Source organism: Carassius auratus, chromosome 12 (genome assembly GCF_003368295.1).
Source record: "Carassius auratus strain Wakin chromosome 12, ASM336829v1, whole genome shotgun sequence".
Lineage (NCBI taxonomy): Eukaryota > Metazoa > Chordata > Actinopteri > Cypriniformes > Cyprinidae > Carassius > Carassius auratus.
In genome coordinates this window covers 17,167,190-17,311,368 of record NC_039254.1, presented here as the reverse complement: position 1 = coordinate 17,311,368, position 144,179 = coordinate 17,167,190, and the positions used below count along the sequence as shown (strand labels likewise).

General features: G+C 39.0%; 2 protein-coding genes across 8 annotated transcripts in view; one reads left to right on the top strand and one right to left on the bottom strand.

Moving 5' to 3' along the window:
* Window positions 1-24,717, bottom strand: part of myocd (myocardin) — a 114,025-nt gene extending 89,308 nt beyond the window's left edge. For 5 of the 7 annotated variants that reach the window (XM_026277348.1, XM_026277350.1, XM_026277349.1 and 2 more), the window contains exons 1-2: window positions 12,438-12,514; window positions 11,823-12,024 (exon numbers count right to left, since the gene is read on the bottom strand). The gene's annotated coding sequence lies outside the window, so the exon portion shown is untranslated. Of the gene's footprint in view, window positions 1-11,822; window positions 12,025-12,223; window positions 12,349-12,437; window positions 12,515-24,614 lie in introns of those variants that run through there. The other 2 variants (XM_026277344.1, XM_026277345.1) reach the window with 2 other exon arrangements.
* Window positions 24,718-41,553: 16,836 nt separating this feature from the next.
* Window positions 41,554-136,680, top strand: dnah9 (dynein, axonemal, heavy chain 9). Its single transcript, XM_026277343.1, has 69 exons — window positions 41,554-41,910; window positions 43,205-43,401; window positions 44,843-45,001; window positions 45,084-45,214; window positions 45,305-45,516; window positions 46,164-46,397; window positions 46,527-46,694; window positions 46,776-46,892; window positions 47,401-47,551; window positions 47,638-47,752; window positions 47,840-47,908; window positions 52,647-52,773; window positions 52,860-53,115; window positions 54,253-54,494; window positions 54,604-54,739; window positions 54,847-55,043; window positions 60,770-61,194; window positions 62,673-62,895; window positions 63,300-63,466; window positions 64,859-65,729; window positions 66,082-66,212; window positions 67,381-67,507; window positions 67,741-67,893; window positions 69,572-69,697; window positions 70,915-71,154; window positions 72,507-72,667; window positions 74,823-74,979; window positions 76,405-76,509; window positions 80,879-81,036; window positions 81,541-81,679; window positions 83,254-83,541; window positions 85,936-86,146; window positions 86,223-86,350; window positions 86,495-86,603; window positions 87,266-87,413; window positions 88,154-88,328; window positions 88,466-88,639; window positions 89,580-89,787; window positions 90,640-90,805; window positions 91,402-91,504; window positions 92,326-92,565; window positions 95,434-95,595; window positions 95,901-96,097; window positions 97,541-97,703; window positions 98,060-98,183; window positions 99,419-99,561; window positions 99,757-99,918; window positions 100,261-100,494; window positions 106,270-106,530; window positions 106,640-107,065; window positions 107,445-107,564; window positions 109,515-109,703; window positions 110,080-110,315; window positions 110,416-110,538; window positions 111,899-112,103; window positions 113,770-113,934; window positions 114,742-114,882; window positions 115,783-115,953; window positions 116,027-116,149; window positions 118,049-118,242; window positions 118,755-118,903; window positions 119,213-119,340; window positions 122,557-122,784; window positions 125,091-125,282; window positions 127,228-127,419; window positions 129,079-129,249; window positions 131,116-131,298; window positions 132,419-132,808; window positions 135,483-136,680. Exons 1-69 carry the CDS (start codon window positions 41,554-41,556, stop codon window positions 135,708-135,710), a joined length of 13,401 nt encoding a protein of 4,466 aa, XP_026133128.1. The 3' UTR covers window positions 135,711-136,680.
* Window positions 136,681-144,179: the final 7,499 nt, after the last annotated feature.

Sequence of the window (144,179 nt, the reverse complement as noted above, 5' to 3'; positions counted from 1 at the left end):
AGGTCTGCCCAGATACAAGAGAGAGCAGATAACACATGGAAATTGACAGATTTGATGCCAGATCTTATTTATAATGGGCGAGTGGGCTTTTAAAGCATGCCACGCCGAGTCGCTTATTTATGCTTTTATGGAAGATCAGAATAAAAAATGGTTGTGCATAACCACAAAAGATATGATAAAACAAATACACTAACAATGCTGCGGCCAGAGCCTGAAAATAAACCCTGCGTTCATAGAGGTCCTATAGACACATCTAGATGAACTTTGAAAAATAATGACATGTCCAGCTAACCATAAACAAAGCTTATTGCTGAGAATGATTAAGGAATATAATGTCTGAAGATTAGTTATCCTCTCATCGTTTTCTGTTCTGGCAACCTAAGATGAAATACTTTAATAATTTTTTATTTGATGTGGTGGATGAGGCCAGTATAGGCCTAATCAGAGCATCTTAATTAATCGCATATTAATGTTTGTGGAGTCCCCAAGTAAAGATAATTCAAAGCCATTTTACTAGTGTGGTAGACAAGTAAAGCTTGTCGAAAAATGTTATATTAACAGAAAGTAATAAATAAATATATATATATATATATATATATATATATATATATATATATATATATATATATATATATATATATATATATATATTTAATTTCATTAGAATAAAGTACAAAATATCAAATTAGTATTTTTTTTAATAAAATTATGAAAAAATAAGTATAAGATAATAAAAAAGTATAAGTAATAAGATAATAAATATATAAAATATATTAATTTAACTCAAACAAAACTAAAACATAATTATAAAAGACTATAAAATAAATTAACTATATTAAAAAGGTAAAAAATAAAAGACATTTCCATGACTCTAAATACTACATTAAATACTACAATTAGAATAAAATGAATACATTTTTTTTTTTTTTTTTTACATACATTACATAAAACTTAAAAGCTTTAAATGCTACTAGAAAGTAAATCAGAGTGTGAGAAATGTAATACCACACACACACACACACACACACACACACACACACACACACATATACTGTATGTATGGCAGAATTACTAACTAACAAAACTAAAGTAATATTATAACAAACAAAAAAACTGGAACATAGAAAACAATATAAAATAATAAAAATACACAAAAAAAGATTAACTAATAAAATTAAATAAACAAACGTAAAAAAAAAATATAGAAAAGAATGATAAAATAAAAAAAAGTAAAACGATAATACATGAATAGGCTAATAACTCAAAGGAAAAATTATAATCTATAATAAACATGTCTGGTATTTTCCAGTAGACAGAAAACTGGAGTCTCAGAGATCGTGTAGAAGGCAGTTGATCTTACAAGAGCTTGAGATTTTGGAAAAGTGTCTGTCATGTCCATGAGTGAAGCACATCATGTGTGTGTGTAACAGTACTGGTGCACACCGACCATCCCCTGACACACTTACAGGTACAGTTTCTTCTAGCTGATTCCCATCTACTGCAGGAGTAATGTGTGTTTGGCGGTGAGGATTTATGCATGTTTTCTGCCGCTTTCTCAAGGACCTCAGACCTGGCCTCAACAACATTACTCTCCTCAAGCCCTTTCTCATCAACATCTGCAGCTCGTTTCTGATGCCGTTTCACGATAGCGTCAGCTCTGTTTCATACGTGACATCCTTTTCCCTGACCTTTCATCACACAGCAGGATTCTCCAGTACTGTTGAACATCTATGAATCTTGCAGCAAACACTCCATCTGCATCCAGAAGCCCCTTGAGCACAAATCATCTCCGGCTGAGTCTGGTCTACCTGACGAACACTCGGCGTCTCCAGATCCACGCGCTGGAATGTTCCACCTGTTTATCCTGCGTTCTCTTACTATAAACCACTCCCGACGAATGGTTTTCTTCTCTGGACAACAAAGCTAAATATTGTAGACTGTGTATATGTGTTTAGACGACTGTCAAGCTCTTTATGATCAGTGGAAACAGGCAGCTTTTTATAAGCAAACTTCTTTCACCTCGTGCTTCGACATTTTATTTGTGACATACACAGACGTCCTATAGAAGTACACAACCTGAGCTTCATGGAAAAGGCTGTACGTTATGTTTGCTTCACCTAGCGCTGAAGCCACGTGTGAAATCTCTCGGACGGTCAGCGACGCGAGAGCTTTAACCCTTCGGGCCACTGAGAGAGGAGGATACGCTGGGTTTCTATCCAGTCTCGTGTTAGCAATTAAGAAAGAGAGGAATGTGAGATATGCAAACAAAAACAGAGATGGAGAAAGCAGAAGATTTCTAACTGGTGTCGGGTCATTGTTATGAGCCTCCTGACGCCAAAGAGAGGAAAAACAAAAGCACTCTTTCAGCTCAGAGGCTGCAAGACCTGCTGATGGAAACCACACAATACAAAAATGCATTGAAATCACCAATGGATGCTCTGCAGTCAATGGGTGCCGCCAAAATGAGAGCTCGAAAAAGCTGATAAAAACATCACAATAATCCACAAAAAATCCACACCACTCCAGTCCATCAATTAACGTTTTGTGAAGCAAAAAAACTGCATGTTTGTAATAAAAAAATGTTTTTATTAAAATACGAGTCCATAATCCATAATAACGCTTTCATTTGGTGAAAACGTTTATCTCTTGTTTCCCCGCACACTTGTTTAGATCTATTTTGGCTTGTAAACCGTGCTTACATATTTATCTCCTGATTCAGACCAGATCTCTTTTTTTTACTGGAGGATGCATGGGTTAGGAATTCGTATTTCGGCTAAAGTCGTCTTAATGATGGATTTGTTTCTTACAAACACACAAGACTGATGGACTGGAGTGGTGTGGATAACTCGTGATGTTTTTATCAGCTGTTTGGACTCTCATTCTGACGGCACCCATTCACTCCATCCAGCATCCATTGATGAGACACTGATGCAATGCTACATTTCTCCAAATTTGGTGAAGAAACGAACACATCTACATCTTGGATGACTTGAGGGTGAGCATCTTTTCAGCAGATTTTAATTTCTGGTCGAACTGTTTAAATAACGACCTTCACGATTCCCAAATGGCTGTTGATGTGCTGCTATTACCATTAATCAGTTCTGGTTCTAGCCATAGGCATGTAAACAACACAGTTTTGTAGCCAAGTAGCCTAATAGCTGCTGTGATTGCTCTAATATTTACGATAAGCGTCACGATAAGAGCGTTCACATGATTTCTGTCATCAGGTTCACATCAGCGCTGTCAGCACAGACACATGCCAACAGCAACCGCAGCTCGAGGAGGAGCGGCCTGTTCACAGAGACTCCATAGCATTCACATGCTAGGCTCCATTATGCACCGCTGCTTGTTTGGATTCAGAAAATGAGACTCTGAATAACCGGTAGGAAATGAAGCAGGACTCTGCCAGCGCTCAGGCCATCATTGTCTGAGATAATCAGCGTCATCAGAATTCAACACGATTAGCTTTCATGTTTATGTACTCGGCGCTCGCCATGTCCCATCGATCCCACAAGCGTTTTATTGCATTAAATGACAAAGATAACAAGCTGTCATCACAGATTTTGTTTTATCAAGCTCTGGCTTAATACACTCTAAAAACTGCTGGGTTGAAAATAACCCAATTTGGGTTATTTTGACAACCCAGCGCTGGGTCAAAAAGGGACGAACCCAGCGCTGGGTTGTTTTAACCCAACCAGTTGGGTTATCATATTTAACCCAGCCTGCTGGGTTGCCTTTTTTATGGTTTAAAATGACTATATTGCAGGGTTTAAAAAAACAGAGCGGGTGTTTTTTTATCACTGTATTTCAGAAGGAAAACTACTGTATTTAGAAAATGTTCGATATCATTTCGCATGTGCTTGATAAGGCAGCGTTTGTGAGCTCAGCACCGCTCTGCAGCCGTTACCGGAGAAACCTACCTCTCCCGCTCTTAGCGCCTCCTGCTGGCAGAAAATAAACTCGCAGAGTGCAGCCATGTGGGGAAACAATGCATTTCTACGTTAAAATTAACCCAAATTGAGCTAGGCATTAAACCTACAAATGTTGTTCATTTTAAATATCACTTTTACACACAAATAATAATTACCAAAAGGAAAATATTTATTAAAAACAAGAGAAAAGTCAAAAAGTAACATGTTAGAAGAAATGCAGAAAAGGATGGCATTAACAGCTACAGAGTTCATAAACAAAGCATTGAACATTTGATGAATATAACTTAAGATCAAATTGGACTTTGTTCAATTGTATATATTGTATAAAAATATACGAAAACACATACAATAAATTTACAATTAGTTGTTTTTCCAACTATTCTGGCATGACAGTACACAAATAAATCACAACATTAACTTTGATATTATAACCTTTAACAGATGCGTGTGTGTGTGTGTGTGTGTGTGTGTGTGTGTGAAAGAATGTTAGCAGGTGTATGAATGACAGAGTGTAAACTTTTCTACTAAACAACACAGAAAAAGCATTTAACTTTTTTTTTTTAACAAATTATACACTTACAGTTTGTTTCATAGTCCATGAATACAGATCATGCATCACTGTCAATTTTCATGATCTCTTTAGCATAACTGATGTAATCATGAAGAAACCCCATCAGCACAGCATGTGACATCTTCTACATCATCCAGGGCAGCGTCCTCCTTTAAAACCACCGCTGCATCAGTTTAGGGGAAAGAAGATTCTCCTCTCTGACCAGCATTCATCCCAGTCACCGCCTGCTCTTCATCAGTGGCCTAAGAGAAACACATTTGAAAAAATTAAACATTTAATTAAACTATCCATTTTCAGGTAGAGGTTTATTCACATCTGTAAGGATAGGTAAATAATCTGTTTTAAAGTTTCAACACTTAGTGTGGTTGTTTAATGTCTCAGTCCACCACAGCGCTCCAGAATGCTATAATGGCAGCACTAGTGTGAGGACATGCGATATTGTTTGAATAAATATTGCTTTCAGAAAGCTTCTTTACTGAAACATTAAAACAGACATGACATTCACATACCTCACAATATTCACGTACATGGAGGGCTGCTCTTCAAACCGTTAGTACACCAAATAATTAAAATGTTTATAATTTACTCTCCTCATGTTTTTCCAGACTCATACAAACCCTGTTCATTTTTTGGAAAACATATGAATATATTTAATATTCTCTTTTTGTGTCCTCCATTGCTGGTCTGGGAGACCAATATTTTATTTTGAACATACATGTTTGCTATCATATAATTTAAGATGTATTCATATATAAATATCAGAATTTACTTCTACAATAACTCTATATTTATGAAGCTTGAAAATACAGATTATCTAAACTATAAATGGATTAACAAATATTATGAGAAAACTAAAAATATATTAATTTATGTTGTAAAGACAGACAAAAGTCTTATAGGTTTGGAATGACTTGAGGGCAAGTAAATGATTTTTTGTGTGAACTTTACCTCTAAGAGCGCAGACCAAGAATAATGACTCTCCAAATCAGACAACTCCAAAGTTGGTTTGAGTTCTGCAATAAAAAACACAGACATCAATGGTCTTAATGAAATGAGCACGTAATCACACTGTTGTTGCATCAAAATGTGAAGTAAACTGGCAGGAGACAACAAAAAAATTTATTTTCTAAAAATAACTTACATAAAATCTCAAGGGAATGATGATCTCCCATGTCTCTTGCTTTTAACATCTTCAAAAACAAAAAACAAACATTATTTTACTCTTAGTAAAAAAAACAACAACTGATAACATGAAATTATGAAGTTTACTTGCCTTAAACGATCTTTCCCTCTCTTCAGAAGAAGCTGAGAAAACCACCTCCTCACACAAGCAGACTTGTGTGTCCTTAACTCCAGTTAGTTTGAGTTCTGCAAAGAGGGACATCAATGGTTTCAATAAAATATTAACATATACATACATACATACATATATAAAATCACACTGTTTTTGCATCAACATGTGAAGTTAACAGGCAGGACACAACAGAAACATTAATTTTCAAAAAAAAAAAAAAGTAATAATAATTTAACTTACATCAGTCTCAAAAGAATGAAGTTATCTTGTCTTTGGATTTCAACATCTAAAAAAAAACACACACATTATTTTAGTCTTAGTAAAAATAAAGATAACTTGAGGTTATTCTGAAGTTTACTCTCCTTAACCCGTCTGTCCCTCTCTTCAGAAGAACACCTCCTCCTCATCCTCACACAGGTCTGTGACTCCTCACACAAACAGCTTCTGTGTCTTTAACTCTCAGTGCGAGGACAATGAAGACAGGAGCTGGACAAGTCTGAAACATTACATGTAAAACATACTTTTAACAGTTACCACTTCAACAGCCTCAAAATAATTATGCTAGTCTTTACTACACAATGCCGTTTCCTTTAGGAGACAAACATACATTCAGTTTAACCGCGAAAAAAAAAGACAAATTCACATGAGCGTAACCGTGACCATAACCGTCTGTTAACGCCTCAAAGAGAACAGATAATGTAAAATCTTATGTAAATATGACAAAATACATTCACAGACATTATATTAAAAGTACATCCTCCGTTCAGTAACGTTACATGAGGCAGTTAAGACCTCCGTGTCCGAGGCGAAAACCGCGTCCGTTTTTTTTATATAACGTTAGATATAACGTTGAGCTCCTTTGTTTCCGCCTTTCATAAAACCTTCCACCTTTCATACAACCGGGTAAACAATAAAAGATAACTTTACATTTTGAATACTTAACGTTACTTACCATAGTCTTTCACTCGCTTCTCGCTTCTATCACGCTGAGAAAATGGCGGCTGCTCGCACTGGAGAGACGTACGATTTTGACGTGACGTGCGTGCTCTCCTTCACGTCCGCGTCCTCAACCCAGCCTCGCTGGGTTGAAAAAGAGAGTTATTTTCAACCCAAACTTGGGTTAAAACATCCCAAAGTCCTATCCAACGGCCTCAACCCAGCAGTTGGGTTAAAAAAACAACCCAGCGTTTTTTAGAGTGTAGCTTTATGAAAGAGAGTCAGATTTGAGCTGTAATATAGTGATATTTTGAAAGTCTGTGGAAGGCATCCCAAAAATGCAGTGACTTTAAGACCTATTGACGTTTGAGAACGTTTGGAAAGTTTGCTGTGATATCATCAGATAAGTGCTGGTTCCCATGTGATAAGAGCTACCAAAGCGTTTAGTGGGAAATGACCACAGAGTGCTGTACTGGATGATTTTCTTCTCCAAAGACAGCGGCTGTTTTCCAGGATCAGCCAGGAAACACAATGAAATCGATCGACTGTGATGTGACTGATCATTTTGATTCAGTTTTCTCCATTTGGCTGCAAATTTTCTTCAAAATCTACAACAAGATTAAACTTTGAATGATGTTCATAAAATCTTTATTAAAAGTCGGTACCACTAGACTAGCAGAGACAAAAAAAAAAAACAAAAAAAAAACATCTTACCTGGGTTTAAACCGTAATTATGCAAAGTTATGCAAACATTATGTGAAATTTTTGATCTCAAGCTGTTTTACTGACCCTTTTCTGTGGTTGAAACACTGATTGATCGATTACATGATTCATGATTAATTTCAGTCAGTTGTTTTGTTTCCTCTGATGTTTATTCATGTTTATTTGCTGCTGTAACCAGTAGTAAAGTAGAAGAGATAATAGTTTCACTACAGCAAAAAAATAAAAAATAAAAATAAAAAATACATGCATCAACTCAAAACAGGACTAAAAGATCAATATTAAGCATCAATACTGCATGAAAGTGAAAAAAAAAAATCAATATTATCCACCCAGGTTATATGTACACCTGTTGTAATTTGTGCATGATTTAGACACAAACATTGCCGCCAGAGAAACATTTAAACATCATTCTTTCAGTCAATGATTTCTGTACTCCAAAACCATTCATTTTGCCATATTTTAAGATTTGCATTACCTAAAACTGCCCATGGTGACATCATGTACTGATGCTAATGCTGTTCCAAACCTGTGTGACTTCTGTCTCCTGCGGAGCAGAAATGAAGACATTTCAATGTTTTCTTAATTCATTCGAGTCCTGGGATGTTTTGGCATCTGACACTGACTTTCACTGTTTGATCAAAAACAGCTTAACATTCGCAAAGAGCTACAGCAAATGATCCGTAGAATATAAAAACTGAATCTCTAATGCTTGTGTCCTTGATGATCACCTGGAGCTGTTCACTGGCGTCTGACATACTCAGAAAGCGCTGTAACAGAACAGTTGCTCAATTATCTGCCGTGTCGCTGGTAAAGCGCTCATCCACGACTGTGACACAAAGGAACAGCAGGAAATCTCATCTGAGCCGCTCAAGCATGAGCCGTCACCTGTTGCCACAACAGATATTAATCCAGCGCTCAGCGATGGACAGAATCTCACCGCAATTAAACCAGCCTTCAAACTATTTCAGTCCTCTCGACTACAACTGACCTTAGAAATATCAGATCATGCATCCAGCTCTTCAAATGTAAAACGATTGTTCTCACACGCAGATCACACTGATACACACAAACAGACAAATATGGGCACAGTTCTGCAGGAGATCTCCTTATAAAGGTCTGACATTATGTGATGTATTTAGTAGAACTGTGAGAAAAGCATCTGATCTAAAATATCTGAGCACATGTTGAGAATCTGCTGCTTGTTGGCTTCAATTTGCTCTTATTTCCTTAAGATTTCTCCTTTCTTCAAAGCCTGTCATAGCTCATTCAGTGTTTCAGTTTTTTATTTTATATGAATTATTTTATTGATATTAGTATTAATATAAAACACTTAAATTAAATAATAAAAATATCTAAAATGGTTAATTATTAGAAATTAAAATTACAGTATAACTGATAATTAAATGCTATTAGTAAATATTAATGTGTGTCAGTTAAACATGTTAAATGTTTGAATAATATTAATAATAGCAAAATAATTAAAATGATTTATATATATTTTATTCAATAATGGCATTTAATTAAATAATTGAATTGGTAATTTATTAAAGTTTGTCATTGTTGTTGCAAAGCACATAAAAAAAAGAAATTAATTTTTAAAAAGTATTAATAAAAAAAAAACAAATATGTTAAATAATAAATTAATCAGTACAACTATTTAAAGCAAATTATTTTATTGAAAAAAACTAAAATAATAGACCAGTCAAAATTATGTTTTAATGAATAATTACATTTTATTTAATAATGTAGTAGTATTATTAAGTGAGTGTTTTTTTTTTTTTTTTTGTACATTAAAATATATGCTGATTATTAAGCCATTCATTGGTTCATTTCCTGGAAAAGTGTAAACACTGTTAATTCTGTGGCACTATATCAGACGTTGTTTGTTTGACCGTCATGAACACAGCATCAAGTGAACTATTCATTTGACTGACCAATGACAAATATGATTCAGTATTTTGTTTTGCAAAACTTGGCCACTTTTAATAAATCTCACTATAGATTAATAGCAAAATCTGTGCTACGGTTATTATCACACACACACACACACACACACACACACACAAAAACGTCAGGTCAAATATTTATATACTAAAGATGCCACAAAACGTAATGCATGAAGCGAGACATTCAAACAATCACATCTCATGAGTGTGAAGGCATTTACCCAATAATTCCCCGTATTAGATTTCAGCCGAATCGACTGCACATGTTCACACTTCATGACCACCGAACACAAACTATGAAAGCCACTCATGGAAATATGCATGGTAAACAGGAAAACATGACTTGTTTATGCAAATGCAATTAAAACTAAACTAATGCAGTAAAGTGAAGCGAACATCTGCAGACTTTCTGAGCCTGAAGGGTTCAAAGCAGATGATGGATACAGCTCAGATACAGACAGGCTATCCCATCATCCTCTGAACACACCGAAAAACACAGAATGACCATCATATTCCCATATCAGAAGAGCCACTTACAGTAAAAGGACTTTATCGAGCTGTGAGGAGCTCCATCTGCTCTTGCGTGGCTCATCTCTAGCATTCTTTATCGTGAAGTACGCCGACTATCATATGCAAACAGACTGATGTTGTTTATATTGCATTCTCTTATCAAAATATTTACAGCGTGTTTGAGGGCAGCGTTTGACTGTAAGCAGATGTTGCATCTATTCAGCGCTCACCTAAGGAAACGACTTCAATGCACAGATCCTGTAACATCAGCAACCCATGCACTTTCCACACAAACACAAACACATGCACAGCTAATGTTCTTCATTTGAATTTGCATCTCATTTTGTAAGAGTTACTGGCAAAGCTTTAAAGAAGGTGAGGTAAGGAAATCTGGACAGAGGGAAGAGAATAAACCCCTTTCTTACTATGCAAATCTTTCCACAATATTAAAAAAAAGTTTCTTGTTCACAGTGTGTGCCAGGTGCCCTGCTTGGTGTCGGACAGTCTGATCTTTAATTTGATCTCCTTAAAATGAAAATGAGTGTCTTAACTTATCCTTACCACAGTTAGTTTTCGAGAAATCATGAATATGCAAATTAGGCCCAGGCCCCATCCAATCGGAGCAGCTCGGACCTGCTCCACTTTCATTCGGTTGACAAAAGTAGTAACCAACAGGAACAAATTTGCCAGTAGGGACAGAAAAATAATATTGTTTTCACCTTGAATTAACATTAGTTTCATGACCCCATTGCTGTTTTAAGCAAAATCAAAAAAAAAAAAAAAAGTTGATAAATTTTTTTTTTAGAAAACTTGACTTTAAATCTTTTCTTTTTTCTAAAGTGAAAAGCATCTTGATTTAAGAATGTTTATATATTTATACTAGAAAACAAGGCCAAACATCATTTTTTGCTGTGCCTTCGACTCAATCATCAGACGCGTGACGAGGTACATTAAGATGAAATGAGACGTGCTTTACTTGCTGAATTGTTAAATACTCTCAGGTATTTTTCTTCAAGGTGAAATGATTTTAGATGAACACAATCCTTTTTAATCCCTAGCATAAACCAGCTCTGAACCCGACCTTTGGGTCAGATCTACTGACATTACAACATTACGTCTGTAGCAGAACAAACATGACTCATGTCATGCACACGTTCCCTTTGACACCCAATTATCCACAAAATACTTCGACCTTACAGTGCTTTTTAATTATTGGAAAGAAACTCTACGGGTCAAAAGTTTAGAATAGTTACGTTTTTTTATGCTTTTTTTTTTTTCTGCTCACCAAGGCTACATTTATTTGATGAAAATACAGTAAAAAATAACTAAATATTATTACAATTTAACATAGCTGGTTTCCATCTGAATATATAGTACATAGTTTATTCCTGTGATCAAAGCTGGATTTCCAGCATTATTACTCCAGTCTTAAGTGTCAAATGACCCCTTAGATATCAGAAACTAAAGAAACATTTCTGACCATTATCAATGTTGAAAACAGTTGTGCTGCTGAATATTTTAATGGAATTGTGATAGATTCAAAATAGAATAAAAATTAACACATTTATTAATCAAGGATACATCAAAATGAGCAAAAAATAAAACAAAACAAAAAATAAATAAATATAAATATTTATATTTCAAATAAATGTTTTTCTTTTGATCTTTCTTTTAATAAAAAACCCTGAAACATAAAATGTGAAAAAATTGAACTGTTTTCAACATTAATAAATTCAAAATTGAGCACCAATAATATATTGAGCACTAAATCAGTATATTAGAATTGTTTAAAAAGCATAACATAAATTCTTAAACATTCCAAACTTTAGACTGGCATTGTAAATGATATTGATTTATAATCAGGATTACAGTAAAGTCGTGCTATGGAATGTACTGTGATAAAGTCATACCTGAGAAACTAATGATCAAGAGCAGCGTTTGTGATCATCATGCAGATCTCAGATCAGTCTCAGAAGTAGATGATGATCAGATCATCATGTTGTCTATGTAGTGCTCTTAAATGGTGCTCAACACGTGTCCTGGAGGAGCTGCGGTCCAATCACCTGAGCTTCCTCCTCCTCCTCATCCTCTGAGAGCTTCAGATGTGTGCATCTGTGGAGAAGCCAACATATACATGAAAGATCTCATTATGCACAAACCCGTATGAGCAAACTACAGTGAGTTTCTGGCAAATGATGGCTTTACAAACACAACAAATCTAACGCTTGATTTGAACAGCAGAGGAATGCGCTGCACATAATGAGTTTTGATACGGCGCGTATGACTGTAAAACACAATGACAGAACCTCACATGACACCGATGTATGATGATACACTGCCATTTGAGGAACCAGATGTTTTCCTGTAGTTGATTTGCTAGTGCGGTTGGAAACAGAACAACATCTCCAGCCCAAAGCCCACGGGCAAACAGGACCATTCAAAATGAGATTTCAGAAATATGCAGGCTTGATTTACCAATGGTAATAGCAAGGCTCTAAATGAATAAACTGTAGCATGAAACTCACGGTTTGGATCCTGCTGACGACAAACTCCCATCATGCTGAGTACAGTATCTGCTGCTGCCTGATTCTCTGAATGTCTGCATTCACACACAGATAAAGCCGAATGTCAGAGCAGCAGACGGAAGTGCTCAAGTCACATCTTCAGAAAACTTGCTTGCACACTTTAGGCCTATTTCATATGTTGTTGCATCTATAAAAGTTGCAGTACAAAAGGTTTCATGTACCCCCATATTTACATTAATGCATGCAAAAATATACATAGCATTAATATTAGTGCCAGTCAAAAACAGATCCATCAAGTACCACTAATGTTTAGCTAATATGTTCACAGATTTAACATATCATGAACCACCCTTTTATCAGAAAAAACGCAGAAGGAACTACGATTAGCATGTGACCATGTTCTGATGCATGTGCAGCTGCAGGTTCTAGTAGAATGAGGGAAGCGCTCGCAGGAATGCCAGAAGTATGGCAGGAGATGCAGCATCTCGTTCCTTTGGGGAACTAGGGTTAAATAAGTAATCTTGAGGCATTTCCTTTTCAGGAACTCGAGCAACATCAAGAATGCCCGCAACTTTCAATTCCCTGCTTAGTGTGTATGTACTAGGCACAACTATGGTAAAAGGATGGAGGAAGCAGACAAGGTAAGAACATCAAGGTTGCAGAACCTGATAAAGGTGACTAACGCGTAGCATTACAAATATCCTGCATAGCCGCACATGACAGGAAGGCCTTGGAGGCTGCCACACTTCGGGTGGAGTGAGCCTTGACCCCCAAGGGTGAGGGGAGATCAGAGGACTCATATGACAAAGAATGGCATGAACGATCCACTGACTGAGGGTCTGCTTAGTGGAAGCCTCTTGGAAGGACCATGACAGATAAATAATTGGTTAGTGTTCCTCCACATGGCAGCTCTGTGGACTTATGCATCCAGTGCTCGCAATGGGCACATACAATTAAGCTTCTGCTGGTCAGGCTCCCGAAAGGAAGGAGGGCAGAAAGCTTATAGTACGATGGGCCGTGGTACTGAGAAGGGCACTTTAGGATTGTCCCCCGGACTAGGGTACAGAAAAGCTTTGGCAAAAACAGGTGCAAAATCTAGGAAGGAGGGGGCCACTGAAAGGGGCTGCGAATCTCAGATTTTCTTCATTGTTGTCATGGCTAACAGGAGGACAGTCTTAAGTGAGGTGTGGTAAGCAGCTATGGCTGCCACGTACACTTTCAGGCTGAAGTGGGTCAACTTTGCAGATAAACAAGCCTGCAAGAACTCTAGCACTAAACCGACTGGGCAGTTAACTGGGTCAAGCTGGGCATCTCTGCACCAGAAAGTGAAAAGTTTCCACTTCAGGTCATTCAGTTTCCTCACTGAGGGAGCTCTGGTTTCAACAACCTTGCCTGAGAGACCGGAAGCTATGAGTTAAGCCCCGTCAGGGGGCACACCCACAGCTTCCACAGCTCCGGACGGGGGTGAAATATCATGCCCTCTGCCTGTGAGAGGAGATCCCTCCTAACAGTAATCTCCCATGGAGATCGGACCCCATCCCAGCGCACACACTCCAGAACTCCGGGGAGCAGAGCTGTTCAGGGGAAGGCATTTAGACGTAGCTAAGTCTGTACCATGACGTCCTGTCCGAGAAGAGCTGGATGAGTCAGAAAGAACCAGAGGGGGCAAGGTTGGGCAATGCAATGTCTCCCAAGTCACAAACAGATCCACCTGAGCCTGGCCAAACATTCTCCAAATCTGACAGACCACATCTGGGTGGAGTCTCCATTCCCCGGGCTTTGGCCACTACTGTTGGGTTCTCATAAAGAGCAGGTCAAAATGCATCACATTGGAGGTAGCTGCCATCAGACCCAACCATTTTTTTAAATACTTTACTGTGAGTGACTGGCCTTCTCTGACTCTCGTGATTGCAGTGAGGATTGACTCCATCTGAGCAGGAGACAGCTGTGCCTGCGTTGTGGTAGAATCTCACAACACACCTAGATAAGTGGTCCTCTGTGATGGAGAAAGCACTCTTTTTTGGCATTTAGTCTTAACCCCAACTCTTCATATGGGTGGGAATGACATCTTGATGTCGAAACCCCCGTCTGCTCCAATTAAGCTAGAATCAACCAATCGTCAATATAAGTGAATATGTGGATGTCCTGGAGTCACAGTCGAGTAAATGCAGCATCCATACACTTCGTGAAAGTTTGGGGTGAGAGTGCAAGGCCGAATGGAATAACCTGATATTGGTAAGCTTACCTCTGGAACTTCCTGTGTTAAGGAAGGATGGAGACATGGAGCAAGGCATCTTTTATTTCGATGGTGACAAACCAGTCCTCCGACCTGATCTATGACCTCCAGAGTGAAGCATCCACAGGGAGAGGTGCTCAAAATGTGAACAGTCAGCTCTCTCGAGTGACAGAAAATGGTAAATATGATATACACACAGAACGGTTTGCTAAATAACATCCAGTGGACAGTTTAAACACGTGATTCAGAGTGTGGTCACGCTGAAGGCATTCCCAAAGACCTTGATACAGCTTGAGTTCCTGAAAGGGGAACTGTAAAACAACAATAATTATAAATGATACAAAAAAAAAAAAAAAAAAGAATAGGCTACATTACATAATTTTCCCCTATTTTTTTTTCATGAACCAGGAATACTACAAAATCTTTTTTTTTAAAGTCTATAATATGTAATTGTATTTTTTTTTCCAATTATTTTTCTAGTTATTTGTTTATTTGATTACTATTTAAATGTAATTATTATATTACAGTAAATTAATGAATTTTTAAATGTCAATAAAACATGCAGTATATTGGTATAATTCATATAAAAAAAAATCTATGATCAACAACATATATTTTTAAATGTAAACTACATGAACAAAATGTGTTTTTTTTTTTCATTAAAAGTTATTTGAAAATGAAAATCAATTAATGTAACAATAGCTAGCCTGCTTGAAAAGAAAATATATTTTAAAGAATTGAAAAAAAAAATAGCATTTACATATTGTAGCCTTTTTAAAGCTTCTGTAGTATTTCAAGTTGATGAAATTGTTCATGATGATTTATCCACTTATTTAGCCAAAGATTTGTTTTGTTCTGTCAATTAAGTCTTATATCAGGTTTTCTCAGATATATGAAGTCATTCCTGGTTCCTTTCCTAATAAACATTTTTGCCTTCACTTCTCAATTCAAATTCGTTTTATCATAGAAACCCATTAGAGCATGTGAGATACACAAAACGAAAACCACGTCCTAAAATAACTCCAGCATAGAATTTCCTCTTCACTCTACCGGTTTTACTTTTCAACAATATTCATCTAATCCAGTCCTCACTCACAGAATCAAGGGAACTGGAGACAAAACAACATTGTTGCTTCAACTCGCAGGAATTTTTGGGCATAAACTCAAAAAGACGAACCCCAGAGGACCTTAAAGCCACTGGAGACTCACACAACACACAAACAAACAAACAAATGCTCTGGAACGTCACACGCCATGACCCAGCACTCACCAATTCTGAGAAAAAAACACGTCCCACGGGCCGCTGGGTCACAGGCTCCACATTTGCTTTGAACGACCTTGTTGTGTTGGCAGGCCTCTGGATTTCTGCGATGGCGAAAACACAGACGGAATCACGGAATCCAGTCATAAAAATGTTTATCTACTTTAATGTCACGGAATTTGCCGGAAAAATACTATTTAAATATGAATCCAGCATGTTCTGCGTGTTTCTGACTTCATGAAATGCGCAGAAGCCCCGTCATGATGCTTGTAGTGTTTTTACCCTCTACCTCCTCAAAATATGAGTATCTAAACATATAAACATAATCTCTAGAACTGCTCCAAGAGTCATTTTAGAAGCATTTTACCATTTCATTTGAGAAAAAAAACTACAGTGATATCATATACGAACAGAAACATACAGTAAAGGTCTTCACAACACAACAAAGTTTAGTTTAACTTTAAGAAACTGTCAAAGAGAAATCTTACTTGTTGTAATGTACTACTAATACCAAGATTATTATTTAAACATTATTTTAAAGGAATATTTACCAGCATAAAATGATTTACCATAATTTATTTACCAGAAAAATGTAAATGCACAACATGAAAAAGGAAAACTAAATAGAATAATATATAATTTTATGTAAAATAAATTAATTAGAGATGCTTTTGATTATTAAAATTGAATGAAACCATTAAAACTGAATCCAGAAAATGAATGGAAAACACAGAATTTGGTAAAGTGAATAAATAAATAAATTTGAGAAAAAATTATTTCATAGGATCTTGTAATCTTTGTTAAACTTGTATAAAATTACTGTTTTTTTATTATTTCAAATAATTAGACATGCTTTATATATTTTTTTTAATCATTAAAACAGAGGGTTTAGCAAAATGTAAATAAAAATAAAAAAAGATCCAAAAAAAAAAAGACCTTAGAAAGGATTTTAACTTGTTTGAGCCTCCATCTTCTGCCACACAAAATGGCCATCAACATGATTACATCACACACAAAATACATCACAAAACAACATACGCTTCATCTCAGAGTCGGCCATGACCATAACGGCTGTAAATCAGGCAGACGCTACAGATCTCTGTGCACTAGAACATCTAGGCATAAAAACAGTTCCCTTTCAAGGGATCTTCAAGTGTTCTCTAGGGGTTGCTACATACATTGAAAAAATGCCAACTACAGTAGTTGGCCGGCGACAGCCCCTGACGGGAGAACATGTTATTCTCTTCTTCCTCTTCACTGACTGATCTGTTTGAAGCGTGTATCTGAAAGAACTGGTAAGAGCGATATTTCTCTGTCTATCATGGCAACTACTAGCAAGTGTTTAGACTGTGTGCATCCGTGTCAGCCTTATTTGACACCAAATGACACACACAATCTTTGCGTCATTTGTTTTGGTGTAGAGCACACACGCAATGTCTTTCAGAAGGCAATCTGCATGCATTGTGAGCAGCCGCTCTCGTTTGTCTCTTTCCGAGGAAAAAAGAAAAAAAGGGCAGCCATCAGCTTCCCGTGGTTCAGGACCCACTGCTGCTGAGGCATGGAGGAGAATGAGCTCGTGGGGATCACTGGTGGGTCTGGCAGACGAATTTAGAAAGGGACTTTCCATTTCGTGCTCGTAGGCGGTGGATGAGAGAGAGCCTCATGAGGATGATGTTATATCTTTAATACTTTCCGATAATGAGGTTAGTGCTCTGCTGGGTTCTACCCGGGAAGAGCAGGAGATGTTTGAAGATGGCGAAGTAGCTGAGGCTGAGCCTTCTCAATCCTCCTGCCCTGCGTATATAAAGCTATTGGAGATAATGGATCGTGCCACGGCAAAGTTGGACTTGCAATGGAAGTGTGCTAGCAAGGTGACGCCGCAAGTTCACCTCAACGAGCCTTATCTTTCTGACCATAGCCCTTCAGCTCAGATGAGCCATCCATTTCTGTCTGATCTCCATGCAGAGATCGAAACAGAATGGAAGAGGTCGTTTTCTTCTCGCATCCATCGGTTTCAGCGTAAGAGTTATGCTGACATCGAGACGATGTGCAAAGGTGGCTATGAGATGATGATGCTTCAAGCATATCAGGCTGATCTGATAAAAGACCTGGAAAAGGCGAGGGCCTGTCTGCTGATCAGATAGCAGCACTGAGCTGAGCCGCACTGCAGATCTCTCTCTCTCCGTGCTACCAAGCAGACTGCCTCCACCATGGGTCTATGGTGGCCATGGTGGTAACGGAGAGACGTCTGTGGGTGAACCTGACAAATATCAGGAAGAAAGAAAAGGCTTTCTAATCGATGGTCAGGTTTCGCCCTCTGAACTTTTCGGTACCTCCATTGAGATGGTAATCGAGAAATTCAGGGAAGCAAAGACGCGCTGAGCTGGTTCATATGTTACAACTTACTGATGGTCCGGACTAAAGGGAGTCGCCCCTTGAGCGGGGCTCCAGCGCAGGAACCAGGGTGGGTCAGTATGATCCACTCTGTGTATACTTGTATATGTATCAAATTGCTGGTGGTTATGTGTGTACTAATCTTCTGTGAGTTTCTTTACAGTGCTCAATTACAGTGTTTACTAAACACTCGTCTGCATTATGTCCAGCCGGTGTGATAGCCATGATTCTGGCTTCATGTATCCGGTATCAGGTGGACAGATCACAGGTTTCTGCAGGAGCCTTCTTGATTATCAGGCCCGGCACGGCACTGCAAGAAAGTTCATGGATGTCCGCTGAGGTCACCCAGAGGGGCTTCCTGGCTGCTTGTTTGTTGCTGACGCATCAATCGAGGAAGTGGAGGTGTCAGTTACGGAAATCTTCTTGTATATGCTGCCTCAGGTGATGCTCCCCTTGCCAGAGGTTTGTAAATGTGAGCTTTCCTCTCCCGTGTGGTTCGGCACCTCTGCAGTGCTTAGAAATCTTTAAGTACACATGCTAAGCCCTGTGTACTTTCTGAAAACCACATGGTGGTGAGTGTACATGCTGAACGCTTTGCACACTTTCATTCTCAGAAAGTACGCAGTCTTGCAAACTTTCTGTACGGTAAGGGTTACGCGCTCTGCTTCGTTCCTTTTCTTGAGATGGTTAGACCTTGGTTCCTCGGGCTCCATTTAGCCAGTTTGTATTTATTTATACACTTCCTCAGATACCTATCTAAACAGGGTGTTGCTACTAGGGATCTGTTGAGACAGCTCCTTCAGCAAGCTTATGCAAGAGCAAGCGGTAGCATCTGTGTGACAGGCAAGACTTAGTATAAAATGCTGGGTTCTTGATTCCAAGCCTTCTGCCCTACCCCGGGCTGAGGCCCTAACGAGTAAGGTGGCTATGTAGCCTAGGCCTTTGGCCGTAAGGGGTAATGTCACGGACAGCCATCTAATGTCCCAGGGTACATCTCAGGTTACGAATGTAGCCATGGTTCCCTGAGTAGAGAACGAGGCACTGTGTCCTCTAGCTCACTGCCATGCTTCGGACGCAAGCTTCAGATGAAGAAGGGAATGACGTGTTCTCCCTGCGCCTATTTATCCATAGTCGCGCCAGGTGTGACATCAGGGGCTGTCAGGAGCCAACTTGTTGGTGTTTTTCAATGTATGCTTCAGACACGGGTAATGATGATGTTCCCCATAGCGATCCCTAGTGGACGCAGTGTCTCGTACCCTACTAAGGGAACCTAATTACACTCTGAGACGTTTCTCCCCCATGCCATCTCCAGCTTAAACAGCTAACATATGAATCATTACCTGTGTTCTGTAATTGAACTCTGTAAATCATTCTACATCTTAAATGATTGCCTTTCTCAAGTATTATGTAAATCTCTTTATTTATACAGTTCTATATAGAGTAAAATTGCACAAATCTGTACATAAACCAATCTACTGTTCCAGATTCATACACATTATTTATTGGTAAGTCTTACTAATTTTATTTTATTTTTATTCTGTTCTTATGTCAGATGTGTATGTATGCATGTATGTATGAACTAGGAGCACCTTAAAAAAAAAAATCATCATGTTTTTACGCACACCTGGCGAATAATTCTGAATCTGATTCTGAAATTATCAACAGTTAGTGCATTATGAGCAAGTATACATGTATTAATTAGGCTAGATTAATAAATACTGTAAAAAAAAATAAACAAATAAAAAAAAAACTTATTAGCAAAAAGTTACATGCTGAATGATCGGTTTGATAAGTAGCATACTATGATCAAACTGAAATGATCAGAATCTATCTTAACCCTCATTGCCAGAAATATTATGAAACTTTGCTTATAAATGGATGTCATACACTTGTGGTCCTCTATCTCTTGATGACTGAAGCCAAAAGATTTTAAATGGTACATTGATCAAGAAAAGGTGAGTTTTTGGAGAACTTTTGCTGAAATGAACCTAACATCATTGTACATTTATGGACCATGAATCAACTTAAAAACAGCAGACGGCAATGAAGCACATTTGTCTCATTTATAATAAACCCAGTGTGAGCATTGGAAAGCTCATGGTGAAGATCTGAAGTGTTTCTTTTGCTAGTTCTTCATTCTGAACTTCCACATTATCTAATTCACATCCAATCCAAGCATGTGACTATCTTTATGTCATGAGCAATATGGAAAAAATAATTATAATTAATCTTGTAAATCCTGATATATATATTTGATGAGCTTGCCAGTTGCACAAGCGTGCATAAGCATCCCTGATATTATAATGAGCAGCATTAATGGGGTGTGGAGCTCACACAGTCGGCTTCCGAGGGACTGATTGTGATTTTCCCGCTATTAAGCGATCCGCTCTCACCGGGTACGCTCCATGGTGTGTGTCTGTGAGTCTGCGGTCCCGCTGCTACTGAGACACAGCAGTGACCGATATTTGCAGGGATCACACATGATCTGGCGGATGGGTTGGAGACGTCTCTTTCTCTTTATCTCCACCAGTGTTCCTTGGATCTAGAGCTCATTATCGAGGCTAGGAATCCTGTGCTGTGGTTATATATCTGACTATGAGAAGTTAGATATACGGCGGGGGCAGTCACAACCCTACCGTGATCCAGCCCCAAGTGCCGGTGGTGTCCCTTTTCGTACTCCACAGAGTTTAGAGTCTCCTAGTGGAAGGTGATTCTGCGGACCGGCCTAAGACAGTGTTTCAAATATCATGCAGTAGCTATAAGTAGACAAATATGAATCCTGATAATCTCTCCAAATTTCTATAATCTGATAAATATTCTTTAGTGTAGTCTATTTTCCAGCAAACATCATGATCCACTTCCTTGTGACTTCATGCGAATCATTCTGTGAATTGCCTCAGTCAGTATCTCATGCTTATGAAACAGTTGCTAAATATTAATTTTGGATGCATTTTTAATCTCGGAAAAGGCTGGACAATACACAAGTTCTCCTGAAATCAAAAGCGAGGTTATAATGTAGGTAATCAATGCAGTTCTTACAGTTCAGCTCCTTGAGAACAGAAGTTAAGATCCGAGTCTGTCTGCCATTGATTACAGCAATTCCCTAAAGATGTATAATGATGCATGCTTTGGGAAGCAATCAGACTCTAATTTGGACTAAAGTGGATGGATGTGTGGAGCATCAAGTAGGAAATGCCAGAAACTATACAAATAACGGGGCTTATGTCATCACATACTTCATATGAATCACAGCTGCAGAGAAAAAAAGAAATCAAATCAAGCAAATGGAACAAGCTTATCATTTTAAAACGTAAGTTATTTTTAGAAAAAGTGACATAAACAAAGTGCCGACGAAGGCCAGGAATAGAAGGGCTATTTCTGCCGTTTCTCTTGGATGGATGTCATGGACTCTGATGCTGATGCTATGCATGCAGGAGAATGGATTTTGTTTTTCGTCCTCACTTTGGAGGGAAAGCGCTAGCGCTCATTCTACTCACATTGTTGTTTCGTGACTCATCGACCGTGTTTGGATCTGACAAATATTTAAACACTCAAGGCGGTGTTACTATGAATGGTCAATGAGCTGATTGATCTGGATCCGATCAATACACATGTCGGTGTCTGTTTAAAAATCAGAAATACACCTCATTCTAACTGCAGTTTATTTTTTTGTTTTACATCGGAAAAGTGCATGACGGTCATAAGAACGTCCATCTGGCAGATCGCTATGATGACACTCATGCTATTGTTGATCTATTCAAACAAACAGTAGGAAATGACTGATGGCTTCTGTATATGGAATCATCCTTCATGTTTCCATCCTCCAGCTTAGGACTGATGATTTATGATAAAGTTTTATTTGTTCTGTGCTTCTCGTTGGCTTCACTCACATAACCTGGCAATTATTGAGATTGACAGGTTATCCTGTTTCACCTGGTTCACCTTTGCAATAAAACCGTACAGTAACGAAATCCTCTTGATTATTTAGTCTAATACATATGAGAAATATTGACACCATATCTCATAATACCTCATAATACCAAAAATTTCACAAAAAGTAAAGCCAAAAAATGCAAACTAAATGAAAGCCTGATAAGACAAAGTCTGTCAATTAAATGAAAAACATCTGTAATGACAGAACAGGATTTCAGATCATGAAATGAGTGTTTATAATAAGCATATACCATCACATGTAAATAAGAGTCTCCATGATAAAATAACAAAGGAAAAATTTACTATTTATATGTATTGACACTTTCATACTGTTGAAATCATCATATAAAATGTGTATTTTAAAGAAAACTTTATATTGTTGCATCTGTCTGTATGTCTACACTTAAGAATAAAGCCTCTTTATTGCCAACAATGGTTCCATGAAGAACCTTTAAAGGTGGGATATATATATTTTTTAAACGCTTTAGGAAACTGAGTCGGGCCGAGTACAAAAACACCCCGTATGTGGGTGGAGCTATCAAAAGAGGTGCCAATCCTTTTAGGGTAGGGGCGTGTTTGTTTTGGTGATTTGAAATATCAACATGTCATTGACTACCAGAAATATATATATATATATAGAGAGAGAGAGAGAGAGAGAGAGAGAATTTTTTTTCTTTTTTTAATACAAAAAAAGTTCCTCAGATTATTAAAATGTTCTTTACTCTAAGAAAAATGGTTCTTTTAAGAAGTGATCACTGAAAGGTTATTTGGGTGAACTAAACTGGTTCCTCTATGGCATCACTATGAAAATAAACTTTCAGAACCTTTATTTTAAAGGAACAGTTCAGTCAAAAATGAAAATGTGCTTAAGATTTACGTAGACGAGTTTGTTTCTTTATCAGATTTGGAGAAATGTAGCATTCCGTCACTTGTTCTCCAATGGATCCTCTGCAGTGAATGGGTGCCGTCAGAATTGGAGTCCAAGCCAAAAGAAACTAAGCCATTATTAAGACATTTTTACATAAAATATGAGCCCATAATCCATAATAATGCTTTGTCCAGTTAAAAAAATAAATTCTGAACAGATCAAACACTGTTTACTAGACAAAACAGCTCTAAACACATATGTGGGTGGATTTTAATGTGAGAAACAACAGGAGATGGGACTCATATTTTAGTTAAAAGCATCTTAATGATGGATTCATTTCTTGCCAACACTTCACAAGACATTAACTGATGGACTGGAGTGGTGTGCATTTCTGTAATGTGTTTTTATCAGCTGTTTGGACTCTCATTCTGACGGCACCCATTTAATGCAGAGCATCTATTGGTGAGCAAGTGATGCAATACCACATTTCTCCAAATCTGATGAAGAAACAAACTCATCTACATCTTGGATGGCAAATGTTTATGTTTGAGTAAACTATTCGATCATAATTTCAAGTAAATGGTTATCACGTGTTCACTGCAAATTAACAAACACATGACTCAAAATAGAAATTCATGTACTACGTTTAATCTTCAGAACTGGAATGCTTCAGAACTATATTCGTAATCAAATTCCTATGATGAAGAACAATAGCATGAGAACAATTGAGAACAACTCTTTTGTTGGTACGCTGAGAAGCGCCGCTCAATGATGTCATGTTTCTAGAAGGCAATTGGGGGCACATGAAAGAGCTTCAATCAGAAACACATTGTACCTGACGGAGGAGGATCTCCAGCATCAGAAACGCACACGAGCGCGTAGGGAGGGACGTGACACCGACTACAGCTGACAAAGGAGAGCAATTTGCCAAACTACATAAAAGCAGGATCCGCAGCCGTATTGAAGTGAACTTCCAGCATTTGGTTTTAATTACGCCTGGCTCCCGGGATCAGCCCTGAAGATACGCTCCTTCTGAACATTTCAACTTCTATAAACAACCAATCTTCTTGTTACTGAGCTGACGGCTTTAAGGCATCGGACGGGCCAAGACGTCCACACATTCCTTGAGTAATAAATCTCAGTTTTAATATATTCATTTACATCACACTGCAAAAATCTCCAAAGCCAGCGTTGAGCCAAGAGACATCTAAACACCATGCGTCACTGAATCTAAACGCTCAGATCGGTTCAAGAAACTGTAAGAACACGGCAGCACAGCTCCTCTGATAAAGCTCATGTATGTCAACCAACCACATTTAAGCACAAACAAGCTGGTTTTATCAGATTCATCCACTAAAGCATTTAGAGAAACACACATTAGAATATATGAGTGAGCAAGACCTCTGATGAACCATGTCTATTAATCAAAGCGCAGGCCTGATAGCGTAACACTAGATCTGAATGAGAAATGTGTGCAGGCCTGACCTGATCGGCGTGTCTTCACTGGAGGCTCAGTGTCACTGGCAGCAGCTCCTGCAGTTTCGTGGAGCGCAGACGCTTCTCTCCTCCCAGTTACTCCTTACTGCCATCAGGGAATCTGTGCAGGAGATTTTATCAGCATTCACTCGCCTTTCACTGCTGCCTTTAGTAGGAACAAACAGTCATTTTGGAAATATTCCTGTTGATTTCTGATGACGGCGTCGGTGTGAGTCACTGGTTCAAAGCTTCCCATGTGAAATATTCAGTCAGGACTCCTATGGGAGACGTGTTTCTGGACAAATATTAGCTCTCACTCGTCAGTCGGTTTGTGATGTATAGCTGCTTTTCTGCTTGTTTACCTTTCTATGCGATTACAGGATTTTCAGATTTCTTTAACTGAAGGGCCGTTTCATCCCTGTGGACTCTTGAAAATCATTTCTTTTTCCATACTGTCACTTTTGTTTATTGTGTCTGCTATGAATGTCCAACAGTGAACAAACTTGCATCACAGGAGAAATCTGGCAATGAATATGAATATTTTTCACTACGGCGTCATTTCCACCAAATATCAAATGATGTACGGTGTGTAACAGCATTCTGGGATGGAAACGATGTTGAGGGAAATTACATTTCAAACATTTTTGGAACAAAATGACCTACGACTTTGTCTCATTAAGGCTAACTTACATTTATGCATTTAGCAGATGCTTTTATTCAAAGCAATTAGTCAAAGAGCCAACAGGGTTATTAGACAACTAGACTATGAAGTAAACTAGAGAAATGCAGAGAAGATTTTTTTTATTATTGTTATTATTTCAAATAAATAATTGCATGTATCAAAATAAGCACAAACCTATTTAGTTTTGTTTAACTTTACAAAAAGCAAACTTAATATCTTGAACTTGCTCAAATGTATGCATGTTATAGATAATAAAACAATCGAACCAAGTGGCATCTGCAAATTAATTTCTGACGGTTTTAATTTCTGAATCATTTTTGCAATGTCCAGATAGTTTTCGCCTTTATATTTTTCTAGACTGTGAGCAGAAGAATGTGTTCGATGCAATAAAGAGGAAATTAAAATGTACTGTACGTCTAGGTCATGCTCTGTCAAACTAAGAATTTTTGACAGACTGTTTGATATTACAAGCTTTAGAAAAATCACAAGCCAGCGTTAATGATTTCAGCTCCGTCTGTCTGACAGGAAGTTGGGGTTGTGACCGCTTCCCTATTCGAATTTTCTGAATACGTTTAGTGAGTGATATATACACACAACCACAAAAAGCTCTTAGGACAGAAAAATGGCAAAAGAAAAGTCCTTTGCCACCCATCACCTTTGACTTGTTTTGCTGCACATTCCCATGACACAAATCAGATTTATTCAGAAACCTTTGTACCGTTCCTTGAGTAAGACAGACTGCGGCCAGCTGTAAAACATGATGACAATGACATCACAGGTTAAATTTAGAGAGGATTTCAGCTCGTGTGCTATATTTGGACTCCAAACCAGCCATGATGTCAGGTTTGTGCAGTTTTGACTGAACACTGAAAAGAGTACTATGTCATCCAATACCAACAGAGCCTGCTGTGGAGTTTCACGCTCTCTACATGAAATGTAATGGCAAAAATAAGCGGGAATGTTTCATATTACGCTGCAACAAACTCAAAACACATTCCTGTGAACAGAGTTCCCTCAGAGATCTTCCGTCAGTCTGCTTCATCCTTCATTGTGCGAATGCCCCGAATGACTTTTTCAGTTTAATGCTAAGGTTGCATCAAACAATAATGCATATTTCATCTTAATGCAGCATGTTTTTGCTGTAGTTCCCTTGCAGCTTGAACAATTACATGATTTCTGTTTGTGAGCGCTTGTTTAGTACCAAGTGAAATATATTGTTGTGTTAAGAGAAACATTTTAGATCCTAGCTGAAATGTATATATACTTGTATGTAAAATTAATATGTGGTTATAAGACCTCAAAGCGTTTGTTTAGACATGCTTTCGGGGGGTTCAGGCCTTAATTAGGGTGTTCAGACACTGCTCTTGTTCGCACCCTGCTATCCTCTCACACACTCCATCAGTAAACAGCAATCACACACATCAGTCCTTACTAGTAACCAGGTTTTGAACTCTGTCAATGACAAGTCTGTCGATTTGTCTATAACATTTAGATTTATTCAGAAAGAATATAAAACCCCAGATGGTAGGAAATAAAAAGTGTGAAGCATGGATAAGAACATTTCTGGCACATTTAATCCGACATGAATATGCTGACTGAATATTTGCTTTAATCGTGTAAATCTATCAGTCTGTGTGTGTCTGAGCAGCATGTGGTAATAAAATGGGACTTTCTCAACAGACTGACATGCAAGGTTGAATGCTAAATATTGCAAAACAGCATTACTGATTACACACATGGTCTCATAAAAGAAATTCTATATAGAGTTTGCAATAATTAAATGAATAGTTTCCTCAAAAATGTAAATCTGCTGGAAATATGCTCACCCTCAGGCCATCCAATATGTAGATTTTGCAGAGTTTGTTTCTTTATCAGATTTGTAGAAATGTAGCATTGCATCACCAATGGACCCCCTGCAGTGAATGGGTGCCGTCAGAATGAGAGTCCGAACAGCTGATAAAAACATCACAATAATCCACAAATAATCCACACCACTCAATCAAACATTGTGTGAAACCAAAAGCTGCGTGTTGTAAACATATCTGTCATTAAGACATTTTCATAATCCATAATAACCTTCCTGAATCAGGAGAGAAATCTGCACAGATCAAGCACCGTTTACATGCCAAAACAGCTCTAAACCAATATGTAGGTAGATTTTGAATATGTACATGAATTTGAGCCAGAAACAATGGTTTGAAGCAAAAAAATGTCTTGATTTATTTGTTTTTTACAAAGACACAGTTTTTGGCTTCATAACATGTTAACTGCTGGACTGGACTGGAGTGATGTGGATTATTGTGATGTTTTTATCAGCTGTTTGGACTCTCATTCTGACGGCACCCATTCACTGCAGAGGGTCCATTGGTGAGCAAGTGATGCAATGCTACATTTCTACAAATCTGATGAAGAAACAAACTCTACAAAATCTACATCTTGGATGGCCTGAGGGTGAGCGTATTTCCAGCAGATTTACATATTTTAGGAAACTATTCATTTAATTATTGCAAACTCTAAATAGAATTTCTTTATGAGACCATGTGTGTAATCAGTAATGCTGTTTTGCAATATTTAGCATTCAACCTTGCATGTCAGTGGCACCCATTTACTGCAGAGGATCCATTGAGCAAATGATGAAATGCTACATTCCTACAAATCTGATGAAGAAACAAATTAATTTTACATCTTAGATAACCCGAAGGTGAGTAAACCTTTGATTTTTAAAATTACATTTTCTGCTTTATGTCCAAAATTGTTGCATTAATTCAAAATGTTGTCAGACTTACTTGATAAGAAAAATACAAAAGGAAGAGAAATTGCCAGAAGAGCAAGTCACATAACTGATATCTTACAGCTATTACAGCCATAATGCCACTTTTCATCTGCCATAAAAATGAAGACAAGACTGCCTTTAATTGAAATGACACCGATGTAAACAATCAACAGAATTTAATATCTCGGTGTGTGCAAGATGAAGAGCAGAATGCAGTGAGGGTTGAATTATGTATACTAGCATACGCTGTCTGTTTTCAATGCATGTCCCCGACACAATTTAACTTCCCGAGCCCTTGAGGAGAGACAAATAAGATCCAAATGCTCAATGAACTGTGCATTAAATAACATTAGAATTATATTAAATTTTCCCCCGTGAAGCACCTTGCCCAGTATAAGAGTGTGCTGAAGAGCAATCACGCTAATGTGTTTAAGTTCATTATGACAGCAAATGCAGTTTGTGCAAAAACTGATTGGGCAAAGACCAGGCTTGTTGATTCAATAAATCAAAAATGTCCTGAGGCCTTGGATGGCTTAAGATATTAAATTATGACATTTCTGATGAATGTGAGATGAATTTCTCAATACACTGTTTGATATTCCAATGATCTTGGTTATTCCTAGGGCTAAAGCTTTCTTTGATTATTGTGTGCTGCAATGTTTCTCCACAACTGTGACGACTTAATCTGAAAACGTTAGCATTACATTTCAATTTCAGATGACAGATCGTATTAAAAACAAACCCATAGTTGATGAATACAAACCATAAATATTTGAAAGTAAATGTTGTCTGTAAACATAACCAATTGGTTTATATATAGCTACCGACTGCAAGCCAGATGAAGATCTTCAACACAAAAGCATCGGTTCTACACAAAACCCAACATTATCAGGTGTCTTCATGTTAAATACTCGAATCATTCCAAACGCTTGTAACAATACGTGGTGAGCAAGCTGCTAATTACATTTTAAACACAAATCTACTTATAATAATACTCTTCAGTATATTTATACAATCACTGGCTAAACAAGCAGCGTTTCATCAATGTAACAAATGAGGCCCGCTGCTAATTTTAAACACATGCAATGCAATCCGTTTCATTTGTCTGAAAATCATCTGCTGGAATATGAAACGTAAGAAATTGTTTTTCGAGCACGCCGTTTTTCATAGCATTGTAAGCGAGCGGCGGAATTTAACAGGCCTTGCGTGATTGACTTTACGGTCAAAGCCGTGCGCCGTGTGTTTATGAATCTACAGGCACATGACAAACAGAGTCTCGTAAAACAGACATTTTTCTTTCAGCTTTCTCTGGAGTGTCTAAACATCATGTAGCTGTGACTTTAATATGTCAACAGATTATGAAGCATATTCCCAGCATGCCAACATAAGCAAGCCGCTGTTGTTCCAATGCCGAAGGACGTCTTGCAGAAAAACAGACGTGCGATACGTCCAGAGACATATCTGAGGCCTCAGCAATCCCATTTTTATAGTCGAAGCAGACAATACAAGAACAATAATAAATGGCATTCCAGCAGAACCGGGCCTGATGACTCAAGATCTGGCCAGGATTTTTCAGCTTTTTCTGGATTGGAAAATAAGCAGCGTTTACATTCCTCAGCTTGTCCTTTCACTCAGCATTCGGTGAAACATAAGAAATCTGGCAGGAGCGCAATCAAACAACAAATCGGCATGTATGCAGGCGGATTACACGTAAACGTCCTAGATCATAATTGGCAGAGAGAGCGCAGGGTGATAACGTCATTGGCAAAGCTATGGCTTTTTTTGACATCATTCACCCAAAAACGAACATTCTGTCATCATTTACTCACAAAACCTGCCGGACTTTCTTTAGAAAAATTACTCTCTTTGTAAGAACCAAGAATATCAGAATGTCTTCTCTTATGTTCCACACAAGAGAGAATAAATAAATGAGGACAGAATGATGATTTTTGAGTGAACTGCCCTTTAACAGTCTCAATCGGGTAAATGGCTTTACTCCTTCATGCATCCTATCTTCCTCTCGGCAGGAGAATGGGTGATAGAAATGATCAATCAACACGGACAAACTGTAAACAGTTCAATGACACGTGGTAATATAAAACCAAAATCTCAAATAAACAACAGCGGGCCTGTTTAGAGGCAGCATCTCAACAATAGAGCAGCAACACGCACCGCAGTCATCATTAAGACTCATAACTCACAGACCAGAGAGTTTAAATAAACACGGAGCTTCAGCAGCCACGCACACACACACACACACACACTGAGACCCAAGCACACAAGATGGGAAGAGCTGCGGCTCTGTGTGTGGCACCAGGAGACCAGCATTTATTTGTGACTGCACTGACTGAGTTTGGGAAAACATGACATCATATACCTCTGAGTCTGAGTTTGTTATACAGCAAAAGTTATGACAAAACAGAGGAGACTGTAGTTTGGAATGAATAAAGCTCTGCAGGTGAGGATACACATATATGTAGAGTTAAGATAAAACAGGAATTAAATAATTAAAATGATGGGGTAAGAGTGAAGAATAATGCCAAAATAATGCAGAGAATTTCTTATGGTGAGCTCTTTTAGTAGCCCTGCAAATATTTTTATGGTGCTTTAACTTACATGCATTAAACAAAATTACATACTTATTACGTAATCCTCTGTGTCCCATGTGAGACATAAGGCCACAAAACAACAACAGCTTTAACACTGTTTGAGACTGAATATGAGGCTCCTGAACTCTGCGTCCGGTGAAACTTTATTATAAATCCATATTTGATTTATACTACCTCAAACTGAGTCCAGGAACGGTCTCCAAGCTGACCTCATGAAGAAATTCTTTGCTTTAATTGAGCTCTAATTGGCCCTGATTACACGCTATTAGAGTGAGTTCAGAGAGAAGAAACACCAGCTCCTCTGAGGGTCTATCAGTGAAGATGGTCTCATCACGAGTGATGTGTGACATCGGTCATATTCATATCTGACCTCTGAGCTGGTCTGAGGCTCTGATCAATGCACAAAAATATCAATGCAGTGCTCCATGGATCCTGACGGATGAATTCATAGTTTGATATTTGCCAGGACTCACTCCTATTGTTATTCGTGGCATTATTTTCTGCGTCTCCAATTTTCTCTCAGGATTTACACGTGGTCATTTATCAAGCACAGTAAGTGTGTTTACACAGTGTCCTTTCAATTTATGGCTGTAAGGTAATCCGGGGAACAAAACACATTTTCATCTGACAGGATTGCATGTCCATTTTTTTTTTTTTTTTTTTTTTTTTTTTATTTGAACACTTTCATGCATTTAAAAAACAGTTTTGTAATATTTATTGTGTGATATCACATCCAATCCAGTATGATGATCAATTCTGACCCTTCTTCATAATGGCCCTTACGAAAAAGTAGTATACTTTAGTTTTATTTTACTAAGTATACTTAAGTGAAGTTCAAGTATATTTTTAAGTATACTTTATGTAGCAAGTATACAAATATCAGTGTTTTAGTAGTATACTTGTAAGTGTACTGTTTCAATACTCCTTGGGACTAAATTGCCCCAATTTCTAGTACAGGTGCTGGTCATTAAATTAAAATATCATTAAAAGGTTGATTTATTTCACTAATTACATCCAAAAAGTGAAACTTGTATATTATATTTATTCATTACACACAGACTGATATATTTCAAATGTTTATTTCTTTTAATTTTGATGATTATAACTGACAACTAAGGAAAATCCCAAATTCAGTATCTCAGAAAATTAGAATATGACTTAAGACCAATAAAAAGAAAGGATTTTTAGAAATCTTGGCCAACTGAAAAGTATGAACATGAATAGTATGAGCATCGACAGCACTCAGTTCTTAGTTGGGGCTGCTTTTGCCTGAATGACTGCAGCGATGCGGCGTGGCATGGAGTCGATCAGTCTGTGGCACTGCTCAGGTGTTATGAGAGCCCAGGCTGCTCTGATAGTGGCCTTCAGCTCTTCTGCATTCTTGGGTCTGGCATATCGCATCTTCCTCTTCACTATACTCCATAGATTTTATATGGGGTTAAGGTCAGGCGAGTTTGTTGGCCAATTAAGAACAGGGATACCATGGTCCTCAAACCAGGTACTGGTAGCTTTTGCACTGTGTGCAGGTGCCAAGTCCTGTTGGAAAATGAAATCTGCATCCCCATAAAGTTGGTCAGCAGCAGGAAGCATGAAGTGCTCAAAACTTCCTGGTATACAGCTGCGTTGACCTTGGACCTCAGAAAACACAGTGGACCAACACCAGCAGATGACATGGCACCCCAAACCATCACTGACTGAAACCTTACACTGGACCTCAAGCAACGTGGATTGTGTGCCTCTCCTCTCTTTCTCCAGACTCTGGGACCCTGATTTCCAAAGGAAATGAAAAATTTACTTTCATCAGAGAATATAACTTTGGACCACTCAGCAGCAGTCCAGTTCCTTTTGTCTTCAGATGCTTCTGACGCTGTCTTTTGGCTTGACACAAGGAATGCGACAGCTGAAACCCATGTCTTACATACGTCTGGGTGTAGTGGTTCTTGAAGCACTGACTCCAGTTGCAGTCCACTCTTTGTAATCTCCCCCACATTTTTGAATGGGTTTTGTTTCACAGTCCTCTCCAGGGTGCAGTTATCCATGTTGCTGATGAAGAAATTATGCTTTTTTTGTTTTGTTTTGTATTTTTTATCATTTTTTACTTCAAATTTTCAATGGTAGTCACAATGTATCAACACAAAGAATATGAAGCGGAACAATTGTATTCAACACTGATAATAATCCGAAATGTTTCTGGAGCAGCAAATCAGCACATCATAATTATTTCTGAAGGATCATGTGACACTGAAGACTGGGGTAATAATGCTGAAAATTCAGCTTTTTTCACAGGAATAAATTACATTTTACAATATGCTTACATAGAAAGCAGTTAATTGAAACATTCCCTTTAAGAGACATTAAAAATATACTTTTGACCTTCTGTTTTTAAGGGAATCCCAGTCACTGCAGTCACCTCAGTCACTTCAGTCAACACCAACAGTGCAAAACAGATCCCAATTGCCTGATTGTGGATTGTCACCACCTGCCACCAATCACCATGCTCCCTATATCTGTGCACTCTCCCTGCTAGTAGGCTGTCTGGTCTCAAAGATTGTTATGCATAAGTACTGTACCTGTTTCTTTACTTGTGTTTATTCACCTCAACAATCCTCCAACGCTTCATCTCCTGTGTTCCCATCTTCTCCACTGCTCCTTCATTCCTTTGATCACCTGCAAGACAAAGACATGATTACCACACAGTTAAAAACCCAGACCCTAATAGATAAGAACCCCGACCCCATAGAGTCACTGGATAATTTAACCTTGGACTGTTGCTCTGTTTACCCCTGCCGTTGTCTTCAATAAACCTGCTCTTTTCTGTAACTTACCTGTGTCTTTCTGTGTGTTTGACGACAGAAGACCAGACCGCCAATTATGAATTGGGGTGAGGACCAGTTGTGGTGTCTGCAGCAGGGAGGTTGGCCATTGGAAAGGTATGTGGAGGAATTCCTCGAGCTCTCTTTACAGGTGAGCCGGCACGATGCTGCACTTGGTACTTGTTTTCAGTTGGGTCTGGATGAAGAAATGATCCATTGTGATCTTCCTACAAGTGATTTTCCTTTGGTCGAGTTGATTAATCTCATCCTTTATTTAAATGGTTCTACATCTGAGGTAGAAGAAGTTAAGTTGAAAACCATGCTCATCCAGCCCCCTCTGAAACACACCTTGCCTCTCCAGCTCACCCCACGCCAGGACCCTCTACATTCCTGACCAATGGTTTCAACCACCCAATCCCTCCCATTTATCCCCTTGCTTGTATATGGAACAGTGCTGACCTGGGGGCCAAGGTAGCAGACACCGTATACCAGTTTGTCCGATCAGCGTTCAAATCCGAATTCCTTTTCCTGTCTTCAGTTTCGAGCTCCTTCTCAGTCCTCAGTTCAGAAACAGCGGTCGCCCTACAGGCAAGCTCCACTCTGCTCCACTTCAAGCCTACCAGCCTTTCCACTGTTAAGCACACTGGCCGCTCCACAGCCAACCATGTTGGCCACTTCCTAAAGCATGTAAGTGAAGTGGAGTGGGGAGCGTGCGAAATATAGTCAGAGCGCGAAGCATGTTTTTATCCTAAGGTCTCGCTCCGGTTCCTCTCCGATACCACTCACACCACGAGTCTAAGGCATGCACAAATCCACCCAAATTCTTATAGGTCTATGGTTGGCTAGTTCGGGGTTGCATTTGTAATTTATGTTCAACACATGGATGTTTAGCTTTTTAGTTTGTTTGAAGCCTCAGACTGACATCAGTTCAACTTTTAATTTGTGTTCAAACTTGTATGTTCGCTGTTGTGTTTGTTTGATATGAATACATGTTCTATTTTGCTGTTGCTGTTAGTTCTTTATAGGCTATAGGCTGCGGCGTGGAGCGGGTTTGCTATGATTTGACTTTCCACGCCTATGTTAACAGACACACTGCCTGCGGAATACGTGCCTATCAGGTATCAGGTGCGGTCCAACCACAATGCAACCATGGCCCTGCAACAATAGAAGTGAAGCTTCTATATTCTACTCTGGCAGTGTGTCCCAGGCATACTCCGGTTGAAAACGGCAGGTGTTAGGAATGCAAAGGAATTTTGAATTTGAGCAAGTGAGGAGCGATTTCACCTGAGTGGGATGAAATTGTACGTGAGCGGTCTGGTGCGACTTTGAGCAGTGGAGTGGGGGAAGCGAACACCAACATGAACGGGGAGTGGAAATTCTCACTGCTCAGCTCTGCTCACATGCTCTGGCCACTACACCATTAAGCCTGCCGTCTGTTTCACCCATTCAAGCCCATGGGCCACCCGTCGGCTGCTTCACCTTCAGGCCCCCAGCCATTTCACTCTTAAGCCTGCTGGCTACTTCGCCATCAAGCTCATCAGCCAACCCTCTGAAAAGCCTGCCGGCCGCTATGCTCTCATGCCTACCGGCCGCTTCACTCTCAAGCCTGCTGGCCGCTGCCAACTCAAGCCAGCTGGCCACTCTGCTCTCAAGCCAGGGGTGTGCTGCTGTTTTGGATTCCAGCCCAGAGAGGGCATATGTTTAAGAATCTAGCCTGGAGAGGGCTAATGCCTCCACTTTCAGCCTGGCCATGGATTCCAGGTCACGGCCAGGGCCAGGGCCAGGGCCAGGGCCAGGGATGGCTGTGGTTCCCATGTCTGGCCCAGGGAGGAACAAGGATGCCAAGTCAAGCCTAGAGAGGGCTCCTGTTTCCACGTCAAGCCCAAAGAGGGCTGGCTGTTCCAACTTCTGGCCCAGAAAGGGCTTCAGATTCAGAGTCTAGCCCAGAGTGGGCTCCTGTTTCTGCATCCAGCCCAGTGAGGGCTCCTGTCCTCACACCAATCCCAGAGAGGGCTGCTGTTCCCACATCTGGTCTAGGGAGGGCCTCAATTCCTGAGTTTAGCCCTGAGAGGGCTCGTGTTCCCATGCCTAGCCCAGAGAGAACTGTTGTTTCTACGTCGGGCCCAAGGAGTGTGTCAATTACCAAGATCAGCCCAGCGAGGGTTGCTTTTACCTTGTCTAGTCCAAGGAGGGTCACATATCCTGTATCTGGCCCAAAGAGGGCTCCTGTTTTCACATCCAGCCTAGAGAGGGCAGCTGTTCAAGCCTATAACCCAGGGAGGCTCTCAGATCCCAGATCCAGCCTAGAGAGGACTTTGATTTCCATGTCAGGCTCAGAAAAATAGTTGTTCCTATGTATGGCCCAGGGAGGGCCCCTATGCCCAAGTCCAGTTTAGAGAAGGCTCCAGTTCTCATGTCATGCCCAGAGAGGGCTTTCGTTACTGGGTTAGGCCTATAGTGGAGTCTTGTTCCTGAATTTGACCCAGAGAAAGCTAACATCCCAGAGGATAGCCCGGAGGAGGCTTCGATTCTCAAATGCAGAGAGGCCTCCAGTCCACAAATCCAGTCCAGAGGTGGCTTTGGTTCCCGAAAGCTGTCCAGAGAGGGTTGTTATCCCCAAATCTGATTCAGAGAGGGATTCGGTTCCCGAATGCAGCCCAAAGAGGGTCCCTGTTCCTCTCCAAGTCCAGAGCAGAGCCAAAGGGAGCTATAAATTGTTTACTGTCCTAACCTATTCGGTCATCTGCCTGCCAACGCTTTTTCGACACCTTGCCCTTCTCTTGAACCCCCACTCTCCCTCCACTGCTGGCACATCTATGGCGTGACACTGCGCCTTCAGGGAGGGGGGAATACAGGGAGTCCCAGTCACCTCAGTCACCATCTACAGAGTTGCACCAGTTCCCAATTACCTGATTGTGGATTGTCACAACCTACCACTAATCACCATGCTCCCTATATATGTGCACTCTACCTGTTAGCAGTTTGTCTGGTCTCACAGTTTGTTATGCATATTTACCTGTCTCCTTACCTGTGTTCACTCACCTTGATGATCCTCCAACAATTCATCTCATGTGTTCCCATCTGCTCCACCTCTCCTTCGTTCCTCCGATCATCTGCAAGACAAAGACACAATCAATGCACACATAAGAACTCTGACCCCATACAATCACTGCATAACTTACCCTTGGACGTTGCTCTATTTACCCCGCCTTTGTCCTTAATAAACCTGCTCTTTTGTGTTACTTGCCTCAGCCTCTCAGTGTAATTTCTGACACTGACCTTTTGACTTATATCATGTTTACACGTCATTCCAAAAAGCGGCCGCTTTATTGGTTTTGCTTCCCACACGTGACGCGAAGCCTAATCACTCATGATCAAAATATGATTACGCGGGTAAGGAACTATCGTCGACTTTAGACACTTATAAAAAATAAACTGGTGGATAACACATGGAGAACTTTTATTGTTTCGCTCAAAACCAATACATTTTTTTTTTGAATGAAAATAATTTAGTGCCCCATATATGGGAATGGGATGAAACAAAAACGGCTTCACCTTACGTCCTATTAACTTCTAAATTTAAAAGTGTTTGAAACTGCTGTGGCTGCATAACTAAAGGTTTATGAAAAAAACTGAATTAATTGACATGTTAGTTAAATATTAAAACAGATATTATTGTGCATTAAAAATTAGATTTTTTATTGTTTTTTGTTGGCCAACATACATAGTTATTGAAGTTCCAGCATCTTGTAAAACATTTCCTAAGTGATGTTTCTCATGCTGGGCATCTGTTCATACACACAGGCCTGCTTTAAAATCAAATAAAGAGCTTATACAGCACGTTCACTGACTTCATGCTCTGGGAATTTGAACCAGAACTTGATTCTTGTGATTCCAGAAGTTTCTAGGTAAGAGTGTTTGGTGTTATCACCAGAAGTGACGTCATGTCTTGAGTCGAACCCAGTTATCGGTAAGAAGTCTCTGTGTGATGAATGAGTCAAACGACGCCGCGCCTTCACAGCAATCAGCCATTTAGTATGTGTTTATTGGCATGACAGGTAGATGAAGGAGTTAAAAAAACACCCTGATAATGTTTGGAATAATGAATGACAGACTTTAGATGGACTTTAAGTAACAGCACATTGGTTCAGGCCGTACTGTGGTGGAGGCTGTCAAAGTGCATTAAAAACCCTTAAAGTTCTAATTAGCCAGGCGGATAATGTGTGTGAAATTGGGAAAGACTTCCATCAGATGAGCGAACACGCAGAGCAAATCCGTTATTTCTGTCATACTGCAGTCCCAGGACGGCCATTACTAAGCCAATATCCTGTTTCAGTGCGAGTCTCGGTCCAGCCTGTTGCTGTTGGCTTTCTACCAAAGCGTGAAACTATGAAAATTGTCCAGTCATGGCCTGAAGCGCTGAAACCACCAGTTTTTGAGGCCCTGCACATGTCTGAGAGCCCTGCGATGATACTGTCCCTCATATAGCGGACGATATGAGTGTGTATTTGAGCGACCGCAGCTCTATGTTCTGAGAGCAGATAATCGGGCCTGACTTCCTGCAGGCGTTTATCAGCCGCTCTCATGCGTCCAGCGCTCAACGTGTCGAGACCCTCTGGAGGACAGAAATAGCTTTGACATGTCGCGTAGCGGACATGGAAACAAAAGCCATGGCAGCGGATCGGTGCTGAGAGAAAGAGAGACTCCAGTCAGACCGGCTTCATGTGTCTGAAGTGAGCGTTTCCTCTCTATATGTTACGTGATCAAACAAAAGGGATTTTCACTAATACTAGAAATTTGTTCTTTGAGCCAACTGTATCCACATTAAAGAAAAGGAAAACTCTTTTAAAAATGTATGATGTACTATTGGTAGTAAATCATTGGTATTTTCATATTTTCAAGAAATGTTTCTAAATTAATGAGTCTAAAAAATGGCATATGGCATTAAACCTAGTAGAATATATTATATTATTTACATATGGCATATATATATATATATTCCTTCAGAAATCATTCTAATATGCTGAATTGTTATTAGTGCTGAAAACTGTTGTGCAGTTTCATATTTTCTTTGAAACCTGTGATCCTTTTTTCAATATTCTTTGTTAAATAAAAAGTTTAAAAGAAGAGCATTTATTTAAAATACAAATATTTTCTAAAAATATACACTACAGTTCAAAAGTTTTTTGTTGAAAGAAATTAAAACTTTTATTCAGCAAGGATGTGTTACATTTTAAGAAATGATAACAAATATTTATATTGTTAGAAAAGATTTATATTTTAAATAAACGCTGTTCTTTTTATTTATTTATTTTTCATCGGAGAATCCTGAAAATGTTTCTTTTTTGCAGTTTCCCAAAAAATATTTGGCTGCACAACTTTTGTCAACATTGATAATTCTAATAATAAATCAGCATATTAGAATAATTAATTAAGGATCATGTGACACTTTATACTGGAGGCATTGCTGATGCAAATCTAGCTTTGCATCACAAAAATAAATGATATTTTAAAGGATAATAAAATAGTAACCATTATTTCGCATTGTAATAACATTTTGCAAGATTACGGTTTATACGTATAAAAGTAAAAAAAAAATAATAATACAAAATTCATTAATACCAAATATCATCCCATTAAACCCAGACAAGCTCTTGATATTCATTTCTAATTTTCAAAACAACTAATGACTAAAAGCCTGTATGATGAGGTAATTATCCACCCATATTCATCGTTATATTCTGCAGATCACAGGCTTCATGAGAAGCAGGTTCATTGGTTTCAGACGGTGCTCCTTTAGCTCCCTCCATCGGTCATGAACAGAACATGACTACATCAGAATTTTCAATAAATAATGCTTCATGTTTCCGTTTCAGAATCTTATCACACTGATGCATTAATCTTCATGTCCTCATGAGCCATAATAATTAATTACTTAAACATCTACAGCTGTCATCTACATATCTGCTCACAGGCACATTTGTGTAAGAAAATATGTACAAAAAGCCTAAACTGAAACTGACTAAAACTGTTACATAAAATAAATTTCACAGATGCTGAACTATTTATAGGTCACTAATTAAGAACATTTGAGACACTGATCATGTGACTCTTTGCATAGATAGTTAATGTCTCAAAATAATCTTTGGATCATTTTATGTGTGTCAGTAAAATAGATATCTATTTCTAATAAATACTGTTCTTTTGAATGTTCTGTGCATCAAAGAATCCTTAAAAATTAAATGTATTTCAGTTTCCACAAATATTCAACAACACAACTGTTTTCAACATTGATAATAATCATATCAAACCAGCATAGCAGTAATGATGCTGAAACATCTGCTTTGATCATACCAGTAAATTACATTTTAACACATAGTCACATAAAAAACAGTAGGCTAATTTTGAATTGTAGTAATGTTTCACAGTTTTTACTATATAGTCTTGGTGAGCAGAAGAAACTTGTACACTGTATGTTAAAACTGTCTGGCTCAGGAGACAATAAACTTAATTTGCTACAAGAAAGAAGAGAATCACTGTAGGAAAATCCTCAAACTACTTTATGCTGCAGTCTGTTCTCTTTTAGTGCCATCCAATGGCATTTGAATGTTACTGCATCTAGAGTTCACACATCTGAGCCTTCTGATTTCACTAAACACAACTGAGGCTTTTACATGGAAAATGATCCTCACTGAGTGAAACAGAGAAAGGATTTGTATCACATAGAGTGCTTATGAGGTGGAGCAGTATGCACATGCCTAAAGAGCAACTTATGTACAATATAAAGCCTGAAAATATGTTACCTAATATAATATCACAGATAAAATATAGCTTGATTTCAGTACACTTGGATTGTGTGCACAACTAGTGAAAACAAATTTTTGTTTTGTGTTGTTCATGTATTACACAGACAGTTCTAGATGAAGCTCTCCACAGCCGCCTGCATCACATTAAAGAATATGAATTTGCATAACAGTTACTTACAGTACACTGACCAGTGCTGTTTGTTCTGTTCCTCTGTTTCTTTCAGGTTTGACATCTCCGTTGGTTCCTCTTCTCTTCCTGTCCGTCTCAGAGCTTTTATTTCATGCATTCTTATATATATATATATATATATATATATATATATATATATATATATATATATATATATATATATATATATATATTATTATTATTAAGAGCTATTTTAATGTTTAGGATGCCTAAAAAAACTTTCACTCGGTTTCATGAAGTGAAAATCATCGACCAAGAATTGCCTTATAACACATCTCTCCCATCTTTATTTGACCCTCTAACTTTAACACTCACTATTCTAATTCTATTCTTTAAAAAAAGAAAAGAAAGAAAAGAAAATCTAACTACCTTTCTAATTTTTTTGTATTCTATTTTCTTTTCATTTATTATACAATTATAAAAAAAGACCTCTAACACTAACTTGCTCTATTCTTTTTCTATTCTACCTGTTTTCTTTTTATTTATTATATTATTTAAAAGCCATTGCTACGTGTACTGTGTTAAGCTAACTGAGACTTGTTATAGCACTTATATATCATTGCTCTTTTTTTTTTGTTGATTTTAATGCCTTCCATTGTCCTCATTCGTAAATCACTTCGGATAAAAGCTTCTGCTAAATGACATCATTTATCTGTGCAGGTAGTAATTGTGTCAGATATGTTTATCTAATCTAATCTGATAGGTAAAAATTGATAGCCTGAATGCACTGTAAGTCGCTTTGGATAAAAGCATCTGCTAAATGCATTGATTTAATTTAATTTATTTTTTAATTTTAATCTGTCTGTACAATTTAATTTAATTGACAATTGTTTTTAGGAAGAGATATTTTTTAAATGCATTTAAAGCTAATAATTAATTTTATACAAAAAATAAAATAAAATAATAATTATTCGTTACATTTATACATTTCAATAAATAACTGACAGTCACCTGTGAAAAGGTTTGTCTCTGTCACCATAACAACAGCAGGTCGGTACATGTAAACACTGGTTGCTATGGAGACAGCTGTTTAAAAGAAATCAGTCGTGCGGTCAGTTAGAAACACATCGGCAAAATGGAGGAAAACGAGTCGACAAAAGTTGACCAAAGATTTGATTTCTTCGAGAAATGCGTGTCGAAAGCGTTTAATGTGAAGTCTGACCGCTGGCAGAAGTGTGTCGCCGCAGAGGAGCAGCGGCAGCTCATTCAGGACTTTCTGGAGAAATCTGAACACAAGACTCTGGTGATATCGTTAAACTCCTCCGGACAGTTGACCCCTGCTCTCGGACTCTCGGGAACCGGGAGGAACAAGTCGGTTTATTTCATTAAGCGGCGTAAAACTGCACTGTCCGCTGATAAAATGAAAACAGAGTTGTTTTGTGGAGACATGTGCCACTCTCCTCTGGAGCAGTTCTCAGTGTTCGTGGAAAAGGTGAGTCGATGGCCAATGAATCATTATTTTGAACCGATTCTTTTAAAACAATCATTTAGATTCGCTATAAAGTTTAGTGACGTGAGGAAAGCCACTTCTTAAAGACTTAAGCTGTTAAATTGTTAACTTAGAAATATACTAGAGATCATTATTAGCTACCACACAGTATCTGACACTAACGTTAGTTTACTACAAACTGCAACGCTATTAGGATTCTAAGTTAACGTTAACGTTACGTGTATCTTGAGTGGACATCGTCTCTCTCTCTTTTAATTAATTCGATTTTATGTGACATCTATTTTATTAATTTATATTTTATTTACCGTGACAATATTTCAGCAGTCCTCTATTAGTGTTATTAGTTGTCATTGCTCAGGTCAGGAGTGTTGATGTCAGTTTCGCCAACGAATCATTCATCTGAGTCGGTTCTTTTGAAATAATCGGTCTAACCAGTACGCAGAGCTGTCTGAAAGAATCGGTTCACGTCTTAGTTCGGACCATTCCAGGAGAGTTTCTGAGTTCATTCGCACTCAGAGAGGATGGATGGTATGATACATACAATCGACTGAAACCAAATATGCAAATATATTTTATATGTCTAATATAAGAAAATGTACTTGATTGTAGTTTAATATTGTTGAAAATTGTAACAGATTATAACACTGTTAGAAATTATTATTTTCATCTAAATATTCAGTTATACATTTTTTAGATTTGGTTAAATTATTTATTTATTTGTTTGTTTTGTTCAGGAATTTTGCACTGTCCTCATAGTTTTGTTATTGAAGCCACAGTTACACTAAATGCAGAACTGTCAGCATGAGGACATTTTTTATACGACAGGAAGACGATGAGCAGTGTGCAAAAGCACATTACAGCACACAGATTGTCCTTTTGTGATCATTAAGAGACATGTCATCTTTAGTTCAGAAACTCATTCTCATTCACCATTGTTCAGGGCTTACACAGACAGGACAAAACCTTACAGCAGTTTCTAAGCAATGAGCATTGACCTGCCTGTCACTATAGCAGTAGCAGGACGATCCATGTAAACACTGGGTTATTATGGAGACAATGAGTAAATGTAATCCTCTTATTGTGTAATAATATACTTGAAACCACAAACTTTGTATTACAGGGTTGGTGAAGTTTATAATTTTTATTGTGTTGATGTGTTTCTCTGACAGAAAGTAATTTTGGATGAAAGTCTCAACATGAATTACAGTTTAGCAAATTAGGGAATTGACCAAATATCACAGCATGTTTTTAACTTTCATCTTTCCCATGTGTTGAGGTTGTGGAACCGGTGTTGTCCAATGCGAGGAACCACCGGGACTTTCCTCATGTCGTTTCTCAGGACCTCATGCGACACATCCACGCGCTCAAGAACAATGTGTTTGTTATTGCTGGACAAGTCAAGGGCAAAACACACCTTCCCGTGCCTCCAGGGTTCGAGGAGTTTGAGCCAGTCGCTCAAGAGGGAGATAACAGGTGGGTTCATGGGGCCATTACATTTTAATAAATGTCTTTTAGTCTCAATCCATGTTCTGTCCTGAATTTTCTTTATAATTCCAATTTGGTTTTCCAGTTTAAAAATGACCGTCCTTTTAAAGGTGCCATGTGTCATGTCTGGCAAAAAAATCAAGTCATATTCCACATTCCATACCAGATGGGGGCAGTATGCCTCAATAAAGTGAATTGGTCTACTCTAGAGTAACAAACGAGAAACGGTTAGCCATCGATAACATTAGCACGTTTGTCGAACAGCCTTCGATACATTTCTATGTTATAACTTCCTGAAAAAAATGTGCAAACATATAAAATAAACTTCTAGCAAAATACTAACAGCATCTTACTTACCAATCCAAAAGAAATGTTGCAAGTTCGGAGTCTAACCTCATTTCTTTCAAGTCCATCAGTTGACTCCAGCGATGGAAAGCAGTGCCGATGTTTACTCTGGTTCGGCTCCTTTTCTTATCGGATTTGATTTGTGATTCCGAGCGCGGTTGTTTCCCTGTAGCGGGTGGTGGTCTCTTGCCAAGGGCTTCGGTCATCCTTCTGCTCTCTTCCCTGAACTGAAATGAAGTAGTGGGCTTTCCACACGATTGACATCAGGTTCAAGTACGCCCACAAGCCGTGCGAGTTATTAGTGTATTGCTGGTTGGCTGGTGGTTATGTTGCCCGCATACCACCTCCCATGGCCGAAACTGGTATTACGACACCTGTCGGGCCGTGGCTAGTAATGCTAATGCTAATTAAGGTTGATATCTCTGCAGCACTATAACTTGACATTTTTTTAATGACATCATCGCCCTTATTTCTTCTCATTCTTTTGATGCATGTAGGTCATTTTTTTGATATTTTTACCTCAATTTTTACACATGGCACCTTTAAACATTGATTGTAAATCTGACTTTTACATTAAATGTTCCCTCCTGGTGGAATGCTCAGCCCAACTCAATCCAAACAGTCGGAGTCCTTAGCCATCTTCAGGAATCAGCTTAAACCCATCTCTTCCATCTTTATTTGATCCTCTAATTTTCTAATTCTGTTCTTTAAAAAATTGCGTATTGCTCTTTTGTTGATTTTGATTGCTTCCATCGTCCTTATTCGTAAGTTGCTTTGGATAAAAGCGTCTACTAAATGACTAAATGTAACTCTCATTATGCTATTACCAAATCTTGGATTCAATCTTTTTGTCAAACAAAAATAACCCAATATTTGACAATATAATATAGCATGACAATAATTTTTTTTAGCAAGAACTCCACAAAAATGGTCTGTAATTTGGGAAGCTGTGTGAGCAAAGTCAGAATATTTTAGTTCAATGCAAAAACATTAACTTGCATTTTCAGGACCAAAATGACCAGAACTCCACATGAGAGTTACAGTAGTTATTTGATTTGATTGAATATTGATTTGATGTTTGCAGTGTGCATCTTGTGGATAAACGACTCATTCATTCGATGGAGACTGTTGTGATCGATTGGAGTCATCAGGTCTATAAGGTCCTGAAAAAGGACTCGTCAGAGCCATTACTTGAGGGCAAAAACCCCACTCCACATGCAGAGATAAAGTTTTGGAAAAACAGGTTAGTCCTGGGAATTCAGTCAGTCAGATGTTGCCTGGAAAGCTCCTTCAGTCTTGTTTGTCCACGTTGTGTTATGTTGTAGGCTTGCTGATCTTCAGGGAATTCATAACCAGTTCCAGTCGCCTCGAGTTCTGATGCTGGCTGAGCTCCTGGCTGCCGTCGACAGCAGTTATTATCCTGCCTTTGCAAAAATGCTCCGGGACGTTTCAGAAGGTATAACATCAGCTTCTGCCATCAAATACACAATGCATTAATTGCTTGAAAGCTTTGAATCTTAATTGCATTTGTGATGTGTTTATTAAGCTCGAAACGAGACGAGGGATGTCAATACCTTCCTAAAGCCAATAGAGAGACTTGTAGAGGATGTGGAGAACGCAGACTTCAGTGAGGTGAAGGGAAAGATCGCTCCTCTCATGCACACAGTGTGTCTTATATGGGCAAACTCCAAATACTACAACAGTCCAGCCCGACTCATAGTGCTTCTACAGGAGATCTGCAACCTCCTCATCCAGCAGGTGAAGGGACAGACACACACATTATTATATTCCACTGACTTCCATTTAAAGTTTACAGTCAAACAGCCATAGAACTGCATCTATCCATCTAACATCTTTAACAGGGATGGTTAACTTTAGTGACGAGAGCCAGCATTTTTTCTCCTTTATACCAAAGGGCCAGATTACAAATCCACGTCCACACACCTTTTACACAGTCTCACTCAATTTCCTATTTATTCAAGGAAATGAAAGTATAAGTAATGTAATTGGTTTTTAAAGATTTTATTAACTATAAAACTTGTGCAGTTATGCAAATTCAGAAGGGAAACTTGGTTGTCAGTTGAACAAGCAAAGTTGTAACAAACAAATATACAGAGGTGCTATTTTTTATTAGTGAACATTCTCAAAACAACCTAAGAGGACATTTAAAAATGGCTTTTTCAAAAGAATAGAATTATAATAATTAATTAAATAAATAAATAGCAATTTCAAATGGAAAATAAAATAATGAGGTATCTGCGTGGTCTGCACACTTGTTCAAATGATCCACACTAATGTAGCAGTTGCACAAGAGTTTGAATCATAAGCCTGAACTCACCTTTAAAACAGTTTGGTTCATCAGCGCACCATGAGAGAAAGCTTTACATTTAAGTGTTGTTTTTTAGGCCCGGAGTTTCCTGAACCCAGAGGAAGTCCTGAAGGGTGATGTGCTGGAAAGCCTGTCCCGAGTGCAGATGGCTATAGATGGGCTGACACACTTCAAGAGCACATATGAGGACAGAAGGGCCAATCTGAGTCAGTACCAGAGGAACCAGAGTGAGGTAAAGCCTTGGGATTTCTCACCCCTCCTTGTGTTTGTCGGGCTGGATCACTTCATGAAGAGACTCAGTACAATTGAAGTAAGTGGAGAAACGTACTCACACACATGCATAGTATGTGTTTAGGCCATCTATGGAATTATTTTAAGAGTCTGTAGTGCAAAATGTGTTATCAGAGTTGTCTGGGTCTTTTTCATTGCCATCATATAGACTCTCCTGCTGACTGTAGTGGATATGATGAAGTTGGAGAAGGTCGAGTTTGGAGGGATTCTTGGAAAATCTCTGAGTCAGCGAGTCCAGTTCTTATATGAAGACTTCTTGGAGATGTATAAAACATTCTCAGAGAAGCCGTATGATTGCCTTGATGTTAGTAATGTGGTAAGTGGACAGCATCTCCTAAAAAACACAGCACAAACACTGAAGGTTGACGTAGCTGAAACAAACAATGTTTCTTTGTAGGAGTTTGAAGCAGATTTCAAGGAGTTTCAGCTCAAGGTGGAGAATACCGAGCGGCAGTTGAGTACAATCTTTTGTCATGCTTTCGATGATGCTGCTGGTCTGGAGCACGCTTTCAAGGTGAGCGAGACTTTCTGAAAATGTGACAATAAAATAATGTCTGGAAGCCTTTTTTGGTGTGGAGCTGCACACATGCTCCTGGTCTTAGTAATAACTAAGAGTTTGGACATTATACATGGACAGTTTCAGTGTTTTTTTCCTGTCTTTCAATGATTTATAGATACCTGCATGTTATCAAGTCCCAATCAGGAACGCAGCCTGAATTTTAAGACTGGAATGCACACAAATCTCCAAAGATCTTTAACAGAGCTCAGTTTGAACCCTGCAGGAGAAGAAAACACGCTTTAGGCTCTTTGTGTATTTTGAGTTGTAGTCATTTGAACTTGCAATGAACAGAATATTCCACCCTGAAACATATTTTCATTACTGCTATATTTGATTTTTGCAGTTGATAGTGCAGTGAACCATAATATTAAAAAGTATGCCTTTGGATGAAGTTGGTGGAAAGCATTTGTGTTTCTGAAATACAATAAACACAACACGGTTTCAAAGAATCTTTGCTTGGCAGGTTTTGGACATGTTTGGAAGACTGCTGGAGCGACCCCTGATAGCAGCCGATGCGCACACTAGATATCGGATGCTGATCAAAATGTTTGACAAGCAACTGGAATGTTGCAAGATGATCTTCAAGCAGCAGATGCTGACTGGAGAAACCCAAGGTTCAGTGTTCACAAACAAAATCACTGCGCTGTTTGCTATTAACTTGGGTTTTTGACTTGACATCTGCTGTTTATTGGTCCACCAGGTTACTCTCCTGTCTCCAAGAACATGCCTGTGGTTGCCGGAGGTTTGAAATTTGTCCAGCAATTGCAGGAACGCATACAGATCCCTTACAATAACTTCAGATTCATCAACCACCCGTAAATATCTTATGCTTGGGGTTTGATGGGAAGGCTCGTTTGGAACTGCTTCTTTGTTAAACAGTCACTTTATTTGTGTGATAATAGATGTATGGAGACTGCGGATGGAAAGGAGGTGATCCAGAAATACGATGAGTTGATGCAGCAACTCAAAGGGTCAGTGAAATTATTACATAAAATATATGCGTGTGCAGAGCTAGGTAGATTACTTACCAATTAATTACAAAAATGTTAGTAACGTAAGTAAAGTAATTAGTAACGTAATCCATTACATTTCATATATTAGATTTAGATTATGTTTAGATTAATTTTGACCTAACTCGTTTATGACATCAGAAATTCGTTTATTGCGGAATAATACAAAGAGTAAGAAAATAGTAATGTGGTACTTGCATGTCATGTGACCATAAACAATGTCAGACAACCATGAATAAATTGTATATATACTATTTTTTTTTTTTAAAGGAAAATTGTAAACATGAAAAAGAAGGATTAGGGAGAATCAATAATATTATGAATATTTTGTTGCTATTGTGTAAATAAATAATAAATTCCCAATAATTTTGTGACTCTAATTACATATTCCAGATTACATGTAATCAGTTACCACCCAGCTCTGTGTGGGTGCATTATGACTCTTAAAGGGTTAGTTCACCCAAAAATCTAAATTAATAACTCACCCTCATGTCGTTCCAAACCAGTAAGACCTCCATTTATCTTCAGAACACAGTTTAAGATATTTTAGATTAAGTCCGAGAGCTCTTAGTCCCTCCATTGAAGCTGTATGTACGGTATACTGTCCATGTCCAGAAAGGTAAGAAAAACATCATCAAAGTAGTCCATGTGACATCAGAGGGTCAGTTAGAATATTTTGAAGCATCGAAAATACATTTTGGTCCAAAAAATATCAAAAACTACGACTTTATTCAGCATTGTCTTCACCAGATTGAACTGAATTGTTTGAAACGGTTAGCGTTTCCAATACACATTAATCCACAAATGACTTGAGCCGTTAACTTTTTTTAATGTGGCTGACACTCCCTCTGAGTTAAAACAAACCAATATTCTGGAGTAATTAATTTACTCAAACAGTACACTGACTGAACTGCTGTGAAGAGAGAACTGAAGATGAACACAGAGCCGAGCAAGATAACGAACAATAGACTGACTCGTTCACGAGTCAAGAACCGTTTCTGTCGGACTCTGTCCGATTCGAGAACCAAAGAGCTGAAACTGTAATTAAAAGTTTAAAAACACTGCATAGTTTTCTTTTTATAAATAAAATATATTTCCGTTTTTTAATCCTGTTAATACTTCCCCCTTAAAAGCACACTACCGCATGTGTAGTCACCAGTGTTTGGAATAACGCCGTTTAAAAGAACGGCGTTAGGTAACGACGTTATTTTTTCAGTAACGGGGTAATCTAACTAATTACTTTTCCCGTCGTTATAACGCCGTTAACATTACTGTACGTTAAATGCGGTGCGTTACTATGCATTTTGTTTAATAAATTATGTAATCCGAACGCACCCCTGGCTCACACAGCGAGTGAGGAGGTGGGTTAATAACGAGATAAGCGATTGTGATTGGCTAAGGCAGAGTCATGTGTTTCATTGCAGCCAATCAGAGCCAGTGTTTTTACGCCAGCGGCGTCAAACACACACGCAGACGCACACACGCGAGATTCGCAGCAGCAGCAGAGATGGCGAGTCAGGAGCAATCCGATTAAAAATTGCCATTTTTAAGGTGGAGATATAAGCACTAATTCAAATTCAATGTGGTCAAAGGCAAGAACGTGCATGTAATGTGTACATGTAATATGTGACAAACGCATTTACAAAGCTAGTGGCCAAAAACACTTTTCTTACAAAGATAATACTTGGAAGTGCAGGATAAAACTCTTGCTGTCTGTTGACGTGCAATACATATTGAAAGTTATGTACGAACACCTGTCTGTTCTACTCATTTTAACTGACTTGTGAAAACTGCTCCAAAATAAATATATATATATTTATATTTGACATATAATTTTTTTTTTTTTTTTTTTTTTACAGTAACGCAAATAGTTACTTTCCCTGGTAATGAGTTACTTTTATTATAGAGTAATTCAGTTACTAACTCTTACTTTTTGGACCAAGTAGTGAGTAACTATAACTAACTAAGAAAACAATAATAGCGACTGCTGCTTCTCACTCAGGGCTGTGTCTTGTAGTGATGGGAAGTTCAGATCATTTTACTGACTCGGTCCTTTGAGTCTCGTTCGGCAAAATAAACAAATCTTGTTTCAAGTCATTTCGTTGATTCCGTTCATTTTAGCAAAATGTCATTGAAATGTTACGTTACCTCCCTAACACATCTATTACAAACTCACTACAAACATCACACTACAAACAATTCAAAATTATAATGCTATAAGAAACAGAAAAGATGAATTCATTATTTGCCTATGATTAGCTCACCTCACCTCTTATCTGACAAGTCTTCGGGTTTGAGTCGTTCCTTCATCACGTGACAGAACCATAAACTAAACCAATGTAGTCTGAGCCAGAAAGTCAAGTCAACCTTTATTTATATAGCACATTTAAAAACGACAGAGGTTGAGTCAAAGTGCTTTACAAATTAATAAACAATTTAAAAACAGTAAAAACAACAACACATAATTCTATCAACATCAACACATAATTTATAATCTATTCAAAGGCTACAGAGAACAGATATGTCTTCAAGGACGACTTAAAAATGGCTAAAGATGAAGATGACCTCACATAGAGAGGAAGACTATTCCACAATTTCGGACCTCTTACCGAAAAGCGTGTTCACCCTTAGATTTATAGCGGCAGCGAGAAACCGTCAGTAACAGTTGGTCAGAGGACCTTAGTGCTCTAGTCGGAGAGTAAGGATGTAAAAGATCACTGATGTACTTGGGAGCAAGGTCAGATAATGCTTTGTAAACAAACATCAAAATTTTTAAATCCACCCTAAATTTGACCGGGAGCCAGTGTGGGCGCTGGGGTAATGTGATCCCTTTTCCTTAATCCAAGTAACAGTCTGGCTGCAGCATTCTGAACAAGTTATAAACGAGATAATGCATTTTGGGGCAAGCCACGGTACAGTGAATTACAATAATCTAACCTAGATGTAATAAATTAATGGATTACAATTTCCAAGTTAGAAGGGGAAAGCAAAGATTTAATTTTAGCAATTTGTCTCAGTTGGTAAAAACTGCTTTTTACAACGGCACTAATCTGCTTGTTGAAAAGAAGAGAGGAGTCAAAAATTACTCCAGGGTTCCTCACAGGGTCTTGTATTTTAGAATGTATGTAGTATGTAGAAAGAGAACTGATTAGTTAATCTTTCGAGTCTAAACAACTGCATATGCCGGATTTCTTCCCTACATCATCGTAGGGAGAAATCTGGAATTGTGTGGACAGAGAGACTGTTTATGATTTATTGGGATTCTAAAAAAAAAAATGAGGGGGGCGATTTTTACCATTACAGGCTAGATGTTTTCACACACTTTGTTGAAACACTTTATAAAAGTGTTTTTTGCATAATAGGTCTCCTTTAAATCCCTTTTATTAATCATGTTTATTTTGATTGTGAGTCTCATCTGATAACTTTAATCACAGATTAATTGTTTTTGTTTAGCCAATCTATAGACCACTGTGATCCACCTTTGTTCAAATAATTGAGGCTTTTTATTGAAAGACCTATATATTCTCTGCTGCAATCATGAACAGTAAGGTGTAACGTGAAGATAGGGTGGTATTGCTGAGGGACCTTCAAGCTCAACATGGAATAAACAAATAAACCATGATTTATTTGCTCATTTAGGCGCTAGTGTCTGTAGATTATTACTTCAGGGTCTCATTTTCTCCAATTACGTGCAATGCTTCCATATCACAGCTTGAACAATGGTTGGGTAAAGCGTTGCTGATGTAGGAATGCATGATACATGTGACCAAGGATGTGATGCATGTGTGTGTTTCCCTCCATGTGAGAAACAAATGATGCATTTCCCATGGAGCCAGATCTCCGTTCTCTCCAGTCAGAAATTAAGCCTCCTCGTTAGATGATGGTAATCAGCGATGTTGCGTAAACACAATCTAGCTGGAGCTGTTATTGGTATCTCTAGTCATTATTTCTTGACACTGAGATATATGAGTTGTGTGAAGCAAAGCGATATTTGATTTCATGGACCGCAGCTCTGCAACTCTAATAAGACGATCAAGCTCATACCAAATCCAATAAAGGCCAGAGTGTACGGCCTCTCACAATCGGCCTATAAAGAGATTACTGTAACAGTACAGGGACCCGACGGGCTTCTTGAAGAATGCTGTGCCAACAGTTAAAGCCTTATACACATAATCCTAAGCATTTGATGGTCTAAAACTGTGCGGATGTTAAAAACTGAGATTTTAATTTGATGTGTTCACAGACCGTCTGCATTCCTGTTAGTACTGTCCTTCAAATCAATGTAGCACATTTTCTGACCACATATATATTCTGTGAAAGCAAATAAAGATGTTTGAGGGATTGAAGGTGGATGGTGATTCATACTGTCGAGCTCCAACAAGCAAAAGCGTGCACTATAAAAGTGTTCCATCTGGCTTGTGCACTATATTACTTTTTCTGAACAGACTAAAATTAATGCAATCGTTTATCTTTCCATCTAATCATGCTGGAAAATCTCCCTTGCAATTGCATTTGATGCCAAAAAGGTATAATGTATGTAGTGCTCTGTTAAGAAACTTCTTTATGTTTTGTTCATCTTGGCAGTTTGAAGCACTGCCCACATTTGATGAATGAAGAGCAGCCATTCATTAAAATCCCTAATTTTAGCATACATCAAAAAATGACATGTTCGTAATTCTCCTGCTGCCTTTATCACCAGATACGCCTCTAAACTGTATGACATCTGGACGAGTTCTGTGGCTGAGAAGTCACAGTTTAATCTCCAGAAGCCGCTGATATCCCGAGAGCAGAGAACGAGACTCATCTCTGTCAACTTCAGCCCGCAGGTCAGGCTGCCGCTCTTCACACACACATATGTTAATATCTACAGGCCAGTTCCCTTATCAAACTCGACTCTCTTCTCGCCCTGTAGCTGGTGTCAGTGCTCCGGGAAGTGAAGTACCTCGAGGCCAGAGAGGCTGAAGTCATTCCAGATATGGCTGCAGACGTTTATTCCAACAGAGAGCTGCTGTGGCAGTATGTGGCCAATCTGGAGCTCGCAACCAGCTGGTACAACAAAGTGATGAGCACCGTGCTCGAGGTGGAGATGCCGCTGATCCAGAGCCAGCTGACAGATATTGACGCCAAGTTCAAAGAAGCTGAGCAGAACCTCTGCTGGACAAGCCAAGGTAGAGATGATCAGTGTTGAACCCTCAAATAACTGAGACTGATCCACTGCAGCTGTTAGTGTGATGCAAACGTCATTATGAACACTCAAAGCTACAGCGTCCTGCAGGCTCATTCAGGGCAGCACATGCAGGTGTGATATCTCAGTGATATCTGTGATTCAGTGATATCTGAACATTTTCCATAAAATATTTCATCAAAAGCACCTTCAAAACCATTATCATAGTTTACTAAAACCGAAAGTAAAAATGAAAGCCATTAATGAACAATCATGTTACATGAAAGAAAATATAGGGTAAGTAACATTTTATTTCAGAAAGTTGCCAACGCAACACATTTAGTTTTAATTAGTAGTTGATGTACTAAAATTACTAAAACTATCACTGAAATTTTAAATTAAAACCATAAAAGAATCTTGTAACCTAAAATAATAATAATAATAATAATAATAATTTTTATTATTATTATTATTATTATTTCAGCTAGTTGTAAAAGCAACATTTAAATAACTAAAACTGAAATAAAAAAAAATAATCAACTTTATAGACATATATAAAAGCTGCTAAAATGACAAAACAGCTAAATTACTAAAACTTGAACTAAATTTTAAATTAATTATTAATAAAAAAATTGTATTTTATTAATTAAGTATTAATAAAAACTATAATTGTATTTCAGTTATACTAAAATAACTTGGCATTTCTCAGCACTCTTCACTGTAGAACATTTAAGGCTCAGATTAAAATCTGTCATCAGTGTGTTTTTATTTGATAATTGAGCTTAATTTTATATATATATATATATATATATATATATATATATATATATATATATATATATATATATATATATATATATATATATATATTCTTTTTTTAAAGGAATAATTTACGTCATGTTGTTCCTAACCTGTATGATTTATTTCTTCTGTTGAGCTCTAAAAAAAAAAGATTTTATTTTCCGCAGTGTTTGTGCTGATAAAAGTAAACACACCACATAATCATTACAATAGTCATAGTGTCTTTATTTTTTTCCCTCTGTCGTATAAAGATCATTTATGTTTGGAATGACATGATGTTTGATTTTATATACTCTAGATTTTTATATACACTAAATCTCTAACGTGTTTTCTCTGTTAGGGATTTGGGAATACATCCAAGATGTCCGTGAGATGGTGCATGACCTGGAGCAACGCCTACAGAGGACTAAAGACAATGTTGAGGAGATCCAGAGTATCATGAAGAGCTGGACTACCCCAGTCTTTGAGAGGAAGGAGGGGAAGAAAGATACTCTTCTAAACCTGGAAGACAAGACCGAGCGTCTGGAGAGAACATACGGCCGGATCCGAGCATCAGGAACCAAGATCCATATGTTGCTTAAAGTATGCAGTGACTAAAGCCAGCGGTGATTCCATCAGACAGCAACTGACAGAATGACACATTTTAAAGGAGCCGTTCACCCAAACATTTCTACTTTTTGTTTTGTTTCAGGACAACCTGTCACTCTTGAAAGCAGATCCATCTTCTGTGCAGTGGAAGGTTTATGTGGATTACATTGATGAAATGGTCATTGATGGTTTCTTCAATGCTGTTGAGAGCTCCCTCAAGTTCTTCTTGGAAAACACAGGTGTGCTTACATTTTTTTGAAGCATTACTAAAAATGATTATAGGTGTTTTCCCTCATTGCAGATTGATTGTTCTGCACTAAACAATTACACAAATCCCCTGATACAGATCCGAAGGCTGGATTAGCCCCACTCTTTGAGGTCCAGTTATCTCTGCAGGTTCCTGAGATTGTGTTTAATCCGTCGTTGGAGTTCAGTGCTTCAGACGGGTTCCATGATCTGGTGGAGAGCCTCATCAATAGCATCTTTAGGATCTCCGCTCTTGTGCCACGGTTATCTGAGCACAGTGGTTTCTCACACTATCAGGTACTGAGCCAAACGCAAAACTTCATCTGGACTTAGATACTATGAAATGGTGCTGTGCAAAAGCAGAAAAAAAAAAAAAAAAAAAAAAAAAAACATAGGTTTGCAGGTATTTAGGGGAAAAATCTTAAGTTCAATAATGCTACTGCCAGTTATTCCTCTCTGAAATGTGCGTTTTGTGTCAGAATGTCTGTTTTTGTTTCGGTCTGTGTTTCTCCATCCAACCAGTAGTATTTTGATAGCCTAGGATGCCAGCCGGCAGAAAACACAGCGTATCATACCGATGGAAGCGATAGCTGACGAACTGAGTCAGATATCTAAGATTATACCCAACCTAAAAAGCCTACAAATGCAAAAAATCTTTATGACCAGAGGCATATTAAAACACGGATAAATCAACTAATCAGCTTACACTATAAGACTAGTTGCCTACCATTGTCAACTGCGCTTGTTCTTGTTGCGTGTCATCAACTTGGCAATCCATGTGAGCATCGATTCTGCGGAAGAGGAGGCAGTAGAAACAACTATATCCAATACTATGAGTTTGCATTGCAGTACTCATTTCAACCACTAGCTGCAAAGACTATAGAAATACAAAGACGGTTCCCCTTCCGGAACTCGAGCTGCGTCCGAAAATGCTATGGGAACGCCCTTCAGCGTGACCAGCTCTGAATAGCATGTGTAATCAGTCTCATGAATGGGTGTGACGTCATAGGCGGGCGACCAGGAAGCTATAAAAACATGTGAGGTGGAACGAGCGTCGTGAATGAGGATGAGCGTGACCGTGCTTGTAATCTTGCAATTCCGGTCCTGCTGTTGCTGAGGCACAGCGGTGACTAAATTTGCGGGGATTATATGGATCTGGCGGACGGGTTGGAGATGGTTCTTCCTATCTCCAACCGTATTCCCTAGATCTAGAGCTCGTTTTCGAGGCTCGGAAGCCCGTGCTGCGGTTTGTTCCCCCTCTGACTGTGAACTCTGCTGCAGCTATTTATCTCCAAGGAGATTATTATAGTTTATATTGTGTGACGTGTATTACATCATTTTAAGTTTTGATGTGAATATTACCATACCAGACCGTGTTTACTCATTTGGTTGTTTGGATCCACTTAATTATGAGGAATTAAATGAGGCATTTATCTGAATATGAGAAGTTAGATATATCATTTTTTATATGAATCTTACCATGCAAGACCGTGTATGCTCGTCTGGTTGTTCACCTGCATTTAATTCTGAGGAATTAAATTCACTGTTTATCTGACTATGAGAAGTTCCTTTTAGGAGGCTGAGGCGGTCAGCAGGGGCTGCTGGGCAGAGCAGTCCCAACCTATCGTGTTCCAGCTCCTAATTCCGGGGTTGTCACTTCTCATACTCCAAAAAGTCTAGAGTCAGAGTGGCCCTCCCAGGCCGAAGGCTTTGAGTGGTTCTGAACTTGTATCCTGCCAAGTGTGCTTCATTGGGTCCTGCCCCGAGCAGGCTCTGGTCAATCGAGTCTTCCTAGCAGACGATGTGGGTCTGAGGACCATCATTTTTAATAGGAGACTTTGCCGGGACTATTAGTAGCCCCGTTCTGGGCAGGCTGACTAAGTTTCTCGGATCTGAAAAAAAAAAAGTCAAATTGAAAGTGAAGTTACATTAAGCCAATATGGTGACCCATACTCAGAATTCGTGCTCTGCATTTTAACCCATCCAAAGTGCACACACACAGCAGTGAACACACACAAACCGTGAACACACACCCAAAGCAGTGGGCAGCCATTTATGCTGAGGCGCACGGGGAGCAGTTGACTTTCATAAAACAAGAGTTCATATCTGTCACACACCTGGACTCATTTAGTGTTTTTGCCCCAGTGACCCAGTTTCTGTCTTCCGTGTTTAGTTTGATTAGTTCCCAGGTGTGTCAATTCTATTCCTCATGTGTTCCATGTCCCTGTTAATTTAGTTATTCCATCCACCTGTGTTTCCCCATTATCCTTTGTACTTAAGCCTTGTCCTTTCAGTTCTGTTTTGTCGGGTCTTCACTTGCTACTTACGTGTGTCTACCTCTGTGCTCCATGTTGGATATCCCCTGTGTTGGATATATTAAAAACCTTATTCCGTTTATCTTCGACTCCGTATTCCTTCAGGCAGCGTAAAACCGTGACAGAAGACCCGACCTCAAAAGAGAAAGTAGAAAACTGCGTCTTTCCCTCCGTTTTGCTTTCGTTTTTTCTCAGTCTTTTTGTTTTGTAGTGTTTCTATGGATCCCCTCTATCGTCCCGAATTCCTCATCCTTCTGCTGAAGCAGGAAGGACGTTCTCTCGAGGACCATACCAGACAGTTTATTCTATTAGCTAATGCCACCAGCTACCCGGACAACGCGCTCTGCACCTTCTACAACACCAGCCTGAACTCCAAATGCAGAGCGTTGTCGTCCGAAGATGGTCCTCGAGAGGATTTCGCCGCATTCGTGGAGAGGACTCTGGCGAGAAATGGGTCACCTCTCACCGTCTGCCCCATAGAGGACCTCGCCAGCCCCACTCCCGACCCAGAGACCAGCCAGCCACCATCACGCCGCACGGAGCCAGAGCCCACCGCAGCCGCAGAGTCCGAGCCATCCACTGACAGGGAGCCGGATCTCGAGAGCGCGACTGACCAGGTGTGTGAGCCGGCAACACTGTGCATCGTGGGAGTCCTCGTGGAGATCGAGGGCGTGGAGGAAAGCCCTGCCCACACTCCTGCGACTGAGGGTGAGCTATATGCAGTCTCTGAAAGTCATATGGAGCAAGTTCTGGATCTGATGGACTGGTCTACGGAGGTAATCCCTAATATTCCTGTTTCCCCGCTGGTTCCGTCCAGCCCTGATTCCCCTGTATACCCTCTCAGTCTCCCACTCCTACCTCCTCCAGTCATTTCCTCTGCTCCATTTCCGCTGGTTCCGCCCAGCCCTGAGTTTTCTGTTTCTCCGCTGGTTCCGCCCAGCCCTGAGTTTTCTGTTTCTCCGCTGGTTCCGCCCAGCCCTGAGTTTTCTGTTTCTCCGCTGGTTCCGCCCAGCCCTGAGTTTCCTATTTCTCCGCTGGTTCCGCCCAGCCCTGAGTTTTCTGTGTCTCCGCTGGTTCCGCCCAGCACTGAGTTTCCTGTTTCTCCGCTGGTTCCGCCCAGCTCTGAATCTGTGTCTCCGCTGGTTCCGCCCAGCTCTGAATCTTCTGTGTCTCCGCTGGTTCCGCCCAGCTCTGAATCTTCTGTGTCTCCGCTGGTTCCGCCCAGCCCTGAATCTTCTGTCTCTCCGCTGGTTCCGCCCAGCCCTGAATCTTCTGTCTCTCCGCTGGTTCCGCCCAGCTCTGAATCTTCCGTGTCTCCGCTGGTTCTGCCCAGCCCTGAATCTTCTGTGTCTCCGCTGGTTCCGCCCAGCCCTGAATCTTCTGTGTGTCCGCTGGTTCCGCCCAGCTCTGAATCTTCTGTATCCCCTGTGTTCCCTCCCGGCCTCCCTCTCCCACCTCCTCCAGGACCTGCTGGTCCCTCTGCTCCACTTTCGCTGGTTCCGTCCAGTCCTGATCCTCCTGTCCTTCCTCCCATCCTTCTCCTCTCTCCTCCTCCTAGACCAGCCAGTTCCTCGTCATCCCTGCTGGTGCCAGTCAGTCCCGCAGCTCACCCTCAGTTCGCGCCATCGGGGCGCGGTGGTTCGCCGCTGGACTGCCAGTCTCCAGCTCCGCCTTGGCGTGTTAAGGCCCTGTCTCCGCCTCCAGCCTCCGAGCCCTGGACTCCTCCTCGGTCCTTCGACCCAGCGGCTCCGCCTTGGCTCTTAGCTCCCTCGTCTCCACCGTGGCCTGTCATCCCACCTGCTCCACCGGGCTCCCTCGTCCCTCCGGCTCCACCTTGGTCAGTCGTCGACCATCCGCCGCCTCGGGACTCCACTCCTCTGGTTCCACCTCGTCACTCCATCCCTCCGGCTCTGTCAGGCTCCTCCTTCCCTCCGGTTCCACCTCCATCCTCGGTCGCTCCGGCTCCACATCGGTCTGCCAGGACCCTGCCTCCGCCTTGGTCGCCTGAGCCTTCTGCTCCACCTAGGCCCTCCGGAACCTCGACGTCCCCCTGGCTCTGCGGCTGTGCTGCTCCATCTTGGGCTCCTCACCCACCGGTGCAGTCTCCGCCTGTCGGCCCCCTGGTGTCGTCGACCCTTCCTTCACCATGGCTCCTCCCGCCGTCGACTCCACCTTGGATCTCCGTCCTGGCTGGTCTCTGGTGGACCATCTGGCTCCTCCTGCTCCTGTCTCCTCCCTGGCTCCTCCCTCCGTCGTCTCCTCCCTGGCTCCTCCTTCTGTGGTCCCTGTCTGCTGGCCCCCTCCTGGGAGTCCGTCCTCCACCGGAACCTCCTCCCAAGTTCCCACCCACGCCTCCCTCTGTTGTTTCTACGGTGCGAGGACGCACCTACCGGGAGGGGGGAGTACTGTCACACACCTGGACTCATTTAGTGTTTTTGCCCCAGTGACCCAGTTTCTGTCTTCCGTGTTTAGTTTGATTAGTTCCCAGGTGTGTCAATTCTATTCCTCATGTGTTCCATGTCCCTGTTAATTTAGTTATTCCATCCACCTGTGTTTCCCCATTATCCTTTGTACTTAAGCCTTGTCCTTTCAGTTCTGTTTTGTCGGGTCTTCACTTGCTACTTACGTGTGTCTACCTCTGTGCTCCATGTTGGATATCCCCTGTGTTGGATATATTAAAAACCTTATTCCGTTTATCTTCGACTCCGTATTCCTTCAGGCAGCGTAAAACCGTGACAATATCTTTATTTTGATCTTCATCTCCAAGAAATTATTTTAAGATTTTTGGACATTCACACTGGTAAACAAGGATTCTTTTTTAATTATTTATTTTAAATGTAAATCTATTGGAAGTAGTGTTCTCAAAGTATTGCTAACTCAATATATTTACATTTTGAGGACATTTTGAGGATATATTGATGTATTTTGTTAAATTCAACATATTTACGGTCATCGCGTTAGTTCAGTCAGGCCACGTTAGTCACGCTTGCATCAGCTGATAGTCAGCTGTTCTTGATGTGTACCAATCCAGTCTTGACACCTATCACCTGCGGTCTATTTAAATTCCCATTCTTCAGTGTCTCTTCCATCGAAACGCTGCTTGCAATTAACTTCCTCCTCCAACCCCAACTCCACCAACTAACTTGTAATCCGATTTAACTTTGTTCTTTCTTTACAGTGTCTTCATTGGAAGCAGTCTCTATCACATTTTGTTTACAACTGTTATTGTGAATTGTAATTATTTATGCTTATAATGGTTCTGTTCTGGACCCCAGGGGGGTTTGTCTTGCTGCTCTCCCCGCTCTGTCCAAGCATGGCTGCATGGACAGGCGTGTGGAGTGTTGCCCAGAACATAACCATACCGCCAACACTAACTGTATGCGATTATAATTGTCATAAATATACTTGACGGAAGTGGTCCTGATTGAACTAATGTTATCTTTACTTGGTCTGAAAAATCTTATATTTATCTTCATAAAACCTGCAGAAACCTGAAAATTCATGATTCACAATCAAAAGGCAGATCAAGTCTTTACATTTTGATAAAAGAATTTGAAAGAAATCTTTTTTCCTTTTCTTTTTAAAAATGTGTACATTGACCCCAGAAAAACATATTAGGAAAGCAAATGCAGTGAATTTTGTTTCATGTTGCTTATGCAAGTGGTTTCTGATCAGATATGTCTACATAAAGTCGTCTTGTTCCTTCAGGCTGATATGGAGGACATGGTGGACTTTGCGGAGTGGAGGCATCTTCTGATGGAGCGCGTGAGGAAAGTCATGGGACAGTGCTGTGAGTATCGTAACAGCCTGGAACGCTACGCTTACCTCTACGTGGACGACCGGAAGGAATTCATGCGTCAGTTCCTGCTGTACAGTCATGTTCTCACGAGCGAAGAGATCGAGGCCCACGCCGAGCACGGCGTCCCAGAAACCCCTCCGACTCTGGAGTGCTTCCGCAAGCAGGTGGACTCATACGAGTGCTTGTATGAGGAGGTGCAGCGGCTGGACCCCATCCATGTGTTTGAGAGCTGGATGAGGGTGGACGCTCGAGCCTTCAAAAGTGCCCTGCTCAACGTCATCAGAAAGTGGAGCTTCATGTTCAAACAGCATCTTATTGATCATGTGACACACAGGTAAAAGCCCCGAGCTCCTAATTACATTACAATTATGCACCAGAGCCAGTTTAAGCAGGGCACTGTGATTTCTGCAGAGTGGAAAACACAGACATAATACTGTAATCCAATCACAGAATTTTTTGTTTAATGCAGAATGTCAAATAATTGGGCAAATTTTGAATTAATAATAATCAAAAGTAGGTCAATACACTTAATCAAAAGGCCATTTGGACTATAGTCTGTGAATATTAAACCACAAAAATACAATTTACATATGAATCTTGCTTGTTCTGAGTGTCTCTGTGTGAATGAATGGAGCAGACAAATTTTCAGGGTCAGTACCATTGATGCAAAATAAATTGAAATTATGACAGAAATACAGAACTGTTATATACTGCAATTTACTTCTCAAAGTAATAATAATAATTGAACAATTGTTCTTCCATATTTTAAATGTAACAGTAAACGCCAGCACTTTTTCAGCACTTTGTTAGCAGAATAAATAAATAAAGGGTCTGTTCATTTTGATTTGCTTAAAATTCATTAAACTAGTAAAATGTTTTGCCTACATTTGATTAACAAATCAATTAAAATATAAAACAAAGAATTTCAGAAAACTGTTCATTGGGCCAAACAAACAAATTTGGAAAAATAAAATGGAATATGAAAATAATAATAATAATCATGGGGCCCTAAAAATTTAATTTTTGTAACACTTCTATTAAATTGTGTAAGTTTAATGATTTCAAATAATGAGACATGTTTTTTAAGTGTAAAAAACTTAACCATTAAAGAGGAATCCAGAAAGATTTAACCTGTTAACTGTCACTCACATTTTTGAAGATAGACTTGAATGTGCATGATACAAACCTAATTTTTTATAATTCATCACTGAAAACATTTTGTAACATGATTTTGATGTACCATTTACATGGTAATGCAATGTCTGATTTTAAAATGGGTTTTGAAGGATGAATTTTGAGAATTTATGTTTTCAAGTGATATATGACTTCTGATGATTTCTGAAATGTGATAGAGAAAAAGGCAACAAGGAAGTCTTATTTTTAAACAAAGGTCAAAGCTCCTTTTGTAATGTAGATTTCTGAGGGTGCACTCTTGTCATAAATTCATCCATTACTTTTCCTACATAATTTTTAACAAAAAATATTGGTAAAATATATATTTGGGAGTCTTAGACCTTTCCAACGATACATAGCTTGTCAAGATTAGATTAGATTTGATTGTAATATAGTATAGTCAACGTAGGCGTCCCGAATACGGGACGGGGTGACATTTAACAGGTTAAACAATAAAATGGAATTTAGGACAAAGTAAATAAATAAATAGATACGGTACATACATACTGTACATACATGCATACAGAAATAAGTTAGTAAGTAAGTAGGTAAGTAAGTAAAAACAAAAAACAAAGAAACAAATGGTCTGCCTGATATTTTTCACACGTTTTGTCTGATCTGTTCTGCCTGTGGCTGTAGTCTGTCTGACCTGGAGGAGTTCATCAGGCTGACGGAGGCTGGTCTGGGTAAGAAGGTGGAGGAGGGAGACTATAACGGTCTGGTGGAGATCATGGGTTACCTGATGGCTGTTAAAGAGCGTCAGAGCACTACAGATGAGATGTTCGAGCCTCTGCAGCACACCATTGATCTGCTGAAGACTTATGACCAGGAACTCCCAGAGCTTGTGTACAAACAGCTAGAGGTACGTCTATCTATAAAATACTGCACAGACCCACTGTTTTACTGAATCTGACTGATAAAGCCATTAAACTGAGGCCAAGATTTCACATGACAAACTCTATTAGCATATAGCATCAACCCACAGAACACTAGGTTGACTGTGGGTTGATTCTACAGTAAATGTAAAGTGTTCTTTAGACCAGTGAAGAATTTGCATGATTGTTCTTGGCCATATTCACAAAAATCTATATGTACTGTAGCTAGTGTAATAAATGCAATAGATTCATTTGGCAATTTAAGACACGATTAAGATTATCTTTTTTATTACTTTAAAATAGTTTTTCTCTCTAAATGCACTAGACAGACATGTTCAGCTTTTAAAAAATGCATTTTGAGACCTTACTTGTTTTTCTGTTTGATGGACAGGTGTTGCCGGAGAAGTGGAATAACATAAAGAAGCAGGCGGTGTTGGTGAAGCAGCAGGTTGCTCCGCTGCAGGCTGGCGAGGTGGCTAATCTGCGCAGGAAAAGTGCTTCATTCGATGTGGAGCAGTACACCTTCAGAGAGCAGTTCCGCAAGAAAGACTTTTTCAGGTACATGATACAGTCTGGAGGATAACAGTAATCATGGCTCTGTGGGAGATTTGGGCAAAAATGTCAGAAAAACGAACCAAAATGCCCCCTAAATTCAATAGAAGGTAGCAAAAAATTCCCCTGAACAATTAAACTAGATCTATTACAGCGGTCACGATATTCTTTATATAATATATTCTGCTTTTATATAATATATGTTACTGAAATAACCAATGTGAAGTTTGGATTTTCTAATCCGCAAAGAGAGCTAAACAAACTAAAAGATTTTGTAGCCAAAAATAAACAACTTCTCCTCATAATAATAATGATTTTTGTCATGATATTCCAGCTTCACACTAAACAGTCTATGTAAACCAACATAATCACAGCTTCTGTTCCAGATGGCTTCGTTGATGTTGAAACAGTTGATTGGTATCAGTACTGTCTGATTAAAGGGATAGTTCACCCAAAAATGAAAATGTGATGTTTATCTGCTTACCTCCAGGGCATCCAAGATGTAGGTGACTTTATTTCTTCAATAGAACACAAACTGAGATATTTAGCTCAAACCGTTGCAGTCTATCAGTCTTACAATGGAAGTGGATGGGAATCAGGGCTAAAACATACAATACAAAATAAATAAATAAAAAAACATACACAAACAAAACCATATTAAGCCCTGGGGCTCATGAAACATTGATGTTTAAAGACAAAAAATGATTATTCTTGCTTTATGGCAGATCACAGACTTATAAGTGCATTATCACCACCTGTCTCTCCAAACTACAATCTCAATTAGGAGTGTGAATGGTCCAATTTAGAGATTGGTGGCGGTTATACACTTATAAGTCTGCAATAAAGCAAGAACAAGACGCTGAGAACGCGCACAACAGGACGCGCTCAAGAGAGTTCTAACAGTTCGGACATTGCGTCAATCAGAGATAAATTATATAAATACTGTTTAGTTTCTTGCACAGACCGATCGTTTTGTGTCTTTACACATCAATGTATCATCACGAGCAGCAGGGCTTTATTTGGTTTTGTTTGTGTGTTTTTTATTTATTTGCACTACGAGCCATTCAGCGCACAGGAAATAATACACTGTGAACAAGTGACAGATCTCAGTCAGCTTCCATTTATACTGTAGTGCAGGGGGCGGGCGCTTCAGATTCTAGAGAGCATTTGATTGGTCAGATGATTTGATGAGAAGATGAAGTGCGATGTGACGTCAAAAAAAATTGTTGAGCTGTTTTAAATGCAAATTTTGTCACTGTTTCGGAGCACACTGCCTCATAGATAACCTTAAGACTAACATATTGATACTAACACCCACAAAACTTTCATTTTGATTTCATGGAAAAGTTCATTTCTGACCACCATCACTAACATGCATTTGCCTCGGTTTGTTTTCAGGTTTGACTGTGTGAATCCACACGAGATGCTGGACGAAGCACACAGCCAAATCCAGGAGAAGGAGACCATGATGGCCGGGCTCATTGTGTCCGCCAATCTCTTTGAAGTCAACATGCCAGACTACAAACAGCTGAAGCAGTGCCGCAAAGAGCTGCCCATTCTCAAGGAGCTGTGGGATCTGGTCTTGGTGGTCAAGTCCTGTTTGGAGGCCTGGGAGACGACGCCCTGGAGACAGATCAACGTGGATGACATGGAGATGGAGTGCAAGCGCTTCTCTAAGGAGCTCCGCGCGCTGGACAAAGAGGCTCGCTCGTGGGACGCCTTCAGCGGGCTGGACGGCACCGTGAAGAACACACTAGTCTCGCTGAGAGCCGTCGCCGAGCTCCAGAACCCAGCCATCCGTCCACGCCACTGGCAGCAGCTGATGAACGCCACCGGCGTGCGCTTCACCATGGACAAGGACACCACGCTGGCCGACCTGCTCCGCCTCAACCTGCACCACTTCGAGGACGACGTGAGAAGCATCGTGGATCGCGCCGTGAAGGAGATGGGCATGGAGAAGGTGCTCAATGAGCTGGACGCCACCTGGACCAGCATGGCGTTTGATTTTGAGCCTCATCCACGGACTAACATCCCTCTGTTGAAGTCCAGCGAGGAGCTGATCGAAACGCTGGAGGACAACCAGGTGCAGCTGCAGAACCTGATGACGTCGAAGTACATCTCCTTCTTCCTGGAGGAGGTTTCCACGTGGCAGCGGAAGCTCTCGGTGACGGACTCCGTGATCTCCATCTGGTTCGAGGTTCAGAGGACGTGGAGTCACCTGGAGAGCATCTTCATCGGTTCTGACGACATTCGCTCTCAGTTACCAGAGGTCGGCTCTCCTGATGTGTTTCTGATATCATTCCTTCTTCTCTGAATATTCATCCGATACTCAGATTTGCAGGAATGTACAAATGGCATACTAAAAATAAAATGCTGAACAGACATGTGAGATTCAGATTCAGGGAGCATCTTGTCCTGCCCTCTGGCACTGTGTTCATAGATCTAGATGAGAAATGAAAATGTCCATCGTGTGCGTTTGGCCGAAAACATTTGGATAATTACCATTGGGCGCCTGTGGCCAGACGCACAGATGTTCCTCAGAATGTCAGAGGTTGTTTGGGGTTTTTCCTCTCTGGCAGATGAAGTTGTTTTGACTCATTCTGTCTTGAATTTCTCCACAGGACTCCAAACGCTTCGATGGTATTGATACTGATTTCAAAGAGCTGACGCACGACGCCAGTAAAACACCTAACGTTGTGGAGGCCACCAATAAACCCGGGCTCTACAACAAACTGGAGGACATTCAGAGCAGGTCTGCAGCTGCGTTCTGGATCGATGTGTTTATGTTGTTCCAGACCCACGTTTTAAACTATTACACTAACTATAACATTTTCAGAAAAAAAATAATAATAATTAATAACAATGATAATAATAATACATTTCTTCCTCAGTACTTTTGGGTAACACTTTAGTATAGGGTCCAACTCACACTAATAAGTAGTTGCTTATTAGCATGTCTATTATTAACATATTGGCTGTTTATTAGTGCTTATAAAGTACATGTAATGCATGACATCCATAATCCTACCCAATACCTTAAACTTAACAACTACCTTATAAACTACTAATAAGCCGCTAATAAGGGGTTAATTGAGGCAAAAGTCATAGTTAATGGTTAGTTAATAGTGAGAATTGAACTCTGAAATAAAGTGTGACCTACTTTTGTCTTGTTTTCCAGCACAAATATCTAAACATTCTAAAATCAGTAAGATACATCTACTTAAGAAGCAAAAGGACTTTGTTTTCTGAAAAAAAATGCATCAAAATCATCTGATGTCATTTTGCTTCTCTTAATATATCTTGGTTTAGGAATAATTCGATATTTGTTCTGGAAAACAAATCAAATACACTGATAAGACTGAAGAGTTCACACAACAATCATAGTGATGACAACACAGAACAATTCATTGGAATCACATTCAGAGTCATTTTTGTCCAGCTGATGAATAATAAAATCAATGACAGCCAGTCAGAATCCTTTCAACTTAAGCACTCGATCATTAAAGGAGGCAGATGACAAAACTGCAGAGCTTGGAAATTGGAATAAATATTATTGTGTGCTGTCTTACTGATATACAGTACTGTATCGCTACCGGCCACAAAAAAAGAACAATGAAGTGTCATAAATCTAAAGAACTTAATATCCCCTTACACTATATTCCACATCTTCTGAAGCCATACAATATATACATTTTATCATCACTGATAACCCTCTCCTAGATCTCATGAATCTCATTCACAATAACTAAAATATACATATTATTTGATCATTTGTGTCATGTGACTGACTGCAGATCCTGATTCAGGACACGCTCATTTCAGAATGCACACATGAAATGCTTCAGTGTACCGTGATGCTTTGTGTTAAACTGATTATCTCTCAGATTCAGGGGGTGAGCATCATTCCCCTGTTCTTGCAGATTGTCTCTTTGTGAAAAAGCCCTGGCAGAGTATCTGGACACCAAGCGCTTGGCCTTCCCACGCTTCTACTTCATCTCCTCTGCTGATCTGCTGGACATCCTGTCCAGTGGCACTAACCCTCACCAGGTACATCACATGTTTATGTGCCTAAAATAATTTAGGAGGAAGCAGTGCTCATGGCCAAACTGCAGTGCAGTGCTGCCATTATTTGTCTCCTGCTCCCACTAGATGGCAGTGTTGATTGTGGTTTCTTAAGTTGTCTTGAAGGCACACTGCAAGTTTTCCATATGTCACATTAGGAAAAAATTGAACCAAAATAGCAGCTGTGCAGTTGTGAAGCCGTACATTTTTTCCCTCAGGTTCAGAAGCATCTGTCGAAGTTGTTTGACAATATGGCGAAGCTGAAGTTTGAAATGGACGCAGGCGGTAAGCCCACCAAGACAGGGCTGGGGATGTTCAGTAAGGAGGACGAGTACGTCCAGTTCAACAAGCCCTGCGACTGCACAGGCCAGGTACAGCCAGCCTCGGGATTATTTACCCACAATGCACCGCAAATGATCATGAGGGCAATTAGAGGAGTTTGTTTACGGAGACAGAGACACTCTGTGTTCTTATTCTGCAGCATACCTTTACAAAAGGCATTTTAATTAGGAAATATTCATTTATTTATTAGACGACACATGAAATAGTGATAGTGGTACATGCTGCATGCGGGCACATTGTTACAGACAAGAATAATAACTTGTGGAGATGATGCATGCTTCTACATTTCTAAGGGACTGAAATATGAAATAATCCCACAGATTTTAACTGAAGATGTACAGTATGGCCACAAGTGATGTCCGGGGAGGATAGTTCTCAATATTAGCTTTTAATGACCCTACAAGATCAAAATATCTTGAAGAAGAAAACACTCATTTGGTTTAGGTATTTATTTAACTGAGAAAATGATTAGACAAAAAAAAAAACAAACAAACAAATGACAGGAAACATGGGTTTTATTTTACTATTCAAAACAATGGATAGAAAAAACTAAAAGCTTACTGGAAATTAAGCATACATCTAATACAAGAACATAATCAGTTATTAATATTTAGTTGTTTTTGATTACAGCAGTCGTTCTCCATGGCAGAACTCAATATGTTTTGCACATGTGGTGTAATTTGTCATGTTTCAATGCACAATATGCTTACAAAATCCTTAATAGGGTCAAGGACCAAAATTTATTTTCATGCATCAAAACAATAAAAGTTTCATTCAGCTTCAGAATTTTTTTTAAAATTTTTTTAATGAATTAGAAATGTCTAATGTCAAGAAATGACCAGTCTAATTCTGAACAATAAATGAAGACTAATCAATTTTTACAATTATATAAAAAAAAAAAAAAAAAAAAGCTAGTTTACATACCAGAAAATATTGTCAGTCATATTTAGAGCGAGATATTCTATTTAAGGATCACAGTGGAGTCCTAAAATACTAATATATATATATATATATATATATATATATATATCTATATATATATATATATATATAGATATATATATATATATATATATATATATATATGTATATATATATATATATATATATATATATATATATATATATATTTTTTTTTTTTTTTTAAATCCTTGCTATGATAATTAAATATAACCAGATTTAGCATGGTCACTTAATATTTCATATATTTTAAGAAATACAGGTCTGATTCATTTTTTACATAAATATATATATTATGCTGAATGACAAAGAACATTATTTCACCCATATTTTTCACAAAAGTTGTATGGAACATTAGTAGAGAGTTCAGTTGAATTAGATATGTTTTCTATTTATATAAAATTGGTTTTCTAAATTAAATCATGTGCAAACACCAAAATGCGACATCTTGTCTTTGACCCAGTGATCAAATGTGTGAATAGAGGGTAAAGATGTCTATTTTTCATGAGCGGACATCACTGTTGGCCACTGCTGTCACGTCTGCGGTCCAGAATATCATAGAGACTCAGAGACAGAGAAACACCACTCATGTGGTCATGTTTGGAGGATCTGCTGTGGATTAAAACTCAGTCTATTCCAGCTCCAGAAGTTCTGTATTCCTGTGGAGTTTTGCTCCGTCTGCTCATGGATGATTAGTTTATTTCTAGTGGAACCAATGTACAGTATCAGGCTGTTCCGCATGTTCAGGTGGAAGCGTGGCTGAACCGTGTTCTGGACAGCATGAGGGCCACCGTGCGTCACGAGATGACCGAGGCCGTGGCAGCCTATGAGGAGAAGCCCAGGGAGCAGTGGCTGTTCGACTATCCCGCTCAGGTACTGAACCGGTTTCCTCTGAATGAGAGAATATTTAGGAGGAACTGGAGATATTTCTGGCAGTACTACTATCTGTAAGTCTCCATGAGCTTACAGAATCAAACCTCACGAAGGCCTGCTTTTTGGGAGTTTGTGTTTTGTGCGATAGCGATGGGAACACAGTGGATATCTGTTTAAATCATGATTATTCATTTTATTCAGTGAGGCTGAAACATTTCAGACCAACTCTGGGATTCAAACTCTCATTTAATTCTGTGAATAAAAGTTTAATGAAAGAATGTCAAATGAAGACATTCTGCAGTATTTCTAGGTCACTAATCAAATGTGTGACATTGACAGTTTCTTTGTAGCTTCACAAACTGAACAACTAAGCCCAACGCGTCTGTAGTGAACATGTTTTCATTTTAATTTAGTTTTAATTCATTATGATATTGATTTGGAAGCTTAGTAAAAAATATCTGGGTTAAACGACTGGCCTGATGTCATAGTAAAGAAAAAAATAAAAATTATTTTAATTATATTTAAACCTTTTCATAAATGCACATACATATTCAAGTTTGAATTATCAGTTTAATATGTGTTATTGTTTTTTACTAGCCCTAAAACCACATGAAACCAATATTAAAAAAAAAATATATATACATTTGTGAGAATTATAATTCATTTATTTATTTATTTATTTATTTGTTTTGCAAGTCAAAATGAATAAAAAAAGTTTTATTATTAAGGTTGTTATTATTAGTGTTCCTGTAGCTCAAGTGGTAGAGCAAGTGCAAGGTTAGGGGTTCGAATCCCGGGGAACACATGTTAGGAGAAAATTGTTATCCTGAATTCAATGTAAGTCGCTTTAGATAAAAACATCTGCTAAATGCATACATTTAATATTTCTCAAAATAAATAAGCAAACATAATAAAATTAATTTAAATAAATAAATAAATAAATATAGTTTTTTTTTTCTTTAAATAAATTACGATGCATATTATTACTTTTTACTTGTTGTTTTCACCACATCACGTTTTTACCATATGTTAAATAAATGCGAAGAGTAGATTTCTGAAAACATGGCACATGTGATTTCTTTATCTCGGACACAAACATACAATATCAGACATACTGAACCAAAGACATGTCAAAGACATCCTGACATTCATGTCACCTTTGACTATTGCTATGCTGATCATGTATTTCGGCCTAGTGTATCTTCTTGTTTGGATAGGTGGCGCTCACCTGTACTCAGATCTGGTGGTCGACTGATGTAGGAATGGCGTTCTCCAGACTGGAGGAGGGATATGAGAATGCAATGAAGGAGTACTATAAAAAGCAAGTGAGTCAGTTAAACACCCTCATCACCATGCTGATCGGCCAGCTCACTCCCGGAGACCGGCAGAAAGTCATGACCATCTGTACCATTGACGTCCACGCCAGAGATGTGGTGGACAAGATCATTCAGCAGAAGGTACTGTCTCATCTGTCCTATTGTCATATCCATCCTTGACACTGAGTTTCCTTCAGATATCTGCAGATGAGTGCATAAGACGAGATTTAATACTGCCTCCAAAATCAAAGTCTCCGTGTGCTCTCATGTGATTTGGTCTCATATATTGGCCGCACTCAAAGATGATATGATGGGATATTATCTACTGCAAAGGGTTTGCAAAACGTTTTAATATTAGACAGGCTAAAGCATAGAACTGTAGTAAGATTTAAGTTGTACATATGAAAATATAAATATAATTCGTCAATACTGTCATTGTACTAAAGCCAAAGCAATTCATATATTATATGGACAATATTTAGCTTGTATTAAGTAGAATTGTTTTCCTCTCCATTATTAGAGTAATGTTATATGCATAAACATTTCCAATTCAATTAATATAAACTCAAAGTGTAATTTTACTATGCTTTTCATAATCAAAATGTTTTTTAATAAATTACATAGGTATTTATTTAGAATATTTCACATTGCAAGAGATAAATGCTTAGAAATAAATAAGAAATATATTTGTTCACAAAAGTATACATTTTTTTTTCTTACTGTTAAAAACTTTAAATGTGAGCAGAATAAAACAATTGCAATTAATCTTGGTAACAGTTTAAAGCCTTTATGTATCATGCATCATAAAGGTATTCAATAATGTTCATTACAATACATTGTGTTTTTCATATTTTTTCATGAAATGTACTTGTGTTCACTAAATAAATAAGTGTTATAATATATTAATGTAATTACTATAATTATTATTCATGAAAAACAATAACAATGCATTATAATGTGCATTACAAGCCAATAATTAATGCAATAAAATACTTTCATTTAGCATTACATATAAATGCTTTAAGTAAAGTGTTACCTACTTTTTTTATTTTCTGATATAGTCCAGGGCCTCTTAATGCTACTAGAATCAGAATTTATTGCAAACACTTTGCATAAGTCATGCGAATCATCTGAAAATCAGTGATGGCCTTCAGAAGACCACAGTTGAAATGGTTTGAGCTTTGAGCAGTGCATCACAGTGCATAAGGTGAATGCTGCAGCAGGTGACCAGCACTAGCGTTAGTCATGTGAAAAAGCCTGCAGGCGTCTCATAAGAGGATATTCTATACTGCCTCTATTTGCCTCCATAATCCAACCCTCAATGTGCTCTCATGTGATTGCTCATATTTTGGTCTCACTTGAAGACCTGCAGTTTAGTAGAATATAAGGCCTAATAAAAGCGCTGTAGAGTGGCTCAGAAGCGCACTAATGTTTTTATCCAGCTCAGGTGAGATATTTTCCTCATGCTAATCCTTCATAATCATCTCCCTCAGGTGGAGAACTCTCAGGCCTTTCTCTGGCTCTCCCAACTGCGGCACCGCTGGAGCGAGAGAGAGAAGCACTGCTTTGCTAACATCTGCGACGCCCAGTTCCTCTATTCATACGAGTATCTGGGCAACACTCCACGATTAGTCATCACGCCACTCACAGACAGGTGAGATGCCAGAAAAACACAGCTTTAGCTTTGGAGTGACTCATTTGAGGAGCCATTAGAGAGCGAACGTGTCCCATCAGATGCCCTTATGCTAAAGGAAGATGGCAGGTTGCTTAGGCGGGTCCGTCTCGACCCTTTGAAACCATCACAAAGCAGAGACTCTGCTGTTTGATAGTCAAATCAATGACAGTGTGCTTTCCTGAGCATATGGTCAGTCTCTGAGCTATGCTGACCGAGTCACACGCCTGCCTTTCATTCACACCGAACCGAGACGATGCAAAAATACAACACCGGGGCACAGATGGCTCCATTAAGATAGGACGGCCACTGAACGTCATTCATCCTTTGTTTTACTTAACCTGCAAATAAGTTTTTCCAAATTATTTCACTTGTATTTTGCTTAGTTCAGAATGTGAACCTACTTTACGCAAGCTAAACAAACACTATACCATTAGACTTACGTGATGGGAAATTTTTTTTTTTTTTTTTCATTAAACAGATCAAAAGTGACGGTAAAGACATTTATTATAGGGATGCACAATATTATTGGATTGATCTTGGAATCAGCCGATAATGGATTTAAACGTAAATATTTGCCCGATATGAAAATATATGCCGATATGTCTTAGTATAAGATGAATATGTTAACAATGTGTCTGATTAAAAAAAGCAGTGATTGATGGCTTAAAAAATGTTTTCTATGTTTTTGATTTAAAGGTCAGAGGCTATAGATTAAAAAATCACAAACTTGACACTTGTAAATTAAATAATTTTATATATACTCATTTATTCATTAATGTGCGATACGTTTGTTTATGTTTTAACAAATCATAAGCTCTAAAAGATTTTCATCATTTTTACAACTCTTTTGCTTTAGACCATCTACATATGTTAAATCTTAAAATAAAATGTTAGAGTAATCTTTCTGGGGGGAAAAATGCACTGATTGATATATTGTTAATTTACTGTGTACTGTCAAAAAACTTCATTTTTGTTTATTTAATTCTAACCAATAAGTTCTTGTTATTTATCTTATTAAAAATTATTTATCTTATCATTTCTACACAGGAGAGACTTCCTGTTGTTTCAAAACAAAAGGAAAAATATCGGTATCGGTATCAGCCAAAATGAGTTGAAAAATATTGGCATATCGGATATCGGCAGAAATCCAATGTCATTCATCCCTAATTTATAATGTTAAAAAATATTTCTGTTTCAAATAAATGCTGTTCTTTCAATCTTTCTATTCATCAGAGCATCCTGAAACATAAAATGTATCACAGTTTCGACAAAAAATATTGATGTTTTCAACATTGATAATAATCAGAAATGTTTCTTGAGCAGCAATTCAGCATATTAGAATGATTTCTGAAGGACTGGAGTAATGAGGTTAAAAATTCTCAGCAATAAATTACCATTGACTCTGTATTGACATAGAAAGCAGCTATTTTAAATTGTAATAATATTTCAAAATTTTTACTGTATTTTTCATCTAAGAAATGCAGCCCTTGTGAGCATTTCCGTTCAAAAACATAAAGAATCATACAGAGCCTGTACTTAAAAAAAAAACAAAACAAAAAAACACCTTCTTAAGAGTAATTGTTTATTATTGGAGTGCACTGGATCTGCTGTATGGTTTTGATTCAGTATAAAGATCTGGCTCATAAGAGTCATTTTTAAGGAGTCAGCCTGTTCTGATCGTATTGTATATTTCGATTCACTAAAGAGGAACAGCATTAGATTGTTCTTCCTGAACCAGCAGAGGATGTGATTCAGGAGCATTGCCTGTTTGTGTTAATCACGTAAAACCGTGCCATCCTCATCTATTAATGCAAATGATCTTCACTGAAGGACTCTTCAGGGTCAAAGGCTTGCCAAATAGCCTTGCTTAAACACATAAACACCTCTGTTCTGCACACAGGCCATCAGTAAATATACCAAACTCAGCGTTAAAGGTAAGGTAAAACCTGATGCATTTAGCCGAGCTCTGTCTCTCAGAATCGAGCTGTTTGCTCAGGCTGATCACATCAGCAGCACACTGCAATAGCAGGACGTTAGCCGCAGGCAAATACTTGAGTTTGAGGAAGTCTGTATTTATGTGATTGAACTTTTGTGTTTGTTTACCTGAAATGTGTTCTTCTCGGCTCAAATGCAGGTGTTACATCACTCTGACGCAGTCATTGCATCTTATTATGAGCGGAGCGCCTGCCGGTCCGGCCGGCACCGGAAAGACCGAGACCACCAAGGACCTGGGCCGAGCCCTCGGCATCATGGTCTACGTCTTCAACTGCTCTGAGCAGATGGACTACAAGGTGAGGAGAACAGAGAGTATCACGTCTGTACACGCTCCTCGGGTCTCATTTATAAAACTGTTCAAAGATTTCATCCTAAAAGTGCACGTAAGCACAAAAGCTAGATTTTGCGTACTCACACAAAAGTTTTCAGATTTCAGAACTTGCACAAAAATCCCTTTGTAACTCCCAGTCAGCTGCGGTTGTACAGTAAGCTATTATCATTGGTCCTATTCAAACCGAACAATGGACCGTTCAACCTCTGCATCCAGCAATGTTAGCCATAATATCAAAGTAAGTGCGCATCATTGATCATTGCTCTAGCTTAAATATTTCTCATAACATGTGATCTGTAGTTTAGTTTAAAGATGAATTATTGTGCACCTATAGCAACCTCGCTTTCATTAAAACATAGCATGCCCGCGGGGAAAAATTGCCTATGCATGTTTCTATGCCCATTTTGTGCATACACAACATTTATAAATGAGACCCCTGTGCTTTTCTTTATTGGGTTGTTCTGTTTCTTATATGTATTTGCCAGATCTTACTAATATGGCTTATATAAACCACCTGTGTTCGAATGCAGGCAATGCAATGTGCTTGATTTTATTTTCCATTCCCAGCATGACAAATAAACAGGAATGCAACAGGAATGTTCTTGAGTATTCTGTAGCACTAGAAAAAACCAGGGGCATTGCTAACTGATCCCAGTGAAATACAGCTGTGAAGTATTAATAATAAATCACTGTCTGACGGTGGAGATAACTGTATGTTGTCCTAGGTAAAGTCATTTCCACAGAATCAGTGAAAGAAACTTCATCAAACAGGAGACAAATTCAAAAGCAGCTCAACTGAAGACAATTTGAAATGTTGATTCAGTTTAGTTCAATAAGTGTTCGATACGTGTCAACATTGTAGAATCCATCAGTTACGACATAAAGTCAGTTCAGTTGCAAAGCTCTAATGACGGCTTTATTTACATCTGAAGCCATGTCTGTATTCAGGCCTCATCTGTGCTCTATAAAATATAGACGCAGTGTTCTTCTGCTGTGACTGCAGAGAGGAGAAGACGGCCTCAGGATCACAGACGCACAAAATCAATCCCTGGTCATCTCTCATCACATCTCAGCCAGCGCTACAAACTCACACACACACACACACACACACACACACACGTGCGCGCACACACACGCACACTCACACACACAGTGTTCAGAATATGAATGCGAGTTTGCAAATGCTGCTAATCCATCCAGAAAACGTCTGCTTAGCATTTGTTGTTCTTGTTTATAAGCTGGAATTTCGGTGGAGCAGGAACCGTGAGCTCGTTTTTGGAAAACAAAAGATGCCTGCATAATTTCACATGCTTCTGTTTGTTGCGATTGATGCTTTCCAGCGATGCACCCGTAACTCTGTGCTGTCTCTCGCTCGATCTGTCTCTCTCAGTCGTGTGGCAACATCTACAAAGGCCTGGCGCAGACCGGAGCCTGGGGCTGCTTCGACGAGTTCAACAGGATCTCGGTGGAGGTGCTTTCAGTGGTGGCAGTGCAGGTGAGTGACTTACACCCTGATGAAGAACAACAGCATAAACCTAATTTATTACACGATGCACAAATTAAACAATTGAATGAATTGCAAAATAATTACACGTCGGTATGGGCTAAGAAGTTATCCCTAAATGATCTTGTAAAGTAATTTTTGTGTTGACATTAGCATTAGCAAGTTTTTTTTTTTTTTTGTAAGTAGCATAAGGAAGAAATATTTAGATTCAACATAAATAATGACAGTAAATTTAGGTATATCTGATCCCCTTAAAGAAGGCTTGATCCCCCCTTATGGACGTCAAAACTAGATGTTCTGTAGTAACCTAGAAAGTAACCTATGCATAAAATTGAGATTTACTTGTAAATATGAAGATGCATTTCTGTAGCTGACATTACTTGAGTGGTTGAAGTAAATACACAATATCACACAACTTATTGATCTTGGTTATTGAACTGTTGTATAAATCAACTTCACATTTGCAGTTGTGCAGATATTGGGGAGAAACTGCACTCTTGCTGGAGGGATATTACTGAACTACCGTATTTTTCGGACTATAAGTCGCACCTGAGTATAAGTCGCATCAGTCCAAAAATACGTCATGATGAGGAAAAATACATAAATAAGTCGCACTGGACTATAAGTCGCATTTAGAACCAAGAACCAAGAGAAAACATTACCGTTTCCAGCCGCCAGAGGGCGCTCTATGTGTTCAGTGTAGACTACAGGAGAACTGGGCAGCATAGAGCGCCCTCTGGTGTCTGGAGACGGTAATGTCTTCTGTTAGTTCATTTCTCTTGGTTCATGTCAAATTAATTTTAATAAATAAGTCGCACCTGACTATAAGTCGCAGGACCAGCCAAACTATGAAAAAAAGTGCAACTTATAGTCCGGAAAATACGGTAAATATAAGGGTCTTTTTTTTCCGCCCATATATTTAATTTTAGATTGCATTCTAATAGGCTTCATCTTGAAGTCAGTCTTCCTGCATCAGGTTCATCAGCCACTGCATCAATGTAAGATGATGGACAGGTCTGGAGGAGATGGCTGAATTAAGTACCTTAATCTTTTGAATGCATTATTATTTCCATAATTATTCGCACCATATTAAACCGTAAAAATGGACAGCCCTATTTGAAATGCAACCAGGGAATGTTTTGGCCTAAAAATAAAGATATAATGCATCAGAAAAGCACTACTATGATTCACTCAACAGTTATATCAGCTGCTTATATGTCACATCATCTCATAATGCCCTGGCATCTGCTGTTTGCCATTGAGATTTTATGCCTTGCAATTCAGAGTTTACGCAAGGATGCTGCAGCGCTGCAGACACGCACTGTAGTCGAATGAATCATCTTCATAACGCTGGCAGATGTAATTTGCTCACAATGGCTATTATGTTGAAGATGATGGGCATGATTATAAAGAGTCATCTTGAGATGCATTTTGTTGTGATACCCTGCGACAGGTTTTAATGGCCAATTCCTGAAAAGGTGCACTTTTTCCTTTGAAAGCGAGAAAGACGTGAAACGTTTTTATCAAACGAAAGGTATGGTACAAAATGAATTCCCTTTTTCTTTTGTAGTGTTTTCAGAGAGCAGCTGTCACAAAGAACAATTTACAGTGAATCAGAACATCAGGGTAATGATAGCGAGGCGTTTGTCAGGCCGTCTGACGGGAAGCGACTGCCGTTTTTAAGTAGGAGGATATTTCGCTGGAATTTAGTCCATTAAAATTTTATTCTCACAAAGACAGATAGAATAAATTTTCCATTTGGTTAAGCTAAAACAAACAGAAGGGCCTCCACACTTATCAATATTGAGACAAATGAACCTGCTCCAGCGTGCACCTCACCACCGCTCACCATGGGAGGGAAACAGATTTACAGAGGAGTGTCCCCAAATATCAGCCACTTTGTTTTCATCTTTTCATTAATTATGAACAACGAGGCTGTTGTCAAGCCAGGCAATTCATGGAGCAGGAAACACAAATGATCATTCTGTCCTCATTTACTCATTCTCATGATGCTCCAAACATGTATTGATGCACATGATGCTTAGAAAAATGTCGGAGCTGCTCTGGTCCACCCAATGGAATGGAATGGGGACCAGGACCAAAAACATCCTAAAAAAAAGGTTCATACAACTTTAAGTCACAGTAGCACTTTATACAATACAGCTTATTTCACACTTATGAACAGGAAAATAACAGATTTAAAATGCATCCAATATAAGACAAATTCAAAATCTGCAGTAAAGCCGCTCCACAGAAGGCAATAGTGTCATTATTCAGATCGATTCTACTTTAGTTCTCATCCCATAGTGCTGATGTGATAGTAAAATTGATAATAGAATTGAATATTTTTATTCAATTAAGGTTTAAAAGTAACTTTTGAAGTCATATGATAATTTTACTTATCAGTAAAACCAGTACACACCAGTACCAGTAAATTGTAAACAAAGTTACCAGAAAAATTTTACCAGTAAATGCAAAAATGCACTGTTCACACAGGCAATGTCGTTTAGTCTTTTTACTGGTTAAGCAACATTCGTACATCAGTGTTTTTGTTAATGTTTTCATTTTTTTTGTCATTTGTGTACATTTATGCAGCTGCTTTGGCCCAGAGATATCATATTAGATGACTTTAGACGTGTTTGATTTCCGTAAATGCAACATCTGCATCAGAATGTTATGATTGGCCAAGAGTAGACGTCTTGCGTCAGTGAGTTCTGAACTTGTACGGGTTCATACCAGTAATCTCGTTCTGCGTTCACACAGAGCACATCACCGGTAATTTCCTGGTAACGTTACAATGTCTCGTACCAGTAAATTTGCAAAACAGTTTTACTGGTATTTTTGAAAAGGTCCTGTTCACACATGATCTCTTAACATTAATATACCATTATTTCAGTTAAGACTTTATGTGTGAAAGACCCTATAGTTCACACCATTCATTGTTTGGAAAAGAGCAGCTTGGACATTCTGGTAAACATCTGCTTTTGAGTTCCACAGAACAAAGTCAGTCAGATAAATAAAGATATTAAAGATAACTAAATGTTTAGTTTTGAATACCCAAACCCATTCATATGTTCCGGTAATTTCTACTCTTGTGTCACCCTCGTAGGTTCTTGTGCTGTTTCAGCTCTTAATGCACGCCTGTGCGTGGCGTAGCTGCTCTGCCATAGAACAGCATGTAAAATTCATGAAGGCAGTGTATATAGTGTGGGGTTTGGAGTTCACTTAAGGCCATAGCAGGGTAAAACCTCATATCTTATTCCATCAGCTCTCTTCAATATCTGACTCATTCTTAATGTTATATGTCAGTGTTTATCTGCTAGCAGCCTGAACTCTATCAGACTGTCTTCAGTGCTGCGAGCGGCTGAATCATTGCTGTTTCAGACACTAAACCCGTCCTCACACCCTGTTGACAGGCTAACCATTCGCTGTAATACAATTAGATCTTTTTTTGATTGCCGCTTCAAAAAATATTCCATTAAAGCACAGCCTGCCTGTATCCTGATCTAGCATTCGTGCTTCCCATCCCTCTCTCTCCACACTGACCATTGGCTAATATGAATTTGTAATATAAAATTCTATTTGATTATTTCATCAAGGTACGTGGCGGGAGTGAATGGATTTGACTGTTTGAACAGATTTACGTCCTAGTAAGACATGCCTCTTGTACTGTAGGCTGTAAATGAGTCATAGAGCGTAACCGCAATCACTCACTTCTCAGTGGCCTTGCTTCTGGAAGGATTTTTTCACATTGATTTTCTCTAAAAGGATTTATAAAATTCTTAAAACAAGACTTTACGCCATTATCCAAACAGCTCTGTTTTTCTTGAAAAGTGAATTTGATTTGTAAAAGAAAAAAAGAAAATCTGCAAAATACTCAAATTTACAGAGCCCCGCACATGACATGCAAGAAAAAATAAATACATTATGCGCACAGTTTACTAATTTTTTCCCTCTGTGTACTAAAACGTGCACACAATTACTATTTCATTCCCTCGATTTGCTTAATGGTGCTCACAAATTTACTAATGTGTGCACTATTTAACAAATTAAGGGAACAAATTAGTATATCGTGCACACAATTTATAAATCGATGGAATGAAATAGTAAACCGTGCACACGATTTAGCCTACTATTTTTTTCCTGCATGCAATGACATGCAATGCAATCCAACTAATTCTTAAAGATCTCTCTCTTAAAGATTTGTGAAAGAAAGTGAATGGAAGTTTGACATCCAGCTCTCTGTTGTGCTCTTTGTTCTCTCTTGTGTTGATTTATTCTCTCTTTCTCATTGGTGATTAAGTGCAACTAACACATTCTGTTCCATTTACATTTAAATCGCTGATGTGTGATCCATCAGGTCAAAAGTATTCAAGATGCCATTCGAGACAAAAAGAAGAGGTTTAACTTCATGGGCGAGGATGTGAACCTGGTCCCGTCGGTGGGCATCTTTATCACCATGAACCCGGGATACGCCGGCAGGACTGAGTTGCCAGAAAACCTCAAGGCTCTCTTCAGGTGCGCTACGGATTTGCATTTCATTAGGGAAATATCGACATCTGCATCCTGGTTATAAGGAGATTGGATGCACCTGTGCTTCTTTATAACACAGAGTTAAAATGATTTTTTGCATTTCAAACAACACATCTTCCTATGTAGAGTCAGCTTTCACAAACACATTTTAATTTGACCACCTATAGGTTATTTGTGGCTGCATACTCATAATACATATCCATAAACACCGAGCTCTTAAACACAGATGAGCTGCATCTCCAGTCAGTTGTTGTTCTCCATCATATGAACACTTTCAACTAATGCAGATTATGTTAATTAGCATAAATGTTGTTTTTTTTCTGATGTGATGCCTTTTTATCTTTTATTATATTATTATATTAAGGCGTGTGTAAATACATGTCTATAACAGGTTACTGTATAACAGACTGTATGTAAGTGTGACAGGCCTGATCTTCTTGTATGCTGTGTTTGATTCTGTCGTGATATTGTTTGGTTGTGTTTCTGCAGGCCATGTGCGATGGTGGTGCCAGATTTCGAGCTCATCTGTGAGATCATGCTGGTGGCCGAGGGTTTCCTTGAGGCTCGACTCCTGGCTAGAAAGTTCATCACTCTCTATCAGTTGTGCAAGGAGCTGCTCTCCAAACAGGTCTAGACGTCTCATACTATTGCTCCAATTAATTTAACAGCTGTGTCACATATAGGATTCGACTCGTTAAGCCAGAGCAGATCTCTCAGCCGTTTGTTTATCTGTCATTGGGATTTTATTTGATTGCGATGTTATGAGATTCCCAATTTCTTTCTAATAAAAATGTTGTCAATCCCACTATTATACTGCTGCTACTCTATAAATAGTTTTTATGTACATCTGCTACAGACTGTAAAAGGGAGAAATCAAAGACTTTATAATTCATTGTGTTTCAGCTACTGTAGTTGCATTGATTCTAAGTTTATCTCGTTGTTATCTTCTTGTTCTCAGGATCATTATTACTGGGAACATGCTAATTCATGTTAGAAATGTGCTAAAACATTAAAAATATGCTAATTCATGCTAGCCATGTTGTAAACATGTTAGAAACATGGTATAATCTTGTTAAAACATGCTAGCATCATGCTGAAAATGCTAAACATATTAGAAACACGCTATCACAGTGATAAACATGCTAAAATACCAGCAACATGCTAATTCATGCTAGCCATGTATTGAACATGTTAGAAACATGCTAGCATAGTGTTAAACATACTAGCAACATGTAAAAAAATGTGAAACATGTCGGAAACATGCTAGATACATGTTAAAAACATGTTATCAGCATTTAATGTTTGTTAGCAGAATGATAACGGATATATTTTAACGCATACTAGTAAATGCCAAACCATGTTAGCCATGTGCAAAATATGGGCTGTTTCTCATTTCATCATTAAGGATGTTTTATTTAAGAAAAGTAACCACCATAAAATCAATTGTTATTGCTTGTGAGATGTAAAATTATGAATTTATTATTATTATTATTATTATTATTTTAAATTTACAATTCAATGGTTACTTTTCTTAAATGAGACTGCCCCAATGATGCATGCAACCTTCAAATGTGACACCTGGAGGATGAAGTGAGATGAAGCTGTGCTAACAAAATGTAAACATAATGTTAAAACAAGCTATCAATGTGTTAATTCATGTTAGCAATGTGCTAAAATATGTTTGCCATGTGGTAAAACATGGTAGAAACATGCTAGCAACATGTAAAAGGATGTTTCCAGAGTGCTAAACATGCAACCAACATTGTCAAGTCATTCTAGTAACATGTTGAAAAAAATGTTAGCACTGTGATAAATCATGCTATCAATGCTACAACATGGCAACAATGCCCTAAATCATGTTAGCAAATTGTTAAAACATGTTATAAGAAGCTAGTGAAGTGCTAAAGCATAGAAAAAACATGCTAGCAATGTGCTAAAACATTTTATTTTATTGACTTTCTCTAACTTCTCTGAGTAAATCCTTCAAACATTTTGAAGTTATTTTAAACTTTCAGTCCAGGCTTTGTCAAGCCAACATCCAAAGTTTTTCATCAAACTATTCTCATCTAGTTATTAGTCAGTGTGTAACAGCATTTCAGCTGCAGTAGCTGCACTGATTTGTGATTCCACTGGTTCTGTGATTAGACCCTGTTCACTGATTCTCTCTCTCTCATTGGGTTCTCTTGTGTCTTCCTGTTTTAGGATCACTATGACTGGGGCCTGCGGGCCATTAAGTCGGTGCTGGTTGTGGCCGGGTCTCTGAAGAGAGGAGATCCGGGCAGAGCGGAGGATCAGGTGCTGATGAGAGCGCTGAGAGACTTTAACATCCCTAAGATCGTGACTGACGACATGCCTGTGTTCATGGGCCTGATCGGGGACCTGTTCCCAGCGCTGGACGTGCCCCGCAAACGGGACATGGACTTTGAGAAATTCGTCAAGCAGTCTGTGCTGGATCTCAAGCTGCAGGCTGAGGACAACTTTGTGCTGAAGGTGATCTACATACTGATACACTGATCTATCTGTATACTAATTTTGGAAAACTTTTAACTTCACTCTACATTACATGATATCTTTTGATCCACTTCATTTGTAAAACTATATTGTTCCCCCTATGTCAAACTCAAGAGTTCGCCACTCCTGATGAGATGCAAGATTGATGTCTGATTCATGAACTAATTGATTCTTTCTAATGAACCTGCTGAATCCGTTAACAAATCAGACTGAATGATTCATTCGCAAATCAGACTGATCAGATCGCAGCTGTTCTTGAGTCAACAACTCAAAGATTCAATGATCTGTTCAAAAGTGAGCGCAGTTGATGGCATGAAAAGTTACTAATGCCGAATTTTAGAATTGATTATTATAAATGAAATCTAGTGTGTTTGCATAGCATTCCTCTTCATGTTAACATTTTTTACCATCACGTCTATACTTTTTATATATATATATATATATACTTATTTTCACCACAAATTTAGTTTTTCCTAATTTTTTAAATACTATGTGGTATATTCTTTAAAGCTCCAGGCTTTCCATCCTCATCGAGAAGCAAGAAACAGAAGCTGATCAGAATGCTTTGAGCACTGATGGGAAATTGCTGTCATTTCAGTCCGCTCTTATACTGTGTTCCAGACAGTCTGTCAGTGAGTTTTTTGGCACATTACTTACTCTGGTCCCTTTTGAAATGAGTATCGTTTGAGTACAAACAAAACAATAATTTCAAAATGTACATCTTCGGACTAGTGATAACTACTGGCATCACATAAGTTTGTGATTGACAGGCAGCCTCGAGGTTCGTCAGGACTCAAAGAATCAACGACTAAACCAGTCCAGTCCTGACCGATGCCATGCTAGAATTTTGTCTTCTTCAGGTCGCACATTGTCTTCCTTTTAGAGCTATAAACCTGCTGTTGTGTTTCAAACAAATAGACATTAGTGTCAAAGCAGTCTGGAAGTGGATATATTGGACAAATCAAAGATAGCAGGAATTACAGTGTAATAGCGCCTCAGGTGCCGGAGCGCAGCTCTAATTCTGAGCATTAGGATGAGCTCTGGATATCAGCCACTACGTTCAGCAGAGCCAGGGGAAATAAGTGCAATCTCACACAGGTCAAAGAGCCACAGAAACAACATAACAGCACTCCATCAGCAGAGGCCATCGCTCCACCGCGTGTTTAACCCCTTCACAGTGAGAGGAGAGACACAGGTCAGTGTGCTGTGGCCCGTCTGACCATCCGCACTCTGATTGGCTGGAGGGCAGGTGCGAGAAGATGAAGAGGCGCGTTCTTAAGTCTGACTTTAGCCCACATCTCTAAAGGATATCAGATCAAAGCAGCAATCAGCAAACCCTTAGAGATGCCATAGCAGCACTGAAGAGCCCGACGGGGAGCTGCATCAATGCCATTGATTGAACATGCCATCAGATCCAAGAGGAAAATCTCGCTCTTCTGCTGCGATTGGCTCTCAGAGGGAAGCGGCTCACTGTAAAAATGTTTATCTTACTCCTAATGCTCCAGCAGTCATCTAATTGTGGTGTTTCAACCGCAGTAAAACTACAGTCTGTGTACTTACGTTTGTAATGTGTGATTATGAAACACTCTGTAGTATGTCTGTCAGAGTTTTGCCAGAATAGAATAGAAGTCATGTTTTTATCATCTGAAGTCTTATGAATATATAATACCGTTATCAAGCATGCATAATATAATTAACCTTTTTATCAACTTTTATCTTCTACTGAAAAAACTATATGTCAGGAACAACCAGTTGGAAAAACATGAGTGATTCTCAGTCTCACCATGAGTATGATTCACTAAATACAGTATAACCGATTCATGAGCGAATCACACTGCTCAGAAAGCTCCTTATCTGTTCGATTTCCAAAGAAGAGCAAACCTTATTAATTAGTGCTGTAGATTCAGTTCTGTCTGGTGATGTTAGTGGTGCAGACACCACAAACTTTGCCTTTAAACACATCAAATGTTTGAATTGTAATCTTTCATTAGTAGTATGGAGTCTTCACTGTAGGAAATGTGCATACAGTAATTAAAACAATATCACAGTGACAGACTGTCCGCTCCTCCAGGACTGCAGATGCACCCGGCCCGTTCCCAAAACTGAGCTCACACACAGCTTCACTGTCTGCCGGTTTGCCAGAGGTGCCATTAAACAGCACAGGGAAGAGACTTCTCAAAGTTTTTGTTGTTTATGTTTTCAAATGTTTGGCGTGAAGTCACAGCGGTGCTGAAAACCACTAGATACTTTGACAGGCCAGATCTGCCGAAACTGCTTTTAGCCAGCCCTGCTAGTTTGTCTCTTCTGTTTGTGCTTTATAGCAGAAACACAGAAGCGGTCGTGTTCTGAATGTGATGTGTGTCTGTGTTTCAGGTGGTCCAGCTGGAGGAGCTGCTGGCCGTCCGTCACTCTGTGTTCGTGGTGGGAAATGCAGGCACCGGCAAATCCCAGGTCCTCAAGTCTCTCCACAAGACATATCAGAATATGAAGCGAAAGGCCATGTGGGCCGACCTCAACCCCAAAGCAGTCACCAACGACGAGCTGTTCGGCATTATAAACCCGGCCACGCGCGAGTGGAAGGATGGTGAGGGCCGCTGCCGTTTCCAGCGCTTTCATCACAGCCCAGTGCCAGACTCAACACGTGTGCTTTTCCCCCGCAGGCCTGTTTTCTAATATCATGCGTGAGCTGGCCAACATCAGTCACACCGGGCCCAAGTGGATTGTCCTGGATGGTGATATCGATCCGATGTGGATTGAGTCGCTGAACACAGTAATGGATGATAACAAGGTAAAGCCGAGACAGCCAGAACTCTAGCTCAATATCAGCTATCGCACGCAGCATTCAGATATCTTTATGAAACCAGCCTCACCTTTATGTGACCTTTGCTGAGATGACACGTGTGTGTGTGTGTGTTTGTGTGGGTGTGTCTAGGTGCTGACACTGGCCAGTAATGAGAGGATTCCTCTGAACCCGAGCATGAGGCTGGTGTTTGAGATCAGTCACCTCCGCACGGCCACTCCAGCCACCGTCTCCAGAGCCGGTTAGTGCTTTCCTAATAATTTTAAATAAAGAATTTTTTTTTTCTTTTTTTTCTTTTTTTTTTGTTTTTTTACAAATAACCTCTGTTTAAAGTAATATAGTGTTGCATGGGTACTAATCAGACACAGTCATCTAAATATCCACTCTCATATGCCATATGGAGCATTAGGAATCAGATATTTAATAAAATGATTCACAGACTCTTGCACGTCTTGCATGCTTTTTTTTGTGTCGATGAAATATACAAAATAATATAAGAATATTAATATGTGTAACATTAATGTTTTATTTATTATTATTGATTAATACTTTTTATTTATTTGAATTCGTTTTAGTTAATTAGGTAATTTTTAAGTTTTGTTTGTGGCATTCAGTGTACAGGGTTAAAATTCAGTGTAATATGTTCAAATGTATATATATACTACAGGATTTTTTTGTTACTGTAAGATCTGAGCATAGTTATAGCTAAAATGTAGTAACATACAGTTAATTGAAGCAAACTACTTTTAAAAGAGTAGCTTGACTTTGCAGTCAAACAGTCACCGAAATTTAGTTAAAAACTACAGCTTAAGTATCTTGTACAACATTTCCTAGTCTGCATCACACTGAGCCAATAAATAACACCCTGAATGAGAATTATTGTACTGATGTGTCTCCAAACAGGTATTTTGTACATCAACCCTGCGGATTTAGGCTGGAATCCCCCTGTGTCCAGCTGGATCGACGGGAGGGAAGTCCAGTCGGAGAAAGCCAATCTGACCATTCTGTTTGACAAGTACCTCCCATCATGCCTCGACACGCTCCGATCAAGGTAGAGTCATGAATGATTCTTGTCGTGACCATATCCATCATTAAAAATCACGTGCTATTTCTGAATTCTGATCATAAACACTTGGCTCATTAATATTCATTCTAAGTTCCATAAGGGAGAGTTCTAAGACTAAGCAATGTCAGCATGAACTAATTAATATTCATGAACTTCCTATGTGCTTCATGCAGCCTCTGCACTGAGATGCTGTCACAGTTTTTATTCACTTTTATTATTTTAGTACATCAAGTTGAACTACATTTAACCTACTGTATATCAATGATGTTGCCAACTAGCTAAAATAATTCAACTAGATTTTATGGTTTTAGTTTTAATTAACTATAATAACGCTTCACATAATTTTTATGTAAACCAAACCCAAATGAACATGACCAGAGAGAAAATGCACAAACAAAAACCAGTCCAAGTCATTCCAGCTCAGTTTACTCTACAGTCATGTTACAGCCGCAGAAACACAGTTAAGAAATGTCCCTCAGTGTTATCCAAACACTTTCCTCCTCATTCAGACGATATCGATTGACCTGCTGATGCGTGAGTTTGTCCTCTCTTTACAGTACGACTCAGTATTTATTCACCGAAGTCAGTTTTAATTTGATTTTGAAGAACTCTTTCTGTCTTGGTGAGGGTGAATACATTTCAGCTTCAGGAAATGCAGCTAGAGCCAAATGTGTATTTAGAAATGTAAATCTGTTGTGTGTGTGCTGCTTTCTGTCCTGCTCCAGATTTAAGAAGATCATCCCGATTCCTGAGCAGAGCATGGTCCAGATGCTCTGCTTCCTCCTGGAATGTCTCCTGATCCCAGAACACACCCCTCCAGATAGCCATAAGGATCTCTACGAGCTCTATTTTGTCTTTGCAGCCGTCTGGGCCTTCGGAGGAACCATGTTCCAGGATCAGGTGAATGTGATGTGACTAAACTACTGACTGAGCTTTAAAGTCACACACAAACTGCTGTGTATTCTCATTTCCACATGAGTTCATCATGAATAATGTCTGTTTTTGTAATGTGTGTGTGTGTGTGTGTTTCGCTGCAGCTGGTGGATTACAGGGTGGAGTTCAGTAAGTGGTGGGTGACAGAGTTTAAAACCGTGAAGTTTCCTGCTCAAGGAACCGTATTTGATTACTACATCGATCCTGAAAGCAAAAAATTTGAGCCCTGGTCAAAAATGATTCCCAAATTTTTGATGGATCCTGACATCCCTCTTCAGGTGGGTACTGATGTGTTAATAAACCATCTAATTTAATTTACGCATGTTTATAAATGTGTCATGGAAAAACAGTAAGGAGACTGCATTAACATTTTAATAATTCATTGATAAACTAGTGTTTTCGGTTTAAGAAATGAAGTCAGCGACACTGACTCCACAGTAGTGATGCGCCTGTATGCAAGTGTCAGACAGATTACATAATCTGAGAATATTTGTTTTACATTTGAATTGGTTCATTTGAAAGTAGACATTTCGCTCTCTAAAGATATTTTTTTTCTGTGTCTGTAAAGCAAAGATATATACGGAGTTTCGTGCTCAAGTTCACAGAGACTGAGACGGCAGAAAGTGCATCCTGTTTGTGTTCATTATTTTACAAAAGCGCAATGTTTTGTGGTAATTGTAAGTGCACACATATAAGCATAGAATCTTTACAGATTTAAAAGATATGGACTGCCTGATGTCGTCTGTGGAATTTATAAAAAAATAAATAAATTCTATGACTAAGTGACTAATAAAATTTTGGTAGAACAAGCCACTTCTGGTCGACTAATGGTTAGTGAACTATTAGGGGGCAGCCCTACAGGTTAACAAGCTTTTTTTAATGGTTTTGGTTTTAGTTTCTAATTAGATTTTAAATAGATGTAATTATCCATCCTTCCGTTCCATATTTTTATACATAACTGTAATATATTGAAATAAGTATTTATGCATATTTATCTATTTGACTCAATTTGTCTACTGTCTGCGATGTTTTTTATCTTGTGACGCACAGTTTTTGCCTTATGCAGAAACGATGATGTACACATGAATTTGGCAACATCAAGTGATCTTGAATCTGGCTCACAATGCTGCATACACAAGCAGCTCATGATGGCCCCACACCAGTGGTCATCTCTGAATGTTGTCGAGTTATGAAGGTCATTGTGTTTGTGTACTGCAGGCCTGCCTGGTCCACACCACAGAGACCATCCGTGTGCGCTACTTCATGGACCGTCTGTTGGAGAGGAGGCGTCCGGTCATGCTGGTGGGCAACGCCGGCACCGGAAAGTCTGTTCTGGTGGGAGACAAACTGGGTTCCTTAGACCCAGAGAAATATGTCATCAAAAACGTACCCTTCAACTACTACACAACGTCAGCCATGTTACAGGGTGTGTGTGTGTGTGTGTTTTCAGAAACATGATGTCTCTGCTTTCTTCCATTAGACCCTGAATGCAGAAGTGCAATTTCAAGCCCTTTTGACAGTGACAGATTCTTGTGATCTGAAGCAAACACTCCTCCCAGCATCAGCTGGTTTTGTGCTGTTGTCCTTCAATGTTTTTGCAATCTGTTGGTTTGATATTTATGTCTCTGCAGCATGTTTAGCCATGTGTCCATTCAATCACTCATACGCATTACTATCATAATCATATGCTTTAGTATAACTAAAGAGTAGGGTGCCAGTGCCTGGGATTGTAAATTTTTTTTTAAAATATATATATATATATATATATATATATATATATATATATATATATATATATATATTAACATTATTTTCAGGAGAAATTCACATTATATAGTAATTATTTTATAGCCATTTTGTTTTTCTTATTTTATATGAATCTTGCAATCTTTATTAAACTTAGTTTTGATGTTTATATGATGATTGCTAGAGAAAAAAAATATAATATCCATTAAAACGCATGTAATAAAACAAACTAAGTTAAAATAGCTTTTGCAAACCGAGCTGAATATCATTTCAACAGACTGTTAAAAATATGACCTGCCAAAACCAGTTTTAATGTGCTGATACAGACATTAAATGATAATATTGTTAGATATTGCTTTCTAAAACATATCTAATAGTCAAATTTGGTGCCATCCTATGTTTCATGCACTGCCGTTTTCTTAAGTTTCTTCTCGTTGATGAGACTTCGTCTATGAACTCATTAACTTCATGTAATTGTGTTTGTTAAATCTGTGCTCACAAAGCATTTGAGAAACGAGCGTCTTCCCTGCAGCTGTTTTAGAGAAACCCTTGGAGAAGAAGGCAGGAAGGAACTACGGGCCGCCGGGTAGCAAGCGCCTCATCTACTTCATCGATGACATGAACATGCCAGAGGTGGACGCGTACGGGACGGTGCAGCCGCACACGATGATCCGCCAGCACATGGACTACAGCCACTGGTACAGAGCCTCATTTATCACCCGATCTGACACAGACACACTTGTTTTGATGGTGTGCCTTTGCTCAGGTGGATCTTTAATAATGCTACATTCATGGCTTTGGTTACATGAGTATTGTATGTTGTTACCCAGCATACAATTAGGTCCATATATATTTGGACACAGGCACAATATTTATCATTTAAGCTGCTGACCAAAACATATTAAAGTTACAGTTATATAATGGATTCTAAACAAAATAATAATAATAATAATAATTTTAATTTATTTGTTCAATTAAATTTGAGTCCCTTAGCATTTTATGTTATTTTTTTGTTCAACCCCTTGAATTAAAGCATAAAGTCTGCACTTTAATTTCATTTGTATTCTATTCTGGTGGCATACAGAGCCAGTGCCGGAGTTCAAATGTATGTGGACCTGACTGTGTATCGGTTGAGATGGTCCTGATGCAGGCGTCTCTGGTGTGTCTGTTAGATCTGAGATGAGCTGAGAGCAGCTGAAGTCAGTGTATCTGTGGGCCGCAGTGGCTTTAGCACAGACGCGCCGCGCATACAGATCGTGTTTGTGTGTGACTGATGAACACCGTGTCCTCTCAGGTACGACAGGAGCAAGCTGCAGCTGAAGGAGATTCACAATGTGCAGTACGTGTCCTGCATGAACCCGACGGCCGGCAGCTTCACCATCAACCCTCGCCTGCAGGTACTGATATCAGAGAGACAGAGCTCGCCGTCACTACATGTGTCTGTTTCGCTATAACAGGTTAATGATCACCTAACCCATCACAGAGACATATGTAAAACACTAGATTTACATCAGCTATGTTTTGGCTGATTTATATACCTTTAGTAAGTAAATCATCCTCATTACTGGTTTGTCAGAGTATTTTACAATATACTGTAAGGCTTATGAAACACGGGACAACTTTTTGAGCAATGTTGCTTGGACATTTTCCCACTGAGAATGGGTAACAGATTTCTGTCTGGATACTTTAGATCAGTCGTGAGCCCTGTGTCTCAGCTAGTTACCCACTGACGGCAACTAGACATGTCATGCATGCTAATGCATATATCGCAGGAATGAAAATGCACAATATTGTTATGGTATCGTGTATCATCAGCCTAAGTGAGGACATTTGGTTAAAAAAAAAAAAGCTATTTTAACTGTAATATTATATGAAGTCATACGATGCTGCTAAAAATAACATTATTTTGAGTATTTAGAGTAATGCAATGTGTTTATGCAGTTTAAGGTTTATTTTCCATATAATGCACATTATTGTTCTCCTCTATGCCCTGCTTTTCTGAAACGCGTTCTGATTTTACAAAGCACTTGTTCTGAAAAAGCAAGCTCTGATTGGCCAGCTACCTCATCCAAACTTGTACAAGTGTCTTTCTTCGGCTGAACTCATATTTTGAGAATGACATGATAATGATAATTGTATTTTGTATGATATAAAATGAGCTGTTGAAACGCAAGCGTGTGGTTTAATGTGGAGCTGTTGAACGACTGGTTTATTTCAGAGGCATTTCTCGGTGTTTGCGCTCTCGTTTCCCGGTGTGGACGCTCTGAACACCATCTACTGCAGCATCTTGAGTCAGCATCTGCGCGGCGAGGGATTCCCAGCCGTTCTGCAGAAGAGCTGCTCTCAGCTGGTCCAGCTGGCCCTGGCCTTCCATCAGCGCATCACCGCAACTTTCCTGCCCACCGCCATCAAGTTCCACTACATCTTCAACCTGCGCGACCTCTCCAACATATTCCAGGTACTCCCATCACACTCCAGTTGGGATCTTTCCGTGATAAACTAAACATTAATCCTGGCAATCAGTGTGATGAAATGACTTCTCGCTCTTTTCAGCTAGAGAAAGTGTTATAATCTGCTCTGTGTCTAATATTCATTTTATACAAGTCATGAGCTCTGAGTTTGATGAGAATGGCTCCTCTCTAACACTCTGAGATGAGATGCAGATTGATTAACTCTAGAACAGGTCATGAAATAGTGCTGTCAGAAAGTCAGTGTTTCTCTTTGCAGTCAGAAATGAATAATTAATTCACCCATGGATTTCTTTTCCATGTGCACATTCTGACAAAGGCATAAAATGACTTATAAAATGGATTTGTTCTTCTAACTAGCAGACACGCTTGTGGACAAGTTTAAATCCACTCCATTCTCAACCCAGTTAAGGAAGTCAACATCATTATCCAGATGCATAAACAGTTCAGTCCTCCCACCTTTTAAGTGCGGCTCTGCTGTCCCAGTTCTTGTTATTGTGCTGGATTAGACCTTTGTTTTAAAACGGCTTTACTGAGCCCCGTTTCCTCGCTTTAGCAATGATGAAAGCTGGAAAAGAAGAGAATAGCCTCAGAAGCTCCACTCATTGTTGTGGCTGCAGTCGGAGTAATGAAGCGAAATGAGAGCGGGAGAAAGGAGCAGATGAGACGCAGCTGAAGGAACATTTGAAGTGCGGCCCTTAGTTCTGCCTTACTAATTCAGCTCACAGTTCAGCTGCCGGAGGACGGAGACACACCACTGCCTCACAGCAGATCTCACGACACGTTCCCTCTGAGCTTCCCATAAGGCTCCGTCTCGACTGCATGTTCAGTGCTTCTGTTCAATCTAGACAGCGGCGATTGCTGGTTATTTCTCGGACCTCTTTAATTGGTTGGCGATACAGACTATTAAAAGTCTCCTGTTACACCGAGAGGGCCCCAAAGGCGCAATCTTATCCAATTTGTTTTTGTGAGCTCTTTAAAAAAAATTAAAAGGCAGCCTGTTCGCCCCACAGCCAGGAAATAGTTTCCCATTTGAAAAAAGTTTGGTCTTTTTTTTTTCAGATGCTGCCGGTAGGTACTTCATTTCAGCGTGGTGATTGACGTGAAGTCATTAATTTATAGCCCGGGTGTGAAGAAACGCTGGGATAATTAGGCTCCGTTGAGGACTGGATGGGAAGCACTGCCGTATGTCATCAGAACGGAGTTCCTCAGGCGCTGTCCGGCCGTGACTGGACCTGTATCTTACTGAGCAGTGATGGGCCATCGGTTTGATTTATTTGTTTTCAAAGGAGGCTCATCTCTGTGGAAATGGCGTCTGAAGAGCTGTGTGTGCGACTGAGATTCACTGCAGTGCAGGAGTGCAGAATAATGAACAGCAGCAGCAGGTTCAGCTTTATGGAGCATTTACAGCTTTACAATTTAATCAATTCATCTGAATCGGGGGGTTTGGGGTAGTTTTCCTCTCCGACTTTTTTTATTATTAAATACACTTTTTTATTTTAGTTCTATGTCTCGTTGGCAACTTTGTCTGAAGAAAAACCTATTTTAAATGTTAAAAGCCTACTATGTATGGATTTCATACTCTTATCCCAGACTTTTAGTCGTGGAAACTGTTTAAACAATAATAAGTGTATATATAAAAGTTAGTAAGTACATATGAATAAAATAATACATTTAAGACAAACAAACAGTTTCGTATAGTATATATTCACAGTATATTTTGTGAAATCTTTTATATCAATCTTTCCAAAAACACAGGAAACCATTTGTTTATACAGTATATGTGTCATTTATATTATTTAAAAAAAATTTATATTTACACTGCAACCACAGAGTGTGATGAAATGCTGAAGTGATGAATTTTACATGTGGAAATGTGGTTCAGACAAAGTAAAAGATTTTTGTTTTAAGGTTGTTTATATTCTGATGAAACATCCAGCGATGGCGAGTAGATTCAGAAATGCATGGATTGCAGATTAGCTGGACGGTCGATTAGAATCCAATAGACATGTCTAAAATAGACATGTTTATTGCAGTTTTATTGATTATTAGTTTGATTTAGAACTTAATTGGTTATACTTTGGTTTGAGAGCTTTTATGTCGCTTTAACAGAGGACGAAAGCATCTGAACGTGGTGTGTTCAGACAGGTCTGTGCTAGAATAAAGCTCATTCTCCAGTGATGAAGAGCTGTAGCAAAGTCAGAGGAGCTCCAGAATGTCCGAATAAAAGCTGAGGACAAATCAGACAGATGCTCGTTGTATATCCAGCCTCAGACACTCTTTGGAGCGGTGCATGGACTCTGGATCACACCTCACAGCCGAGAGGCTCTTTATCTTTCCTCCTGATGCTTAATCAATATGAATTTGAGTCCTGGATCAAACCAGATGATGCTTTCAGGGATCCATTCGAGCATGCAGAATGACTACTGGTCTTACCCAAGGTTCCCAGGTCAATCATTTGATCAATCTTCTTATTTAGGACATTGATGATTGTGTCTCGGTCACTTTTACAGACATGTAGCAGTGTTGTGTTCTGTAGTACATTGACACAAAGGATGATGAAATTTAAAAACTACGCCTGTTCTGGTGCCTGAAATCCCTCTTAGTCTCTTTAGACGATGGTAGAGTTTAAAGTGGTGCAATATATGGTATTAGACGGATCAGTTGTAGTTCTTTCCCAAAAACACTGGTGGTCAGAAATCAATGGTTTGTTCTTCTCTCTTTACACTCCAACAGTTCCGTGTTTTTGAGCATCTTTCCCCGTTGAATTGTTATGATATCTGCTTTGAGGTGTTTGACGTTTGAAATGTATGGCAAAACGCTAACCCTGTTATTGCGGTTTGCCCGTTTGATTTCAGGGCATCCTGTTTTGCACCAGCGAGTGTCTGAAGACTCCCCAGGACCTGGTGAAGATCTACCTCCACGAGTCCAACCGGGTTTACCGTGACAAGATGGTGGAAGACAGAGATTTTGAAATCTTTGACAAGCTCCAGTCAGAAACGGTGAAAAAGTTCTACGAGGTGAGTTTGTTTGACTGGAGAGAGTCATTAAAGGCCAATGAGCCAATTTTCTCTCCTCCTGAGTTTCATGACTGAACTCTCTACAGGAAAGTGAAGGAGAAAACTCATACTTCTACTTGATCAACACATGAAATACACATATTTCCATTGGTTTTGGAGAGGGAAAAGTCTCCAACCCCTATGAATTCTCAGGGTGGCGATCGTTTGATTTACATGAGCTCCTTCCCAAGGCGGAAGCGCTCAACCTTAGTTATTCACCTTTTAATATTTCATGAAGTTTTAAGGCTGCTTTTCATTCCCACCAGGATATGGAGGAGACCCTAGAGGAGACCAGGGCCATGAATATGTACTGTCATTTTGCCACGGGCATCGGTGAACCCAAATACATGGCAGTGCAGTCCTGGGGGAGCCTGAACAAGACCCTGCTGGAAGCTCTTGACAGCTACAACGAAGTCAACGCGGCTATAAACCTTGTTCTGTTCGAGGATGCCATGTCTCATATGTAAGAAAGCCTGAAAGAGCTTCAGCTGATGGATGAACATCTCGGCACTACTTTAGACTGTGCAACGTACAGTACATCAGAAAACAGTGCGGGATCAGTTACGATAGTGTACTATACAGCAAAACATTTACATTTAGTCATTTAGCAGAAGGTTTTATCCAACGTGACGTACAAATGAGGACAATGGAAGCGGTCGAAATCAACAAAAGAGCAATGATATACAAGTGCTATAACAAGTCTCAGTTAGCTTAATGCAGTACACGTAGCAATGGCTGTTATTTATTAATATAATAAATAAAAAGAAAACAGATAGAATAGAAAAGCAAGCTGGTGTTAGAGGTCTTTTTTGCTTTTGTTAATTGTATAATAAATGAAAAGGAAACAGAATACAAAAAGATTAGAAAGCTAGTTAGTTTTTAGCTAGCTTGTTAGTTTTCAAAACATGCTAAAACCCCCTGAGAGAGTTTGATATCCGCTTGGCGAAAGTTATTATGTATCTATAAACTTGCCCTTTTTAATTCACACTCAAACACATTTCGATGGACCTCTTTTTTGCGCGTCTAGTGCTGTTTTTGAACAGACTTAAACTCTATTTATGGTGGCACTTCCATTTTTGCATGTGTTTACTTCAGATTTCTTTAGAGAGGAATATAATTTTTTACTACTTTTACCCAAAATAGGTTGGCGACAATGTGTAAATAAATAAATGAAAACATTCTGAATAAAAGTTATTTGATGTAATTAGAATGTATTAAAGGTGCTGTAGGGAACTTTTGTAAAAAAATATTTTTTACATATTTATTAAACCTGCCATTATGTCCTGACAGTAGAATATGAGACAGATAATCTGTGAATAAATCAAGCTCCTCTGGCTCCTCCCAGTGTCCTATTGCCATTTGCAGAAATACATCGCTCCCGGTGAAAAACAACCAATCAGAGCTGCGGTCCGTAACTTTGTTTGTGTTCAAAATGTAGAAAAATGAACATAATAAGCGAGTACACCATGAATCCATTTTCCAAACCGTGTTTTTAGCTTGTCCTGAATCACTAGGGTACACCTATAATAAGTGTTTATATTCAGACTATTTTAGATTGCTTCGGGGTACCGGTTTTGTGTCGATTTTAAACTGTACTGAACGAATAATAAATAAATCCGCTTTCTGTTTTTTTTTTTTTTTTTTTTGGAGTTAATTAAAATAAGTCTTCATTCCAGCATATTTAGCTGTCATTGGATTGTCCTGCTATGTAAAAATCAGCATTAAACATATTATATGATAAATACTATCCATTGATAAACCAGTCAGCTAATCTTACTGGTTGATTTTTCAGGACAAACCTTTTCTTGGAGCTAGGCATTACTCAGCAGGATGAAGTTTAGTTCTTCCTCCGCATGACTCTGTTTGATCTCCTTAACCCTTCTGACCTTCGTCTCTCCTGCTTCAGCTGCCGTATCAATCGGATCCTGGAGTCTCCGCGGGGAAATGCTCTGCTGGTCGGGGTGGGCGGCAGCGGGAAGCAGAGCCTGACCAGGCTGGCGGCGTTCATCAGCTCCCTGGAGGTCTTTCAGATCACACTGAAGAAAGGATACGGCATCCCTGATCTCAAGGTGAGCTCCCTTTATTAGCCTGAACCAAAACAAAACATGCTTGCAGAGCGGCTTCCATTGCTCTGAATCACATCGAGTCTCCACTGAAAGCGCTTACTATTTGGCCTATCAAATATTCATTGAAATGCTCCTCGCCAGAGTATAGATCACCTTGCTTCAAATTCACACTCTGCCCTGCAAAAGTCTGAAAAAATATTGGAATATTATGCAATTACCAGAGGAGCTCTTGAGCACAATATGAGATTGCAGAGCTCATCTGCCTTCATGCCTGTAATGTTTCATCTCTTAGCGTTCTGCTGGGACTGTTCCAGGACGAGGAGCTCATGGCGTACAACTGTTGTTTTGTGTATTTTTAGACCGATCTGGGCGCGTTGTACGTTAAAGCTGGTGTGAAGAATATTGGCACGGTGCTCCTCATGACAGATGCCCAGGTCGCAGATGAGAAGTTCCTCGTGTTGGTGAATGACCTTTTAGCATCTGGTAAGCTTTGCTGTGTGTCTGTGCCCACTGGCATCACGTAGAGCTCGCTTTCTCTGCCAGATGATATGCATGGGGTATATTTGTGATAATACGGCTGGAAATATGAAGGAAAAATAAGACTGAGTCATTAGACTACTTTAACCTTCCTTCCTTGATATATATATATATATATATATATATATATATATATATATATATATATATATATATATATATATATATATATATATATATATATATATATATATATATATATATATATATATATTTAAATTAATTAATGTGAATCATTGTTTCAAAAAATCAATTCAATGGTTAGTTTGAATCATATGTTCACTGTTCACAATAGCTTCTCTGTATGTTAGTAAAAGAAAAAAAGTTATTTAATATAATTACAATATATTATCATCATTTATCATAAACAACAACAACAACAAAAATAATAATACAAATAAAATATTAAATTGATGATGATTAATGTTTTTTAACAAATGCTATTTTTTTATTTTATTTTAGTAATCAATTGTCATTTGAATTAATTTATTCATCATTGTAAATAATTAAATATGAAATCAATGATTTGTTTGAATCTTCACTGTTCAGTTAACTGCTCCAGTAGTGTGATTGTATGTTTTAAAAAAAAAAGGTATAATAAAATATTTACAGAATTATTATTTAAAAGTTAATAACAACAAACAACAGTATTAATAACTATATTAAAATCATTATGATACAATGAATATTATTAATATGCATATTTGTTACTAATGTATTTCATTTTAGCAAATGATCACAGTGTGTAGGTAATTATTGCTTTTTAAATAATATATTGATCCATGTATTGTCCATCTTGTGGAAAATTGTGTGGAAAACATAATTATAATTATTTTTTTTACTGTACTTGCTTTAAACATGTTGAATCTACATGTGACAGAGAATATCTGGTTGAAAAGATGGTTTGTTAATTCAAATCACCCACTTAAATATTTTCTAAGTATGATTGTTTTAGCTATAATTCCCAGGTCTACAGCCTAAATCATGGCCTACTGTCATTTTTCAGAGTCTTTTATTATGTTCCTATGGTCTACGAGATATTTATAATGCCGTTGGCTTTTTCCATCTTTCAGAGAGCTGTACTATTCCTTTCTCGGAGTAATTGATATCATGCTCTCAGATGTTGCCAGTATCTGTCTCACTGCTCTGTGTCCATTATCATCGTTTTGTCTTCATCACAGGTGAAATCCCAGACCTCTTCCCTGATGATGAGGTGGAGAACATCATCGGTTCTTTAAGGAATGAAGTGCGTGGCCAGGGTCTGATGGACACTAGGGAGAACTGCTGGAAGTTCTTCATCGACCGTGTCCGTAGGCAACTCAAAGTACGTGAGCAGGAGTGATTCATGAAGCCATTATACTCCCACAGCCTGTGAGAAAGATTAGGCCTCTGTAAAGCTTCACACACAGAGTCTCAGCCTTCGCAATGAGACCAGATCAACACAAACAGAGAGGCGGTCTGTCTGAGGGCTGCGTCTGATGAACAGATGGATTTAACCAACTCTGATGTTGTCCTACAGGTGGCGCTGTGTTTCTCTCCAGTGGGCAGTAAGCTGAGGGTACGCAGCAGGAAGTTTCCTGCGGTGGTCAACTGCACCGCCATCGATTGGTTCCACGAGTGGCCACAGGAGGCGCTAGAGTCGGTCAGCCTGAGGTTCCTGCAGGACGTGGAGCATGTCCAGGTGAGACGACAATCAACTCAGAAACAAAACATCTTCATCAAATGGTTTTATCATGATTCCCTCAATCCAGAGCAATAAAGGTATCAGCTGGTTAGACAAATGCACCTCTCAGACCGCAATAATGCGTCTCAATGTCATCTAATATATTCAAGAGCAATTTTTTTCTGAGGTGCCTCAAGTCATGAAGAACATAATTAGATTGGCCAAGCACTGTGCAGTCAGTTTCTGCATTATATTTCAAGGGGAAATTAAACAGCTGTGACGACTCAGTAGCATGACATTTCAGGCAATATTCTGGTAATTATATTTCATGTATGATATGCATTTTTTTCACTGATCTAGCCAGAGGTGAAGGACTCGGTGAGCAAATTCATGGCGTACGTACACATTAGCGTGAACAAGACGTCTAAAGACTACCTGGCCAACGAGCGGCGATACAACTACACCACACCCAAGTCCTTCCTGGAGCAGATCAAGCTGTACGGGAACCTGCTGGCGCTCAAGAAGAAAGACCTGACCTCCAAGATGGAGCGACTGGAAAACGGCTTGGAGAAGCTGAACAGTACGACGGCTCAGGTGTGTCTCTTTGTGTGCCTGTTCAAAATCAGGCCCTTATCTTGTAATGTCAATTAACTATAAACCCAGAGTTACTCCCTTAGCATAGCATAATAAATGACATGATAAATATTGAATCACTTACTGGCATTTATGATTATTTGGCTGCTTCCAGTAAAACCAAGCGAAAGCGATAGTTCTGGCATGTCACGTTAGTCAAGCTCGCATCAGCTGATCCACATCTACCTATAGGGATGCAAAACCTATCACAGCACCCATATATAAGGTCCTTCAGTATTATCAGCAGCTTTCACATTGCTCAATAGCTAATTACCCTCCTCCATCCCCAGCTCCTCCTCTCGTCCAGTCAGGATCCGTTTCTGATTCCCCTTTGAATCAGAGTCATTTCTAAAATATTTATATTAAATTATTAAATATTAATGATATCAGCAATACATTTAATTTGGTTCTGTTCTGTTCGCCTTGGGGGGGGGGGGGGGGGGGAGGGGGTACTGCTGCTCTCCTTGCTCTCATCCACACTAGGGCTGAACGATATGGACAAAATTTTATATATCGATTTTCTTGCCAGATATCTCGATATCGATACAATACGATATGACTATGTGTTCTTTTGCTAAGCACGACCGGCACAACACGTCACTCTGGTTTACATTGTCTTTTCTGAATCCAAAATACTTCCAAATTATGGAAGATGATTTATATTGGCACCAAGTCAGATTCTGCACTGCCACCGGCCGCATTATCTCCAAAAAAAGTTTCGAAAATGAAAATAGGGAATCGATTTTAACCAAATATGTACACTATTCATTTTAAAATAATTAAACTATTAAAAAAATAGAGATGTAACAAAACTCACAAACAGACAGAAAAAGAAAATAAAGAATTCCGAAAGTGCAGTATGCCTTGCGAAAGCTAGACAGAAAATACCAGCAATTTTACGCACCTATAAGACCCAGTGACGTCGAAAGCGACCTCTTATGCTGCGTTCACACCAAACGCGAATAGAGCGTCTGGCGCGAATGATTTCAATGTTAAGTCTATGTAAAGTCGCGTTTATGCGCGTCTGGAGGTCTCGTGGCGAGGTAAGTTAGACGCGAATTCGCCTTATTCGCGCATCTACTTACAGGAGATTCCGAGATATGAAAAGGACCATTGCAAGCTGACAGCGACCGGATTTTGTGGTGGAAATTGGCAGTAATAGCTGCACCTTGCGCAGCTGTACCCAAGTGTCCCTGGGACATCAGTGCGGTCGGAGCGTGTCTTCTCAACAGCTGGACATATAGTAAATAAAAAAAATGGAAGAGGTAATAATAATCCTTTCCATTATAATTTGACACGTTTTATTCATATCAGATACACATTGTGTAAGTAACTTCAACGTTTACTCTATTCTATTCCCAGTTCACCAGCCACTTACTTTTAAGTATTTCGGGAGAAGTGGATGAATTCACGTGTTGTAAACATAGAGGTTGTAAATCCAACAGATCCGATTCTCTGAACTGCGTCTGCGGTACAAACTAACACGGCGGTGCCCATACAGCTCAACTAACACGATCATCATAAAGGTGTTTAAACAACAATATACTTCCACTTGCATGTATTTTACCATCGGAATATCAGATATTTCATGCCATAGCTAACACATTTGTGAATATTCTGAATAAAAAAGGAAAAATGACATAAAAGCAGATCAGCATTCATTCAGCGCTGTTGCTGCTGCAGTGTGTCACACGTGACAAGCAATGACGCGTCACCATAGAAACGCTATAAAGGGCACTCATAAAACTGGTGTTTGTTGTGACTGCCAGAGTTGTATGCAGGGCGAGCGGGGAGAGGGGAAATCTATATAGTCTATATCGTTGCTTTTTTCGATAGTATTATCTTGAAAGTTCATATCCAGATATAGATACGATAACGATATATCGTTCAGCCCTAATCCAGGCTAGACTGCATTGATGTGAAGGAAGTTCTTGGCCAGAACAGAATGACACCGCTAATGCAAACTGTTTGCTAAATGTCAGTCCTCTTCGATGATATGTCCTGACAGAACTAGATGTTCTTTCATTGCTGTCCTTACAGTTAAACACTTTTATTGATTCTTTGTATTTAATTATTTGTACATAATAATGGTAGAGTGGAGGTGAAACTGATAAAAAATAATTATATTCCAGAAGGTAAAGCGGGACATGCATTAAAAGCATTGGAGTGAGTGCTTGCAGCTCAGCTATAAGACTTATTTCCATGCTATAAATTCATATACCATTAGCTAATTTATGTTTTCAGTGCTCAGCATACATATTCTTCATTAATAGGTCCTCTTGAATGTAAATGAAACACATGCGCCTCATGTAAGGAGCCAGTAGGAGTCTGATGCGGTTCAGCTTTAATGTTTATGCTGCTGGTGTTTTAAATTCGAGTGGCGTACGATGTGCTTTCAGTGTTTCTGTTCCCAGCAAACATATTACTGTCCCTGTCATTCTCCCAACACCGCTAATGGAGCAAGTCTGTCAAAAACATCACGCGGTCAGCCTGCTGGCTTCTTCTATTGATCTATGATTACTGTGTTAGGGAAATGTCATTCTTTTCTGTCATGTGGTTTTATGGCCTGCTGTATAATTTAAACATGTAAGGTGAGCAATACTATCACTGTTATTCAAACTTACTGTTGAGGATTTGATCCCATAACCCAGAGTACAGTAGATTTCAGCTCAGGTCTCTTTTTGGAACTGATTGATCGTACACCTTATTTGACAATATTCACTGAAAAACTGAGGAGCATAAGCTCAGATCAATGAGGCCTTGTGCTAATTCATAAGACATTTGGATAACAGCTTACTTAAAGGTATAGTTCACCCAAAAATGAAAATGCTGTCATTAATTACTCACCCTCAAGTCGTTCCAAACCTGTGAGACCTTCATTTATCTTCAGAACACAAAGATATTAAGATATTTTTGATGAATCCAACACTTTGACAATTCTCCTCTGCTTCACCCTGGTGCCATTTTGGAGAGCATCACCAAGCATGGGGGTGTGTGCTACTGAAGAACAATTGAATAAAGTAATTTTTTTTTTTTTTTTTTTTTTTACTGATGTCCATACAATGTTTCAGTGCCTTAATCATGATTCATGGTAGTACCCTTGCTGTCTATGGGAGGGTCAGAAAGCTCTCGGATTTCATCAAAAATATCTTAATTTATGTTCCAATGATGAAAGAAGGCCTTACGGATTTGGAATGACACGAGGGTGAGTAATTAAAATATAAATTATGTCATTAATGACCCTCATTTCATTCCAAACCAGTAAGACCTCCATTCATCTTCCGAACAGAGTTTAAGATATTTTAGATTTAGTCTGAGAGCTCTCAGTCCCTCGATTGAAGCTGTGTGTACGGTATACTGTCCATGTCCAGAAAGGTAAGAAAAACATCATCAAAGTAGTCCATGTGACATCAGAGGGTCCGTTAGAATATTTTGAAGGATTGAAAATACATTTTGGTCCAAAAATAGCAAAAACTATGACTTTATTCAGCATTGTCTTCTCTTCCGTGTCTGTTGTGAGCGCGTTCAAAACACTGTAGTTTGTGATATCCGGTTCGCGAACGAATCATTCGATGTAACCTGATCTTCTTTAACTTTTTTCAGAAGCTTTTTTCTTAAGTGCAAACAGATGGAAACAGTAACGAAGAATAAGTTAATTCTATTCAACACGTCTATCCTGAGTGTTTTCTGGTCTAGAGACTAGCAACATAGCAACACCCTAGCAACATGCCAGTGACTTTTGCATGAGAGACACGGTTCACATTTCCTACAACATATCTCCTTATTAGCAATAATTGTGTTCTCAGCTACACTGTGCTAATTATTATGACTGAGACATTATGACTTATCTAATGTGTCCTTCTGTTTGAGCTGCTTTATGCTTCCTGACGTGTTAATCCCGCCGGTGCAGACCGGCTCAAACGCTCTTCTCAGGTAATGGCTTCAGCGCTTCGTCCTCGTCCCTCCACCCTTCAGTGGAAAAGCTATCAGAAAGCTCATTTGTGTGCTGAGATTGCGCTTGCAAGCGTCAGGAGGGGAAAATGTAAAGTCAGAATTCACACATACACGAGATACATCCGACAGTGCTGTTAGCGATCCTCGCCCACCAGAATAACCTCTTTACATTAGCGATGAGAGGAGAGCCGGCCTGGCTAGAAATCAAAATTAAAAGTAGCTGTTAACGAGGCAGAAAGTTTATTGGTGTTGCTTTATTGAGGTGGGACCCTGTAACATGTAATTAGAGGAGAGCGGATATCAATTCAAGCTAGTTGGTCCCTGCCCACATTTGGGGGCGTAGGGGTGAATGTATCCATTTTATAGCCACTCATTAAGCAGTTCATGTCTAAATGAGAATCTGCATTGTTTTTCTTTTGCTCAAGATAAGCACGTTTATGAAGATGACGGAGATCAGTCCAGCTTTGTGGTTAATGATAACAACAGCGCCAATTGTCTATTATCGAAGAGTCCTTTTGCCTTTTCATCTCAAACGCTCTCTTTGGAGATGCTTTACAGTATTTTAACAATGCAATATTAGGCGCGTGCTCTTTGATGTGAACTTGTGAGGATGATCTGCTTTTTTCGACTGAAGAGGATCATTAGGTGTTTCATATAGTTTGAGGAGCAGAGAGGGAGAAACTTCCTCCAAGAGCCATAAGAGCGCTGTCTTACTGCGCTTTCTGGGCAATTAGTCCTCCTTCGTCTTTACCTCCTATTCATCAGTTTAATTACCCACATGATAGCAACTTGATTTTGTGGGTATTGCAGGGTTTTGCTATCTGAGGGCAGTTCATCCCTGACGTCTCATTTTCTTAAGGCTAATCAGCTCATTTGGAGTCTGGAGAAAGGAAACAGATTCGAGAGGAGTTTGCTGGGGATTGCTGTATTTGACTGTTTGTTTGCTTCACAAGCCACGTCGTGTTGCTTTGGATTGCGTCTGACAACAGTTTTCAGCTAATTGTGTATCTCACCCAGTTTTCTCTCCTGATTGGCTTTTCCCAGTTGGCCTCTGTTTGAATAAGTGCCAGCAGCTCAACCCAAACAGAAATAGTTTATTTAAAAAACGTTCAGCTGTCATATCTCTGTGAACAGCGCTTCTTCACAATCGAGTGATTGTCATTTATCAGTTAAAACTTTGAGCGCTCATTTCTCTGATAACATCACTAATAGGATTTAACAATGAGTGTAGAACAAAAACAAATAGGCTGTTATGCAGAACAACTGCTGATGCAATTAGATGATAACGCCAAGTTCCCCAACAAACTTTAATAGGGAATAAACACAGCACAGATGATGCCACTTTATAATAAGGTTCGATACGCTACACATTAGGTATCATGAACAGGATTATTACAGCATTTTAGTTCTTATTATTTTTTAAATCCACATAAGCTGCAAATGGTCTGCATACACAACACATTTGAGAGAATTGCATAAGGCCTAAGAAATAAAATGTTGCAAATGTGTATGCAAGAAGACTATTTATTTCCAAACAGCTGTCATTTTCTGTGCTCTGTTGTTAAGAATCATCATGATTGTCCTGTGATTTCTTTGCTTCTGTATATTTTTCTCATGCAACAGCCCTGATTTTAAATAGACAGCATTACCTGTCATGATGTTTCTTATTCATGGTCTCTGATAATGTTTAAAGTGGTCACCACCATCCGTTAATACAGTTACGCGCTGTTGATGTTCTGTATGTACCGCATCCCAATACTCAGCTGTTTTTCTTTCTCTCAGGTGGACGATCTGAAGGCCAAGCTGGCGGCACAGGAAGTAGAGCTGAAGCTGAAGAACGAGAGCGCAGATAAACTGATCCAGGTTGTGGGTGTGGAGACGGAGAAGGTGGCGCGGGAGAAGGCGGTGGCTGATGAAGAGGAGCAGAAGGTGGCCTGCATCGCCGAGGAGGTGACGCGCACACAGAGAGACTGTGAGGAGGACCTGGCTAAAGCAGAACCTGCGCTCATAGCGGCACAGGAGGCTCTGAACACGCTCAACAAGGTCTGATTTCCCCATACATGTGCATTATTGACAATGGTTTGATATAGAATGCATATGTATAGAACGTTTGCTGACTGTATGTATATCTTGTTTTGCCTCTTGTCTTCAGAACAATCTGACGGAGCTGAAGTCTTTCGGCTCTCCTGTAGCCGCCGTGACAAACGTCACAGCCGCTGTGATGGTCCTCATGGCCCCCGGTGGCCGTGTTCCCAAGGACCGCAGCTGGAAGGCTGCTAAAGTCATGATGGCTAAGGTGGACGCCTTCCTCGACGCCTTGGTCAATTTCAAAAAGGAAAACATCCACGAGAACTGTCTCAAAGCCATCCAGCCGTACCTAGGGGACCCAGAATTCAGCCCTGAGCTGATAGCAGCCAAATCCAACGCGGCGGCCGGCCTCTGCTCCTGGGTCATCAACATTGTGAAGTTTTATGAGGTTTACTGCGAGGTTGAGCCTAAGAGACAAGCCCTGAGCAAAGCCAACGCCGAACTCGCCGCAGCGCAGGAGAAACTCTCTGTCATCAAGGCAAAAATCAATGTGAGTAGAGTTTTCTACTGTTCTGATTGCTCTATTAACACTGGAGAACGTGCAGACGAAGCAGCTACAAACGAGTGAAAAGCCCAGAAGTTTGACTGGATGAGCCAACATTTTGATTAAACTTTTAGCTTAAATGGCCTCATATTAACAGTGTTTGTTTGATCTTTTGTTATATTAATTCATTTGTCACACCACGGTTCTATTTAAAATGAAATACTGAAGACAAAAGGTGGAAAGTGTTTTTTTTTGTTTTTGTTTGTTCATATCACCTGAGTGTTTGCAGATATGAATGATTTTTCTTCCAAGTGGCTTGAGACTAAAACTTCATTATCCCTGTTTTGTCTTCTAACATCCTCTGCCTGTGTTCTTCTCCTGACAGCAACTTAATGAGAACTTGGCGAAGCTGACGGCGAAGTTTGAGAAAGCCACAGCAGACAAGCTGCGGTGCCAACAGGAGGCTGAGACCACGGCACGCACCATCGCTCTCGCCAACCGCCTGGTGAGTCTCCAGCGCTGCATGCGTCAACACCACGTTACACCCAGAGCTGTTGCTTCCTGTCTTAATTAAGAAAAAAATAGATGAGCCAGCGAAACAGAAGAAAATTCTGAATAATAATTAAAATGCAGCAAACCCCCAGAATAAGTCATTTACGCTGTCCGTTGAAGCATGCAGCAACACTAAGTCAGCAGGAAATCACACAAACAAACACGTGCAGCAGCCGTCAGCTTCACTGGAGTTACTCATTAAAGCCATTGTTTGATCTGAGAATAACTGTGTTGAACAGCAGTGACCTGAACATGTGTGAGGGGGTTTGGTGTTGACCAGGGATTAAAGGTCAAGTACGTCATTTCACACTGTGGGCTGCAGGCACAATCACGCAAATAATGCTGCTTTTCAGAAAAGGTTGTTGCTGCTTAAGCAAAATCTAAATAATGACATACTGCACTTTCAAAGATCTGGCCTGAAATCCAGATGGTTGCACTTCATTATAAGCTGCATTAGTGCTGTCTACTTTGACAGTGGCTCTGGTGCCAGAAGTATTTTTCACGTTTGTTTTGCATTCGCAAGTCTTGGTTAAAGCTTGTAAGATGTGAATCAATCCACTTAGCTATGAGGAGGATCACAACAGTACAGACTTTGATTTGAAGCAGGAAAAGTATTTGAAAATCAGACAAACAGACAAATGTGAGCTACAATCCCATAACTTTACATAATATGCAAATGATATCACATAAAAAATTGTACTATACATTTGAAGTTTTTGCTAAATATTAATAAATATTTTGAGAGCGAAGGGAACCAATTCAATTTGTCATTCATGGTGCTTTATGGAAGTGGGTGGAGCTAAAGATCTCATTTTGCTTGCTGCTACTTTCTGATTGGTGGAATTTTCACAATGTAAACCTTTACAAAATTTCACAATGGAATGTAGTTTTTCACACTGAATTCCTCTATTAACCTAGATTTTTTTGTTATAGGGTCATGAAACCCCAGACCAGATTTTAGCAAAGGTGTTTGTGTTGCACAGCATAGAAGACAATGTTAGCATCCAATAATTTTAACTGTTGGAGAAAACTGGTTAATTTTAAGCTTTTTTTGCACTTTTCATCTTCCAGGTTTAAAATCTACATTGTGTTGACGTCACAATTTGTGACGTAGCAATGGACTATAGTGCATTGATGAGGCATCAGTGTCTATTAAATTATTCATGAGACTGTATTCTTATCCTATAAGAAGATGTTTTGCTTAATTATTCACAACAGCATGTGTTGATTTGCTATGACAGATGTTTCAGACTCTGAGATGAACAGAGAAACGTTCATGGATTGAAGATGAGTGTTTGTTTTTGCTTTGTAATAAGAGTTCAGCACAAACGTGATTCATTTACTTGGTGAGCATAACCGTTTTTACAGCTCTGTGACACAACCCGTCAAAAGGCTTATATAAACACCACAGAATAAGCCTTTAAATTTCTCAGAGGTGCAACAGCGCGTTCATATAAATGATGCAGAGTGCAAATGGCCGTGCTTTTACAGTATTTGTGATGGGAGCAAAATGAAACGCGAAGCTGTGTGCGTTGTCTGTCTCCCCTCTTCCCACTTTTTTTTTTTTAGCATTTTTTAAAACTGTGGTGAGAACTAATCAGTGCTGAAACAAGGGGTTTCATGAGAAAGAAGTTGAATTAATGTGAACTGATGGATTCAACAAAAGCATAAACAATTGATTAATGACCTCAAAGCCCACAACATATCCGTTTTTAAAGTTTTATCAGTTTTTGTTAAAAATCTATTTCTCTATGGACTTTTCTGTGATTCTGAGTTTCCAACAAAAAGAGAAACAGCTCTTGCTTTTGTGAACACGTCGTTTACTTTAATATAATATATATATTTATTTCTGTACTTAGAACTTGTTTTTGTGAGTGTTTTGAATGATGTTGTGTGAATTCAGGTTGGAGGTCTGGCATCGGAGAACGTGCGCTGGGCAGAGGCGGTGAAGAGCTTCAGGCATCAGGAGAGCACTCTCTGTGGAGACGTGCTTCTCATCACTGCCTTCGTCTCCTATCTGGGCTATTTCACCAAACGTTACCGCCTGGAGCTGATGGACAACAGCTGGAGGCCGTACCTGAGCCAGCTCAAGGTCTGTCCCACCAGCAATGCTAAAAGAGATTTTAAGATGTTTAAGGTTGACAGAGTAAAAGATCATGTGTTTGATTAAGGCTAGTGTTGCTTTCACCTGAAATCTAAAGCATTCCCTGTTGAAAAACCCTGCATATTCTTGTTAGTATGTTTTGAAGCATGGCAGCTGGTTATGAGCTGGTTTAAGCTGGTCATGTCCTGGTCGTAAGCAGCTAGCCCCTGCTCAGGACCAGTTTATAACCAGCTGACATGCTTCAATATCTAAACATATGCTGTTGTTTTTGTTGTTTTTATTTTCAACAGCGTAGTTGATTCCTCTGTTAATCTGTGTCGTTTGTGATTTGTGAGGGTTCAGTCGATGAGTGCTGTTCCTGCAGGTGCCGATCCCGGTGACTCCGGGTCTGGATCCACTGACCATGCTGACGGATGACGCTGACATCGCAACCTGGCAGAACGAGGGTCTGCCGGCGGACCGGATGTCGACTGAAAACGCCACCATCCTCACCAGCTGCGAACGATGGCCGCTCATGGTGGATCCACAGCTGCAGGGAATCAAATGGATCAAAAACAAATATGGAGAAGAGCTGCGAATCATCAGGATTGGACAGAGAGGGTAGAACACACATTACGTCTGCATACACACCATATCTGCTTATCCTGATTCGTTACTGATGCGTATGCGTGTGTGTGTGTGTGTGTGTGTGCTAATGCAGATATCTGGACTCCATCGAGAGAGCGTTATCTGTTGGTGAAGTCGTGCTCATTGAGAATTTGGAGGAGGCGGTGGATCCAGTGCTCGGTCCGCTACTCGGACGTGAAACCATAAAGAAAGGACGGTGAGAGCATTATAATGTAGTTATTAGTCATGTTTGACATTATATATGGTGGTAAAATGTGACCCAAGCCTCTTCAAACATATTTTAAGGCAAAACACCACAGGTGAATTATATTAACCTTGCTGATAAATCACAGTACATTAAAGAGCTCATCGGATGTCCATTTTCCACAAATTGATATGATTCTTTAAGGTCTTAATGAAAAGTCAAACATACTTTGGTTCAAATTTCTCTATGGTAGTGTAAAACAACACCCTTTTTACCCTTCAGTGCATTCCTCTTTAAATGCTAACGAGCTCTGCTCACCCCGCCCCTCTCTCCCCCCTTCTCATGAGACTGTAAACTTTAGCCGCATTTAGCTGCGGAATTTGCTAACTAGCATATTATAAGGAAAGGCGATTGTCATAAAAAAGTATACTCACTTTATCTGAGCCTGTCCTCCAACAAAAAACGACCATATAGGTCGTTTGTGCAAGCATTTATTACAACCTATATTTACGTTTAAAAGTTAAGCGCCCTCTACCGGGCGTAAAAATGCAAACCGGAGGGCAAATAAAAGAGTACAAAACATTCATATGAAAATTTCCTTTTGCCGATAGGGGCGCAATTGTAGTATACGTTCTGATGGGTCGTATTTCAGGGATTTGAACAAACGACCTATACAAGCATATTGGTTGGAGGACAGGTTGCTTTATCTGTAGGTGAAACTGGATCACGAATGATTCGCATGAACCTAAACACATTTAGGTAGATCGGGGAGTGCATTACCATCAAAAACATAATCAATCCACTGCGTCTTCAGTGGCGCAGATGTCGGGAGTAAATGACCACTGCTATGTCCATTATTCATCCAACAACAAAACACCTCGAGATGTTCTTGTCTACATCTGCTCCAGCGCTGAATCAATGTTGTATTGTGTACAGCTCATTCAGGGCTGGTCTAAGGTACAGTAAGACGGCCGTGTCAATCAACAATCGTAGGAGGGGCCTGTGCAGAACTACATCACTCTGCCAAGAATCTCAAAACAGCCTGATCTGAGAAAGTGATCAGTATTATTGGGGAATTTAATGAAGCACTGGATGGATTTTTATTATTATAGGGTGGATGTGTACACACACTTCCAACACACATTTCAGTTCAAACACCATGTAAATTAGATATTTGAAGGGTTAGTTCACCCCAAAATGAAAATCATGTAATTAATTACTCACCCTTATGTTGTTCCAAACCCGTAGTAAATACATTGGTAAAACAGTCCATGTGACATCAGTGGCTCAACTTCTAAACTTTTTTTTTTTCTAAAGTTAAGATAAAGTGTCATAAAATAATGAAAGGATTCTGGTTTCTAATCCGCTACAGCTACATAAAGATCGGCGATAAGGAGTGCGAGTACAACCCCAGTTTCCGTCTGATCCTTCACACCAAGCTGGCAAACCCTCACTACCAGCCGGAGCTCCAGGCTCAGTGTACGCTGGTCAACTTCACGGTGACACGGGACGGGCTGGAGGACCAGCTGCTGGCAGCCGTGGTCAGCATGGAGAGACCAGACCTGGAGGAGCTGAAGGTACTCTCTGAGGAACATCCCTCTCTCCACGCTTAACTGTGGGACGGTTAGATAGATGGTATTTGGCAGGTGTTTTGTAGATTAATTGGATTAATCAGTTTCTGAGGTCTAGATTGGCTGAACTCAAAGATAATTAGTCATCATGCTCTGACGAAAAGAACGGTCAATCATAGTGGTTCTGCACGCGTACGTGAGGCTCCCGAGCTCAACTCACCTTTGCTTACTAAAGAGTAATTGGTGTTTTAATCTTTGCACTTTCATGTATATAATTAGCACACTTTCCCGGAGCAGTTTTTTTTTTTTATGACCAACATGTAGGCACATGTATATTAGTACATTAGCATAGCATTACTGTAAGTAATTAGCTGGATGCTTAAACTTCCCCATTTAAAAAAAAAAGTCTTGTTTTACTTCATTTCCTCTTCCTGAAATGTCTGTCAGATGCTGAAGCGTTCATTTGAGAACAAATCACAACAAACTGAAAAAGTGTATTTGAATAGCTGTCAGGACGTGAATGCGCTTATTTGTAAAATTGAAATGTTACTTAATGAAGCTTGATTAATTAGTGTTTCATAGCTGAGATCCTAAAGATGGGGAAGCGCTACTGAACTCTCTTATCAACTTAATTAATATTGAAGTTGCAAGAAAAGCGTGACAATCCCCCAGCACCTGCTTTAACGTGCAGGGAGAGGAAGAGTTTGGTTATACTCCGGTCAGTGTTTGCTGGATTTATAATTAGATCTTATGCAACCGCACCGCAGGGATGCACTTTGCTATTTAGATGTGTTTTTCAGAGGGTTTGTTTTTAATCCCTTGCTTGTTTTACATCACGCAGTACCAACATAATTGCGCTGGGCAAACTTGTGCAGGTTTTTTTTTTAATATTATCTTATTACAGCGTGAGATCTGCACATCCGCCAAGGCCATTAGATGAAGTAAATGTCACAGTGATCGGTGAGAGCTGCATCAGTCTCGTCTAATGAGCAGGACCACTCTACTCCTCTGAAATCATCTGACCAACGTCACTTTGGGTTGCACAATTACTCGGCTGAGATTGTAAGCGTACCGAGTTTCCGGGGCTGCTAGTTAATTGTTTGTTTTGCAGGTCCGGGTTAATTGGACGCACAAGATGCCAGTGGAAATGTAATCATTAATGAGTGACTCATTAGGACGGGATAGTTGAACATACCTGTTTTCGTCCTCTCTGATGAGGGGTCGTGTCTCTGAACCCAGCTGTTTTTCTCCAGCGCTGTTATTTGTAAAGGTCTCGCAGAGGCTCTGGTGGTCACTGACGGAGCGACGTTATTATACTTGAGTTTTTTTTGCAGATTGACCTCTTCAGGAATGAGTATTGTCTTGACGGTTCAGTGGTGACGGCTCTCTGATTTGAGATCATCAGCGAGAGTGTGTGTGTGTGTGTGTTTGTTTCTCTATCCAAACGTGGGAAATGGATCCATCAGCATTGACAATCCCATCACACGCTGGCGGATGTGGTTTTTGATGTCCGTTAATCCGCGCAAAGACTAGCTTGATTCCTCCTGCATACATTGATCTCGGCAGCTGTTCAGATGCTCTCTCATGTCCATGACTTTGCCCCTTGGCTCTTGTTTTCATGAATCTTCACACATCCTTCCACACACGTCTTTCTCTGTCTTTTACTTTGTAGTCGAACCTCACAAAGCAACAGAACGGCTTCAAAATCACTTTGAAAACTCTGGAGGACAACCTGCTCTCACGACTCTCCTCCGCGTCCGGAAACTTCCTGGGAGACACCGAGTTGGTGGAGAACCTGGAGATAACCAAACGAACGGCGGCCGAGATTGAAGTCAAGGTGTGGGTTTCTTGGGTTTTCAGCTACAGTAACATCTTCCCATGAGTGATTTACAGTAAATCAATGAGTTTTGCTATAAAAATACAGTATATTTAAAGTTTTACAGATCTGCAAATCAATATATATTTCATTAACTTTCAATTAAACAAAGACTAAATTCACTTTTTACCATTATAATATGCAGTCACTGTATAGCATTTTCACTGTATAGCATCAGAACTTGTAGTTAACCATTTTTTCAGTCTTTTACTGTTATAATTTCAGTTTGTTTGTTTGTTTGTTTGTTTTTTGCACATTTAGACACTGTATAAATATACATATTAAGTTTGATAGTAACACAACAGTTTCCATAAAATATATTTGATTAAAATGGAAATAAAAGTAACCATTTATCGAAAAATTATATAATAATAATAATAATAATATCAATAATGATATTTATAACATATAAAATAAATATGAAAATAAATATATAAAATATAATCAATTAAATAAAAACAATTATATATTTTTTTTTATAAATAATGACATAGCTGTATGTGTCTATATATATATATATATATATATATATATATATATATATTTTTTTTTTTTTTTTTAATTAAAAATAATTATTTTATTTTATATTTATATATATATATATATATATATATATATAGCTTTTGAATCCATTGTCCAACTATTTGTTGATATTAATTTGAGTTATTAGTCATGAAAGTGATTAAATTCGTCAGTATATTAACATACATACTAACACACATATTAAGACATTATTAATGTTCCTGATCTTGTTTTGCTGTGCTCCAGGTGAAAGAGGCTAAGGTGACGGAGGCTGAGATCAATGATGCTCGGGAACACTACCGTCTGGCGGCGGCCCGCGGTTCGCTCCTATACTTCATCATGAACGACCTCAATAAAATCCATCCCATGTACCAGTTCTCTCTCAAGGTAGCTCCATCCTGACCTGCACCAGCTCTTAAAAGCCTGTTGTTTATTTCCCAGTGCTCCAGGATTTAGTTATTGTGTTTCTCTCCTGCTTTTATGAAGCTGTGTCTGTCCCATGCTAACACAACTATTTAGCCGTGATGAACTACAGCAGTTAATATAATGTTCTGCAGACGCTCAGTGTATTACTTCACTAGCTAATAACACAGGAATCACTATGGCTACATTAATTATACTTTATTATGTTTTATATTACGCTAGCGTTTGATCCGAACTGAATGTGATGAGATTTAGACTGTGTACCATGAAATAATACAAAGATAATAAATAGGCAACACGTCATAACTGGTTGCAAGCTAAAGCTGACACGCTGCTTCCAGCATCTGTTCATTTAATGAATCGTTCAATAAGAATCACAACGTATTTATATATGTGACCCATGTATTGAGATACCTACAGTATATTATTATCAGACTTAACCCCAGAAGGATAACCTTTATTTTATTTTATTTTCTTTTTTCTTATTTTATTTTCTTATTTTATTTTATTTTATTTTAATTTTTTTCCCTCTAACTGCAGCACAGAATTCTTTATGAAACACTTTATTTTAATATTCATAAGAAGAGCTTTGCAGACATAACTGGAGAATAGATTATGAATGTATAGCTAATTTGTATGCTGGTTTTCTGATGTTTCTAGTCATAATGCTGACAAGATACAATTTACAGCTATCAAAAAATAATTGCCTTTTCCGTTGTGTACAAATTTATGCAGAGAAATCTTGATCTTCCCCAGACCTAGTTACAAAAGTGTCTCATCAGAGAATGAGAGAAAAGCAGAAGAGTATTAAATCAAGTTCTTTCTCTCCTGTAATGCGTGCGTTTGTGTGCTCCTCACGTCCAGGCCTTCAACGTTGTGTTTCAAAATGCCGTACTAAAAGCCGATCCGGACGAGACCTTGAAACAACGGGTCTTAAATCTGATCGACAGCATCACGTCGTTGGTGTTCCAGTACACCACCCGCGGGCTCTTCGAGTGTGACAAACTCACTTACACCGCCCAGCTGGCCTTCCAGGTGAGCCTCCGCTCCGCAGCATATGCCACGGCTCCTCCGGCTTCTCTTAAACATGCATTTATCTCCACTTTAGGTCCTGCTCACGAATAAAGAGATCAGTCCCCGCGAGCTGGACTTCCTGCTGCGCTACCCGGTGCAGCCGGGCTTGACGTCACCCGTCGACTTCCTGTCCAACCACTCCTGGGGAGGAATCAAAGTGAGCTACTCAGATTTAATGAAGGCCGTCAGTGTCTGTGTCGATTTGCTTTGCTCACGTCTCTCTGTTATTCATTTGTATGAAAGGATAAAAATGTGGCCGCAGGGAGCAGAAGCATCATCATATCGCTGAACAAACTCTCTGTCCTCATCAGATCTTAATATAGGTTCATTTGGTTTCTCAAACACATGCACCAAATCTGCTTTAATGTCAGGAAAGCTGTTAGCTGAAGCTGACGTCAAGATGCTTTTATGTTGCTGAATAAATCACGATCCACGTTCGTGGTATGAAAAACAGAAGCTCAGACATGAAATCTTTGTGTTCTCAAATGTTTCATTTTTGTGTTAACTATTCATTTCTTATACTTCAACTATATACAGAGAATATTAGTTTTAATACTATTACTACTAATAACAACAACAGCTATTATTGTTAATAATAATAATATCTGTTGTTGTTTTTAATATATTGTAACACTCTAGTGTAGGGACCAATTCTCACTATTAACCAGTTGCTTATATGCATTGCATATTTCTAGCATATTCTGTTTATTAACTCATTATACAGTAAAGCACATATTCATGCTGTATTGTGCATGACCATATTTTAGATCCCTTAATCCTATGCTATACTTAATTTAACAACTACATTACTAACTATTAACAAGCAGCAAATTATGAGTTTATTAAGGCAAAAGTGAAAAGTGTGACCCTGTATGTTGTTGTTTTGGGGGTGAACTGTTCCTATAATATTTGAATTTGTACATATCTTCATTGTAGATGCTATTAGGATTGAATAGTAAGGTCACACTTTATTTTAGAGTCCAATTCTCACTGTTAACTAACCATTAGCTATGACTTTTGCCTCAATATTTGCTGCTTATTAATAGTTTATAAGGTAGTTGTTAAGTTTAAGGTATTGGGTAGGATTATGGATGTCATGCATTATATGTACTTTATAAGCACTAATAAACAGCCAATATGTTAATAATAGACATGCTAATAAGCAACTACTTATTAGTGTGAATTAATAGTAATTATACAGAAAGCCATCACTTGTTTAAGTGCACTACTGTACATCTGGCAGTTCCTGTCGCTTCTCTTCTGTCTCGAAATCTTGCCCTTCAGTGTGAATCTTCAGGAGGTTTCCTGCTGTTCTCCAGCACATCGTCAGCGATGGGAATATAAATCTGATCTCATTTAAAAGTCCATAATGTGCTCAAATCTGCCGTTAAGATATAGTGTTTCCCATAAGCAAGGCTTTCTGGGATTATGAGTCATCATCATTCTCCTGCCGCTTTCGGCACCTTCAGGTCGAGCCGAGAGTCTGTATGAAAGAAAGGCATGTGTCACAGCGTTGTTCTTCCGAGAGGAGATGAATATAAGTGCGCCATAGGAAATCCTCTGTTCTGCTGCCGAAGCGCTTCTGGGAGTCTGAAGAAACACGTTCATGTTTACTCAGCAGTTTGTGCCAGAAAGACACTTTACTTTGTAGTTCGATTTGATTAGCGCTTTGACAGTGTTGTATCTGAGCTCTTTATTCTGTACATGTCTGTCATCATAACGTTTGATAAGACTGCACAGCGTCCACTCAGCAACGTGCAAAATAATGCATACTAAATGAGTCATACTTGTATTATTGATGAAACATCTTGAAACGCACAGTCCTGCAATGTGACATGCTAAACTCCAAATTATTTGATAATTATTGCAGCTTTACGCAGCTTTATATTAATTCTGAGACGACGTGATGTATGTGGACACCGCAGGACTATTTCACATGATCGGAAGTCCTTAAGTGAATCTTTTTTTACCTTCACTGGTTTTGTGGGAATCGTTAATCAGTATTTTATTTTCATTAAATATAAAATGTGCTTATTTTATGGTGATGTTGTTCCAGGCTCTCAGCACGATGGAGGAGTTTCATAACCTGGACCGTGACATTGAAGGATCGGCTAAACGCTGGAAGAAGTTTTCAGAGTCCGAGTGTCCGGAGAAAGAGAAGTTCCCTCAGGAGTGGAAGAACAAGACGTCGCTGCAGAGGCTGTGCATGATGAGAGCGCTACGGCCCGACAGAATGACCTACGCCGTCAGGTCAGATCTCAGTCCATCCTCATGCATCATACCTCAGTGTCTGCAGACATGTTTTCCCAAGAGTCTGTGAATCTGTGGTTTGCTTGGCTGCATTCATACAAAACATTTACTTCATTAACTGAAAACCTTAAGTAAAGACTCTGAAGCTGATGAAGCCAACTCATTCAAATCAATAAGAGTCATTTGTTCATCAATCAGATTTGTTCAATTGAATCTGTCTCAGAATCTTCTGACAGCCTTATTTTTTCTACATTATATTCGCTCATTCCTGCTTTATAGATTTAGTAGTTGTGTGTTTCTACAGTCCATGATGCTTGACCTTTAGGGAGACACAGGCAGTGTTAATATAATAAGACAGCACAGGCCAGTGTCTAAAACAATCAGTTTCCACAGATGCCCTGTGTGCTGACTTTGTGCTCTTTATTATGATTTAGAAGTGCGTCGTTATTACAGTATGATCATAACGAGTTCTTCAGTTTGAAAAAGCTGAATACGATTCTTACACCCTTCAGAGATTTCGTGGAGGAGAAGCTGGGCAGCAAGTACGTGATGAGCCGCTCGCTGGACTTTGCCGTGTCTTATGAGGAGTCTGGACCCGCCACACCCATGTTCTTCATCCTGTCCCCTGGAGTCGACCCGCTGAAGGATGTGGAGAAACACGGTACAGATGCATGTGATCTCGACCATTTACATCATTTTACCAAAATGCTGCAGTAATCGCCTGTGATTTTAAAGCTAAGGTGTTATTTTGGCATTTTCAAAATGAGCCTGGAAAGATCAGCAGATACCTGCAATCCAGACCAATACATTCTGTCTATTTGTGTCTTAAACTAAACTTAATGTGTTTCTCCATGAATGACTGAGTGTGAGGGATCCGGTTAAATACAACTAATCAGATCACACAGCCGACATTACTGACCACAGACAACAGATCTGACTGTCTGTTTTGTCCTTAAATAACATCCTCCAGGAAGAAAACTGGGATATACGTTCGACAACAGAAATTTCCACAACGTTTCGCTGGGCCAGGGGCAGGAGGTGGTGGCAGAACAGGCTCTGGATCTGGCTGCCAAAGAGGGGCACTGGGTCATTTTACAGGTAGACCACACAACAAACTGCAGTGAAACCACTTCAGATCACACATGTCTTCCTCAGGTCATTACTAAAACACATGAAGATCATCATAACCAGATCCACAGGGCTGGAGTCAGTTTAGCTGTCTGGATCAGAAAACTTAAACCAGAAAACCTTTTTTATTACTTGAAATAAAATAAATGTCTAAAATAAAAATAAAATTCCCCCTACTATCCAATAAAAATGTGCACTATTTATATTATTAATATTTATTTAGAGTAACATAACTTTTATTTACTTTCCTTTAGAAATATATCTATACATATAATGTCCATTTTTCTTTTTTTTTGTCTGTTATTTATATGAAATTCCAAACATAGGCTCGGTGGAGCCTAATCATTTAGTCGTATATGTGACCCTGGAGCACAAAACCAGTCTTAAAGGGATAGTTCACCCAAAAATGAAAATGTGATGTGTATCTGCTTACCCCTAGGGCATCCAAGATGTAGGTGACTTTATTTCTTCAATAGAACACAAACTGAGATTTTTAGCTCAAACCTTTGCAGTCTAACAGTCTTATAATGGAAGTGGATGGGAATCAGGGCTAAAACATACAATAAAAAAAAAAAAAAAAAGCATACACAAACAAAACCAAATTAAACCCTGTGGCTCGTGACGGTACATTGATGTGTAAAAGACACAAAAAGATCAACACGCATACTAGGACGTGCCCAGGAGAGTTCAGATACTGCATGAATCAGAGGTAAAATACAATATAAATAGTGTTCAGTCTCTTGCGCAGACCGATCATTTTGTGTCTTTACACATCAGAGCCGTAGTTCACTGACAAGCTTTTAATTTCTTAATTAATTTCTAATTTACTAGCAGGACTGAATGGGCGTGAAATCTCACACATTATTCATTTATTTATTTATCTTATTACATTTGTCTTAATTGGTGTCATTCTAAGTCTATAGTCTAATTCTGCGCACTGTTTATGTGTAAGCATAGATGTTAATAAGTCTGATTCTAAAATGATTCTGGTTCTAAATCTTTAAAATGAATATGAAAAGCAAACTGCAGACATAAAAACTGTATTGAACGTTTTTTGTGAAAACTATAATAGCATCTCATTTATTGTAAAATAACACTGGCCTGGATGGCAGTGGTGGAGTGATGATGTACAGTTACAGTAATGTACCTGCAGCATTCCTCAATCATTGCATTCAGCAGTTTCCTGATGTGCATCATTAGTGTATCATCGTGTGCTTTCCCCCTACATGTTTAAACCAGAGCAGTATGACGATAGCGTGTCTCAGATGAAGAATGCTGCTTGTGCATTAGCACTTAACTGGCAAAGCAAATGTCTGGCCAGCGTGTGCCTCCCGGCTGATTAATGACCTGTTGTGCTGTGCTGGGAGAGAGAAATGCCCCACACTCACGCCGCCGGCCCACGGAGGCAAACAGCCGCACTTCACTAATGAGTCCATTAGAGCGCCGACATTTCATCCCAATGTCACTGTGAAGGCAGCGTCCGCTCGGCCACTGCTGCTCATTACACATATTAGTCTGGACGCCGTCCAACAGCCACCCAAATGTACAAATTGGCAAAATGGACGCGGTTTGATTAAAAACACAATCGTGATCAATATGTCAAGAAAACGAGGTAGGTTATGGTCTGAATTCAGATGTTCAGATGTATCTAGATAAACGTGCTGCATCATTGAACGCACCGGAATGAGACTCCTGCGCAGAATCACAATGACTTGTATCAACGGGAATGAAACGGCAGCAGAATGTGAACATCTTTACTCCAAATCCTCCGGCTGATCAGAAACGCGCTATTTAATTGTCTAATTCAATGGATCCATAGATTCCCATCTCTGTTCGGCCTATCCACAATCTTCATCTGCCGTCTCATCTCCTGTTTCAGTCCACTTATGAATTCAGTCTCGGGCTGGGAGACGGCGGGTCAATGGAAAGTTCCCCTCCAGTGAAGGTTAATTATATTGCAGCACACGGGGTCCCGGCCAGCAGAAATGCAGAAATCCACTCACCGTAGAGAGGCAATCAATCGCTAATACTAGAGCAGAAAATCCTCAGTCCTGGGAATCAAGTGGCTTACAGTGACCAGAGTCCCCCTCCCGCTAGAAATGTACCCTTTTAGATACACAATGAGAAGAGACCTGGAGAGCAAGGTGAATTCGCTCAGGGACGACTATTACTTGAAAAGCTGCTGCAAGGATTGTGTTTAACTTTAATGGCTTTTCTGGAAGGAATATGCCGCATTCAGCCAGCCGTTATCAGGCTTTACGGGCAGATTCAGCAGGAAAGACCAGTTACAAAAGACATGCTGTATGAGGGAACAGAACCATGGAAATAATGAAATTATGACTCACTGTGAAGTACAGTCACATCAGTTGAGCATTTTTCTAATACTCCTTTTTCACTACAAATTATAGGATACACTTTATAATTGGAGTGAACGGCGGAATGCCATTGTTTTCAGTTATAATCAAATCTCCTCCTATATAAACCACAAAACATGAAAGCGTCTTTGTGTTTTACACATCCAATGTTCCTGAGAAATTGCCTGCATTTTTAAGTTTCAAACGCAGCCAACAACACACATCTCACCTGGGATAGTAAAAACTGCAGATGGCTCTGAAGCTTTTAGCTTCTGTTTCGTCTCAGAGAGACATTATGTCTGTCTGTGCCCTGGAGAAAGAAACCCTTCATTTGTGTTGACAAGCTAAAAGTTAAAGTGGCACTTTGTTTTGAGGAGGCTTTCAGCTCATCCTTGGTACTTTCAAGTCATTTCCAGCCAATTGCAATATTGATATAATTTAGAGGTTTATTTTCTTTCATTTAAATCATTCTGTGAATCAATAGCGCTGTAATAGTGATTTTAACACTGTGACAGTTCATTCAGAGCAATGATATATTCGGCAGATAACAGCATTAAGGAGGTGATCGTTTGTGCTCCTGCATTATCAGTTATTGTTATTTTAATGGCACAGTTGTTTTTGTAACCAGATTCTCTTTTATGCATTAGATTTTTTAACAAAATGCAAAACATTTTAGTTTAGAGCTTAAGACATGTAAGACATTTTTACAGGATTTTTACATCCCATTTACGAAAGCCATACTGACAAATAACAGCATACAGCACGATAATGCTACAGGGAAGTGCTCGTTGTATAAATTGCAACTTCTTGTTAACTGTTTTTTTTAAACTAGAATATCCACTTGGTGGCTAAATGGCTGGGAATGCTGGAGAAGAAGCTGGAGCAGCATGCAGAGGGAAGCCACCAGAGCTTCAGGGTGTTCATTAGTGCAGAGCCGTCCTCCTCACCCGATGGCCACATCATCCCACAGGGCATCCTGGAGAACTCCATCAAGATCACCAATGAGCCACCCATGGGCATGCATGCCAACCTTCACAAAGCCCTGGACAACTTCAACCAGGTAGAGCGACCTGTACATGTTCACTCCGCTCCAATAACTCACAATGCAGCTACTCCACGGTCCTATAGGAAGCTGCTCTGGATAAATATGTTCTTAATGATGTTATTGGTTGCATTGACAGAAGTACATACAGTATAAGTACAGTCACATACCACTACAAACCTATTGTTTTCTGTTCCACAAAAGGTTACTTTGCACAATATTAGCTCAAAAAAGTTGTAACTTTTGTAATTCACTGACACCCACCAACCACCCACCTTAAAGGCTTTTTTCACCCCAAAATGAAAATTCTGTCATTAATTACTCACCCCCATGTCGTTACAAACCCGTAAGACTTTAATTCATCTTCAAAACACAAATTAAGATATTGGGGATAAAATCTAAGAGCTTTCTGACCCTCCATGGACAGCAACGCAACTAAAATGTTCCTAGGTCCAGAAATGTAGTAAATATGTTGGTAAAACAGTCCATGGGACATCAGTTTTTCAACTTCAGTTTTGCAATTATTTAATCAACAATTCTTCTCCCCCGAATTACATCTTCTGGCATTTTAGAAAGTATTAAAATGCATGCTTTCCCCTAAGCGTAAACAACGCAGATTACGTTCATGTGCGCACTTTCCCCCCGAACGTAAACAATGGTGATTACATCCAAAACGTTTAAAAAATGGTGGAAGACGTAACTCGGGGGAGAAGAATGTTTGGATAAATTGTGTTATTTTTGTTTTCTTTGTGCAAAAAAAAAAAAAAAAAAAAGGTTTTCTCATAGCATCACAAAACTGATGTCACATGGACTGTTTTACCGATGAATTTACAATGTTTCTAGACTTGGGAACATTTCAGTTGCATTGCTGTCTATGGAGGATGAGATAGCTCTCCGATTTCATCAAAAATATCTTAATTTGTGTTCTGAAGATGAACAAAGGTCTTACAGGTTAAAGTAATTAATGATATTATTTTCATTTTGGGGTGAACTAACCCTTTAATTCTATATTCAGATTATGAATTGAAACTTTAATTGATTGATTGATTGATTGATTAATTTCTTCAGTTTTTACTCAAATATAAATAAGCATTAATATTAGAACAGTTGTAACACTCTGACACATGCCATGTGAAATATACCAGAATGTCAATTATAGAAAAAGTGTGTTCAAGTCACTGTATGTATGAATTGCATTTCTATTGCATTTTTGAATAAGGCAGGGGTAAAAGTGGCATTTTATTAACCCATGTCATGTTTTCTGTAAAGTCGCATAAATGCAAATTGTGCTGTTTTGTTTATCTTGGATCTGGTTAATACAATAGTGGCCATCTGTGGGGCCGTTTTGCTTGTTATGAGAGAGTCTCTGTTTGCGGCGCTTCTGTTAATTAAAATTCTGCATGTGTTATCGACGAACCCCATCCGTGACTTTCCAGCTCACTCTAGGCCGATTTAATGTGCCGATGACTATCTGCCAGATCAGTGCTGTAGCAACACTCGTACTGTAGCTTTCTAGGAGGGTTCCTGCGGCGAACGAGTCACATTCTAGTCATGTACGCACCTCGAAAGTAAATCAATGGCAGAGAAAAAGGCCTAAACAGCTCTCAAACTCTAGTAAGCAGCAGTAATCCAGAAAATGACAGCTACTTTCATATTGACCTTTTTAGCTGTCCTGGCAAAGAGCAGAGTCAATTGCTTCCTGTTGGCGTTGTCAAATTCAGGGCTAATGGAAATGATTTTTAACTCTTCGTGATTGGTTTGATTGTGACGAGCCATTAAACGTAGCTATGGAGATCATAATCTCATTCTGTAGACAGATCGCTGGTGTTGTGTGCAGAATGTTAATGGATCAGAGCTTTAACTCCTCCTGCTCTATTATTAAAGCTCCTTAAGTCAGTCACACCAGCACAGCGACATATAAGAGCTAACACTACTGGAGACATATTCATAAGCAAAGGAGATTTTTTAACAGCATTATTGGGTTTCTTGTGCAAACAAAGGAATCCCATGAGGTTGAGATGCCATTTGGATGTCAAACACACACACACACACACACACACACACACACTAATTGAAGTTGTTTCAAATAATGAGCCCAGCGATGAAAGCTATGACAAGCAGTGACAATTAAAAAGGAATCTCAGCTCCTAAATATATTGGAATGGAGTCATTCTTTTGTCTGTCCTAATGCCCGGTGTCCACTGGGAATGCTGACAATGAAAGAGGAACGCAAAGGTTTTTACTTTGAACGCTTTCTCTTTGTTCTCCGGTCGGAGCTTGTTGGCAGAATGTGAAGCGTGATACCAATGTGTCCTAATTGACAGGATACTCTGGAGATGTGTGCCCGCGAGAACGAGTTCAAAAGCATCCTCTTCGCCCTGTGCTACTTCCACGCAGTGGTGGCGGAGCGGAGGAAGTTCGGCCCTCAGGGCTGGAACCGGAGTTACCCATTCAACACCGGAGACCTGACCATCTCCGTCAACGTGCTCTACAACTATCTGGAGGCCAACACCAAGGTGAGAGAAGTAGAGTTTATTTATGTGAGTGTACTTATTGAACTAGGGAGAGTGGAACGCCTGCTGACATACGCTGTGTTAAAAGAGACTGATGTGGGTCTGGAGCGTGTGTAATTACTCACCCACACTTACACAACAACCTGCTCCCAATTTAATATTCATGCCCTTCATTGCACCCAGCAATTAAGCATCACTGCTTCCTTTAATGGCGAAACCCCAGCGCTAAAGAGCTATGGACTTGAACTAGATCGTCATTTCCTGAAGGAAATAGCAGTGTGAGGCAGCAGAGCAGTGTTAGATACATTTGGTTCAGTGTAATGATGCATTAAAACCATTGTCATGATTCTCAGCAAGCGTCATGTTTCACTCGAGTGCTGCGTATGACTATAGCTATAAATACTTTAAATATATGCTAGGACATCAATTACAGGCATAATTCAGTGTGCAAATGTATCTGTTGAAGTCATTGGGAGGTTTTCAAACCTTTAAAGAGATAGTTCACCCAAAAATTCTAAATGAATAAGAATATCCAGCCTTATGTTTTACATAGACTGAAAGTCGACGGTAATTCATATTGCCAAGATACAAAATGGACAAATAAATTCATCAAATAGACTTATATTCCAACAGCAGGGGGTCATCGGGGGACTATGACTTGAATTTCCATCTGGGTTCCAAAGGCTTGGAATATAGTATGCAGTTATATAGACTGATTGTATGGTCTTTTATAGGAATATAAACAGTGTTATTTTTTTGTAAATATAAAAGTAATGCATTATTTTATTAGTTACTTGAAAAAAGTAATTCGTTTACGTAACTCATATTACATATACCCCAGCACTGAGTATAAACAAAGTCTCTTTTAAGACAAGTCATGTCACTCGGCGGCCATCTTTGAAACGCCTCTCGGGCATCCAAGTGGAGCTTCTATCTCTTTGACTGGGGAAGCATTAAATTCTCCAAAACTGTTCACTAAGTTTAGGATTACATTTTATATTCAAAATCACCAAAGAAATCTGACAACCACTGTGTTATAAATGTTGCAACTTTTGCTCAAAAAGCATTATAAAAAGCTTATTTCTCAGGCTAGATCAGCCAGTGCGCAAGCACAGTCCTAAGAAAACTTCTCATAGCGCTGACTGTTTCTATAGCAACTGGGACTTCTAACGGCAGCTGCAGTGACATGCTGACTTTACCGATTAGCGATTGGCTCTTTCATTCAGAAGGCGGGGCTTCCTGCAATTAAGCGGCCATATTAAGTGTTGCATTTTTCCCCATACAAAACTACACAAGTGATAAGTCGTGGGTATTCTATAGTCTTTGGTATAAATCACCATCTAGATGCATTATATTGATTAGTGTTTCACAAATGGAGGCAAATCATTTGGAAAAAAAACAAACAAAACCAGAACATATGAATCCAGCTCTTTATGCACTTTAATTATGCACATTTTGTTATGAGACGTTTTAGTAATTCAAAAACCAAATTTGGAAGCTCTAATATCAACAGATTGACTGTGGTTCACCAACAAACAGAGACAGGGTTGAATATGTAATGAGCTGCTGTTCTTTCCTACATCTCTGACGCATTTCGGCTTTGCTCTCCAATCATTTTGCCCACACTCCATCTCTGCAGGTCACAGCACTCGCATTTACCTCCTCTCACCTGGGAACGGCTTCATCTGGCCCAGGCGCCGCACCGTCACACACCCACATTAGCTTAATCACATTACTCAGAGTCGCCGTTCAAACACGGCCGTAACTCTCATCCGCAGGGGCTGCAGAGCATGACGCTCAACACACACAAGAGAATGAATGAGTCTCATATACCTCAAACACACTCTTGGGAGCAGTGAAACACCTCAGCAGAGCGGCTTACTGCTTTCAGTGCTGTGGTTTAGTGGTTTGGACTAGTTTAGGTTTGAACTGTCATCTCTTCCTCTAGGTGCCCTATGATGACCTGCGCTATCTCTTCGGTGAGATCATGTATGGGGGTCACATCACCGATGACTGGGACCGCAGGCTGTGTCGCACATATCTGGAGGAGTACATCAAGCCAGAGATGATGGAGGGAGAGCTGTATCTGGCGCCTGGCTTCCGTCTGCCGGGAAACAACGATTACAACGGCTATCATCAGGTACAGAGATTCACCAAACCTGGCCGGTCTTGTATATCCAGACCTGCGGGACATAAAGCTGTGTGTCATATCAGTAATGATCGCAGTGATAAGTGCAGATGGTTAAGATCTGATGGAAGGGCACTATATCTGGGGTCAGACTGGGGCCTGGGAATAGCTCAGATGATGTAAAACCCTAACACTAGATGGACTAGGCAACTGTATATGTGACCCTGGCCCACAAACCAGCCATAAGGGTACATTTTTTGAAATTGAGATTTATACATCATCTGAATACATACACTTTCCACTGATGTATGTTTTCTAGGATAGGACAAGATTTGGCCAAGATACAACTCTTTAAATAACTGAAGAAAAAAAGAAATCTAAATATTGAGTCCTTAGCAATGTATATTGCTTATGAAAAAATATGTTTTTATATATTTACGGTAGAAAATATATAAAAATATCTTCATGGAACATGATACTCAATATCCTAATGATTTTTGGCGTGGAAGAAAATCTATAATTTGACCCATACAATTACTAAATATACCTGTGCGGCTTATGACTGGTTTTGGGGTCCAGGGTTTCATACTGTTACTGTTAAACGTATAGATATGTATAGATAGATGCCTCATTAGCGGCTGTTTCTATGGGCCGTTATATAGAACGTATCCGCCATATTGGAAAGGTCAAACCCTGTCCGTAAACACTCAAGAGCACATTGGCTGTATGTCTGCAACCCTAGTTTTACGCATGTATGATTATCTGCAATAGACTTACATAGACCTAGCAGATTATCTTGCTAAACTAACACAATACTGTACAAAGACATGAAGCCGTTAGCTAACACAACATTTAAAAGGTACAATAGTTTTATAAACCTTTAATATTAAGTAATTACGTATTAAAAACGCAAACCAACACATTGTTACCTTTGAAAGTTTATTCAATTTTCTATTTAAGTTTAAGTGGTTTTTGTGGCGTCTTGAAATTCATTCATTTGACGACACGTTGACGTTCCAAGATGGCATATCTATGGCTGTACTGTGATATACTAATAATATATTTCTGGGTTCAAAACCTGCCATAATTGTGAATTGTAAACCTGCCTTGCTCATGTAGCAAGTGATCCTCAGCTTTCAGAATTTGACAATAACTCCTTTTGTTTTCCAAAAAGCCATACAAGTTTGGAGCAACAGAATGGTGAGTAAATGTACGTTAGAATCATCCGTTTAACAGAAGATTATCTGTGGAAAGAGAGTGATGCCACACCGTTCCAAATGCACATGCCTGATAAGATAATGCTGAGTTTGAATGACACTTCTGAGCGTTTTATGACATTCTGTGTGATTGACACGTTGCTCTCTAACATCTCCTGCATGTGTCAGCCGCCCAGATTAGAACACTGCTAATTAACAAAGCCTCTTCTCTGTCATCCCGTCAAGTATCGGGGATGCTAGGTCATGCATGGCCAATATTTTGGGTTCAAGATTAGGATTGAAGGCTTGTGTTGGTTTGCGCTTGTTTGTGTGAATGTCATCTGCACTGCTCTTAAATCCCCACACAGACACATCGCAGTGGACTCAGTGAACGTGTCTTCATGTTTGATGTGTAGTCCAGTCTAATGATGATCGCAGCTGCACACCTCATCACCTCTCTCTGGATCTGTTTCAGTACATAGATGGCGCTCTTCCACCCGAGTCCCCGTACCTTTACGGCCTGCACCCGAACGCTGAGATCGGCTTCCTCACGCAGACGTCAGAGAAGCTCTTCCGCACGGTGCTGGAAATGCAGCCCAGAGACGGAGGATCGGGAGAGGGAACATCCGGATCACGCGACGAGAAGGTTCTGGAGAAACATTCCTATTCGACCACATTATTTAGCTACGAAGGGAACATTAATATTTCAAAATATCGCAGTATTTTACCTCTTGATACTGTATTGATTTTCTCACAGCAAAAAAATAAAAATCAATACTTTTGATAAATATTCAACATGAATGTTTTGAGGGAAAAAGAGATGAACACACGCTGAATTTCTATTTGATCCAAATCCAAACTCAGAGCTAGCTAAAAATATACTTGTACAGGGGCGTCTGGTTTCCACTGGGGAAACTGAATCTAGCGAGTACAACCCCTCAATATTAATATCATGATTAATGGAAACCTGTAGAATTCTACATTAAATATAATGTAAATCTAAATCTAATTACATTCATTGTGTTTAGAGATTTTATGATAAGTGCTATATTCCCATCTGAAACATGCACCTAGGATCAATAATCTACACAAAATGACTGAAGAGCAGTTTAATTTTGCATGAGTAGCAACCTTCAGCAGGTTTCAAATGGATTTAAAAAAATGTCCAAGCTACTCCCATTAAAAAGGCATGTGACCCATTTGGATTCAAGGAATAATGCTCTACTTACTAAAGGAGAATTGATAAGAACTAACATCTAAATTAACCAGGAAAACATTGTCCTGCACTAACATAAAGAAGAAGACCTTTTATTAAACTAGCGATGACCACACTAGAATTTACTACGGTGTTTATTAAGCATTAAACATTGTTGTAGCTATATACTCTAAATGTATAAGCTGCTATTTTTTATAATGCTATCGATTTAAAACCGAAATAATGTAAAAGTAAGCATACGTAGTAATGAGGAGCCATCAATGTTTTTACTGCAGTAAAAGCTACAGTTAAATAATTACAAGAACTATGGAACATTTTCATAATTTATCCAGAGTCTGGGCCTTTATGAATTATTGACCAAGCAATCAATTTTCCCAGTTATGTTATAAACCAACTTTGCATGTGTGAACGATATGTGAGCTACTACAGAATAAATAAATAAATAATAAATGAGGTCAAATTTAACCTCATTAAACTCTCCGTGCGTGAATGAGCTCTTGGTAAGGGTCGCGGTGATCACATCGTCACGTCCGGAGACAGACTGGTGTCTGAAGAGGTTCAACTCTGCTCATTTCCCAGCAGCGGCTGCTTTCAGGGGCCTCTGACATTTAAGAGATTAGATATGGGAGTCGTGGAAGAGTGCTTGAATGCATTATGACAGCTGACCTTTTTTAGTTAAGAGATTGGGATGTGTAAGCAATGAGCGCTTTGCATTAACTCCTCATGTATCTGACACAGACAAATAGATCTGCTGAGAGGATCGCGATTAAGAGCCCAGACCGAGCTTTACGTTCACGCTGTGTCTGAAGTCACTTGGACGCTGCTCTGTTAGCTCGATTGTCATGTTTAATATATTTGTTCATTATTGTTCATATTTATTCTATTGAATCCCTTTCATCCAAACCGTGCCGTGTTTCTGTGCTCAGAGAAGAGATCTGTCCCTGAGCAGTAATACCTTCATCAATAATATGACCGGACTTATTAGATGATTGCATTGCCTGCAGGGTAATTGAATACTTGATTCATCCTGCAAATGATCATTTCCTCTGTGTGCAATGTTCTGATTTACCAATAATATTTCCCCAGTAAATTAGTCAGCCAAGAAAGATAAAAACACTTATGCTAATGAAAAAAAAAATAAAAAATTACCAACCTGTTTAATTCTTTTATGAAATCATTATATTTGCATCAATGGATGACGTATTTAAAAAGCGGCATACTTTCAGGGAGTGTTGTGAGTGTTCAGCGTGATGGATGGATCAGAGCAGTCCCTGACGTGTGTGTCTGTGTGTCCAGGTGAAAGCGGCGCTTGATGAGATCCTTGAGAAGCTTCCGGAGGAGTTCAACATGGTGGAGATGATGGGGAAGGTGGAGGAGAGGACGCCGTATATCGTTGTGGCGTTACAGGAGTGTGAGCGCATGAATACCCTGACACAAGAGATCAAACGCTCTCTAAAAGAGCTCAATCTAGGCCTGAAGGTTAGACACACACGCGTGCAGATGCATAAAGACGCACACACACACACACACACACACACCTGTAAGTGAATGGCTTGCTGTTGTACTGAGTTCCCAACCCCTTTTGTCTGCTGCTGCACGGATCTCATCACCACATCAAATGCTGATCAGGTGGCTGAATGATTTTTCTGCCATATTATTAAAATCTGATATGCAGTCAGTTATTGCTTTCTTCGCACACCTGCTGGAATGACACATCCGTCTCTTTCTTGGTGCTTGGTAACGGGAGAAATGAAATCACTAGCGTGCCGGCGAGAGAGAATGTGTTGCTCTTTTCAGACCTAGTTTAACTGCGTTAAATCCCTGAATGACGGTAAGCCTTATGAAGAAAAGACAACTATTAACTACCGCAGGATTGTGGCCTTGGCAGATTCAACAGGGAGTCACTGAGATGATTTCCATTACTGTGGATCACCTACTGAAACGACTGAAGCCCTCTATTGTGTTGTTCTGAGACACAATAGGGAAAAGAATCTAAATTATTCACATATTCCTGAATGTGTTTGGAGCCACGTTGCACTGTGGGAAATATTATGTCATGGCAATGTGACGCTGCGTTTATAGATGAGAGTAAACACATTTTAGATGCATCTTTATGTTTTTGCTTCATATATATTCATATTCAGCTGTGACTTTTCCATTAAAAAACAATTATGCTATATGGAGTGTGAAAAAACATGTTTTTAGTCTGTCATTTAAAGAGCTCATGTCATTTAAATTCTGAAGTCTGTTTGTTTACATTATAACTGACCATTTTCAAGGATGCTTGTTGATTTATTCTGTCCACTTATGTCTGAAACTGTGACGGCTTTAGCCAAAGTAACACTTGACTAACATCTTTCATCTCAGGACCTCAAAAACTGATTATTAGCGTGTATAAAGTTTTTCTTCAGCTGAATCTGAACCTGCTTTATCTACGTTAAATGACAAACACTAGAAGGTCGTCTCAGCACATCAATTCCATTTTTTTTTTAAATTAATAATCATTTTATTTGTTATTTAGGATTTCTTTATTTAAACTGAACCTTTGAAACAAATACATGTACATGTTTCTAGGCTGAGCCATATGTTTCTCTCTCAGGGCGAGCTCACGATGACCAACGACATGGAGAATCTCCAGAACGCCATCTACCTGGACCAGGTGCCCGAGTCCTGGACCAAACGTGCCTATCCGTCCATATCCGGTCTGGCCATCTGGTTCACGGACCTCCTGAACCGCATCAAGGAGCTGGAGAACTGGACGTCTGACTTCTCCCTGCCCTCGGTGGTGTGGCTGGCCGGCTTCTTCAACCCACAGTCCTTCCTGACGGCCATCATGCAGTCCATGGCTCGCCGCAACGAGTGGCCGCTGGACAAGATGAGCCTGCAGTGCGATGTGACCAAGAAGAACCGTGAGGACTTCAGCACGCCGCCGCGAGAGGGAGCATACATCCACGGCCTGTTCATGGAGGGCGCCCGGTGGGACACACAGGTCAGACTCGCTGTTATGGGTTTTGAGAAGAAAGAATTATAGTGCAGTCGACTTTAACTGTCTGAAATGAGAGCGAGTGTTAAAGCTACATGACAGTCAGTGAAGACGTGACTGTACATGCAGCGAGGCGAGCGTTTGTTTGCAACATATTCACACTTTACTCCAGTCCATTTGTTCTAGCAGCAAATATTTGCAAAAAGAGCAAAAGCTTGAAAAGCTTGACATCCAGAACAAATCTCACTGAAATTTTCTTAATCTTATCACATTAAACCTTTCCCTCTGTCCTTGTGCTTCATAAATGAATCAATGTCAAGTTATCTTGTCGAGTAGATAGTGGGGTAAGATGTGCCAGTATGTTCACTGTCATCGCAGACTATGAACAGACCCGTAATATACAGCTGCATGCTATTCAAATACATATATTATATTTAAAAAGAATACCCCAAAAAATTTAATCAAAGAAAATTTTCTACATGGCATTCTTGAGTCATGCATCTAAGTCTTTAACTGATTGTGATAGTGAGCTTAGACTTCAAATATAGGATATACTAGGAAATGGTTCATATTAGAAATATTATTACAAAAAAAAAAATATATATATATCTATATATATATATATATATATATAGATATAGATATAGATATATAGATATAGATATATAGATTTTCTTGTCTGATTCATGAAATAAATACTTAAAATAGGTAGATGCATTTGAATTATTTCGATAATTATTTAGTTATTTAATGACACGGCTGTTCAGTCAATAGTTCTAGAAGCTTTCCAATCAGGCAGATTCATTTGATCTCTTTTCTGTCTCTCTGGAGGTCAGGTGAAGTCAGTGAAGTAAGCAGTGACACAGCGAGCTCCTCTATGCACAGATGAGTCGTTCATGAATATTTTACTGCATCTGTAAGATTTACTGGCTTAAATTCACACTGACTACATTGTCATGAAAAATTCAACGGCAGTTTAAACACTGACCAGCATTTCTGATGAATGGGGCAGCGGTTTCTGCTCATTTAAATCCAAATGAAAACGCTGATTTGGAACGGATTTTATTCCCCGGCCTTTGAAGAAGCCTAGAGGAGCATCGACATGTAGAGCATCACCTGAGATTCTCCAGCTGAGACTATAATGACACCAGCTGGATATTAACCAGCATTGTTTGCTTAATTTACCAATTGATTTGCTTAAATGAGTTGATTCTGAGAGCTGTCACTTTAACACTCGCTCACACAGGTCTGCAGAAACACACACACATGCTTCAGCACAGACCCACAACAAAGAGTCTGTTTGCACCATTAGCGCTCTAATGAATGGAAATGCATGCAGCTTTCTGGTAATGTCTCGAAAAACCAGTTTTAATTACGCACAGGAAGATTTTAATCACTGCGCCCCTCGACTGTTTTCCGCCATACGTCTTCGATGAACTTAAACTTAGAATCAGGATGCCTTTTGCCCTTTGGGAAAAGCTATTTCAGCTTATCCGAGTGTGAAAGCATGTAAGCGGAGATGGAGGATCTGGCCTCATTTATATGAATGAGATTTAACACCTATTGCGACGACATCAAACACACAGGCATATACACCATGGCCTATATACATAACATTATTCTTATCGTATAGTTATCGTATGGCTTATTTCTGAAGATATTCTCTTAGCTGAGGAATTAGTGTAATCAGCTAAAGAGAGTTTTAAAGAGACGTGACCGTAAGTTTTCAGGCCCTGTAAAAGATCTAACATGAGTTCCTCTAATCGTGTGCGAGATGCGCAAGGCCGGCTTCAGTTTTTACTGACTTTATTTATTCAAAGAGTCGTAAAACTATCAGTGTTTAAAAGCACAATAAACTTTTACTGCAGCTGCGAGACAATTAGAGTGAAATCATAAACAGTGTCCTCTGTGGAGCACTGCAATGTCAACTTTATTTGCATTTATCCCTTTAATACTTGCAATCTTTGGTCTGTTGTTTGTGGAGCAGAAGAGGATTAATGAATTCATGAACTATCCGATGAGATGTCCCGCATCTGAACTCCTGCTAGTTTCCCTGTTCAAGAGTTTTCACTTTAGTGAAGGACAATTCAAACTTTTAAGATACTTAAACCACAAAAAGAAACTCAGTTCAGTTGTTTCCTTCTTGCAAACATGGAGCCTCTTTATAAAAATGTTCATTAATAATTAATAAACATTGTGAAACACATTCAAACTTTCAAATCCGAATGGAACGACATGAGGGTGAGTAATTAATGACAGAATATATATGTGTGTGTGTGTGTGTATGCGTATGTGTGTGTGTGTGTGTATGCGTGTTTGTGTGTGTGTGTGTGTGTTTTATTTATGTGCCCTCATGATCAAACAGTAATTTTCCCTGTGTTCAAAAAGCAGTTTCAGTCAGATATACGTCACATTTCATGCTGATATTTAAAAGATCTCTACTTCATATAAATATAAATATGAATAAACAGTATATGATCATATGAAAAGCATATGTTATATTGAAATAATATAAATGATGCCATAATATTATGAACCTCATATAATGCAATATGTTTAACTGGTGATTTATCATGTAGAGTGATTATAAAGTGTTACCATGAAGCTAAGGTTCCTTTCATATTAAATGTCTCTTGAAATGAATAATGAAATCTATTATGGTCTGATGTTTGTGTTGTAGGCTGGCATAATGGTGGACGCTCGTCTGAAGGAGCTCACTCCCACAATGCCGGTGATTTTCATCAAAGCCATTCCTGTGGATAAACAGGAGACCCGCAGCCTGTACCAGTGTCCCGTCTATAAGACCCGACAGCGTGGACCCACGTACATCTGGACCTTCAACCTGAAGACCAAAGAGAATCCGTCCAAATGGACCCTGGCTGGAGTCGCTCTGCTGCTTCAGATATAAACTACCTGCTCACATTTCACCAATGACTTATTTGCACCTTTTTTAGAACTTAGTATTTTCTTTTATTTTTTTGTGTGTGGAAAAATTGCGTTAGGAAAAGGCAAGCTCCAGTGCAAGTGTTTGCACAAACACGGCCTGCTATGCAGATAAATTAAAAGCACTTTGATGAATCCGTTTCATATTTGTTCAGTGTGTTTTTCTTTCACAGACTGACTTTTGCTCTACTTCTGTTCTCTCAAGTTTAAAACAGGAAGCCTACAAATCTCAGTTCTATAACATCCGAACATCTCACCCGGAGAAACCGTGGCGCCAGTCTGAGGAAAGTGCAACACCTCAGTGGATCCGCCGGCGCGGCAGCGATGAGCCTCCAGGGTCACTTATATCTGTTATTGAGAAAACTTAACAACACGTAGAGAGACTGAGCTATGAAACGGGGCCACAGGGAAACAGAATATGTGGAGAAAAGCAATAAATCCATCCAGAATCCAATTACAAAGCACCGGGAAATGGAGCTTCATGTGACACACAGCTTCTGCCGTGCTCTTTATATTCATTTCTCTCGTGTCCCAGCGTAAGGGATAGAAGACAAACGGGTTAAAGAAATAAATATGAAACCGACACGAAATGTACGGGAACCTTCTTCATTTGTTTGTGCTCACATCGGTTAAACATGATTAATGTGCTGCTTGTTTATTCGCTCCAGCAGGGCGGTAAAGAGTGCACTTTGTTCTCTGAATTTTACATTTGCATTTTTGAAGCGCATATCAGCGCTGGTAAAGCATCAAAAGAGACACGGGGAGTTTAAGGTGAGGTTTCAGGCTTTGGTTCGGCATCAATGAAACGCTGCATCAGAGAAGCTTTACATGTGTCAGGAGTTAGAGAGACAAGGATTTCCGTGAACGCTTGCAGAAAGTAAGTATGTGAATACTTATATATAATTTCTGAACAAACTGGTCATAAAATGGATCTGATCTTCAGGTAAATCACAACAACTATACATTTCATTGTATTATTTGAGCGCACCATGAGAAACAGAATGTGAATACTGAGGCGAATATCTTCTGAACAGTCCAATCAAAGAGAAGCTGTTCACAAATGTTAATGTGAATCATGCCTCAAACAAAAGACATTTACATTTGGACTTTTCAAATATGCTTTCATTGAAGGAGCTTGCGGTGCACATTTTAATGTTTTTTCTTTTTATTCAATGCCAAGCTCACTTAAGATTAATGTTGATGACTTGCATAAAGATGGAAAGTTTTAAAGAAGCACCTCTACAATCTTTGATATTCACATAAACCAACCCAATCTCATGAGATGCAATGTTTTTGACAACATGGAGGAACATGTACAGTACAACAACCCATCTAGCAGCTGAAGCTTGTTGGACATTGGGTGACGCAACGGGAAAAACCCAAACACAGGGGTAAATCGGTCCAACAGCGGCCCTGTCCCGACCTGTTCACACCTAACATATGAGAATGTCTGAGAGTAAAACCGGTTTATAAAGAGAAAATCCCTTCTGAGTGTGTGCGGGTCTGATCCAGCATTTCATCAGATGTTTGGTGAAGGTTATTGCTGCCAAAAGCAGGATCAGGCTGTTATTAAATTAAAGGATTCACATACTATTTCCAGCCTGAGCTGTGATGGTTCCATCAGTGTGTGTGTGTGTGTTCATGGTTGTGACTGAGATGAAGATCGGATCATTAGGACTATGAATGTTTTCTGGTTTATTTTGAAGCCATTAAAGAAGAAAATCTGCTTTTCTCCTCAGATTGCTTTTGTATTGATTGTGGATATCAGCAGAGGAGATCAGAGCGAAGGCTGCGATGCTTCAGGCATGCAGGGTTTCTGTGTCACAGACATTGGCAGCTGTCCATGATTAAATGAAGGCTAAATTGGTGAAAGCAATTAATCAAGTTGGTCACGATACAGCTGATTATACAGTGTCAGGACTGCTGCCAAATCAATGTTAAAGAGTTCACTAGGGTATGGCAGTCTTTTATATTATCTTAAACTTTTCTTTATTTTCTTAAGAAACATTGTTTCTTGCATTTTTCTCACAAGCAACATGGCATTTGCTTTATGAAACTGAACATGGCAGTTCAAGATCCAAAATAATAAAATGAAAATCCACAAAGTCTAAACTCATACTATAGCTTTGAGCTTCAATTATTAAAAATATATTCATTCTTTTAAAACCATATTTAATCATAATCATTCAGTCTGATTACTATTGTATGGTTTCAGTAAGATTTGGAAAATACATTTGTCTTATGGACTATATTTGATGGGATGGTTCACCCAAAAATGATTTATTAAATTTTCTCACCCTTAAGCTGCTCCAGGTGTATATAACTTTATTCATTTAGACAAATAGTCTGAGTTATATTAATAAATGTCCTGGCTCTTCCAAGCTTTTAATGGCGTTAAATGGTAGTCAAGATTGGGAAACAAAATAAGGTGCGTGCATCCATCATAAAAAGTGCTCCACACAGCTCTGGGGGTTATTAAAGGCCTCCTGAAGCAATCTATGTATTTGTGTAAGAAAAATAAATAAATATGTTTAAAATGTCAAAAACTGTAATTGACAGTTGTACACGTTCATGATGTATCAGATGTATTGATTTGCTTCAGGAAACATGCATTAACATCCTGAAGCAATTTTTATGATGGTTGGATGCACTTTTTAGGGCTTTAAAATCTAGACCACCATTCACTGGCATTATAAACCTTGGAAAAGCCAGGACATTTTTTAATTAAACTCTGACAGCATTCCTCTGAGAGAAGAGAGTCATATACACCCAGGATGGCCTGGATGTGAGTAAATTAAATGGTAATTTGAACTATCCCTTTCAGGTTGTTTCTAGATCTTTTAGATTCAAAGATTAAAAAAAAAAAAAAAAAAAATGGATTACTAACTTGTAAGTGAAAGCATTGCAACCAGCCCCTGATCACTTTTATTTTAGAACATTCAGCCTTTTCCATAAAGAAACTCATACAGGTTCTTGCTTTATATCTTGAAATTCTGACTTTATAACTCTCAATTGCAAGTTATAAAGTCAGAATTGCAAGATATGAACTCACAGTTATGAGAAAAACAGTCAGAATTGTGAGATAAAAAGTCACAATGACCTTGTTATTTTTTTTATTTTTTTTTTTAGCATAGCGCAAACGGGCTTCCATATTTAACTGTCCAAGAGCAACAGGCAAACAACAAACATTAAAGGACATTCCTACTTTGGTCTTGTGTCTGTGTTTTCGTTTAACGTGTTCATTGTTTATCTATATTATTTGTTATCATGTGTAGTAACTGTGACATTTAATGTGTTGTGCTTGATCTGTACGGACAAAGCCCCACGTTTCAGCATGCATGTGTTTTGCAGATTAATAGTTCAATTTAACCATAATAAAGTGAACATTTATCATTTGTACGTGTTTACACACTCAAGTGATTTTAAACCATTCCAGCACAAGAAGAGGTGAAAGAGCAAACAACAAAACAGCTTTGACAAAGATGCATCTATATTTAATTTATACAGTGGACACACTCAGAGGAACTGGGCAAAGAGAGGAACCAGACACTGTGTTCCACTGAAGAGGAGTTTCAACACATGGAAAAGCAGGAAAGTGAGCAGATCCGGGCAGCAATGATAATAATAATAATAATAATAATAATAAAATAAAATAAAATAAACACTCCAAAGGGCATTTCCTCATTAAAGCTCCATGATTTATTTGACCTATAATATTGAATTTATGACTGAACAATGGCTTGTTGCATACAGAGAGAGAATGAGCTAAGATAAATTCTTTATATTTTCAAATTGATTTTATAATAAATCTTAAATATATAAATGATTTAGAATGCCAGTATAAAATAAGCAATTATTTAAAGTATGCAAAAGTATTAAAATAGTGTAAATAGTTCAGATGTGCAATGCAGCATTAAAATCTAAACAGAACTAAGAGAACACGTAATGTAATACAGTAACTAAAAACTGTAAGGGTGAATGTATTAGCCCATAGACTTGAGGTTAAACTGTACTAGTCTACTTTAGTTACAGGAGCTATCACTATGCGCATTTCCATTACAGATTTACTCAAAACTTTGGCAATATTTTATAAAGTATTTCGAAATGACGGTGTTTCCGTTATCCAATGTAATGCAACTAAACGTAGCCTTTTCCCTCTTGCAATAAGTCATGGCATTGAATTTTGGTGGGATTTTGATTGATTTTGGCTATATTTATTCAAAGGAAATGTATGTGTGTATCTTTAAAGAAGCAGCACAGAGAGCCACTTCAGAAACATGTGTGGCACAGCTGGAATAAACTCAAGCATTGACTACACTTACGAAAAAGTGTATTAGTATACTTCTTTTAAACTAAAAATAGGAAAGTATGCTTTTAGTTTAGTTTTAATGTACTTCTCAGAAATATACTTAAAGTTACATTTAAGAATACTTGACTTAAACTAACAAAAAGTTACAAAATATTTGAGCTATACCGTGCTCCCAGAATCAGTGTTTTCATTATTATACAGTAGAGGGCGCTAGTACACATCTTCTGTACAGAATTTCCAAAAAAAGAAAACACAAGTGAAGAAGAAAAAAGAAACAATGGATACTAACACATGTAATCGAACACGATCATCTGACATGAGACATGTCGAACGATGAAGAGATAACAATTACAGTCAAGTTTTGGGGTGTTGATCGACTCCATCCACATTCTGATTATCATTCTGAATCCAATTCAGTGTTTTTTTTCTGCTTTTTGTTCAAAAAGTTTTTTTTTTACTCAACCACATTAAAGTGTTTTAAAAAAAAAAAAGTAATGCATGAAGCTACAATAGAATGTTTTTGTTTCCAAGCAGGTACCCTGTTCTTTCTTTGGATGTTTTGTATGTTCAGATATTCATGTAACAAAATATATACACATTAAAACCTAAAGAGGGACATAGTAGTATACTTAAAGTATGATGTAAAGTTCACTTAAAGAAAACTTATGAGTATACTTACAGTATCAGACTATTTAAATAGTAGTTTACTGAGACTATACTTTAAAGTCTACAAAGTATTTATTTAGTAAACTATCATATGTGCAGCCACATATGAAGTTTTTCTTGGATAATTTAGTACACTGAAGAATGATCATGTGACTTTTTACATACTTCATGTGAGCTGGAAATGCAAAAAAAGAAAAAGAAAAAAAGCAGTTTTGTGATATATTCCTTTTTCACATTGCCTTTTTGCAAAATTGATGCATTTTCATTAGGCATATTTTCAATTCATAATTTCAATTTGTGCAATTTGAAGGGTAATCGAAAATTAGTTTTTACAGTAAAAAATTACAGTAATTTTTTTTTTATTTTTTATTTTTTTTTTGCCAGTTGCCAACTTTGTGGCAGCAACAGAGATGAACTTAAGGAATGTAGTTTGGGAGCATTTTAAATAAGAAATAAAACCAGTAATGAATAACTTCCTTGCAGTTCACTGTCGGTACTTGTAGGGTTAACATTTTTTATTGTACTTTGCCATTTATCCATAATGTTTTAATGTGAAGTGTGATGACATGCTCCAGATTTGTATTAGATTTTTTTTATATTCTTAAGTTGATTCCATATGTTTTATTTTAATCTTTATATTTAAGTGCATTGTATTTATATTTTATTGTCATTAATTCCTTTATTTTATAATCTTTTTTTTCTTGTTAAAAATGTATTTTGTATTTTGCTGTTTTGTTATCTATTAGATGTATATATGTAGTCATTCATTAGCTGTGTATTTGATGACTGCTCTATTCTTGGGCTGTGGTTAGATGTCAATTACATTTTCACTGACATCCCAAATTCAGTCGTGTTTTAGTCTAGACATCTGGGCTGTGTTTGGGCGGCTAATAGGCGTCTTTCAAAAGTAAAATTGCTCGATGGGCTTCCGTCGTGAGCATCTCAGGCTGAACGCGGCCGTCCCGCCCCACAGTCACGGCCACCATTCACACCTGACAATTCATATTTCACATCACAGAGGGGATGTTTGCGCCTCCGGGTACATGCGGTGGGCAAAGTGTCAGGCTACAGCAGAAATCTATCAAAGACTCCTGCTCAGAATGTAAAGAAGTGAGCTTTAATCATTTCCATGGGAAATACTGGTTGCTAGGCTACAGGTCAGTCTTGAGAAATGACTTAGGAGAGAGCCGGCGATGGCGCAGTATATGTTATATTAAAGCAGGCTGTATGCTCATTTGCAGAGAATCGTGGCATTTCTTCACTTTGGCTTTCTGGAATATGGTAATTTGAGACAAGAACAAACTGTAAACTTAATGGAAGCGCTTGGAGCCACTTCTTTTTCTTTAAAAGCTTTTGAAATGCACCGTTGCCTGTATTATTCACAAGTACCGTGCAGAATATGAAGATTTATGTGGCGTATTCAACCCTTATGAGAGTCCTTAAGAGAATGATGGAAAGTATTTTCAGTGTATTGTGCAGGCACAAAGGCTAAACTGTCAGTTTTCAATGCAAAAATGCCTTTTTCAGAAGCGCGTTCCCAACAACTGTGGTTAAAAAGCCGTCTCTCATCTCTGCACTCGGCCGTTCTGACAGACAGACGGTAAATAATTAACGAATTATGTTCCAAATTGGTGCAGAGAGAGCATGCCTTATACCTCACACTGACCGGATAAAAATTTTAGTACAAAACATTGCATTTTGGCTGAACAAGACATTGCTCTCAGAAGTGGAGACCTAGAGGGCTTTTCATTATTTTATATGGGAGCGATGTTTTAGTCAGCAGCCATTTGCTCAGTGGAAGCTTTCCCTCGCCTCGTGCTTCTGCTTTTACGTCAACCGGTCTGCTACACAGACTCCATATAAGTGTCATCTTTTCATCTAAATGCTGATAGGGAAGAGGTGGTTGGGGTTGGGGGGAGGGGGTAGAGACCTAAAGCTTTAGCAAATAAGAAATGTAAATGCAAAAGGCTATGTTTGTGTGTTAGAATTGCATTTTCACCCCTGAAGTTCAATGAATTTAAAGGAGGTTTCAGCAGCTCCGGCTGGTATACGAGCAGCGGGTATTAATTCACATGTCCAAAAAAATAAATAAAATAACCCAATATATCATCTAGTTGCTGAAGCATATTTGGTTGGTTAGTTTTCATACACATTGGCTTTTTCTGGCTCTGCTTGAGAGCTCTACAGGGAAGACATGGCGATTTGCCGTGCTGGTCTGATTTCTAGGTGTAATGTTATTGCATTTCTTTTCCTCTCAGACTATTTTACACAAGTGTTCCCAAAATTAAACTGAAGCATGACTTATAAATATAGCAAAAACCATTTAAAATGAATTGTTGCTTTCCTGAAACTTTCAGTCAAGGTTGTCTGCAGCAAAACTCTAAAGAGAAAGCTGGTGAAGTCTAAGGTTAAAGGGGCTGTTCTCCTAAAACTGAATCTGTTCTGTCATCATCTGCCGTTCCTAACCTTTTATAAGCATTTATAAAATGTGCACGGACTTGATCTTAGATTGTGTACGCTAAAGATTTGAAAGTGTGACATGGTAAAGTGCTGAGCACCAGGGTCTTGGCAGATACATAAACTTTTCCTTGTGTTGTGTCAGTATCTGTTTTACTCAAGGTGCTTTTAAAGAAAATGCCAAGATGATTATAACTGATGCCCACCACATATGCAGAGTCATGTCTAAAATATTTTTTCTTCTTTCTTACATTTGAATATTAAAATTGAACAAAATCGCAACCATAAAAACAATTAGCAAGGTTAGCTGTTACTTAAAGGTCCCCTTCTTCGTGATTCCATGTTTTAAACTTTAGTTAGTGTGTAATGTTGTTGTTAGAGTATAAATAATATCTGTAAAATTATAAAGCTCAGAGTTCAATGCCAAGCGAGATATTTTATTTAACAGAATTCGCCTACAAAAAACGACCAGTTTGGACTATATCCCTCTAGTTCCTGCAGTAATGACGTCACTAAAACGTCACTTTTTGACTAACCTTTGCCCACATGAATTCACAAAAAGGGGGCGTGGTCTTGTTGCGCACCGACGGAGAAGAAGGAAGGGCTCCATTTGTGTTTGCCATGTCATTGAAACGCTGTTATTTTCATCTCCGAGTCCAATCATCTTTGTTTGGCCTTCTCAGGGACGCTGTACTTGAAGATTAATGGTTACAATTTATGTTTAACTCGGTTCCCGGAAATTATAATCCACATGTAAAACTATGTGCTGCACATTTTGCTGAGGACAGCTTCCTCAATCTGAATCAGTTTAATGCTGGATTCGCACAAAGATTATTCTTGAAAGATGGAGCAGTTCCCTCTTTGTCTGGAGAAGGCGTTGTTAATGGACCACAACCGGTAAGTATATTTTATTATTTAAGTTGGTGCGTTTAACAGTTTCTGTAACTTATTACACAAAGGGCAACGCTGTTTAGCTTTGTTAACTAGATGTTAGGGTTGTGC

Excerpts from the sequence above, each read along its gene's own strand:
- dnah9 (XM_026277343.1), top strand. The coding sequence starts at position 41,554 with ATGGAGGAAAACGAGTCGACAAAAGTTGACCAAAGATTTGATTTCTTC. Across the intron at positions 83,542-85,935 it reads AGGACAACTTTGTGCTGAAG|GTGGTCCAGCTGGAGGAGCT; the intron begins GTGATCTACATA and ends TCTGTGTTTCAG. Across the intron at positions 91,505-92,325 it reads CCATCAACCCTCGCCTGCAG|AGGCATTTCTCGGTGTTTGC; the intron begins GTACTGATATCA and ends GGTTTATTTCAG.